Source organism: Leucopleurus acutus (genome assembly GCF_964270905.1).
Source record: "Leucopleurus acutus genome assembly, chromosome: 2".
NCBI classification, from domain to species: Eukaryota; Metazoa; Chordata; class Mammalia; order Artiodactyla; family Delphinidae; genus Leucopleurus; species Leucopleurus acutus.
In genome coordinates this window covers 78,363,859-78,508,037 of record NC_139143.1, presented here as the reverse complement: position 1 = coordinate 78,508,037, position 144,179 = coordinate 78,363,859, and the positions used below count along the sequence as shown (strand labels likewise).

The 144,179-nt window shown below is 38.1% G+C and overlaps 4 protein-coding genes and 1 pseudogene across 5 annotated transcripts; 3 read left to right on the top strand and 2 right to left on the bottom strand.

Annotated features, from left to right (window-relative positions):
- Nucleotides 1-3,299: 3,299 nt before the first annotated feature.
- OR10K1 (olfactory receptor family 10 subfamily K member 1) lies at nt 3,300-4,238 on the top strand (the record flags this gene model as incomplete). The annotated part of the gene is made up of 1 exon (XM_082833215.1): nt 3,300-4,238. The coding sequence occupies one exon, from the start codon at nt 3,300-3,302 to the stop codon at nt 4,236-4,238; it is 939 nt and encodes a 312-aa protein (XP_082689341.1).
- Nucleotides 4,239-13,717: 9,479 nt separating this feature from the next.
- LOC309958080 (olfactory receptor 10R2-like) lies at nt 13,718-18,772 on the top strand (annotated as a pseudogene). The gene is made up of 3 exons: nt 13,718-13,742; nt 14,753-14,805; nt 17,786-18,772. The product of its transcript is annotated as an olfactory receptor 10R2-like (transcript).
- Nucleotides 18,773-53,138: 34,366 nt separating this feature from the next.
- On the bottom strand, nt 53,139-54,438 carry OR10X1 (olfactory receptor family 10 subfamily X member 1; the record flags this gene model as incomplete). Its single annotated transcript, XM_082833717.1, has 2 exons — nt 53,139-53,773; nt 54,423-54,438. The coding sequence occupies 2 exons, from the start codon at nt 54,436-54,438 to the stop codon at nt 53,139-53,141; spliced, it is 651 nt and encodes a 216-aa protein (XP_082689843.1).
- A 6,260-nt stretch (nt 54,439-60,698) lies between these two features.
- On the top strand, nt 60,699-61,587 carry LOC309957779 (olfactory receptor 10Z1-like; the record flags this gene model as incomplete). Its single annotated transcript, XM_082833220.1, is given in 3 exon segments — nt 60,699-61,170; nt 61,173-61,265; nt 61,268-61,587. Coding segments are annotated over 3 exon segments (885 nt in total).
- A 5,632-nt stretch (nt 61,588-67,219) lies between these two features.
- On the bottom strand, nt 67,220-139,982 carry SPTA1 (spectrin alpha, erythrocytic 1; the record flags this gene model as incomplete). The annotated part of the gene is made up of 51 exons (XM_082833191.1): nt 67,220-67,345; nt 67,886-68,030; nt 68,811-68,957; nt 69,342-69,395; nt 70,290-70,477; nt 72,873-72,924; nt 73,394-73,438; nt 74,535-74,647; nt 75,473-75,769; nt 78,119-78,328; nt 80,902-80,978; nt 81,617-81,779; nt 82,759-82,857; nt 83,368-83,500; nt 83,996-84,117; nt 84,719-84,839; nt 86,016-86,224; nt 87,277-87,381; nt 87,567-87,704; nt 88,218-88,349; nt 88,612-88,774; nt 89,225-89,328; nt 89,864-90,007; nt 90,877-91,074; nt 91,189-91,288; nt 93,257-93,438; nt 94,952-95,096; nt 95,983-96,074; nt 107,382-107,483; nt 108,647-108,833; nt 109,470-109,621; nt 110,842-110,979; nt 112,692-112,784; nt 113,610-113,827; nt 115,417-115,539; nt 116,817-117,060; nt 121,989-122,170; nt 123,626-123,830; nt 125,169-125,324; nt 125,470-125,547; nt 126,868-126,978; nt 127,574-127,711; nt 129,195-129,296; nt 129,398-129,533; nt 130,477-130,631; nt 133,185-133,329; nt 133,888-134,021; nt 135,805-135,951; nt 136,746-136,886; nt 138,543-138,668; nt 139,746-139,982. The coding sequence occupies 51 exons, from the start codon at nt 139,980-139,982 to the stop codon at nt 67,220-67,222; spliced, it is 7,254 nt and encodes a 2,417-aa protein (XP_082689317.1).
- Nucleotides 139,983-144,179: the final 4,197 nt, after the last annotated feature.

Below are 144,179 nucleotides of genomic sequence, written 5' to 3'. Positions count from 1 at the left end.
TTGAAAGGAGGAGAGCAATGTAGGTACTTGCTGAGCAGTGGGAATGTTGCTCTAGTCTGGGGTTTTGTGGGGTCTAGACCTGAGTGAGGGCTAGTGCTTGTGAACATTGGCACCCCATTGCAATTCTGGCAAGTGGCAAGGTTAAGAAGGAGAACCATGGGCTGCTTTTAACTCCAGGTACTAAAAGTGATTTGGCATGGTCCACATAGTTCTCTGAATTTTTCTTCATGATCAGATTGGGTCATTTTTGCTGTCAGCTAGATTTTCTTTTCTTTATTTTTTTTTCTTTTTTTTGAACTGGTTGCCTCACGGACTAAGTGAAACACATACTTAACTAAATCCTCACTTCTCTATCTGCTGTGTACTCATGGATGCATATTTTTAGTTATAATCAATCTAATACTTAAGCTCCATTTTAATAAGGCAATTCAGGATTTTCATGTGTCTCTAAGAATACACAAATTCCACTTCTTTAATATCTGAGACTGGGTACATAATTTCTCTCAGTTATTTGACTGATTTTTTTCCCTGAAGATAAGTACTTGAAAACATCAAAATTCTGCATCAGAAAAATTTGTAGATTTCCCCCTTTTTGAGGTAGCCAGTACCCTCAATTATTGAGTCACTATTTAAGCTTAAATTATATAAAACTTTTTGGAGCATCGAAGGAGTTAGAAAAATAAGGTGCAGAAGTGTCATCTCCAAGGATCATAACATGAATTCCATTGTTTAATTCTAGAATATCATAAAGGGAATTTAGGGATCATCTAACTAGAGAATTTTGGAGTCTCTGAGTTGAAAAGTTATCTTAAGGGTTAGTATTCAACTTTTACCTTAAGTCAAAACTTCTTCTGCAACATGTTATTCAAGGAGCCTCGTTTAAGTACTTTCCAACAGTTTATTACAGTTATTGCCATATCGCCTTTAATTTTAAAAAGAAAAAGACTGAATATCCAAGTTAAATACCTTGCCTGAAGTCACACAAAACTAGACCTGAAATATAGATCTTCTTACTCTAAACTGAGGGATCTTTTACCTTAATTTTATAGCCTGTGGGTATTTGCTGGAAGATCTTTTTATTCTTCTGCCCTTATATCTTTCTATCCTTAGTACTGATATAACACTCTCTGGTGGTCTTTGATATCTTCTTGAGCAGATGGAGGCTGCCTTCTCAGGTATACTGTGCCAGTGAGTCTCCATACACCACGAAAAGGGAAAATATATCAATCATACAACTCATTTAGACTGTGGGGTTATAGTAAATGTATGTAAAAATCCCCTTAACTGAAATCAGCTGCTCTCATGAGTTTGCGTGACAAATAATCTAAACAGTTTTCTTTTTTGTTTTTGGTATTGGGGAAAAACAGGTGCTCCTTCAGCATCAGATAATTCTACCTTCTGTGGTCTACTCTATAATTCATACTCAGTGGAGTGAGAATATAGTGGGGATGAGGTGTGGATTAGTTGACAGTAGATCCAGAAAAATCTTGGGAAAGTAATAAGAAAAGGATAAGCAATGATCATAAATTTAGATTTCCCTCAGTGTTTCAAAAGAAACAGGGTCCCTTTGTCCAGGTGGAGGTATTATACATGGAAACTGCCTTGTTAGTTTGCCTCTCTTCATATAGAAAACATATGTACATTATACCAATTTATATAAGTATACACATACAAATGTATGTATATAACAGGGATATATATGGTATTTACATTCTTTATATTTATATATAATGGAGATACCCTTAGAGTTACAGAATGAAAAAAAATCCTATTATTTGAGTTGAAGAACTTTAAAACCAGCATGTGTGACTATTCTAATATTAACTTCAAATAATTGCACCTACTAAGTTTATGACCAATTTCTAGTAATTAAGAAAGAACAAAACTTATCTTCAAATTCTAAGGATAGGTACAGTGAGTTTCAGAAATTTCCGATCACTTAACTTAAGGTCTAGAAAGCCAAGGTTTCCTATTATCATGAAAAATGCAAAAACAAAATTCTGGTAGCAGATGCAAACAATTCATCAACACATAATGATGTAAACATTTAAATATACTGAAAAGTGTACAAATGAAGACTGGGTACAACCAATAAATGTTAAATGATTTTGCATACAAAGGACATTTTCTTTACTTCTTAGGCTTAGGCAGTTGGGAAATACATCCATGAAAAAATGATCTGATATAAGCTCTAAAAATGACTTTAGAAATATTTTTTTCTAACAGCTTGCAAACTGTGTTTAGTAGCAGAATATCCCAAAGGAATCTTACTGACATAACAATATGCAAAATATATAAAGCCTATGATTTGACCAGGAGTTGTAATCCTGGAAAACTGCCCAATTGTTACATTCTCTGTCACTCTGTGTGACAAGGAAGGTCTTGCCATTTTTGGAAAACTCTATTATTCTGAGGCACCTCAGAACAAGAAAAGTGAAGTGTGTTTAAAATGCCACAAAGTAAATGAAACTCTTTCTAACAGTATGATGATTCTTCTCTTTCTAAAAAAAGGAGAAAATTTTCTTTAAACTAATGTTATCTTCTGTTCTACCCTTGTCTCAGTGCTCTAGTTTGTGGAACCTCCCGTAATGTTTCTAACTGGTCTGAAAACTAAAGTTTTTTTCTTTTTTTCATATTGTTTTGCCTATTGACATAAAATTGTTATAATGAGTAGTTGACATAAGGTATATGATATTCTTACCACATATCTTATCATATAATAAGTTGTCAATAAACACAAATCCCCTCACAGTTTTTTTTTTTTTTTCTTTAGCGGTACGCGGGCCTCTCACTGTTGTGGCCTCTCCCGTTGCGGAGCACAGGCCCGGATGCGCAGGCTCAGCGGCCATGGCTCAGGGGTCCTGAAATTCACCTGCTGTGTCTGAACATTACTCATTCTTTCATTCCACTTTCTGATCAAGTTCAGATAGCTGAAGTTTACCATATTTTTCACTTTTGGAGAGCTGTTTTCCTTAGGCTTGTAGTGAGCAAGGAAAACACAATAATCCATAAGTAAGATACAAGGGGAAAAAACCAGATAATTCCTTAATCCTTAGCTAGAGAGATAATATGTTCTTGGTTTTGGAAAAAAAAAGTCTTCTAATTGGTCATCAGTTGTTCTGTTCCATATTTAGCCTTAATTCTTATTTTGACAGGTGTTTTTGGAGAAAATGAATGAGTTCCACCAAACATCTGGAAATGCCTGCCACCTGTAGGCTTTGTGCTGAGTTCCCTGTGCATTTCTCCCTCCTTTGATCCTGGCCTCTGGCTCTGACTCTGGCTCTCTTAATAACATGACCATGGAATGGGTCAATGAGACTTTGATGAGAGAGTTTGTCTTCCTTGGCTTCTCATCTCTGGCTGGGCTGCAGCGGCTGCTCTTCATTGTCTTCCTGCTCATCTACCTGTTCACCCTGGGCACAAATGCCATCATTCCCACCATTGTCCTGGACAGAGCCCTCCATACCCCTATGTACTTCTTCCTTGCTGTAATCTCCTGTTTTGAGACTTGTTACACCTTCATTCTTGTACCCAAGATGCTGGTTGACCTGCTGGCCCAGAAGAAGACCATCTCCTTCTTGGGCTGTTCTATCCAGATGTTTTCCTTCCTCTTCTTAGGTTGCTCTCACTCCTTCCTGCTGGCAGTCATGGGTTATGATCACTATGTGGTCATCTGTAACCCTCTGCACTACACAGTGCTCATGGGTTATGGGGTGTGTGTGGGACTTGTGGCTGCTGCCTGTGCTTATGGTTTCACTGTCTCACTGGTCACCACCTCCCTGGTATTTCACTTGCCATTCCACTCCTCTAACCAACTACATCACTTCTTCTGTGACATTTCTCCTGTCCTCAAGCTGGCATCTCATCACTCTCGCCTCAGTCAGTTGGTCATATTCATGCTTGGTGTGTTTGCTTTGATTATTCCACTGTTACTTATCCTGGTCTCCTATATCCATGTCATCTCTGCCATTCTAAAAATCCCATCCTCTGTTGGAAGATACAAAGCCTTCTCTACTTGTGCCTCCCATCTCATTGTGGTAACTGTTCATTATGGTTGTGCCTCTTTCATCTACTTAAGGCCCAAATCCAATTACTCTTCAAGTCAAGACACCCTAATATCTGTGTCTTATACCATCCTCACTCCATTGTTCAATCCAATGGTTTACAGTCTGAGGAATAAGGAATTCAAATCAGCCGTTCGAAGAACAATGGTCCAGACTTCATATCCTGTTAATTAAAGAGCGAGTTATTAACTGTTCAGTTAATTGTATGCCTTTTATGTGCCAAGTAAAATGTGTGCTTTCAAATATTTTCTCATTTAAATGTAGAACATGCTGTAATGTAAAGACATTTTTCATATGAAGAGAATGAGGCTCAAAGAAGATAAGACATTCTGGCTTTCTGCCATGAGTAATCCTCTGAGAAGGCTATGTAGATATGTGAAAAGATTACTCATTTCTAGAATAAATTTCATCACATTTTACTGCTGTAAAGATTTATTATTCAAAAACAAATAAATCCATTGATGAGAGCAAAGATGCACCAAAGCTGTCTAGTTCAAAGGAACAGAAGAATATATGACTATCTATTCCTACCCCTCTTGATATTAGTTCTTCCTTTCCAGAAGACAACAGGCAACCTTGGTCCCCTCCATTCAACAGCAAACTTTAGTGTCCTTTTTTGGTCCCTGATTCCCCCCTCTCCTCCCCCCACACACCAAATCTACATATTGAAATGGCTTTGTCTTTACTTGGGATTGTTTTGTCATTTCCTTGTTTGAGACTGGAACCTTATTATGGAGTTTCCTTCCTATATACATATGCCCTTCTAATATTATCCTGTCATAGGCCCCAAATTCATTCCCTGAATATCATACCTATTTATTCTCTTCAAGGCAGCTGCTAACATGGAATAATTGCTGAAGTATCTCAAGTAATCTAGCAAAGGGGTAGAGTTAGTATTAATAGGGTGAAGAGCAAGACTTCCCTAATGTCCAGAAAATCCATGGAAAAGTTCTTCAGTGACTCCTCTTTCCACAGAGGATGAAGCCAAGGATTTATCACCTAGTCCCCGCCACCTCTGTGGCATTATTATTTCTAACATTATTATTATCCATTTCTCATATGTGTCTTGTTGTGCCCTCTGAAGCTAATCCACTATTTGCTGGTCCTCAAAGTAACATGATTCTGTAGTCTGCCATGTTTTCTCACGTGTTGCTTCTTCTCTGGAAGAATAATTTTAAAAAAAGAGTGGTGAAGTCACGTTCAGGTGTGTGGCTGCCTACATGGATGAACTGACATTCACCAAGACAGGACATGAAGGTGGCTGAGTCAGCTTGGCAGCAGAAGATGGCAGAATAAGGAAGGCTATTCATAGCACAAACTTCTCTTTAGTTCCAGGCACAGTACCAGGAACAGGGTCGACAAGGTTGCTTTTAATATAATGAATCTGAATTTCCTGAAGGCACAGATTTTATATTAAACACAAGCTTGTCAACACAGTTTGGTTTTCTTCAATATTCTTTATTGAAACTATTCTGAGATATAAAGGAATTTTTCCTTCAGGAGAAGCGTGGGAAGTCAAACACAACAAGATCCCCAAATTCTATTTTATTTCTATGGGAGTAATTTTGCTTAGCCCTGTTCAACAGCTGTGCTCTCCTTGACCAAATCTGTTTAGTCATTATACCAAATTATGCCTTTGTTCACAAAGGGATGGAGTGAGGTAACATGAAGACATCTGCATTAATCCAATCTTAATACTAATAACATCACTCAAAGGATAAACCATACATTTGGATTCCTGTAAAGAAAGGCACTTCCACAAATTTCTATTTCATACAACATGGAATTAAAAGTCTAAAACTTACTTGGCATAAACTTAAATATTTCTGAGCTCTAACAGAAAGTCTTACAGTCTTATAGTGACATTCTTAAGATCTTTACCCTGAGGCAATAGTTTCCTGAAACATCTTGAGTTTAATCTTTCCCTTGAAGCCATTTCTTACTTTCAGAATCTTTGCTGGGAGAGATTGGGAATTGGATGGGAAAAGCTTTATTTGCAAACCTAGGAAGTTCTGGATTCTTTATAGTTCTTCTAAATTCTTCTCAGAAGCTTAATGACACCTTATTTTGTTCATTTCTTTCTTCTCATATGTTATCATTGATCGGCACTTTCTATAATCTTCCTAGAAATTTCTCATGAGTTTAATAAATGATTTTTCTGTGTTCCAGGCTATAGTAATGCAAACATTCCAAGAAAGCACGTAAATGCCCCCTTTTACCAAACTATAATAACAGCTTCCTCTCTGTCCTTCAAATGCTTACCAACAGTGGCCTCAAGGCTCTTACACCTTTCAGTGATAGATTCCTTAAGGCTTTACAGATTTTCCTACCATCAAGTCCAAACTCAGTGCCATATTTTTAAAGTTTTAATTATAATAGCACCCTGACTTTAGATACCAAATTCTGTTCTAGTTATTTATTTCCAATTAGCAAACTACCCTGTAGTTTAGCTAAGATAACAACAGTTATTTATTTTACACACAAATCCAAAATTTTGGCAGGGCTTTATGGGACAGCTTGTATCTACTTTTTGTAAGGTCACTTGGTTGGCCCAACTAGGGCTGAAGGGCCATTTACAAAATTTGTCACTTATGTAGCTCCTTAGTTCATGTTAAATGTTGGTTGTGTGCAAATCTGGGGCTATTGAGACTTGGTTTCTTACCACATGGATTTTATAAGTACTGCTTGAGTTTGCATGGTGGCTAGAGTAGGATATCAAGATGGCAGAGTAGGAGGACACCAAGCTCACCTTGCTCCACCCACACATCAAAAATACAGATACATGTGGAAAAATTCTCAGAGAAAACAAACTGGAGACTATCAGAAAGACTGTTATACAACCAAGACTGTAAAAAAGATCTACACAAGGTTGGGTAGGGAGGGAAGAGAAGTGATCAGGTTGGGACATGCACCCCTCGGAGGGGAGATTACACAGGCTCAGAATAAGTCTGAACCACATATTGGATGCCACAGCCCTGAGGTCTGACACCAGGAGGACGAGATCCCTTAGCTGGTTTGAAAACCATGAGGACTGACAGCAAGGCCTAGACGCTCCTCATGAAGAGCATGTACATGCTTGCTTACACCCAAAACAAGGTGGAAGAAGCAGAGTGAAGATGCCCAGAACTCTGGCCAGTTTTCCACAACCACCCCAGCCCTGCTCATCCCTCTTGCTCTGCAACACAGCTCCACACTAGGATGAAGGTGCTGCAGCAGAGGAGAGGGCACAGTTTCAGGGGACAGAGCCAGCTCAGACACAGCACAGCATTCAAACTGGGTGCTGGCAGACATTATGGCATTCATGGGAGCAGCAGATCAGAAGTAGTCAGAATTCTGACTGATGCTGGGACAGCCCCAGCCTATGCCCTTACTCATGCCAAATCAGTTAAATGTAATAGATATACAAAGGACATTCCATCCAAAAACATCAGAATATATATATATATATTTTTCCAAGTATACAGGGAACATGCTCTAGGATAGATCAAATACTAGGCCACAAAACAAGTTTCAACAAATTTAAGGGGACAGAAATTATATCAAGTATTTTCTCTGGTTCCAATAGTATGATACTAGAAATCAGTTATGGTAAGAAATATGGGAAAAACACAAACATGTAGAGACAAAACAACATGCTACTAAAGACCCAGTGGGTCAATGAAGAAATCAAAGAAGAAATCAGAAAATACTGCAAAACAAATGAAAATAAAAACACACCTTCTAAAATCTAAGGGATGCAACAAAAGCAATTTTAAGAGGAAAGTTTATAGTGATACAGTCCCACCTCAAGAAAGAATAAAAATCTCAAATAAACTACCTAATATACCATTTAAGGGAATTAGAAAAAGAAGAGCAAACAAAGCCACAGTCAGTCAGCAGAAGGAAAGATAATAAAGATAAGAGAGAAAATAAATTAAATAGAGACCAAAGAAATAGAAAAGATAAATGAAACCAAAAACTTGTTTTTTGAAAAGATTAAAAAAATTATAAGCCAAGCTCAACAAGAAAAAAGAGAGAGGACTCAAATAAACAAAATAAAATTTGAAAGAAGAGAAATAACAGCTGATGTCACAGAGATACGAACAAATCATTAGAATACTACAAACAGTTAAATGCCATCAAATGGGCTAACCTAGAAAACCTGGATAAATCTCTAGAAATATACATTGCCCAAGACTGAATCAGGAGGAAATATACAATCTAAACAGACATCATTATAAGTGAAATTGAATTTGTAAAAAAAAAAAAGAAAACTCCCAGCATACAGAAGTCCAGGACAAGGTGGCTCACAGGGCAAATTCTATCAAACACATAAAGAAGAGCTAATGCCTATTATCAAACTATTCCCCCAAATTGGAGAGGATGGAACATCCCCAATTTTATGATACAGGATGCTCATTACCCTGGTACCAAAACCAGAAATAAAGAAAATTCAGCCAGTATCTCTGATGAATGTAGATGCAGAAATTCCCAACAAAATTTAGCAAACCTAATTCAACAATATATAAACAGGATCATATATCATGATCAAGTGGGATTTATTCCAGGGATACAAGGATGGTTCTATATCTGCAAATCAATCAATGTAATACAGCACTTTAACAAAAAGGAAGGGTAAAAATCACATGATTATCTCAATAGATGAAGAGAAAGGATTTGAAAAAAATTAATATTTATTCATGATAAAACTATAAAACTCTTATTGAAGTTGGTATAGAGGGAGAATATCTTAACATAATAAAGGCCATTTATGACAAACCCACAGCTAACATAATACTCAATGGTAAAATGCTGAAAGCTTTTCCTCTAAAATTAGGAACAAGACAATGATGTCCAGCCTCACCACTTCAATTTAACATAGTGTCAGAAGTTCTAGCCATAGCAGTCAGACAACAAAAAGAAATAAAATTCATCCAAATTACAAGAGAAGAGGTAAATTGTCATTATTTTCAGTTGACATGATACTATATATAGGAAGTCTTAAAGTCTCCACAAAAAATGTTAGACCTAATAAATTAAGTCAGTAAAGTTGCAGGATACAAGATTAATACACTGAAATTTGTTGCTTTTCTATACACTAATAATAAGCCGTCAGAAAGGGAAAGCAAGAAAACAATTCTGTTTAAAACCACATCAAAAATAATAAAATAAATAGGAATAAACTAAACCAAAATGTGAAAGTTCTGTACTCTGAATACTGTAAAACAATGATGAAGGGAATTGAAGAAGATACAATGAAATGGAAAGATATCCTGTGTTCATGGATTGAAACAATTAATTTTATTAAAATGTCCATACTACTGAAGGCAATCTACAGATTCAATACAATTCCTATCAAAATTTTCATGACATTTTCACAAGTAGAATAAATATGAAGTAGAACAAATAATTCTAAATTTTAAATGGAACAACAAAAGACCCTAAATAGCCAAAGCAATCTTGAGATAAAAGAACAAAGCTGGAGGTATCACACTCCCTGACTTCAGACCATACTACAAAGTTATAGTCATCAAAACAGTATGGTACTGGCACAAAAACAGACACATTTATCAATGGAACAGAATAGAGATCACAGAAATATACCTATATACCTATGATCAATTAATCTACAACAAAGGAAGCAAGAATATACAATGAACAAAAGACAGTCTCTCCAATTAGTGGCACTGGGAAAACTGGACAGTTACATGTAAAAGAAAGAGATTAGAACATTTTCTCACACCATCAAATAAACTCAAAATTGATTAAAAACTAAATATAAGACTGGAAACCATAAAACTTCCAGAAAAAAATATAGGTAGAACATGCTTTGACAGAAATTGTAGCAATATTTTTTTTGGATCTGTCTCCTACAGCAAAAGAAACAAAAGCAAAAATAAATGAATGGGACCTAACTAAATGTAAAAGCTTTTGCACAGAAAAGGAAACCATTGACAAAATGTTTTCCCTACTGAATGGGAGAAAATATGTGCAAATGATGTGACCAATAAGGGGTTAATATCCAAAATATATAAACAGCTCACGCAACTCAATATAAAAAAAGATTAAAAAATGGGCAGACGACCTGAATAGACATTTTTCCAAAGAAGACATACAGATGACAAACAGGCACATGAAAAGTGCTCAACATCACTAATAATCAAAGAAATGCAAATCAAAACCATGAGATATCACCTCACACCTGTCAGAATGACTATCATCAAAAAGTCTACAAATAACAAGTTGGAAAGTATGTGGAAAAAAGGGTACCCCAGCACACTGTTTATTGGAATGTAATTGGTGCAGTCACTATGGAAAACACTATCGAGTTTCCTCAGAAAACTAAAAATAACACTACTACATGATCCAGTAATTCCACTCCTTGGCATATACCTGAAGAAAATGAAAACACTAATTCAAAAAGATACATGCACCCCAATGTTCATAGTACCTTTATTTATAATAAACCAACCTATGGAAGCAACTTATGTGTCCATCAACAGATGAATGGATAAAGAAGATGTGAGGTATATATATAAATATATATACATACAAGGGAATATTATTGTCACAAAAATAATGAAATTTTGCCATTTGCAATAACATGAATGGACTTGGAGGGTATTATGCTTAGTGAAATTAGTCAGACAAAGACAAATATTGTATGTTATATTTATATGTGGCATCTAAAAAAATAAAACAAACAAGTGATTATAACAAAACAGAGAGACTCACAGATATAGAGAACAAACTAGTGGTTACCAATGGGGAGAGAGAAGGAAGGATGGGCAAGATGGGGGTAGGAGATTAAGAGGTATAACTTACTATGTATAAAATAAATAAGCTATCAGTATATATTGTACAACAGAAGGAATATAGCCAATATTTTATAATTGTAAAGGGAGTGTAATCCACAATAAAACTGAATCACTATGTTGTATACCTGAAACTAATATAATATTGTAAATCAAATAAACTTCATTAAAAAAACATGTAGGGAATAAAAGTTGATGTTCCAATATGGCCAAGTGACACATGAAAAGATGCTCAACATCACTAATTATTAGACAGATGCAAATCAAAACTAAAATGAGGAATCACCTCACATAGATCAGAATGTCCATCATCAAAAAGTCTACAAATAATAAATGCTGGAGAGGGTGTGGAGAAAAAGGAACCCTCCTACACTGTTGGTGGGAATGTAAATTGGTACAGCCACTGTGGAGAACAGTATGGAGATTCCTTAAGAAATTAAAAATAGAGCTACCATATGATCCAGCAATCTCACTCCTGGGCATATATCCAGAGAAAAACATGGTTTGAAAGGATATATGCATCCCAATGTGCATTGCAGTTCTGTTTACAATAGCCAAGACATGGAAGCAACCCAAATGTCCATCGACAGATGAATGGATAAAGACGTACATATGGTACTTGTATATTGTGGTACATATATACAATGGAATATTACTCAGCCATTAAAAAGAATGAAATAATGCCATTTGTAGCAACATGGATGGACCTGGAGATTATCATACTAAATGAAGTAAGTCAGACACAGACAAATATCATATGATATCACTTATATGCAGAATCTAAAAAATATGATACAAATGAGCTTATTTACAAAACAGAAACAGCCTCACAGACTTAAAGGATGAACTTATGGTTACCAGGGCTAAGGGTTGGGGGGGAGGGATAGAGCTGGAATTTTGTATTGACATTTACATACTACTATATTTAAAATAGATAACCAACAAGGACTTACTGTATAGCACAGGGAACACTGCTCAATACACTGTAATGGCCTATATGGGAAAAGAAATTGAAAAAGAATAGATACATGTGTATGTATAACTGAATCATTTTGCTGTACACCTGAAATTAACACAACATTGTTAATCAACTCTACTCCAATATATAAAAAATAAGTTGAAGAATTAGGAAGTAGGAATTAGGAAGTAGAAGCTGACAGGCTCTAGAGACCAGAGTTTATAAACCAATATAGCATCAATTTTGCTATAATCTATTGGAACAAATAGTCATTCAGTCCACCCAGATTCAGGGGAAATATATAGCTTTCAGATGAATCGTCTCACTGAAAGATTTCCTGAAGATCTAGCCATGGTCCCAATCTGTGACATAACTGAAGGAGAGAGAAGCCACCAAGTCCTAGTCATCAAATTCTTACTTAATACCCTGGAATTTTCTTCTCCTCTTCATGCCTGCAGCATCTCTGATATAATTTACACAAGAGCAGATCACATGAGCCCCTGAGAGAGACATCTATGAGTGTGTAGTATTTCCCCATTTCTAGCCCGAAGTGTCTGGACTCACTGGCAGAGGGAATAAATATGCAATGTGAAAGTAGGAGGTAGACTCCTGAGAAGTCTCAGCTAATACCTAAACCAGGGCACTATGACATCTTACTCCAGAACCCAAATTTTTTTCTTTATTTATTGAACAAATATCAATCATGCTCATGTTATATTCTAGGAACAAATAAGTTTCTCATGTGTCTGAAAGACCTATCTTGCTTCTGCCCTTATAATTTTCTTCCTCTATTTTTTGTATCTTTCTTCCTCTCTTCTAACTTTCAGAAATGTGAATATGAAATGGATATTTTTCTCAAAACTAAGAATAAAAACTTAGTCATTAGGTAGGGATACTCAAAGGAGGTAATTAACAAATTACCTGTCTGTTTTAACAAATAGAACCAAGAAAACCTCCACCTCTCTAATAAGTCACCAGAGAATTTCTGGGAGGAAACCAACTAATTTCCACCGTATATTAGAAAGGGCCTTTTCTTTGACCAACTAATTCTCATAGTGTATTATCATTGTTCTACTTGCTAACTGGGGAAATTATGGACAAGCATTGGGCAAATGTGGTAATTAGATCCCTATGGAGATAAACATTTCAATTACTAACCAAGGCATTGAAGTCATTGCTAATGTATAAAGGAAGACCATTGTTGTACTCATTGAGGACATACCTAAACTATCCAAGGTACAGGTGAAATTTTTATGTGGAGCAATGTAGATAGTTTTCTTTTCTTTTCTTTTTCTTTTTCTCTTTTTTTTTTTTTTGTGCGGTACGCGTGCCTCTCACTGTTGTGGCCTCTCCCGTTGCGGAGCACAGGCTCCGGACGCGCAGGCTCAGCAGCCTTGGCTCACAGGCCCAGCCGCTCCGCGGCATGTGGGATCTTCCCAGACTGGGGCACGAACCCGTGTCCCCTGCATCAGCAGGCGAACTCTCAAACACTGCGCCACCAGGGAAGCCCTAGTTTTCTTATAATGGTCCAGAGTTTGTAGAAAATGGTAGAAGAGCCCTTGGACATTATGACAGTGAAGATCATTTTGGTAAATTTCACCTAGAAACCTTCATAGAAGATTCCAGGATGTGTCCGAGAATGAATACACCTGCATGTTACTGGGCACTAAACTCCAATTTGAAAAAAATGTACATTTTTATTTTTATTTAGGGACTCTTATTTCCTTGTTGAGAAGAGCAGTGACAATCCACTTACTTTTATGTCAAATTTTAAAATTGTTGGGTTTTCCCTGGAGCCAGTGATCTGTTATCTTCTAGTTGTTAGTAGTGGAAAATAGAAAATGTGATCAAATGATAGAAAGGGCAGTTCAATGGTGAAAAATGTAAGGATAAAGACCAAGATGAAGAGGAAGGCAGGACCACAGGGTAAGTTTTGATTTTTTCATAAGGGGATACAGTATAAGAAAGAAAGAAAACAAAAATTTATACAGAACATGGAACATAATGAGAACATAAAAAGTATTTTTACTTAGGAGGCACATGATGATGCAAAGGGGACCAAGCTGCTGTAAAGTGAACTGAAACCATTATTAATTCATTAATGGACTATTTATTTATTCATCAAGACTTTATATTTCATATATTCCATATATTTAAATATTGGGTTATGTTTTGAGAATTCGTAAGGCATATGTTGTGGTATTTATCCTTGAGGCTGTCTGGTCTATTGGAGAGACAATCAGGAGACAATAATTTGGATGTAACATGTTGAGTATTTTGATAGACACATGAAACAACCTTTAAATATATTAAGCTTTAAATATGCTAGGAACAACAAATTCTTCCTAGACAGATTAGAGAAAGTTCAATAACTGGTGACTTTAAAAAGTGTGAAGAATGAGTGGATCACAGATGAAAGTTAGAGGATATTTGAGGCTGACATTTCTCTCTCTCTCTCTCTCGCTCCAAGAAGTCTTGAAATACAAAGCCATATATAGAAAACTCTATGTATTTTAGTGCAAGTCCTGTGTGATTAAAATTTAGGTTGCAAATGTAGATAAGGGGTAAAATTAGTTGTCTTTTTAACCAACTTAAGAAATTGGCTTTACCTTACAAGTGATGAAGAGTTATTGAGCAAAATAATGAAAAATCAATTTGCTCTTTCCCCTTGTTGAAGAGGCAACTTCATTACCCTATATGTCCTTTTCTTTTTCCATCTTTTTATTTTCTCCAAGCTTTCTTTGAATGTGTAATATCCTCCTTTCCAAATTCAGAAAATAGCAATACCACTTGTTTGTCCGTACCCCCGAAGGACTGTGGCAGCAGCCTCCCTATGGCTCTTTTATAAAAGGTATAATGACTTGAAATGGTCTGTAGGGCCTTTATTTTCTTTCCTGCTTATGTCTGCATGTCCAAATCCAAAATATTCTCCCCAGCTTATTTCAACTGCCATCTTTCTGCCATGCAGCTGTCTCAGATCCCAGAATCTGTAAGTAACAAATCTTTCTCCGTATAGAATTCCCATATTCCTTTTATGACACTTCATGTTCTATTTTGTGTAAAGGTCTTATCTCCAGTAGACTATAAGCTACTTGTAACCAGGGTCTTTGCCATTTCATCTTTTATTTACCACAGTACTTAGCATAGTGCCTGGCATGTAACAGAAACTCCACAAATATTTGTCAATGAATAAATCAATAGCTATTTCCAAAAAACACTATCTGCTATTTACCAAATATTTTATGAAGCATTCCAGACTGGGTTAAGTACAGTCAACGTTTTCCATAGTTAATTTATTCTGCAACTTCAGTTCCCACATAAGTTCTGTGGATAAGTTTGAAAAAGTAGATGACGTATTACAGGGGTTTGCAGGACAGTGTCAGGGAATAGCCATTGAGTAATCTGGCCTTTCCTTTCAGAAACTCCATCTTTCTTTGGGTAACTAGTCACTGTCCTTTCCGAGGATGACCCTATAAAAGAGAAAATATTCAAAGAAAGGAGACCAGGAAGTTGGAAATGTAGAGAAGATATCCCAGGAGGAATAATAGGGGAGTCTTTGTTCTGGTCAAAAGCACAGGGTATACTTCTTATTTATAAAGTTTAGAGGTAAGGCAATTCAAAGATATCAAAAGTCCCATTTCAAAATTTTACTAAAACTTTGTCTAAGCAAAAGATCAAACAATAATAGAAATTGTATTATTTGTAAAGTACTTTAAGACCAACAGTAAAGTGCTATTAAAATTTTAAAAGTGTGAGATAATGGAGAAAACCATTTGATAATCAGAAAAGAAAATGAAAATGCAGCACTTTTTTTCTTCCAGTTTTACTGAGATATAATTAACATGCAGCACTATGTAAGTTTAAGGTATACAGCATACTGATCTGATTTACATACATCATGAAATGATTATCACAGTAAGTTTAGTGAACACCCATCATCTCATATAGGTACAAAATTAAAGAAATAATAAAATAATAAAAAAATTAAATAGAGGAAAGTATTAATAATTATATTTTTTCTTGTGATGAGAACTCTTAGGATTTACTCTCTTAATAACCTTCATATATAACATACAGCAGTTAATTATATTTTTTTGGGATGACAACAATTTTTAATGGATCATTTGTCTTTGCATTTAGAAAATAATGTTATAGAGATTTTTCATCACAAAATGTCAAAACAGAAAGTTAATATTATATGCTAGATTAATATCAAGGGAAAAAGTTTAGAAAATCCCTGAAATCAAATACCATCTTGAAATAATTCAGAAGAGAAACTGGGGTCATTGGTCACTTTGGTCCTTCAACAAGTTTTCAAGTACTTGGTATATACTAGACACTATGTTATGTGCAGGGATGCAGTTTCTGTCTCTGGTGAGTTACAATTTGTGTAGTCAAAGATAAACTTATAATACTAAGGCCAAAGCAAATAAGATTCTAATGATTGCTAAGGAAACCCAGATAAAGTGATAAAGCACAATTAAGAAGCTGTAGGAACAACAATGTGCACATGTTATTTTAACTGATAATTTAAAGATAGTCACACAATTAAAAGAAGAATAAAATGAAAACAAACATGAAGTATGGACTATTTCCAGATGTAGGGGGTAGTATGAAAAAGGACATGATTGTTCAAATTTTCTCAATGCTAAAGTGCATGTGAAGAGATATACAGTGGAAGCTATGAGTGGAAAGTTACTTTTCAGACAAGAATGAAAGTCAGAATATAGCTGTTTTAACTTTATAGATAATTGAAGGCCATTTAGTTTTGTTAATAGGATAGAATTTGCCCTATAGAAAGACAACTTTACTGCTGTAGTGAACTGTGGCTTAGAGTAGGAAGAGATAGAATCCTAGGAGTCCATTCATAATGCTCTTGTAATAATCCAGGTAAGAGCTAATTTCTGGAAGAACAGAAGAAATGGATTCTAGAACTATTACAGAAAAAAAAATGGATTGTATGTGGAGGATGAGAATTATCATGTGTTTAAACATGCCTCAGAAATTTACAGCTTGGATGACTAAGAAGTTTTGGAAACTTTTTATTGATATACAGAATCCAGGTAAAGGAAAAGATTTGGGTTGGAGCTTGGAGAGGATAAGAATGTTTTAAATAAAAATATGTAATCTAGTACCAACAATAAGAACTGTGTCAGAGGCCTCAGGGAAAGTATCTGAGCATCACTGATCAGGAATTCAGAGACAGATACCGGAGGGACAGTCTGTTGGGTCTCCAATTCAGGTATATCAAGGATAAGATACATAACCAAGTGGAAAAACAGTGAATGCTGAAGGAAAACTAATTAATTTTAGCCACAAATTTTCTGCAAAGGGAAATCAGGCCTGGTGTCCTAGAAGAGTTTGTAGGGTATTCATAACACTAGTTCTAAGACAGTAGCTGTAGTTCCAAGCCAAATTAATTTTAATGAATGACTGCATTAAAATTGTAGTCAATTTTAATGTGATATATAATTAGTAAAAAAAGAGAATTCTGTTCTTTAAGGACAAGCAGCACAAAGACAAATCAATGGTTATTGACCTAGACGAAGAAAGTATTAAAAGCAGGTGGAACGTAGATCTTCAGACATTGGTGGTATTGCTTGTGAAATATATGTATCAGTAATGTGGATGAAACTATGACCACTTAAAATCATAATTAATGTAGAGAAAGGCTTTTTTGAGGATTAGATTACCAAAAAATTAAGCAGAGACTATATAAGTCTGCAAGGAAGGGGCCTGAAGAACAGGCTTTCTTTGAGCAAATGTCTGTACATTTCATGTGAACACTTGTCCCCAAATTCAGTGCTAAAATCATTGGCAGAAAAATAGCACTGTGGGTGCATATTAATTTAGGATACATTTTGCTTAGTTTACAATCCTTTTTTTTTCTCCCATGCCTGTTGTTTCTCTTTCATACGAAACCGGCTACTTTATGAAGGGTAAATTCCCTCGACTTCTCACTTTTAAAGGTCTCTGGAATTGAACATATTGACTTTATTCCGTGGGATCAACTCTCCACGGCCAATTCCTCCTGTGTTACCGAATTCCTCCTGCTGGATTTTTCCAGCCTTGGGGAATTGCAGCTTGTCCTCTTTGTGGTCTTTCTCTGCTTCTATTTGATCATCTTGAGTGGAAACATTACAATCATCTCAATCATCTGCTTGGATCACAGTCTCCACACACCCATGTACTTCTTTCTATGTGTACTTTCTACCTCTGAGACCTTCTAAACAATTGTCATCCTGCCCAAGATGCTTATCAATCTGCTCTCCATACTCAGGACACTCTCCTTCGTGAGTTGTGCTTCAGAGATGTTCGTTTTCCTTGTTTTTTCTGTCACCAATTCCTTGCATCTGGGAGTGATGGGCTATGATTGTTATGCTGCTGTCTGTCAGCTTTTGTACTACCCCATTCTCATGAGCTGGAGGGTTTGTGGGCACTTGGCAGTAACTTGTATTGTTAGTGGTTTCCTAATATCTCTATTGGGAACAACTTTGGTCTTTAGCCTCCCTTTCTGTGGTTCCAACAAGGTCAAACATTATTTTTGTGATATTTCACCAGTCATCTATCTCGCCTATGCTGAAGCCTACATTAATGAACCTGTCATCTTCACTGGTGGGGTCTTGGGGCTTGTGCCCTTGATCTTCATCTGCATCTCCTATGAATTTATTGTCTCTACTATCCTGAAGATCTCATCAGCTGAAGGCAAGCAAAAAGCATTCTCCCTTTGTGCCTCTCATCTCATTGTAGTCATTGTCCACTACGGCTGTGCTTCCTTTGTCTACCTGTGACTCTCAGCCAAATATACATCAGGAAAAGATGGGCTGGTGACAGTGACCTATACCATCATCACCCCACTGTTGAACACTATTGTATACAGCCTCAGGAACAAAGATGTACAGCTGGCCATTCAGAAAATGATTGGAAAGACTGGGTTTTCTGTTAAGACTTTATAATTAAAACATTTTTTCAACAGTACACACAAATTTGAGTCAAATATGTATCTAATTGTTTAAGTCATAAAAGTTTCTAGTCTATTCACCTCTATGACTGTGTGGCTTTGGATAAGTTGTTTGACACTGTGGGGATGTAATGTTCTCTTAAGTAAAGCACACATAACAACATGTTTATCTCAAGGTTGTTGCAAAATTAAGGGAGATATCAGAGCATCTGTCACTAAAAGACAACCCTCCTACTTATCTTCTTCTTCAGAGATAGTTCTCAAAAGGATCCTAACAACCATTATCTATTACCCTATGTTTGGCTTGTTAGCCCCAAATCTCTGGTTGTCCTCTTTGTTTAAGATTTTGTCCAGCTGAAAATGAGGTGCTCAGGCCTGAATGTGGTGTGGATATAGGACTAAGACATGATGGGGAAAAAAACTTGCTGTACTAGCAATTAGAAGACTATTTAAGTCATGACTTTTAAAAAAAACTATTGTTGTTCTTTAAATCTAAGTTTTAAATATAGAATACAGAGATAGTATAGTTTTTCCTTTTTTTACCTCACATGGTTTTTGTTTGTATCTAATGGATAAGATGAAAGTAAGCATGACTAAACTGCAAAGCTGGACAGAACTCGAGACTCATTATATCAGTTAAGACTTTGTACATCTCTGCAAGGACCTTCTATTTCTTTCATATTCTCCCAAAATGATATTTCTGGGTGTCTTTTCTGACCACTCATTTGAACCACTCCTTACATAACATAGAAGATATGCTACAGAACTTCATGAAAAAAATAATAACTATCCAGTCCCAATGCAGGCTGAAGATGTCTACATGGCTTTCCACACTGAATTCATTAAGAAGAGCAGCTCCCAGTTTCAAATTTCTCATCTTACTACCTAGTATAAGAGAGAGAAGGACTCTGTCTTCATGAAAATTAATTTGCTTAGAATTACAGCTATGGTCTTAGAAGTAGTGTTTAATTCCTCTACAAACTCTTCTAGGACACCAGGCCTGATTTCCCTTTGCCGAAAACGCATGGCTGGAATTATTTAGCTTTCCTTCAACGTTCCTTCAGTGGTCATCTTGTCCTACCATTCATCCATACAGAAATTTCTTCATCAGTATTTCCAAGCCTGCACTGGCTACCAGTAACTTCACAAAATGTACATTCTTGCTGTTATCATTTCTCACTACTATTTCCCCTCATTTAAGCTGATATTTCCCTCTTTGTGATCTTAGTACTTTCTGTCTCTTGTGCAATACAGTAGGTATAATTTTGGTTCACAGATGTTTAAGACAGTTACAATGATAATCTGATCCTTTCCCATTACTCAAGTGACCGGATTTCAGACATCTCATCTTCTTGTGTGCAGTCCTTTATACATGCTGCTGATTACCAATATTCTTTTTGTTTTATTAAATTAATTAATTAATTTACTTTTGGTGGTGCCACAGGAATGCGGGAATCTGTTCCTTCATCAGGGATCAAACCTACCCCCCCTGCAGTGGAAGCACGGAGTTTTAACAAGTGGACTGCCAGGGGAGTCCCTTCAATGTTCTTTTTAATGCTTAATGAATAAAACTGACATTCATATTTCATGTGTGACCTCCATTTTCAAGGTAAGATGTAACTGTATTCTCCCTTGAAATTTTACTTAGATTTTCAAATCAAAGTGTATAAAATAATCAATAAAGCTCTCATATTTTAAAATTACTACTTATATTTCTATTTTTGGCTCCTGTTTTCAATTTTGGATTAGGTCTTTTTATATTATTTTTATTTACTAGTTAAATAATTAAGACATTTTAAACATCTTTATTGGAGTATAATTGTTTTACAATGTTGTGTTAGTTTCTGCTGTATAATAAAGTGAATTAGCTATATGTATACATATATCTCCATATTCCCTCCCTCTCACATCTCCCTCTCCTCTCCCTATCCCACCCCTTCAGGTGGTCACAAAGCACGCAGCTGATCTCCCTGTGCTATGTGGCTGCTTCCCACTAGCTATCTCTTTTACATTTGGTAGTGTATATATGTCAATGCCACTCACTCACTTCGTCGAAGCTTACCCATACCCTTCTCCAGGTCCTCAAGTCCATTCTCTATGTCTGCGTCTTTATTCCTGTCCTGCCCCTAAGTTCTTAAGAACCTTTTTTAATTTTTTTTAATTCATATATATGTGTTAGCATATGGTATTTGTTTTTCTCTTTCTGACTTACTTTACTCTGTATGACAAACTCTAGGTCCATCCACATCAATACAAATAACTCAATTTCGTTTCTTTTTATGACTGAGTAATATTCCATTATATATATGAGCCACATCTTTATCCATTCATCTGTCAATGGACACATAGGTTGCTTCCATGTCCTGGCTACTGTAAATAGTGTTGCAATGAACGTTGCAGTACATGACTCTTTTTGAATTATGGGTTTCTCAGGGTATATGACCAGTAGTGGGATTCCTGAGTCATATGATAGTACTAATTTAGTTTTTTAAGGAACCTCCATACTGTTCTCTATAGTGGCTGTATCAATTTACATTCCCACCAACAGTGCAAGAGGGTTCCCTTTTCACCACACCCTCTCCAGCTTTCATTGTTTGTAGATTTTTTGATGATGGCCATTCTGAATGGTGTGAGATGATACCTCATTGTAGTTTTCACATACATTTCTCAAATGATTAGTGATGTTGAGCATGCTTTCACGTGTTTGTTGGCAATTTGTATATCTTCTTTGGAGGAAGGTCTATTTAGGTCTTCTGCCCATTTTTGGATTGGGTTGTTTGTTTCTGGTTATTGAGCTGCATGTGCTGCTTGTATATTTTGGAGATTAATCCTTTGTCAGTTGCTTCTTTTGCACATATTTTCTCCCATTCTGAGGGTTGTATTTTCATCTTGTTTATGGTACACTTTGCTGTGCAAAAGTTTTTAAGTTTCATTAGGTCTCATTTGTTTATTTTTGTTTTTATTTCCATTTCTCTGGGTGATGGTTCAAAAAGGATCTTGCTGTGATTATGTCAGCGAGTGTTCTTCCTATGTTTTCCTCTAAGAGTTTTATAGTGTCCTGCCTTACATTTAGGTATTTAAAGAATTTTGAGATTATTTTTGTGTATGGTATTAGGAAGTGTTCTAATTTCATTTGTTTACTGTAGCTGTCCAGCTTTCCCAGCTACAGTTATTGAAAAGGCTGTCTTTTCTCCATTGTATATTTTTGCCTCCTTTATCAAAGATAAGGTGACTCTATGTCTGTGGGTTTATCTCTGGGCTTTCTATCTTGTTCCATTGATCTATATTTCTGATTTTGTGCCAGTACCATACTGTTTTGATTACTGTAGCTTTGTAGCATAGTCTGAAGTCCAGGAACCTGATTTATCCAGCTCTGCTTTTCTTTCTCAAGATTGCTTTTGCTATTTGGGGTCTTTTCTGTTTCCTTACAAATTGTGAAATTTTTTATTCCAGTTCTGTGAAAAATGCCATTGGTAGTTTGACAGGGATTGCACTGAATGTGTAGATTGCTTTGGGTAGTAGAATCATTTTCACAATGTTGATTCTTCCAATCCAAGAACATGGTATATCTCTCCATCTGTTTGTATCATCTTTGCTTTCTTTCATCAGGGTCTTATAGTTTTCTGCAAACAGGTCTTTTGTCTCCTTAGGTAGGTTTATTCCTAGGTATTTTATTCTTTTTGTTGCAATGGTAAATGGGAGTGATTCCTTAATTTCCCTATCAGATTTTCATAATTAGTGTATACGAATGCAAGAGATCTCTGTGCATTAATTTTTTATTCTGCTACTTTACCAAATTCATTGATTAGTCTAGTAGTTTTCTGGAAGCATCTTTAGGATTCTGTATGTATAGTATCATGTCATCTACAAACAGAGACAGCTTTATTTCTTCTTTTCCCATCTGGATTCCTTTTATTTCTTTTTCTTCTCTGATTGTTGTGGCTAAAATTTCCAAAACTATGTTGAATAAAGTAGTGAGAGTGGGCATCCTTGTCTTGTTCTTCATTTTTGAGGAAATGGTTTCAATTTTTCACCATTGAGAACGATGTTGGCTGTGGGGTTTGTCATATATGGCCTTTACTCTGTTGAGATAAGTTCCCTCTATGCCTACCTTCTGGAGGTTTTTTATGATAAATTGGTGTTGAATTTGATAGGAAGCTTTTTCTGAATCTATTGAGATGATCATATGGTTTTTATCGTCCAGTTGGTTAATATGGTGTATCACATTGATTGATTTGTGAATATTGAAGAATCCTTGCATTCCTGGGATAAACCCCACTTGATCATGGTGTATGATCCTTTGAATATGCTGTTGGATTCTGTTTGTTAGTACTTTGTTGAGAATATTTGTATCTATGTTCATCAGTGATATTGGTTTGTAGTTTTGTTTTTTTGTGACATCTTTGTCTTGTTGTGGTATCAGGGTAAGGGTGGCCTTGTAGAATGAGTTTGGGAGTGTTCCTCCCTCTGCTATATTTTGGAAGAGTTTGAGAAGGACAGGTGTTAGCTCTTCTCTAAATGTTTGATAGAATTCGACTGTGAATCCATCTGGTCCTGGGCTTTTGCTTGTTGGAAGATTTTTAATCACAGTCTCAATTTCAGTGCTTGTGATTTGTCTGTTTATATTCTCTATTTCTTCCTGGTTCAGTCTCAGAAGGTTGTGCTTTTCTAAGAATTTGTCCATTTCTTCCAGGTTGTCCATTTTATTGGCAGATAGTTGCTTGCAGTAATCCCTCATGATTCTTTGTATTTTTGCAGTGTCAGTTTTTACTTCTCCTTTTCATTTCCAATTCTGTTGATTTGAGTCTTCTCCATTTTTTTCTTTGTGAGTCTGGCTCACGGTTTATCAATTTTGTTTATCTTCTCAAAGAACCAGCTTTTAGGTTTATTGATCTTTGCTATTGTTTCTTTCACTTCTTTTTCATTTATTTCTGATCTGATCTTTATGATTTCTTTCCTTCTGCTACCTTTGGGTTTCTTTTGTTCTTCTTTCTCTAACTGCTATGTGTGTAATGTTAGGTTGTTTTTTGAGATTTCTCTTGTTTCTTTAGGTAGGATTGTATTGTTATAAGCTTCCCTCTTAGAACTGCCTTTGCTGCATCCTACAGATTTGGGGTCATTGTGTTTTCATTGTCATTTGTTTCTAGATATTTTTTGATTTCCTCAGTGTTCTCTTGGTTATTTAGTAGCGTTTTGTTTAGCTTCCAGGGGTTTGCTTTTTTTACAGTTTTTTCTTGTAATTTATATCTAGTCTCATAGTATTGTCATCACAAAAGATACTTGATATGATTTCAATTTTCTTAAATTTACCAATGCTTGATGTGTGACCCAAGCTATGATCTATCCTGGAGAATGTTCCATGAGCACTTGAGAAGACAATGTATTCTGTTGTTTTTGAATGGAATGTTCTATAAATATCAATTAAGTCCATCTTTTTAAAATAATGGTCATTTAAAGCTTGTGTTTCCTTATTTATTTTCATTTTGGATGATCTGTCCATTGGTGAAAGTGAGGTGTTAAACTCCCCTACTGCTTGTGTTGCTGTCGATTTCCCCTTTTATGGCTGTTAGCATTTGCCTTATGTATTGAGGTGCTCCTATGTTGGGTGCAAAAATATTTACAATTGTTAGATCTTCTTCTTGGATTGATCCCTTCATCCTTATGTAGTGTACTTCTTTGTCTCTTGTAGTAATCTTTAAAGTCTATTTTGCCTGATATGAGTATTGCTACTCCAGCTTTTTTTTTTTTTTTTTTTGCAGTACTCGGGTCTCTCACTATTGTGGCCTCTCCTGTTGCAGAGCACAGGCTCTGGATGCGCAGGATCAGCGGCCATGGCTCATGGGTCCAGCCTCTCCGTGGCATGTGGGATCTTCCTGGACCGGGGCACAAACCTGTATACCCTGCATCGGCAGGTGGACTCTCAATCACTGCGCCACGAGGGAAGCCCCTCCAGCTTTCTTTTGTTTTCAATTTGCATGGAATATCTTTTTCCATCCCCTCACTTTCAGTCTGTATGTGTCCCTAGGTCTGAAGCTGGTCTCTTGTAGACAGCATATATATGAGTCTTGTTTTTGTAACCATTCAGTCAGTCTATGTCTTTTGGTTGGAACATTTATTCCATTTATATTTAAGGTAATTATCAATATGTATGTTCTTATTACCATTTTCTTAATTGTTTTGGGTTTGTAATTGCAGGTCTTTTTCTTGTCTTGTGTTTCCTGCTTAGAGAAGTTCCTTTAGCATTTGTTGTAAAGCTCTTTTGGTGGTGCTGAATTCTCTTAGTGTCTGTAAAGGTTTTAATTTCTACATCAAATTGGAATGAGATCCTTGCTGGGTAGAGCAATATTTGTCATAGGTTCTTCCCTTTCATCACATATATATGTCCTACCACTCCCTTCTCGTTAGCAGAGTTTCTACTGAAAGATCAGTTGTTAATCTTATGGGGATTCCCTTGTATGTTATTTGTTGCTTTCCTTTGCTGCTTTTAATATTTTTCTTTGTATTTAATTTTCGATAGTTTGATTAATATGTGTCTTGGTGTGTTTCTCTTTGGATTTATCCTGTATGGGACTCTCTGCACTCCCTGGACTTGATTGACTATTTCCTTTCCCATGTTAGGGAAGTTTTCAACTATAATCTCTTCAAATATTTTCTCAGGCCCTTTCTTTTTCTCTTCTTCTGGGAACCCTACAATTCGAATATTGGTGCATTTAATGTTGTCTCAGAAGTCTCCGAGACTGTCCTCAATTCTTTCAATTATTTTTTCTTTATTCTGCTCTGTGGTAGTTATTTCCAGTATCTTATCTTCCAGGTCACTTATCCGTTCTTCTACCTCAGTTATTCTGCTATTGATTCCTTCTGGAGAAGTTTTACTTTCATTTATTGTGTTGTTCATCATTGTTTGCTGTGCCTTAATTCCTCTAGGTCCTTGTTAAATGTTTGTTTTATTTTCTCCATTCTATTTTCAAGATTTTGGATCATCTTTACTATCATTTCTCTGAATTCTTTTTCAGGTCGACTGCCTGTTTCCTCATCATTTGTTTGGTCTGATGGATTTTTACCTTGCTCCTTCATCATCTGCATATTTCTGTGTTTTCATTTTGCTTAACTTACTCTTTTTGGGGTCTCCTTTTCTCAGGCTGCAATTTCATAGTTCCTATTGTTTTTGGTGTCTGCCCACAGTGGGTAAGGTTGGTTCAGTGGGTTGTGTAGGCTTCCTGGTGAAGGGGACTAGTGCCTGTGTTCTGGTGGGTGGGACCAGATCATGTCTTTCTGGTGAGGCAAGGCTGTGTCTGGTGATGTGTTTTGGGATGTCTGTTAACTTAGTATGATTTTAGGTGTACTCTCTGCTAATGAGTGAGGTTGTGTTCCTGTCTTGATAGTTGTTTGCTATGGGGAGTCTAGCATTGGATCTTGCTGGACGTCGGGTGGAACTGGGTGTTAGCATTGAGACAGAGATCTCAGGGAGAGTACTCGCCGATTGATATTAGGTGGGGCCAGGAGGTCTCTGTTGGTCCAATGTCCTGAACTTTGCTCTCTCACCTCAGAAGCTTTGGCCTGACATCAGCCCAGAGCACCAAGACCATGTCAGCTACACAGCTCAGAAGAAAATTAGAATAAAAATAAATTATTAAAATAAAAAAGTAATAAAAAAGAGAAAAAAAGAAGAGAGCAACCAAGCCAATAAGCAAATCCACCAATGATAACAAGTGCTAAAGACTTCTGAGCTGTGTAGTTGACAGGGTCTTGGTGCTCTGGGCTGATGTCAGGCCAAAGCTTCTAAAGACTATAATAAGATAAATGTAAAAATCAGTAACAAGTCAGTCACAGACAGCAAACCCCAAGTCTACAGTTGCTTCCAAAGTCCACTACCTCAATTTTGGGTTGATTTGTTGTCTATTCAGGTGTTTCAGAGTTGCAGGGTACCTCAGGTTACTTGTGGGGATTTAATCCACTGCTCCTGAGGCTGCACAGAGAAATTTCCCTTTCTCTTCTTTGTTCACACAGCTCCTGGTGTTCAGCTTTTGTTTTGCCCCACCTCTGCTTGTAGGTTGCCCTCAGGCTACTTTCCCCGCTGAGACAGGGCATGGTTAAAGCAGCAGCTGATTAGGGGGCTCTGGCTCTCTCAGGCCACGGGGAGGGAGGGGTAAGGCAGTGATAATTGGAATGCGGGGTGAGCCTGTGGTGGCAGAGGCCAGCGAGATGTTGCAACAGCCTGAGGTGTGCGGTGTGTTCTCCCAGGGAAGTTGTCCCTGGATCACTGGAACCTGGCAGTGGTGCGCTGCACAGGCTCCCAGGGTGAGGGTGAGGGGCGCATGTAGATAGTGACTTGTGCTTGCATACAGGATTTGGGTGGCTGCATCCTTAGAGTTAATGTTTCATGCCTGTCTCTGGTGTCCGAGCTGATAGCCGTGGCTCGTGCCTGCCTCTGGAGCTCGTTTAGGTGGTGCTCTGCCTTCTGTTGGCAGACAGGGAAGGAATACCCTATCCTCACGTACCCCAAAACAATGGTCTCTTGCCCCTTAGACAGGTCCAAATTTTTTCCCAGACTCCCTCCAGGCTAGCTGTGGTGCACTAGCTCCCTGCAGATTGTGTTCACACAGCCAATCCCAGTCCTCTCCCTGGGATCTGACCTCCGAAGCCTGAGCTTCAGCTCCCAGCCCCCACCCACATTGGTGGGTGAGCAGACAAGCCTCTCAGGCTGGTGAGTGCTGGTCGGCAGTGATCCTCTGTGTGGGAATCTCTCTGATTTGCCCTCTGCACCCCTGTTGCTACGTTCTCCTCCATGGCTCCGAAGCTACCCCACTGCCCATCCCCTGTTTCCACCAGTGATGGGTCTTGCTAGTGTGTGGAAACTTTTCTTCCTTCACAGCTCCCTCTCCAAGGTGCAGGTCCTGTCCCTATTCTTTTGTCTCTGTTTTTTCTTTTTTCTTTTCCCTACCCAGGAACATGGGGAGTTTCTTGCCTTTTGGGAAATCTGAGGTTTTCTTCAGCCTTCAGTAGGTGTTCTGTAGGAGTTGTTCCACATTTAGATTTCTTTTCTTGTACTTGTGGGGAAGAAGGTGATCTCCCCATCTTACTCCTCTGCTGTCTTGAAGGTCTCTCCCCAATTAAGGCGTTTAAGTTACTACATTTCTCTCTAAGTACAGCATTGGTCATATCCATTATCTTGTTCTGTTGTTTTTTTCCTTCCTAACAGTTTTGTAATTGTTATTTATTGACCAAATATTTTTTGTTATTTATTGCCAAATATTTATTTTTTAAATTTTTTTGCAGTATGCGGGCCTCTCACTGTTGTGGCCTCTCCCGTTGCAGAGCACAGGCTCCAGACGCGCAGGCTCAGCAGCCATGGCTCACGGGCCCAGCCGCTCCGCAGCATGTGGGATCTTCCTGGACCGGGGCACGAACCCGCGTCCCTTGCATCAGCAGGTGGACTCTCAACCACTGCACCACCAGAGAAGTCCCAAATATTTATTATTTACTATAGATATTTCCTTGCTGATACCTAAATAATTTCTGTTATTTATAGTTTTTTTTTGGTGTGTGTTAATGAGAGAATGATTTATATAAGTTCTACTTTTAGAATTTATTGGATTTCAATTTTTTGTTTCTTTCAAATTATTCCTTGCAAAGTATTTTCATTAAATTAATTTTCAGAGTGCATATTATTTTTTATTTTCTGTATATGGGACCCATCATGGTTTAATGGTACTGAATCCATATACTTCACTGCATATGCAAATTTTCTTTTTATTATATTTCTAGCAATATTGACTTACTAATTTTGTTATAGAATTTGTTTTTAAATTCTAAATAAATCTTTTGGAATTTAACATATATATTCTACCCCTAAATGCATCAAAATTACAGCAGGAGTATTAAAAACATAAAATCACTCACTAAGAAGTCAGACAAGAAAGGACAACACACAGGAGATATTAAAAATTTATAGAAGCAAAAAATTTAGTTCCAAGTGGAAGAGTGAGTGCTGAAAATAGAACAGCACAAGGTGGGAAATAAATGAAAAGCAACGAATTCAGAGCACAGAACATCCTCCTCTCAAGTGAGTTTCTCAGATGACACAAAATGAGTAAGATTGGTTTAATGTCTTCCTAAGGAACACAGCTTCTCAGACAGTGCTTCTTAAATCATCTGCCATGAAGGACCAGTTAGTTTTCTTTTTCCATTTGATCACAAGCCAATACTTCAGCAAAGTGCAATAAAAATGAATTGTTAGAAAAAAGAAATGAAAAACATAACTGTTCTATTCTTTGTTCCAAAAGATGTGTCCACTGATTAGATGTTTCAATAATACCAAATTATATAAAAGTTGCTTAATACTTACAATTTTTTTGTTTGTTTTTTTCCTTTTATTGAGGTATCTTGGATACAGTACTGTATAAATTTAATGTGTACAGCAAAATGATTTGGCTAACATATATCATGAAATGATTATCATATTAAGTTTAATGAGCATCCATCACCTCATATACATACAAAATTAAAGACAGAAAAAGTTTTTTCCTTGTGGTGAGAAATCTTAAGATTTACTTTCTTAACTTTCTGATATATCATACAGCAGTGTTAATTATATTTATCATGTTGTACATTAAGTCTCTGTTACTTATTATCTTATGACTTGACATTTGTAGCTTTTGACCACATTCAACCAATTCCCCCTCCTCCCACCCACCAACTCTGGTAACCACAAATATGATCTCTTTTTGTATGTGTTTGTTTGTTTTTTTAATTTTTAAAAATTATTTTATTTTATTTTTTTTGCGGTACGCGGGCCTCTCACTGTTGTGGCCTCTTCCGTTGCAGAGCACAGGCTCCGGACGCACAGGCCCAGCGGCCATGGCTCACGGGCCTAGCCGCTCCGTGGCATGTGGGATCCTCCCAGACCGGGGCATGAACCCGTGTCCCCTGCATCGGCAGGCGGACGCTCAACCACTGCGCCACCAGGGAAGCCCCTGTTTATTTGTTTTTGAAGTATAAATGACCTGCCACACTATGTTAGTTACTGTTACACAACATAGTGATTCAATATTTCTAATAATTTCAAAATGATCATCACGATCATGTTGTGTGACACCAATGATATTACACCATACAAAGATACTACATAAAAATTGACTATATTCCCTACACTGTACATTTTCATACAAATTCTCAGAGGAAATGTAAAAAAAATGCATAAAATAGAAAATATTATAATTAATATACTCATATAAAATATATTGCATCCATGAAAGTACAGTATATTATGTTCACATTTTATGGAAGTAAAATACACTGATAGGAAAGCCAACAAATCGTGATTGACATATTGATAAATTATCACAAAGTGAACATGCATGGGTCAAAAAATAGACTATTACAAACAAATACCTCATTACTCATTCACTCTTCTTCAACAGAAACAACACTCGTGCCTTCTAATATCATGCATTAGTATTTGCCTAGTTTAAAAGTTTATAACAATAGAATTCTAGAGAATGTATCCTCTAGAACTATTTTAATAGTTTTCTCCAGCTTTTTTTTCCCCCCTCTTCCTATCTGCTTTTTTTGTCATGGCCTTGTTCATCATGTTTATTCAGTCTTATTTTTCTACAGGTTTACACTTCATTTATAAAATGGTTTCCCTTTTTCTTTTTGAAACTTCTTCCATTTGGTACATTATAGTGATTCACAATTTTTATAGGTTATATTCCTTTTATTATTATCAATATTAAAAAATATTGGTTATATTCCCCGTATTGTACAATATATTCTTGTAGCTTAATTTATGCATAATAGTTTGTACCTCTGAATCCCCTACCCCTATATTGACCCTTTCCCTTTCTTCTCCCCACTGGTAACCACTAGTTTGTTCTCTATATCTGTGAGTCTACTTCTTTTTTGTTTTATTCACTAGTTTTTTGTATATTTTAGATTCCACATATGAATGATATCATGCAGTATTTGTCTTTATCCGCCTGACATTTCCATTAGCAGAATGCCCTCCATGTCCATCCATGTTGTTTTAAATGGCAAAATTTTATATATATATATAATGTATATATTATATGTATATATATATATATTATACATATATATATATACACCACATCTTTTTTTCCCCCATTCATTCGTTGATGGACATTAGGTTGCTTCTATAACTTGTCAATTCTGAATAATGCTGCTATGAATATATGTATATATATATATGAATAATGCTGCTATGAATATATGTATATATATATATGAATATATATATATGAATATCTTTTTGAATTAATATTTTTGTTTTTTCCAGACATACACCCAGGAGTGGAATTCCTGGGTCATATGGCAGTTCTATTTTTAGTTTTTTGAGACACCTCCATACTGTTTTCTATAGTGGCTGCACCAACTTACATTCCCTGAAATGGTTTTACTTTCATTTCTAGCTGCTTCCTGATGTTCCTCTGTTTCCCAAACTTCTCTTTCTCTGACCACTCATAACTGAATTATTTTGAATTATGATCTTTGTTGTTATTTCACATATTCTATCACTTCTAAATTTCTTTTAGCTTATTTTGAAGTATTTGGTTAGTTTTCACTAATTTTATGAGTATATCTTCCCGGCTTTTGCAGGTTGTGTTCCCCAGGAAGCACACACTGAGAGCCCTTGGCATGTAGGATGTTTATTAATAAACGCCTGGGATTAACACCTGTGGAATGAGGGGGATGTATTGGGCAGGGAGAGAAGCTAAGCTGAAGGCACTCCTAGTGTCAGCCTCAGCTGGACCGACAGCAAGCTCTGTAGAGGTATCCTGAGTTGAGCCAAGATGGCCAAGAATTTAAAAACCTGCATCAGTCAGTGTTTGGGTGTGGGCTGCTACAGGTAAGGGCAGTAATTTGGGTGAGGTGTCTATGTTGCTTCCAAAAAGCCTGGAGAGGTAGACAACTGAAGCCAGCCTACCCACAGCACTGCCATCAGTTGGGGCAACAAGTCCTTTGTTTGCAGGAGAACCTGCACAGTGCATCTTAGTTTTCACTACAGAGGCAGTTATTTCCTATAGGGATATTCTGCTGTTTTTTTTTTTTCTATAATAACTTTGAGTGGGATCTGAGCATGCTCTTTTTCTGGGTTCATGTTTCTGTGCGACTGATTTTCTTATACTCTTAGAAGGGGAGACTGGTCTAGCACAGTATTCCTCGTTTTGTAACTGTAGGGCTCTCTCTCTCTCTCTCTCTCTCTTGTGTTGTCATTAGAATGTATGCAACTCTTAATTGGAGCATGTGCACTTTCCTTGTTTTGGCTGATGTTCTCAGATTGGCCAATTGATGTTTAAGCTATTGCCTTTGGACATTGTTTTTTGTCCTTGCTGTTCTCCTGCTATTAGGACTGCCGGAAAAATTGCTCTTTTCCTCTGCTTTCTCTTTCATGATTCTTAATACCATATTTTGAGTTCCTTGAGTATATTTTGTTGATTTGTTTTTGAGATGTTGCCTTGGGGGTCTTAATTTACCTTTTGCATTTACATTTTTCCTTATCTTACTTTTAAATTAAGGGATAATTTATGTAAATAAAATTCAGATATTTTAAGCGTAAGTTATTTGTGAGATTTTACAAATACATTCACCCATTTAACCACCACGTCAATCAACAAATACAAGATTTTTGTCACCCACAAATTATTTTATGCCATTTCCTAGTTGACCTACCTCAACTAGTTCCCTACCTCAGGAAAACACAATATTGATTTCTTTTATCCAGCTTTATTGAGATATATTGGCAAATAGCATTGTGGAAGGTTAAGGTATACAAAATGATGCAAAATGATTACCAGAATAAGGTTAGATAACCTTACCATTATATCACATAATTATCTCTCTTTTTGTTGGTGAGAACATTTAAGATCTGCTCTCTTAGCAGCTTTGAATTATATAATACAGTATTGTTAACATAGTCACCATACTGTATATTAGATACCCAGAACCTATTCATCTTATAAATGGAAGCTTGTACCCTTTGATCAATATCTCCCCATTTCTCTCAACCCCAACCCCTGGCAACCATCTTTCTAGTCTGTATGTCTATGAGTTCAACTATTTTGGATTCCACATATAAGTGAGATCCTATAGTATTTGCCTTTCTGACTGACATATTTCACTTAACATAATGCCTTCAAGATCTATTCATATTGTTACAAAAGGCAGGATATCCTTCTTTTTTTAATAGATGAATAAAAATAATTTTTACAATATATTTTATAGGGAACTAATATATATATATATACATATATTTACTTATAATTTTTTCTATCTTTAGCTCTTTTTTAATCTGTGGTATTTCTTGTGTCTTGTCTAAGAAACACTTTCCTAAACCAAGGTTAAAGAAACTTTCCCTCATATTTACTTCTAGAAGTTTAATAGCTTTAGCTTTTATGTATGCTGTGAGTTTAATTTGTTTATGTTTCATCTCTTAACCAAATACATTGAAGCATAATTAAATACAATAAGACACCCATTTAAAGTATACAGGTTGATGTGTTTTTAAGAGTCTGTACACCTGTGTAACCACCACCATGATCAGGATACAACACATATCCATCACCCTGAAATTTCCCTCATGCTCCCTCCCTATCAGTCCCCTATATCACCACCAGTCCCAGGAAACCAATGATTACTTTTTGTCACTAAAATTCTTTCACAGTACTAGAATTTCTTATGAATAGAATCACATAGTATCTACTTTTTGCTTTTTGGTTTCATTCACTGGATGTATTTTTGAAATTTATCCGTGTTGGGTATGATGTAGTAGTTCATTCTTTTTGTTTCATTTTATAAATGCACTACACTTTGTCCAGGCACATGATGATTGACATTTAGTTTTTTCTCAATTTACAGGTCTTAGGAATAGAGCTACACAAATATTTGTGTACATGCATTTACATAACTGTATGGAGATATTTTTCATTCTATTAAGCAAATATCTAAGTGTGGAATTATTGATTTATATAGTAAGCATATGTTAACTTTACAAGAGATTGCCAAACAATTAGGCAAAATAGTTTTGCTATCTTACACTCTCAGCAGCAATGTATGACGGTTACCAATTACTTGACATACTCAATATCTTACACTCTCAGCAGCAATGTATGACGGTTACCAATTACTTGACATACTCAATAAAAACTTGCCAATCTTAATTCCATCCCTCAAGTAGATGCACAGTGGTGCTTAATTGTGGTTGGAATTTGAATTTCCTTGATGACTAAAGATGCTGAATATCTTTTTGTGTGTCAATTGGCCATCTCTGTATTTTCTTTAGTTAAGTGCCTCTCAAATCTCTTATACATTTCCTAATTGGAATGTCTTTCCAGTTTTTAGATTGGATCATTTGTCTCTTTATTGATTTGTAAGGTCTTGTATTTTCTAGGTATAACTTTTTTGTTACATATATATTATGCAAATATCTTTACCATGCTGTGATTTGCTTTTACATTTTTATCAGTGTCTTTTGAAGAGTGAAAATTTTTTTTTTTTTAGTTTTGGTAAAGTACATTTTATTGACATTGACTTTTATAGTTCATGTGTTTTATCTCATATTTAAGAAATATTTGCAAAACCTAAGCTCACTAAAATTTATCCAATGCTATTTTCAAGAAGTTAGCTCTTGCAGGCAGGATATAATATACTTCCAGTTGATTTTTTTATAGGGTGTGAGAAAAGTGCAAGTTTTTTTTCCCCTATCCAAATGCACCATTGTTGGAAAGATTATCCTTTTGAAACTGCAGAACACATTTCGGGACTTAGTATATCATAGGTTCTGGTTCTTCTGTCTCCACACAGAAAGAATTCATTAAGAGGCAGAGTGACAGAGAAAAGAGGAAAGAGTTTATTAGTATAGGACACTTGTGAGAGATACAAGCAGGTGGGCAAGGGAGTGCTGCCCCGAAAGATTAGTGGGCTACATTTTTATAATCAAAGGAAAAGTGGATAGGGAAAGACCACCTTCTTCCTCATTCTTGAGTAGATGTCAATCTTCCATTATTAGCTCCTCCTCCACCTCAGGCAGGGGAGTTTTCTTGCCCCTATTTTGTCTCATTACTCTGTCCCTATCACTTTCACCATTGAATTGCCTTGGCAGCCTCATAGAAAATTAATTGACTACATCAATGTGGATCTATTTCTGGACACCATATTTTGATCTATTTGTCTACATTTATACAAAAAACAAGCTGTCTATTTAAATGGAACTTTATAAATAAGTCTTGTATTTCCCTCTGGGTTCTGCTCTCTTGGTTCCTGGGGAAAGCTATCTATGAGAGGGTGATATATTTCAAAACTTGCTGGGAAGCCACCCTCTGGGGTCCTGGAGGAAGCCATCCATTCAAAGGTCCTTCAGTATGGAAATCTCTGGGAAATGCCTGTGGGGATGCTACTGCTGAAATTGAGAGGGAGTGCCACTGGGTGTCTCACATGCTGCTAGTCTCCAGGCAGAAGCAAGCACAGCAGAACGAGGTAGAGAACTGTCTTCTAACTCTGGAGTCCTTTTATCACCTTCTACTGACAAAGCTTAGTATAGTGTCAGCTGGCAAGGGAGAAATATTCCAGGATCCCAGTTAGAGCAATCAAAAGAAATTTGGAACTGAAATGCAATTACATTCTTAATTTTCACAGTCTACTTAGAGTTAATATTGTATGACTATACCTGAAATGTAAAAGCTTTGGAATTACATAGATCCACTTACGCCTATTCCATTCTTTATTCTAAAGTGTATTACATCTCTATACATTAAAAACCCATAAGAAAATGTAATAATTTTTGCTTTATTCATATATATTCTAAAGAAATTAAGAAAAAATAATCTTTTATGTTTACTCAAATATTTATGATTTTTTAAACATCTTTATTGGGGTATAATTGCTTTACAATGGTGTGTTAGTTTCTGCCCCATAAAAAATTGAATCAGTTATACATATACATATGTTCCCATATCTCTTCCCTCTTGCGTCTCCCTCCCTCCCACCCTCCCTATCCCACCCCTCCAGGCGGTCACAAAGCACCGAGCCGATATCCCTGTGCCATGCGGCTGCTTCCCACTAGCTATCTACCTTACGTTTGTTAGTGTGTATATGTCCATGACTCTCTCTCGCCCTGTCACAGCTCACCCTTCCCCCTCTCCATATCCTCAAGTCCGTTCTCCAGTAGGTCCGTGTCTTTATTCCTGTCTTACCCCTAGGCTCTTCATGACATTTTTTTTCTTCTTAAATTCCATATATATGTGTTAGCATACAGTATTTGTCTCTCTCTTTCTGACTTACTTCACTCTGTATGACAGACTCTAGGTCTATCCACCTCATTACAAATAGCTCAATTTCATTTCTTTTTATGGCTGAGTAATATTCCATTGTATATATGTGCCACATCTTCTTTATCCATTCATCCGATGATGGGAACTTAGGTTGTTTCCATCTCTGGGCTATTGTAAATAGAGCTGCAATGAACATTTTGGTACATAACTCTTTTTGAATTATGGGTTTCTCAGGGTATATGACCAGTAGTGGGATTGCTGGGTCATATGGTAGTTCTATTTGTAGTTTTTAAGGAACCTCCATACTGTTCTCCATAGTGGCTGAAACAATTCACATTCCCACCAGCAGAGCAAGAGTGTTCCCTTTTCTCCACACCCTCTCCAGCATTTATTGTTTCTAGATTTTTTGATGATGGCCATTCTGACTGGTGTGAGATATCTCATTGTAGTTTTGATTTGCAATTCTCTAATGATTAATGATGTTGAGCATTCTTTCATGTGTTTGTTGGCAGTCTGTATATCTTCTTTGGAGAAATATCTATTTAGGTCTTCTGCCCATTTTTGGATTGGGTTGTTTGTTTTTTTGTTATTGAGCTGCATGAGCTGCTTGTAAATTTTGGAGATTAATCCTTTGTCAGTTGTTTCATTAGCAAATATTTTCTCCCATTCTGAGGTTTGTCTTTTGGTCTTGTTTATGGTTTCCTTTGCTGTGCAAAAGCTTTGAAGTTTCATTAGGTCCCATTGTTTATTTTTGTTTTTATTTCCATTTCTCTAGGAGGTGGGTCAAAAGGATCTTGCTGTGATTTATGTCATAGAGTGTTCTGCCTATGTTTTTTCTAAGAGTTTGATAGTTTCTGGCCTTACATTTAGGTCTTTAATCCATTTTGAGCTTATTTTTGTGTATGGTGTTAGGGAGTGATCTAATCTCATACTTTTACATGTATCTGTCCAGTTTTCCCAGCACCACTTATTGAAGAGGCTGTCCTTTCTCCACTGTACATTCCTGCCACCTTTATCAAAGATAAGGTGTCCATATGTGCGTGGGTTTATCTCTGGGCTTTCTATCCTGTTCCATTGATCTATCTTTCTGTTTTTGTGCCAGTACCATACTGTCTTGATTACTGTGGCTTTGCAGTATAGTCTGAAGTCAGGGAGCCTGATTCCTTCAGCTCCTTTTTTCATTCTCAAGATTGCTTTGGATATTCGGGGTCTTTTGTGTTTCCATACAAATTGCAAAATTTTTTGTTCTAGTTCTGTGAAAAATGCCAGTGGTAGTTTGACAGGGATTGCATTGAATCTATAGATTGCTTTGGGTAGTAGAATCATTTTCACAATGTTGAGTCTTCCAATCCAAGAACATGGTATATCTCTCCATCTGTTTGTATCATCTTTAATTTCTTTCATCAGTGTCTTATAATTTTCTGCATACAGGTCTTTTGTCTCCTTAGGTAGGTTTATTCCTAGATATTTTATTCTTTTTGTTGCAGTGGTAAATGGGAGTGTTTTCCTGATTTCAATTTCAGATTTTTCATCATTAGTATATAGGAATGCCAGAGATTTCTGTGCATTAATTTTGTATCCTGCTACTTTCCCAAATTCATTGATTAGCTCTAGTAGTTTTCTGGTAGCATCTTTAGGATTTTCTATGTATAGTATCATGTCATCTGCAAACAGTGACAGCTTTACTTCTTCTTTTCCGATTTGGATTCCTTTTATTTCCTTTTCTTCTCTGATTGCTGTGGCTAAAACTTCCAAAACTATGTTGAATAAGAGTGGTGAGAGTGGGCAACCTTGTCTTGTTCCTGATCTTAGTGGAAATGCTTTCAGTTTTTCACCATTGAGGATGATGTTGGCTGTGGGCTTGTCATATACGGCCTTTATTATGCTGAGGAATGTTCCCTCTATGCCTACTTTCTGCAGGGTTTTTATCATAAATGGGTGTTGAATTTTGTCTAAGGCTTTCTCTGCATCTATTGAGATGATCATATAGTTTTTCTCCTTCAATTTGTTAATATAGTTTATCACATTGATAGATTTGCGTATATTGAAGAATCCTTGCATTCCTGGAATAAACCCTGCTTGATCATGGTGTATGATCCTTTTAATGTGCTGTTGGATTCTGTTTGCTAGTATTTTGTTGAGGTTTTTTGCATCTATGTTCATCAGTGATATTGGCCTGTAGTTTTCTTTCTTTGTGACATCCTTGTCTGGTTTTGGTATCAAGGTGATGGTGGCCTCGTAGAAGGAATTTGGGAGTGTTCCTCCCTCTGCTATATTTTGGGAGAGTTTGAGAAGGAAAGGTGTTAGCTCTTCTCTAAATGTTTGATATAATTCACCTGTGAAGCCACCTTGTCCTGGGTTTTTGTTTGTTGGAAGATTTTTAATCACAGTTTCAATTTCAGTGCTTGTAATTGGTCTGTTCATATTTTCTATTTCTTCCTGATTCAGTCTTGGCAGGTTGTGCATTTCTAAGAATTTGTCCATTTCTTCCAGATTGTCCATTTTATTGCCATAGAGTTGCTTGTAGTAATCTCTCATGATCTTTTGTATTTCTGCAGTGTCAGTTGTTACTTCTCCTTTTTCATTTCTAATTCTATTGATTTGAGTCTTCTCCCTTTTTTCTTGATGAGTCTGGCTAGTGGTTTATCTATTTTGTTTATCTTCTCAAAGAACCAGCTTTTAGTTTTATTGATCCTTGCTATTGTTTCCTTCATTTCTTTTTCATTTATTTCTGATCTGATTTTTATGATTTCTTTCCTTCTGCTAGCTTTGGGGTTTTTTTGTTCTTCTTTCTCTAATTGCTTGAGGTGCAAGGTTAGGTTGTTTATTCGAGATGTTTCCTGCTTCTTAAGGTGGGCTTGTATCGCTCTAAACTTCCCCCTTAGAACTGCTTTTGCTGCATCCCATAGGTTTTGGGTCGTTGTGTCTCCTTTGTCATTTGTTTCTAGCTATTTTTTTATTTCCTCTTTGATTTCTTCAATGATCACTTCATTACTAAGTAGTGTATTGTTTAGCCTCCATGTGTTTGTATTTTTTACAGATCTTTTCCTGTAATTGATATCTAGTCTCATGGCATTGTGGTCGGAAAAGACACCTGATATAATTTCCTTTTTCTTAAATTTACCAAGGCTTGATTTGTGACCCAAAATATGATCTATCCTGGAGAATGTTCCATGAACACTTGAGAAAAATGTGTATTCTGTTGTTTTTGGATGGAGTGTCCTATAAATATCAATTAAGTCCATCTTGTTTAATATATCATTTAAAGCTTGCATTTCCTTATTTATTTTCATTTTGGATGATCTGTCCAGGGGTGAAAGTGGGGTGTTAAAGTACCCTACTATGAATGTTTTACTGTCGATTTCCCCTTTTATGGCTGTTAGTATTTGCCTTATGTATTGAGGTGCTCCTATGTTGGGTGCATAAATATTTACAATTGTTATATCTCCTTCTTGGATCGATCCCTTGATCATTATGTAGTGTCCTTCTTTGTCTCTTCTGATAGTCCTTATTTTAAAGTCTATTTTGTCTGATATGAGAATTGCTACTCCATCTTTCTTTTGGTTTCCATTTTCATGGAATATCTTTTTCCATCCCCTTACTTTCAGTCTGTATGTGTCTCTAGGTCTGAAGTGGGTCTCTTGTAGACAGCATATATAAGGGTCTTGTTTTTGTATCCATTCAGCCAATCTATGTCTTTTGGTGGGAGCATTTAGTACATTTACATTTAAGGTAATTATCGATATGTATGTTCCTATTCCCATTTTCTAAATTGTTTTGGGTTCGTTATTATAGGTCTTTTCCTTCTCTTGTGTTTCTTGTCTAGAGAAGTTCCTTTAACATTTGTTGTAAAGCCGGTTTGGTGGTGCTGAACTCTCTCAGCTTTTGCTTGTCTGTAAAGGTTTTAATTTCTCCATCAAATCTGAATGAGATCCTTGCTGGGTAGAGTAGTCTTGGTTGCAGGTTTTCCCCCTTCATCACTTTAAATATGTCCTGCCACTCCCTTCTGTCTTGTAGGGTTTCTGCTGAGAGATCAGCTGTTAACCTTATGGGGATTCCCTTGTGTGTTATTTGTTGTTTTTCCCTTGCTGCTTTTAATATGCTTTCTTTGTATTTAATTTTTGACAGTTTGATTAATATGTGTCTTGGCGTTTTCTCCTTAGATTTATCCTGTATGGGACTCTCTGTGCTTCCTGGACTTGATTAACTATTTCCTTTCCCATGTTAGGGAAGTTTTCAACTATAATCTCTTCAAATATTTTCTCAGTCCCTTTCTTTTTCTCTTCTTCTTCTGCAACCCCTATAATTCGAATGTTGGTGCATTTAATGTTGTCCCAGAGGTCTCTGAGACTGTCCTCAGTTCTTTTCATTCTTTTTTCTTTATTCTGCTCTGCAGTAGTTATTTCCACTCTTTTATCTTCCAGGTCACTTATCCGTTTTTCTGCCTCAGTTATTCTGCTATTGATCCCATCTAGAGTGCTTTTAATTTCATTTATTGTGTTGTTCATCATTGCTTGTTTTATCTTTATTTCTTCTAGGTCCTTGTTAACTTTTCTTGCATTTTGTCCATTCTATTTCCAAGATTTCGGATCATCCTTACTATCATTATTCTGAATTCTTTTTCAGGTAGACTGCCTATTTCCTCTTCATTTGTTAGGTCTGGTGCATTTTTATCTTGCTCTTTTATCTGCTGTGTGTTTTTCTGTCTTCTCATTTTGCTTATCTTACTGTGTTTGGGGTCTCCTTTTTGCAGGCTGCAGGTTCATAGTTCCCGCTGTTTTTGATGTGTGTCTCCAGTGGCTAAGGTTGGTTCAGTGGGTTGTGTAGGCTTCCTGGTGGAGGGGACTAGTGCCTGTGTTGTGGTGGATGAGGCTGGATCTTGTCTGTCTAGTGGGCAGGTTCACGTCTGGTGGTGTGTTTTGGGGTGTCTGTGGCCTTATTATGATTTTAGGCAGCCTCTCTGCTAATGGGTGGGGTTGTGTTCCTGTTTTGCTAGTTGTTTGGCATAGGTTTTCCAGCACTGTAGCTTGTTGGTCATTGAGTGAAGCTGGGTGCTGGTGTTAAGATGGAGGTCTCTGGGAGATTTTCACCGTTTGATATTATGTGGAGCTGGGAGGTCTCTTGTTGACCAGTATCCTGAAGTTGGCTCTCCTACCTCAGAGGCAGAGCCCTGACTCCTGGCTGGAGCACCAAGAGCCTTTCATCCACATGGCTCAGAATAAAAGGAAGAAAAAGTAGACAGAATTAGTAGAAGTATGAAGAAAGAAAGAAGGAAAGGAGGGAAGGAAGGAAGGAAGGAAGAAAGAAAGAAAGAAGCAAAGAAGGAAAGAAAGGAGAGAGGGAGGGAGGAAGGAAGGAAGGAGGGAAAGACGGAAAAAGACAGAAAGAAAGAAGATACAGTAAAATAAAATAAAGTATAATAAAGTTATTGAATTAAAAAATATTTAGAAAAAAAAGGGATGGATAGAACCTTAGGACAAATGTTGGAAGCAAAGCTATACAGACAAAATCTTACACAGAAGCATACACATACACCCTCACAAAAAGAGGTAAAGGGGAAAAAATCATAAATCTTGCTCTCAGAGACCACCTCCTCAATTTGGGATGATTCGTTGTCTAAAGGAGGGAAGGAAGGAAGGAAGGAAAGAAAGAAAGAAACAAAAAAAGAAAGAAAGAAAGAAAGAAGGTAAAGTATAATAAAGTTATTAAAATTAAAATTAATTTTAAGAAAAAAATATTTTTTTAAAAAAGATGGACGGATAGAACCCTAGGACAAATGGTGGAAGCAAGACTATACAGACAAGGTCTCACACAGAAGCATACACATACACATTCACAAAAAGAGGAAAAGGGAAAAAAATCATAGATCTTGCTCCTAAAGTCCACTTCCTCAATTTGGGATGACTCGTTGTCTATTCATGTATTCCACAGATGCAGGGTACATCAAGTTGATTGTGGAGCTTTAATCCGCTGCTTCTGAGGCTGCTGGGAGAGATTTCCCTTTCTCTTCTTTGTTCTCACAGCTCCCAGGGACTCAGCTTTGGATTTGGCCTTGCCTCTGCGTGTAGGTCACTGGAGGGCGTCTGTTTTTTGCTCAGACAGGACGGGGTTAAAGGAGCCGCTGATTGGGGGCTCTGGAGCAATCAGGCCGGGGGGGAGGGAGGGGCACTGCGTGCAGGGCGGGCCTGCGGCGGCACAGGCCGGTGTGACGTTGGACCAGCCTGAGGCGCACCGTGCGTTCTCCCGCGGAAGTTGTCCCTGGATCCCGGGAACCTGGCAGTGGCAGGCTGCACAGGCTCCATGGAAGAGGAGTGTGGATAGTGACCTGTGCCCGCACACAGGTCCCTTGGTGGCGGCAGTAGCAGCCTTAGCATCTCCCGCCCGTCCCTGGGGTCCGCGCTTTTAGCCGCGGCTCACGCCCGTCTCTGGAGTTCCTTTAAGCAGCGCTCTTAAACCCCTCTCCTCGCACACCAGGAAACAAAGAGGGAAGAAAAAGTCTCTTTCCTCTTCGGCAGGTGCAGACTTTTCCCTGGACTCCCTCCCGGCTAGCCGTGGTGCACTAACCCCTTCAGGCTATGTTCAAGCCGCCAACCCCAGTACTCTCCCTGCGCTCCTTCCGAAACCGAAACCCGAGCCTCAGCTCGCAGCCCCGCCCGCCCCGGCGGGTGAGCAGACAAGCCTCTCGGGCTGGTGAGTGCCGGTCGGTACCGATCCTCTGTGCGGGAATCTCCCCGCTTTGCCCTCCGCACCCGTTGCTGTGCACTCCTCCTCGGCTCCGAAGCTCCCCCCTCCGCCTCCCGCAGTCTCCGCCCGCGAAGGGGCTTCCTAGTGTGTGGAAACTTTCCTCCTTTACAGCTCCCTCCCACTGGTGCAGGTGCCGTCCCTATTCTTTTGCCTCTGTTTTTTCTTTTTTTCTTTTGCCTTACCCAGGTACGTGGGGAGTTTCTTGCCTTTTGGGAGGTGTTCTGTAGGAGTTGTTCCACGTGTAGATGTATTTCTGGTGTATCTGTGGGGAGGAAGGTGATCTCCGCGTCTTAATCTTCCGCCATCTTCAAGGTCCCCCCCAAATATCTATGATTTTAATGCTCATCATTTCTTCTTGATGATAGGTTTTTAATGTCTATACTTATTCATAGTATCCTGAATGTAAAAATGAGGTTTTGGAGCAAGGATAGATTATTATTATTTACAGCAATAACTGAATATGTTTCTACTGACCTAATCCTTCTGAGGTTATGTGATGAGAACCAGATGTCAGCCTACATATATGAGGGTCTGCACTATATAATAGAAATCCTGAAATTAGAAAGCTGGAGCCTATGTATGAATTGAATTGTTGTTAACCTCTCCCATTGAAATATAAACACATAATTATGGGAAGATAAATCTCTCACTAATTATTTAGCTATAGGTTAGGTTTCAAAACTTGTCCTTTAAGCTAGATCTCAGGTTTCTTTACTCAGAAAGCCTAACTAAGAGGAAAAATAAGAATGTTCACTTTATGACACCTAACAATTTGCATTTCTGTCTAGTATAATTTCCCTTTTCTTGAATAATTTCCTTTAGTATTTCAGATAACACAGATCTGTTGATGACAAATTCTCTTTGTTTTTTAACTATATAAAGCTGTCTTTATTTTGCTTTTAACCTCGAAGAATATTTTTAGTGGAAATATAATCCTGAATCGGTATTTTTATTAATTATTTTTCTTTCATCATGTTTAGGATTGTGTTCCACAGTTCTCTTGCCCCCGCGTTTTCTGGTGAGAGCCAGCATTAATTTGACTCCTATTTCACTCCTTGTATGATGCTTGTCCTTCATCTTTTTTTCTTTCTTTTGTACTTTCAAGATTTTCTTTTATCCTTTCTTTTAAGCAGTTTGACTATAATGTGCCTAGGCATGATTTTCTTCATATTTATCCTGCTTGAGATTTGTTGGGATTCTTGAATCTATAAATTCATGGCTTTAAGAAAATTTGTGAAATTTTTGACCATTATTGTTTTCAAACAATTTTTCTGCCTTATTATCTAGCTCATTCCTTTCTAGAACTCCAATTACATGTGTGTTATACCATTTAACATAGTTTTCCAGGTGCTTGAGGTTGTTTGCATTTTTTCCATTGTTTTCCCATCTTCTTCACATTGGATTCCTTCTTCTGATCTATCTTCACATTCACTGTTTCTTTACTCTGTTATCTCCATTCTTCTGCTAATCTCATCCAATAAAGTTTCTTTTTCCAGATTATGTATTTCAGTTCTATCATTTTCTTTTTTTGTTGTTGTTTTTTTGTGGTTTCTATTTCTCTTCTAAAATTTCTTATATGCTTATAAGAAAGCACATTTTCCTTTACATCATTGGACATAGATATCAGAGCAGTTTTAAAATCTTAGTCTACTAACTTCAAAATTGAATTATATATAATTAGGTCTACCCTGACTGCTTTATTTCTTGAGAATGGACATGTACTCCTGGCTCTTTTTTGTTTTTTTGTTTTTTTTTTTTTTGCGGTACGCGGGCCTCTCACTGTTGTGGCCTCTCCTGTTGTGGAGCACAGGCTCTGGACGCGCAGGCTCAGCAGCCATGGCTCACGGGCCCAGCCGCTCCATGGCATGTGGGATCCTCCCGGACCGGGGCACAAACCTGCATCCACTGCGTTGGCAGGCAGACTCTCAACCACTGCGCCACCAGGGAAGCCCTCTGTTTATTTCTTTTGTACTTCTGGACTGCTTTGAGTCTTTCCACACATGTGTGCTTCAGGAGTCAACCAGAAATTTGGGCAAAATATATACAGAGGTTTTGAAATTATCTCTCTGGCTCTGTCTTTCCAGGATTTGCTCCTCCCCTTCCAGCAGTTCTAGTTACCCCAGACTCTATTTTCTGGTTCTTCATGCCAGGAAGTCTGTTGGTTTTCATTTTAAATTTTAAGCTTTTCACAAACAGTGGTGGCTGTGGTCTTCATTCAAACAAAAACTCTTTCAAAGAGAAATCATCCTGTGTATTTACCTTCTTCCAAGTGTTGAATGCATTCTAGATCTGCCTGCTTTTATTTATTTTAAATTTTTTATTTTATTTTATTTATTCATTTTTGGGGCTGTGTTTTGTCTTCATTGCTGTGTTCAGGCTTTCTTTAGTTGAGGCGAGTGGGGGTTACTCTTCATTGCAATGCACGGGCTTCTCACTGCAGTGACTTCTCTTGTCATGGAGCATGGGCTCTAGGCGTTCGGGCTTCAGTAGTTGTGGGGTGCGGGCTTAGTAGTTGTGGCTCATGAGCTCTAGAGCACAGCCTCAGTAGTTGTGGCGCACGGGCTTAGTTGCTCCGTGGCATGTGGGATCTTCCTGGACCAGGGCTCAAACCCGTGTGCCCTGCACTGGCAGGTGGATTCTTAACCACTGCACCACCAGGGAAGCCCCTGCCTGCTTCTATTCTATCTCCAGTGTGTTCAAGTAGCTGCTGTTTTTGTTTTTTTCCAGAGTTTGTAGTTGTTATCTTTAAGATGTGTGACACACCTAGTACTTAACTCATTCAGACCAGAAGCAAAATTCCTACTTGCCTTTACTTTTATGAAAGTTACACCCCAAAATTTTAATAAAATATTTTATGCAATTTAAGTATTTTTCTTAATTCTTACTGAATCATTGATTCAGTTGAAAATTAATGCAGGAAATATAAAATTATATAGATGTCTTAAGAAGAAAATTTAATTTGAGAAATTGTGTGCCTACAAATTATTGGAAAGTTTGAAAGAATCAGAAGTCTGTCACTGGAATTATTGATTTAAGAGAACTTGACCAAGCTGAAATCTACAGGTCAAAGAAATGCTGCTGCTGCTGCTATACTATTTTTACTGTCTTCTCACAATACTCACAAAAGTAGGGAGCAGAAACTGAGTCTAACTCCTACAGTATACTCTCAGCACTCAGGTTCTTATTATTTTTGCTTCTCTATATAAGCAAGAGAAAAGAAAGTTGACCTCAGTTTTGCCTTCCATTTTACTACCATGAGGAAAACTGAGAAGAGAATGAAACTGAAATAGAGAAGAAAGAAGAGCTAAGAAAACAGATAAATTGAGGCTGTGGTGATGTCATAGCCTATTATTCATAATTTGCAACTCATCATTTGATGTTCTGATGTTTGTTCAGATATGGGAGTGATGAAATGGATTCCTTTTATCTACTGAGTCTAATATAACTTGAATTTTTTTCACTTTTTACAGTACAATAGACATAAATTATACAGGAACCATTTCAAGTGTATCAGTCAAGGGACAAACCCTACCTCCTCCATCCCTTGCCATATGTTGGGTGAAAAGTCCTGTGAAATCAATCATGCATTGCTCCAACTTCTATCTAGAAAGAATATTGATTAAATTCAAGATTTAGCTGTGTGAGACTGAAAATCTTTTGAATTGTATGGCTAAGAGTGGAGTTTTAAGAATTTCATCTTCATTTTTTCCCTGTTATTTGGATAAAGCCAGCTTATTGCAAAATAAATCTAGCACAAAGTATGAAGCTAAGTAAGTGAAAGACAGAAAAACTATTCATTTATTCAACAAATATTTATTGAATACTTATTATGTATCTGGCAATATCCTAGAGATGAGCCTATAAAATTTAGCAAAACAGGAAAAAATTTCCCATGGAGATGGAAAATAGAGATATAAATGAAAAAAATATAATTTAAATGCACATAAAATTGTGATATATGTTAAAGAGAAAAAGTAAATTATAGATGAGGATGTTTTTCAGAGGTTGACTTCTGAGTCAAGACTCAGCATAATGTTGTAATGCAAGTCTCTGAATTGAGCCATATCTGATGAGATTTGTCTTGAACTTCCCAGTGATTTAAGCTAATAGATTCTCTTTCCTTATGCTGGATTGTATTGTGCTTCATTCACAATAAAATCAAAGCTACTGATTAACACACGACAGTCTTCTTTTTATAATTTTTAAGATTTCTTCTTTACACTTTTCCATTTCCATTTCTATCTATCACTTATGTGCAGAGTATGCTTTGTGTATTGGTCTTGGTTCTCCAGAGAAACACAAAGAACAGAATGTATTCATATACATTCTATTCACAGGAATTGGCTCATACAGTTATGGAGGTTATCTTAAGTCCACAATTGTTTCAAGAAGTGATTCTGAAATGCGACTAACTGCAGGATTTTTCAGATTTATTTCTGCTCCAATACCTTAGAGGTCTTTGAACAGATTTCTTTAAAGGCTTATGCAGCCCCAAGGCTGAGGACTTGGCCAGCACCCCGTGGGGAAATGTTTATTTGGGAAGATGCACTGAGAAGAACAGCTGTCCAAGAAATCCAGGAATTCAGCAGCTATTAGGAGGGACTGTTGTGCACATTTGAAAATTTCTGGAAGCAGCAGTATCTACTGTCGTACCTCTGTTGGTAGCCTCTGAAAATGGTATAACTGGAAATAAAAAACTGAGTCAGTAATCTTCTCACTTGGGAGTTTCTGCTGTTCTGAGAACAAATGCTGTGGACTGCCAACAGGTACTTCTCTGCCCGTAGCCACTGATGAGATCTGCAACAGAGTCAAAGGCAAGAAGACCTTGATGCTAAGATCCTGCAAGCCTTTCTGACCTCTCCCTGTGAGTCGCTCTTGACTCATGAAGGAGAGTAGAGAGGGTGAATTTTTCTTCATTATCTCACAGAAGAGGAAGAATAAAGATTTCTAGAAAATTTAAAGGTCTAGAAATTGTGTTGGCTGAGTCCAGCAACAGAGAGCTTGACTTTAACTTCATTTCAAATACAGGATATGAAAACTGTGTCACACAAATGTGGAACAGACACTTAACTGTTTTTCCTTCAACCCCACAAACTCTCTCATCTGCTTTTGGTCAGTCCAACAGAGAACTGCAGGAAAGAATGAGGATAATTAGGAGACTAGCCAAGCCCTCTAGGATGCTACTTAAGATTTTTTCATCCTATTCCCTACCCTTGAGGCTGACATTTGATTGGAGGTCTTTTCATCTCCATCAAGCTAGGAAGAAGTAGAGTATCATCTCTGTGACCTGCACCTGAACAGTCCACAGCTTTCCTTCAGTCCTCAAACCTGTTCTTTGCCACTGTTCTTCAGGGTCTCAGTTTTGCTAGCTAAGATACTGCCCTTCCTCATCCCTCACACTATGCTCCTATGCCCCTATCCTTGGTGCAGAAACTGAATTTGTAGAGTTCAGATGAACCTATACTAAAAAGAAGAACTTTGCTTCTTCTTTTGCAATGATAAAGCAGGTTTTACTTGCCTTGATGAAGTCCAAGGAAGAAAAGGTCTTCTCCCTCACCTAGCAACCTTAGAAAATACAGCTGTGTGTTACCTCTTATAATATGCAACAGCCTTCAGTTTCTAATGAGCTACGAGGCAACCTGGGACTAATTGCCAATTAATTGCCAGTGTCAGTTTTCTCCTGTTCCCTTTTTAACTTATTGGACCTGTGAGATTTAGGATCCATGTTGTTTTCCGCATCCTCTTTACTCATTGAAAGGATTGGAACTGTGCCAAAAATAATGTTGCAATAATAGCTCCCTGGAGTTTTGATAAGTATAAATATAAACCAGCATGTTGGGGCTACAACTAATAAGAGACAAAAGAAAAGTCCTTCAATGATACTTTAGGGGATACTTAGATTTCTCAGCAGAGAAGGTAAGAATACAGAATTTGGGGGTATTGAGATGTCAGTAGTAGAAAGAAATAGAATTGAGTCATTTCAAAATAGAAATTATTGTAGTAATATTAATTTTTGACTCCTATTTGATTAGATTTCTAGGTTTCACTGACTTCTAATAGCTTTGTGCTAGGGAACTTAGAGAAATCAGCCCTGTTGGGTTATTTTATGTGAAAAATTGAGTAAAGTTAGTGTTTGGGTCTAGTGATATAGAAGTGCCGGTCACCAATGATAATTTTAGAAATGTTCTAATTATCCCATGAGCTTTAGTCTAGCTATTAATGATGGTTAGAAAAGAGCATGTAGGGAGAGCAAGGCACAAATATATATGATAGACTTAGAAGGTGGAGGATAGTACACGGCTTTGGGGTGATAAACAGGGCACCACCAATGAACTGTGGTAGGCACAGGGATGGCTACAAACAAGCGTTATGAAATATACTCCCCAACCCCATGGAACTGACTCCCTTTCTATCGACCATCTCTGAAAGACTGATTCCTTTTGAAAGGTTTTCCTGAGTGATTGAAAAAGAAAGGACAGAAACTGCTAATTTCCTATCAAGAGTGAATTTTCTACATTTACTTCATTTAATGTCCAATCTCGAATGTCACATGAAACTATTCTCCGGTGAAAATGGTGTATTAGAAAAGTCTAATAAGCAATGAGGAAGTAAAAGAAATGAATGCATAATTGAGTTATCTTTCCTTACATACCTTCTGCTGTTTTTAGACCTCACAATTGTAGCATTCTGTGGACAAATAATCTACTGCATAAGCCTCATAGACGGGAACTGAGGAGGTAAATAAATTACATTCCTCGGAATATCCTGGTGGTTTGATTTGTTAGCCATCTAGTGATACATTAAGGTATTTTGAAGAACCAGAGTAGTAGTCATAATAATAATAATAATAATAATAAAAGCAATGGTAGGGACATTCATGAGAACTTGGGTCTGGTTAATGTTCTACAACTTCTTGGTTGTGTGACACGTTATTATGTAGGTAACATAATTATAAGTTTGCAGTATGATCTGGTAGGTTGTGAGCTGAATCTCTGTTCCCAGATTCTCCATACAAGGCTTAAAATTCCACCATCATTTTCATGAGCTTAGATAATGCCTTTTACAGCTGCCATCTTAAAAAAAAAATAAAATATTTAGTCATCAATTAATTAAACAAATAGTTCTTAAGTAGCAATTTGTATTCACATGCTATGGGAAATACAAAGCTGCTCCCAAGGCATTTACACTCTGGTGTATGAAAAAGTAGAGGTTGGTACTTTCATGATACATTTCATACACAATAGAAAGTAGCTAAATAATTTAAGAGAAAGGAAAGTTGATATCACTCTTATCATTGGAGACCAGAGTAGTCAGAAGTTGCAGCTTCTATTTGGGTGATCAAGAATGAATAGAAGTGAATAAAGGTTTTCCAGGTGAAGGGGAAAAGATGAGCAAAAGCACAGAGGTGAGTTGCAAGATGAGAAGACATAGTCTTTCCATTTGTTGAAGAATGCAAGGTGATTTACTATTATTTAAGAATAGTACTTTACTTAATGGCACTTTACTTATACTAAAATAGATATGTATTGGGGTGGGATGAATTGGGAGATTGGGATTGACATATATACACTAATATGTATAAAATATATAACTAATAAGAACCTGCTGCATAGCACAGGGAACTCCACTTCACTGTACAGTAGAAACTAACACAACATTGTAAAACAACTATACCTCAATAAAAATAATTTTAAAAAATAAAAGTAGATATGGAGTAAATGGAAAAATAATTTAATTTATGAACAAATTAACACATTAATGAATAAATAATTTGATAGAAATAATGACTTGTCTACTCAGAGAACCTGTCAAATCTACCCATTAGCCTAATGGTCATTATGCTCCATTCAGATAGAAAAATAAAACTGATACTTCTGCTTCTCTTGAAAGTGAGGGACCCTGAAGTGAAAACACATCAAAGATGGTCTAGATTTAGAAATATACCTCAAAAATGTAGGATTAGCAGTCAGCTGGTTTCTTCAATTGAGCTATTATACATTAGGTAAAAATGTTTCTTTTTGTATTCCATTTCTGTGCCTTATGTTTTCCAACTATTTGGTTGCTTTGATGTTTTTTATTACTTTACAAATTCAAATTTGATTTTAGTTGAATTAAAGCAGAAAGGATTTGCTCATCTTTTAGTAAGGAGTAATTGGAGGAGCTGAAACTCCTTGTGCAAGTTTGACATAATTCACACTCTAAAAGTTTGAGAGAATCTACTAGTGACACTACAGGACCTAGACATTCTTTAATGTGAAATATATTAATTAAAATTAAGTTTCTCCTTATGTCAGTTTTAGTATGTATTTTATGGAAAAATTTCCACTTTTTCCAAATTTTATGTGAATTCTCAAATCTATGTTCATAACATCATTCACAGAATTCTTTCATTATTAATGTCTGTATGACCTGAGAAACATTTAGATTTGCCATCCGCACGATTGTTTATTTGTGTCTTCTGTCTTTATTTCTTCATCAAGATCATCAAGGCAAACATAATTTATTAATATTTTCAATATTCCAAACTTTGGCTTTTTGAACCACTCTATTGAATACTATTATTTAATTAATTTTGGCTCTTATATTTTTATTTCTTTTCCTCACAATCCTTTTGTGCTTAGTTATTTCTTTACTATATTTTTGAGATGAATTTTTATCTTGTGAATTTGCAACCTATGAATGTTTCAAATATGGATTTTAAAGGCGGTATATTTCCATCCAAACACTGAAAAGCTGTATCCACAAGCTTTGACTTGTAGTATTTTCATTTTCTCCAGTACAAATCATTTTTTCTAATATCCATGGGATTTCTTGATTGATTCATTGTTTATTTAGAAGTGTGTTTCTTGACTTATAACCATATAGGTATATCCAGCTTCCACTTACTCCCAGTTACTTATTTCTAGGTTAATAATGGATGTGAAGTAGGCACCTAGCAATCACTGCCACAGTCACCATGTCAGATATATGCAGGTTAATTGGTGCAAATCCAAGTTCAGGAACTTGAGTCTAGACTTAATGTCATACCTACTACACTCACCATGAGCAGATAAATTGTTAATATTTACATACAACATTGTATGGTTTCCTTAGATTGAATAACCAGTTCTGAGGGGTGGAATACAAGCAGAAGAAACATTCTTTTTCACTGAGGCATTGACCACAGATGTAGAGGGAAAATATTCTGCCTACACATGTGTCACAAAAGATCAAAGGGAAGAAAATAGAGTCATGGCAAGAGGTAATTTTAATCAGTGTAAGTACATAATAATTTCCATCCATTATCTTACTTATCTTTGTAACATCTCCATAATTAATATAGGTCAGAAATTATTCCAACAGTTTTCATATGTTTTATGTACTCCAATCCTCAGTATAGTAGTTGTATCCTTCATGAGAGGACATGTTAGCAGCAGAACTGAGAAAAGGATTCAGAAGAGCCCTTAGGCTTGTATGTTGGAATTTACAGAAAGACCACTTGCTATATATCTATGATATATAACCGCCAAAGTACTTCTTATTTTCTTCTGGGTAATATAAAAATTTGATGTTTTGTTTATCTGGTTTCCTTCATTACACATTGTATGTCTGCCAAAATTAATTCAAAACACCTTTTATTGTCATATCCATCAATAGCATGACATGATTTGTTTTTTAAACATTTGCTGTTTAATACATTCATCTTATAGAAAATGGAGATTATTTCTAGCCCTCATCATGGATTTCCCCAGTCATAAAACATACAGGCTCTACTGTCTTGTTTACTTATTTAAATCAGTGTTCCAAAATATCCTATATATTCAGAAGCTAGCATCTGAGAGTCATTGAAAGACACCATCACGAACAGTGTTATTAAAAGCTTTTAAGAGTTGTTATGGCATGGAAATAAAACAGTATCAACTCTGATATGCACAAATATACAGCTGATGATTACTCCATAGTGTATCTCCTATCAGAAATGGTTTATGTTATGAGAAGCACAAACCAGTACCTCACAACATTACCTAGAAAAATTATTCAACTTTTACATCTCTAGATATTTTAAACCATCTCTTAGTGTAGTGGTCATAGGTGTTGATTTTTCCTTCCACAATCTTGCTTTTCCCACTTTATCTAAGATGCAGAACACCTAGTTGTTGATTGAAAGAAGCCTAAAATCTGCAGGGACAGATGTAGAAGTTGTTGGACAACTTCCTTAACATGCTAAGTAAATGCTTGTCAAGGCTTAGGTCCAAGACTCAGTCACTTGATTCCCATATGCCAGCCTCTGGATAAAGGCAAATGGTACAGATGTCACAGGGTAAATGCTTCACTGACTTCAGTGTACAATCAATCATGCAGTGATAATCCAAGATTATTCAAGGAATTTGTCTTTCCAAGTACCTTTCTGAAAGCATTATTCATGTCTTTATTCCTGAGGCTGAAAATGAGAGGGCTGAGGAAAGGAGTAATGATAGTGTAAGGGACTGCTATGAGTGTGTCATCTCCTCCTGATGCTTCTGGCTTCAGATAAACAATAGATGCAAAACCAAAGTGGATGTTGACCACTGTGAGGTGGGAAGCACAGGTAGAAAATGCCTTCTGCTTGCCCTCAGCTGATGGGATCTTGAGGACAGTGGAAAGAATGAAAACATAAGTGAGGATGATGAGCAGGAAGGTGCCCATCAAACCTGACACTGAGATCACTGTTACAATGAATTCTGTGAGGTCACTGTCTAGACAGGACAACCTCACAACTGCCCGCATATGACAGAAGTGTTTGACAAGGTTGGAGTCACAGAAAGAGCCTCTGAATATCAGTGTAGTCTCTATCACAGAGATAAAGAAGCCAGCAACCCAAGCAGAGGCCAGAAGTTTTCCACATACCATGTTGGTCATAAACAACGTATATCTGAGAGGGTTGCAGATGTCCAGGAAGTGATCTAATCTCTCAGGGACAGTGGAGCCTGATAGCTGATCTTTGGCTAAGAGATATGCAACTTGCCCTGAGCTCTGATTTTTCCTTCAGTGCTCTGCATAGACTCACATGAAAAAGGGCTTGTGGAACGGTGTTATAGATACAAGGGATTATTGTTGAGCAAACTCTTTCTTATTCTGTATTCATGTTAGTGTCCTACAGTGTCTGAGAAGAGTTATCATTGTTTGGGGGAAATAATGTTAGATTAGAACTCAAGTCACTTCTCTGATCTTGGCTTTCTATGACTTCAAGGAAGTCACTTTCCCATCTTGGCTCTGTTGCTTAGTCTATAAAATAATATCCATCAAGCCACCCAACCTCAAGTTCTAACAGGCAACATGTCTGTGTCCACATGTGTATTATGTGGCAGTGTTGTGTACGAGGTTGGTATGAATGTATGTGTGTTGTACATATCTACATAGGTATGTGGTGTCTGAAAATACATGCATTTACAATGTATGTGCACTGTAATGGTAATGTAATACTACCATTGATGTAATATTAATAGTAAATATGCAGTGCAGAGTTTTGGTTTTTGTTTGTTTGGTTGTTTTTTTTTAATACTGCAGGTTCTTATTAGTCATCAATTTTATACACATCAGTGTATACATGTCAATCCCAATCGCCCAATCCACACACCACCATCCCCACCTCACCGCATTTTTCCCCCATGGTGTCCATAGGTTTGTTCTCTACATCTGTGTCTCAACTTCTGCCCTGCAAACCGGTTCATCGGTACCATTTCTCTAGGTTCCACATACATGCATTAATATATGATATTTGTTTTTCTCTTTCTGACTTACTTCACTCTGTGTGACAGTCTCTAGGTCCATCCATGCCTCAACAAATGACTTAATCTCATTCCTTTTTATGGTTGAGTAATATTCCATTGTATATATGTACCACACCTTCTTTATCCATTCATCTGTCAATGGGCATTTAGATTGCTTCCATGACCTGGCTGTTGTAAATAGTGCTGCAATGAACATTGGGGGGCATGTGTCTTTTTGAATTATGGTTTTCTATGGGTATATGCTCAGTAGTGGGATTGCTGGGTCATATGGTAATTCTATTTTTCGTTTTTTAAAGGAACCTCCATACTGTTCTCCATAGTGGCTGTATCAATTTACATTCCCACCAACAGGGCAAGAGGGTTCTCTTTTCTCCACACCCTTTCCAGCATTTGTTGTTTGTAGATTTTCTGATGATTCCCATTCTAAATGGTGTGAGGTGATACCTCATTGTAGTTTTGATTTGCATTTCTCTAATAATTAGTGATGTTGAGCAGCTTTTCATGTGCTTCTTAGCCATCTGTATGTCTTATTTGGAGAAATGTCTATTTGGGTCTTCTGCCCATTTTTGGATGGATTGGGTTGTTTGTTTCTTTAATATTGAACTGCATGAGCTATTTATATATTTTGGAGATTAATCCTTTGTCTGTTGATTCATTTGCAAATATTTTCTCCCATTCTGAGGGTTGTCTTTTCATCTTGTTTATGGTTTCCATTGCTGTGCAAAAGTTTTGAAGTTTCATTAGGTCCCATTTGTTTATTTTTGTTTTTATTTCCATTACTCTAGGACGTGGATCAAAAAAGATCTTGCTGTGATTTATGTCAAAGAGTCTTCTTCTTATGTTTTCCTCTAAGAGTTTTATAGTGTCTGGTCTTACACTTAGGTCTCGAATCCATTTTGCATTTATTTTTGTGTACGGTGTTAGGGAGTATTCTAATTTCATTCTTTTACATGTAGCTGTCCAGTTTTCCCAGCACCACTTATTGAAGAGACTGTATTTTCTCCATTGTATATCTTTGCCTCCTTTGTCATTGATTAGTTGACCATAGGTGAGTGGGTTTTCTCTGGGCTTTCTATCTTGTTCCATTGATCTATGTTTCTGTTTTTGTGCTAGTACCATATTGTCATGATTACTGTAGCTTTGTAGTACAGTCTGAAGTCAGGGAGTCTGATTCCTCCAGCTCCATTATCTTCCCTCAAGACTGCTTTGGCTATTCGGGGTCTTTTGTGTCTCCATATAAATTTTTAGATGATTTGTTCTAGTTCCGTAAAAAATGCCATTGGTAATTTTATAGGGATTGCATTGAATCTGTAGATTGCTTTGGGTAGTATAGTCATTTTCACAATATCGATTCTTCCCGTCCAAGAACATTTTATATCTCTCTATCTGTTGGTATCATCTTTAATTTCTTTCATCAGTGTCTTATAGTTTTCTGCATACAGGTCTTTTGTCTCCCTAGGTAGGTTTATTTCTAAGTATTTTATTCTTTTTGTTGCAATGGTAAATGGGAGTGTTTCCATGATTTCTCTTTCATATTTTTCATCATTAGTGTATAGGAATGCAAGAGACTTCTGTGTATTAATTTTGTACCCTGCAACTTTACCAAATTCATTGATTAGCTCTAGTAGTTTTCTGGTGGCATATTTAGGATTCTCTATGTATTGTATCATGTCATCTGCAAACAGCGACAGTTTTACTTCTTCTTTTCCAATTTTTATTCCTTTAATTTCTTTTTCTTCTCTGATTGCCAGGGCTAGGACTTCCAAAACTATGTTGCATAATAGAGGTGAGAGTGGACATCCTTGTCTCGTTCCTAATCTTAGAGGAAATGCTTTCAGTTTTTCACCATTGAGAATGATGTTTGCTGTGGGTTTGTCATATATGGCCTTTATTATGTTGAGGTAGGTTCCCTCTATGCCCACTTTCTGGTGAGATTTTATCATAAAGCGGTGTTGAATTTTGTCAAAAGTTTGTTCTGCATCTATTGAGATGATCATATGGTTTTTGTTCTTCAGTTTGTTAATATGGTGTATCACATTGATTGATTTGCATATATTGAAGAATCCTTGCATGCCTGGGATAAATCCCACTTGATCATGGTGTATGATCCTTTTAATGTGTTATTGGATTCTGTTTGCTAGTATTTTCTTAAGGATTTTTGCAACTATATTCATCAGTGATATTGGCCTGTAATTTTCCTTTTTTGTAGTATCTTTGTCTAGTTTAGGTGTCAGGGTGATGGTGGCCTCATAGAATGAATTTGGGAGTGTTCCTCCCTCTGCAATGTTTTGGAAGAGTTTGAGAAGGGTGAGTGTTAGCTCTTCTCTAAGTGTTTGATAGAATTCACCTGTGAAGCCATCTGGTCCTGGACTTTTGTTTGTTGGAAGATTTTTAATCACAGTTTCAATTTCAATACTTGTGATTGATCTGTTCATATTTTCTGTTTCTTCCTGGTTCAGTCTTGGAAAGTTATGCCTTTCTAAGAATTTGTCCATTTCTTCCAGGTTGTCCATTTTATTGGCATAGAGTTGCTTGTAGTAGTCTCTTAGGATGCTTTGTATTTCTGCGGTGTCTGTTGTAACTTCTCCTTTTTCATTTCTAATTTTATTGATTTGAGTCCTCTCCCTCTTTTTCTTGATGAGTCTGGCTAATGGTTTATTGATTTTGTTTATCTTCTCAAAGAACCAGCTTTTAGTTTTATTGATCTTTGCTATTGTTTTCTTTGTTTCTATTTCATTTATTTCTGCTCTGATCTTTATGATTTCTTTCCTTCTGCTAACATTGGGTTTTGTTTGCTCTTCTTTCTCTAGTTCCTTTAGGTGTATGGTTAGTTTGTTTACTTGAGATTTTTCTCATTTCTTGGGGTAGGCTTGTATAGCTATAAACTTCCTCCTTAGAACTGCTTTTGCTGCATCCCATATGTTTTGGATCGTCGTGTTTTCATTGTCATTTGTCTCTAGGCATTTTTTGATTTCCTCTTTGATTTCTTCAGTGATCTCTTGGTTGTTTGGTAACGTATTGTTTAGCCTCCATGTGTTTGTGTTTTTTAAGTTTTTTCCCCTGTAATTCATTTCTAATCCCATAGCATTGTGGTCAGAAAAAATGCTTGATATGATTTCAATTTTCTTAAATTTACTGAGGCTTTATTTGTGACCCAAGATGGGATCTGTCCTGGAGAATGTTCCATGCACACTTAAGAGGAAAGTGTAATCTGCTGTTTTTGGATAGAATGTCCTATAAATATCAATTAAATCTATCTGGTCTGTTGTGTCATTTAAAGCTTCTCTTTCCTTATTTATTTTCATTTTGGATGATCTGTCCATTGGTGCAAGGGAGGTGTTAAAGTCCCCCACTATTATTGTGTTACTGTTGATTTCCTCTTTTAGAGCTGTTAGCAGTTGCCTTATGTATTGAGGTGCCCCTATGTTGGGTGCACATATATTTAAAATTGTTATATCTTCTTCTTGGATTGATATCTTGATCATTAGGTAGTCTCCTTCCTTGTCTCTTGTAACAGTCTTTATTTTAAAGTCTATTTTATCTGATATGAGTATAGCTACTGAGCTTTCTTTTGATTTCCATTTGCATGGAATATATTTTTCCATCCCCTCACTTTCAGTCTGTATGTGTTCCTATGTCTGAAGTGGGTCTCTTGTAGACAGTGTATATATGGGTCTTGTTTTTGTATACATTCAGCAAGCCTGTGTCTTTTGGTTGGAGCATTTATTCCATTCATGTTTAAGGTAATTATCCATATGTATGTTCATATGACCATTTTCTTAATTGTTTTGGGTTTATTTTTGTAGATCCTTTCCTTCTCTTCTGTTTCCCACTTAGAGAAGTTCCTTTAGCATTTGTTGTAGAGCTGGTTTGGTGGTGCTGAATTCTCTTAGTTTTTGCTTGTCTGTAAAGCTTTTGATCTCTCCATGGAATCTGAATGAGATCCTTGTCAAGAAGAGGAATCTTGGTTGTAGGTTTTTCCCTTTCATCACTTTAAGTATATCATGCCACTCCCTTATGGCTTGTAGAGTTCCTGTTGAGAAATCAGCTGTTAACCTTATGGGAGTTCCCTTGTTTATTATTTGTCATTTTTCCCTTGCTGCTTTCAATAATTTTTATTTGTCTTTAATTTTTGCCAGTTTGATTACTGTGTGCCTCAGTGTGTTTCTCCTTGGGTTTATCCTGTATGGGACTCACTGTGCTTCCTGGACTTGGGTAGCTATTTCCTTTCCCATGTTAGGGAAGTTTTTGACCATAATCTCTTCAAATATTTTCTCTGGTCCTCTCTCTCTCTTCTCCTTCTGGGACCCTTATAATGCAAATGTTGTTGTGTTTAATGTTGTCTCAGAGGTCTCCTAGGCTGTCTGCACTTCTTTTCATTCTTTTTTCTTTATCCTGTTCCGCAGCAGTGAATTCCACCATTCTGTCTTCCAGGTCATTTATCCCTTCTTCTGCCTCAGTTATTCTGCTATTAATTCCTTCTCGTGTAGTTTTCATTTCAATTATTGTATTGTTCATCTCTGTTTGTTTGTTCTTTAATTCTTCCAGGTCTTTGTTAAATATTTCTTGGATCTTCTCAATCTTTGCCTCCATTCTTTTTCCGAGGTCCTGGATCATCTTCATTATCATTATTCTGAATTCTTTTTCTGTAAGGTTGCCTATCTCCACTTCATTTAGTTGTTTTTCTGGGGTTTTATCTTGTTCCTTCATCTGGTACATAGCCCTCTGCCTTTTCATCTTGTCTATCTTTCTGTGAATGTGCTTTTTGTTCCCCAGGGTGCAGGATTGTAGTTCTTCTTGCTTCTACTGTCTGCCCTCTGGTGGGTGAGGTTATCTAAGAGGCCTGTGCAAGTTTCCTGATGGCAGGGACTGGTGGTGGGTAGAGCTGGCTGTTGCTCTGGTGGGCAGAACTCAGTAAAACTTTAATCCACTTGTCTACTGATGGGTGGGGCTGGGTTCCCTCCCTTTTGGATGTTTGGCCTGATGCAACCCAACACTGGAGCCTACCTGGGCTCTTTGGTGGGGCTAATGGCAGACTGTGGGAGGGTTCATGCCAAGGAGTACTTCCCAGAACTTCTGCTGCCAGTGTCCTTATCCCCATGGTGAGCCACAGCCACACAGCCACCCCCCGCCTCTACAGGCGACCCTCCAACACTAGCAGGTAGGTCTGGCTCATTCTCCCCTGGGGTCACTGCTCCTTCCCCTGCGTCCTGATGCGCACAATACTTTGTGTGTGCCCTCAAAGAGTGGAGTCTCTGTTTCCCCCAGTCCTGTTGAAGTCCTGCAATCAATTCCCACTAGACTTCAAAGTCTGATTCTCTAGGAATTCCTCCTCCCATTGCCGGACCCCCAGGTTGGGAAGCCTGATGTGGGGCTCAGAACCTTCACTCCAGTGGGTGGACTTCTGTGGTATAAGTGTTCTCCAGTCTGTGAGTCACCCACCCAGCAGTTTTGGGATTTGATTTTACTGTGATTGTACCCCTCCTACTGTCTCATTGTGGCTTCTCCTTTGTCTTTGGATGTGGGGTATCTTTTTTGGTGAGTTCCAGTGTCTTCCTGTCGATGATTGTCCAGCAGCTAGTTGTGACTCTGGTGTTCTCGTAAGAGGGAGTGAACATGTCCTTCTACTCTGCCATATTGGTTTCTCCCCCTCTATTTAATTTTTAACAGGTCACTTTGGAATGGCTTTTCACTGTGTTTCCTGCTTTTCCACCATACTCCAGAACTCTACACTCCACAGGCCCTCCTTTCCATGTGCTGCCTCTCCCCTTCCCTGCAGACCCTAACCAGTGCAGAGTTTTGAATGTGTAAAATGTGCATAATTATGTGTGAGTGCTTTGTATGTGTATGCATGTATATATGTGCCTGTATATGTGTAGTCATGTATGTATGTGCACATATGTGCATATTGTGTATATTTGTAGTCATGTATGCACATATACACATGTGAGAATAGATCCATACACCCATGTGTCTAATAAGTGTATTTCTGAAGTTTATTGCTGTCTAAAAAAGAGTTTTCTTTTTGAGTTACAACAGGTACAAAGAAATGAGAATCCACCTCATTTTGCCTTCTAAAGAAACAAGGCATCTTCTGGCAAGGTGGAAAGAATCAAATCTATCAGGGATGTCACTCAGAATGGAGCAGACCAATGCAACCTTCTGCAGGGGTTTTGTATTCCTGGGCTCCTCTAGCTTTGGGGAACTGCAGCTCCTGCTCTTTGCATTGTTCCTCTCCCTGTATCTTTTCACCCTGATCAGCAATGTTTTTATTATCACAATCATCAGACTTGACAGCCATCTGCACACCCCCATGTACCTCTTCCTTTCCTTCTTACCTTTCTCTGAGACCTGCTATACCTTGGGCATTATCCCTAGGATGCTTTCCAGCCTGGTCAGGGGTGGGCAGGCCATCTCCTATGGGGGCTGTGCTGTCCAAATGTTCTTCTCTGCTTCGTGGGTCTGTACCACCTGCTTCCTCCTGGCTGTCATGGGCTTTGACAGATATGTAGCCATCTGTGCCTCACTACACTATGCCAGCCGGGTTGGCACCTCCTTCTTGAGTGGGTATCTCTTTGGGCTGGGAATGATACTGGTCATTTTCCACCTCCCACTTGCAGCTCCCATGAGATCCAGCACTTTTTCTGTGACACGCTGCCCGTGCTGAGCCTGGCCTGTGGAGATACAGGCCTGAGTGAGCTAGGGATCCTATCCTCAGCCTGTTGGTCCTCCTGGTCTCCTTCTCCTTCATCACTATCTCCTACACCTACATCCTGACAGCAATTCTGAGGATCCCCTCCAATGAGGGGAGGAAGAAGCCCTTCTCTACTTGTCCCTCACACCTCACAGTGGTCATTGTTCACTATGGCTGTGCCTCCTTCATGTACCTGAGACCAAAAGCCAGTTACTCTCTTGAGCGGGACCACCTTATTGCTGTCACCTATACTGTGGTGACTCCTCTCCTCAATCCCACTGTTTATAGTCTAAGAAATCGGGCTGTGCAGACAGCCCTGAGAAATGCTTTCTGAGGGAGATTGCTGGGTAAAAGATGAAGGCTACCATAATGGGATAGTCTCCTCTATGTAGGCTGGACATACACCAGAAACACAGGCCACTGGGCCAGATATTCAGGGCTTTAGACCAAAGCTACCCCACCTCCAATTCCCCAAGAGAGTCCCATCCTGTCTCTTGCATGCCCCGCAGGGCTTCCGGGGAATGCAGATGCAGGGCTTCCTGCTCTGGTTACTGTGCTTAACTCACACTGATCTCAGAATCTGAATTTTCACTTTCAGTCTTGCATACACCACACTTAGTTCCTGAAACCCAGTTCATTAAGAATTCTCTAACTGAGCTGAACAAGATGAGGAGAGTTTCAAGTGCCCAAGTTCAAAGCAAGGCTGGCCAGGGATACTGTAGAGATTTCTAAAATCATTACATAATTAGATCATCTGACCAATAATATTCTTCCAAGATCTGAAACTCAGTGACTATCAGGTTGGCAAATAAGTTTGAATGCTTTCCTAAATGAAGAGGTCAGTTATTATTATTTTTTCTCTCCCAAAACGTGTCTTTAATCTTTTTATGTAGTTGTCTTCTTTATCTCTGGCTCATTATTACTTTGCACTCTTCTTTTTAATTGGCTCTTCTAGTTGGGTAACTTCTATTTCAGAAAATAGATTTATTTCCTATTTTCCTCAATAATAGTTGTTGCTCTCTAATGGCCTCCTAATCTTGGGTGTGAGGACCTCTTCACTTGTGTCACTCCCTAGTATGGATACTACTCTTTAGAATCTATGGTGGAACTCTCTATCCTGCCTATTTTACTTTCCACTCACAATATGTCATGCATGGTACCAGACATTTCTAGGGATAAGAAAAGGTGGAATGAATTCACACAGTTGTCAGGAAGGAGTTTGAATACAGATTCTGCCACTTACAGTGTGACCCTGGGTAAGTTATTTAATCTTTCTCAGCTTCAAAGTTCTCACCTGTAAAATGGTTGTAACTTCATAGTTTTGTGATCCTGACTAAACAGGGTCATACGTGTAAATAATTTAGTGCAATAACTGGATCATAATAATCTTCCAATAAATGTCAGCTGCTACCATTAATAATGTGCTAAGCAAAGTGATACTGGCTTTTAGTTTAGGGAGAGGTTATTCTCGGTAGAGGATCAGAGCAGATTTCATGTCTAAGGTAGTACTTGAACTTGTTCCTAAAGAATGAGTAAATTTTGAATGCAGTAAGTGGAAATAAAGTACATATATTCTAAGAAGACAGAACAGAATAACTACAGTCTCAGTGGCAAGACAATATAGGCTTATTACAGTGTGGTGAGTTGTCCAGAGGGACAAAAATATCTCACAAATGATGGGTGAAGTTAACTTGGGTTAAGATTTCTTTGAGGAGAGCATTGTGAATACCTTGCTTCAGACTTGATGCTTTTGGTAGTGGAAGATAGGACACAGTATACCTTTGAGCAGAGAGTGGAGTTGAATCTGGGAAGTGATTTAGGAAGATTAATCCAGCAGCAGAGAGGATGATAAATCTCAGCAAGCAGAAAACAGAGCCAAGAAGATCAGTAAGAAATCCATTGCCATCATTTAAAGAAAGGCAAAAGACCTGAACAAGGATAGAGGTATTGGAAACTGAAAGAAATGGAAACATAAGAGATTCTGAAAATGTAGGATTCGTGTGATTCTTCCATGAGTTAGAAGTGGGACAAGACTTAAGAGAGAGGAAAGAACTTACATTGGGGGAATGTTTTTCAGATAGGAATCCATAATTTTCCATGCTCTCAGGGAAGAAACACATCCTCTAGGGAGAATTCAGTGGAAATCAAATTTGGCAGGAAGAAAGCTAGTCCAAGAGAAGAGAATAGGTTGTAGAGAAGTAGGAGATTTAGTTAAATGGCAGAAAGGACTTGGGTTAGGGGAGAAAATCCATGTACTCTAGGCTCCTTTTCACTGGGTCTGGAAGTAATCTCCTCATTGCATTGAGGTATTTGAGCAAATTCATTTCCAAAATGTATTCAGTTCATCTAGCATAACATTCCCTAAATGCACACTCAGCAATGATGGGTAAAGATGTTCTAAAAATTGCTATGTAATACTCAAAGGTCAATCTACCTTCCAAATGTGGTAGTCTTAAGTATGAAAGGGTATAAAAATCACGTGAGGGATCTTTCAGTATATGTTCCTGGGAGCCATCTCAATAGACCTTGACACAATTGATCTGAGGTGACAGGCAGGAATAGTTTACAAAATGTGCCTAGGTGATTCAAATTCCCTCCCTTGATTACAAATATGGCCATGTGCTTAAAAAGAACAAATCCTCCTCCCAGGTATATACACACATATACACATAGCAAAGCAGAGGTCCCTCTGATGTGAACATGACCACATATGCCCAACTCATGGTTCTTTTTTTTTTGCGGTACACGGGCCTCTCACCGCTGTGGCCTCTCCCGTTGCGGAGCACAGGCTCCGGACGTGCAGGCGGACCCTCAACAACTGCGCCACCAGGGAAGCGCCAACTCATGGTTCTTTAAAGAGACAATTAATTCCATAAAGCTCTGGAGTCAGATTTCCTGAGTTTAAAGCCTAGCTTTGCCACTTTTTAGATGTGTGATCTAGAGGAAGTTTATTAACATTTCTGTGCCTCCATTCTCAATGGCAAAATGAAATTTTAACAGTATCTATTTTGTAGGCCTTTTTGTGATGATTAAGATAGAATCTTTAGAACAGAGTCGGCCATACATGAAACACCCAATATGACCATATTTTATTACTTGGAGTTTCTAGGCAGTATCACTTTAGCCTGACATATTTGTTACCCAGTTCATGCTGGCAGAAGCCAGCGCCGGCAGTGTCCAGCATCTTATATTTCATGATATAACCAGCCAAAGAAGAGTAAAGTGCTGTTACCTGGCACAGTGTCTGACTGGAGAGTGTGGGAAGATAGACCTAGATCCAGAGACCCGAGAAGAGTAGGTACTGGGAAATGGATCAGGCTATAGGAAAAAAGAATCAGACGGCTTCCAGGCAAATGTTTAGCATCAGGGAAGCCCATAAAATGTAAAAGGGAGAGTTCTGTTAAGAGTGGAATAGTATTTGGGTCCCAACCAAGCAGTAGGAATCATAAAAGAAAAATCAAGAATGTAGCCACAGGGCTGGGTCCCAGAGGCAGGCTCCCCTCTATAAATTGTAAAGAAGAGAGTTACCAAGGAGCAGCAGGGATTCCAGTTCAAAGTAAGTAAACAGAAGGTCAAGAAAAGATCCATTTGAAATATGAGGAACTTAACCCTGAGATCAAGAGGAAAATTTGATACAAGTTCTAATTGTTATAATATTATAAATTGAATATTTATAGTCCACAATTATGTATGATAATTCCCATATTACCATTTTTTGCTTGAGTGCATAGGTGGTCAGAATCTGATTTCAGAAGATGCTGTATGTAATTCTAACAGTACCATCTTCTTGGGGAATTTCTGTTGATTCTTTAGATAAATACTATCTTCTTTAGCTTCTATATTATTAATCTCTTTTTATGAGATGGTACTACTGGTCCTTTGCCTTAGAGACTCACCACATGCCTAATAATCTGATTTAGGATTTACAGATACTTGGCAGGGTTCAGGAGAAGAATAAAACCATAGTCACCTCTGCCTTTGGTTATTACAAATATACATTTTTTAGATTTTCCGTATTCGGGCAGTGTGATATTAAATGATACTGATTTTTGATGGCCTACTGGGCTATGAATATTTTCAACTGTAATCATATTTGGTAACTCATAATTTGGTAACACAATTTAGACATTTATGAACATTTTTTGAAATACTTTTTTTATTGTCATACTTCATAGTACCCAATCGTTTAAGCAAAAATCACTAGAAACACTTATACCTTATTAGCAGCAAAGCCAGCTTTATAGTTTTAACCAAAATTTCTTTAAATGGCTCCTGTGACAGGATTTGTCCCTTAGCAAGGACTAATTTCTATACAAAGAATGGAATTGAGACTTGAAATGGTAACCAAGTGGCAGTATACATGGATTGGGAGGTGGAGACTGTTCCTGCAGGATACAAAAACAGCTAGGCAGTTTCATACTGAGCAAAGAAATGAACTAAGTCTTCTCACAAGCAAATGACAGCATAAATTTTTACAAGTCAGAACAGAATGTCAGCATTCAAACCTGTTCAGATCAAACCTGGTCTGGAAATTATTTGGAAATAGCACCACCTCTTGTTTTTTTTTTTTCTTTTCTCTTTTCTTTTTGAGCTTTTTATTATTATTATTATTATTAGAGTATAATTGCTTTCCAATGCTGTGTTAGTTTCTGCTGTACAATAAAGTGACTCAGCTATATGTATACCTATATCCCCTCCCTCTTGGACTTCCTTCCCCCACATCCCAATCTTCTAGCTCACCACAGAGCACCGAGCCGAGCTCCCTGTGCTATACAGCAGGTTCCCACTAGCTATCTATTTTACACATGGTAGTGTATTTATGTCAAACCTAATCTCCTAATTCATCCCACCCTCCCCTTCCCCCTCTGTGTCCACATGTCCGTTCTCTACGTCTGTGTCTCTATTCCTGCCCTGCAAATAGGTTCATCTGTACCATTTTTCTAGATTCCACATATATGCGTTAATATACGATCTTCATTTTTCTCTTTCTGACTTACTTCACTCCGTGGAAGCAACCTAAATATCCATCAAAAGATGGCTGGATAAAGAAGATGTGGTACATATATATATATAAAGGAGTATTACTCAGCCATAAACAGGAACAAAATTGGGTCATTTGTTTTTTTCCTTAATTCTATAAGAATTCTACTGACTCTTAACAATAATAGGAAATAAAAGTAAATCAAAACAAAGATTCTTTTTATCACATTAAAATTTTGGAGAAAATTCAGGGACATACAGGACAAAAAGAAGACCTGCCATGCCCATATTTTGCTGTTCTGAGAGTAATAACATTCACTCTAATGGGGAAGTATGAAAAATGGACAGATTGAGAAGAAAATGTGTGCTGTGCTGGTCTTCTCTGTGTGATTCCATTTTATAGACTAAAATATTGGGTTTTCCCAGAATATCAAATATCTCCATTTTCAAATGTAAGAATTTAAACACATTTCAAGCTCAAGAAACACTGTTTGTAGTTTATTTTGGATCTTATGTATCTACTGCACCCAAGCATTTATTTACAGTGTAATTAGCTGCCTATATTTAGATGACAGTATAATCCTCAGAAATATAGAAACCCAATTGAGTCAGGAACATTTTACTTCATATTGTTCTATCAAAAAGAACTTTAAAAAATGTTTTTTAAAGGAAATACTTTATTCTATAATCAGAAAAAACACAAAATAATAAGGATAGGTAGAACTCAACAAACGAAAAATAGAGACCTTTTTAAATACCCCTCAGCAGTGACTAGTTGCATATAAAATAAACCCATGGCCTCTTCTCCTCCAATTTTGTTAATGCCTTTATCTCCCAAGCCCAAGAATTTTTTCAGGTCCTGCAATAAATGTAAAACACACACACACACACACGACTATCTTTCCACCCTCTGTAATCGCCTGTCTCCGTCATCCCCCAATACTTCCCACAACATCAAGATTCTCTGACCCAGGAATAGCTGCTTATCACTTGCCAAAGTAGGAACTGATGAAGCCAACATAATCATAGCCAGCAGGCTGGCTTCGGCCCCGTGGGTCCATGTATTGCTGCATATGTGAGGCACAGAATGACACTTGTTCTGGGGTTAGGGCCTGAAACATAAAAAAAAAAAAAAGAAATACAGTAATAAGGATTAAAAATAGCTGGCTATTTGGGGCTTCTAATATGCCCTAAACTCAGGAAGTGGAGAGACTTTGGAAGATGAAGCCAGTCCTGGTCCTATCACGTGCTTTTCTTATAGAAAGAAATCTATAATTTCTAATGAATAAGACCAACTCATCTCTTCAACTTAGTTCTTATCCAAAGAGTCCCATTTCACTCTGACTGCACTATTTACACCATTCTCTAAATTTGGCTTATTAAATAAACAGGATAAATAAATAGCCTTAAAAACCAAGTAGCATGTTTGGGATTGACACTGATAGTCGTTAGACGTTGACTGTAGGTTTTTGAGTTGTGTCAAGACAACATGAGTGATCAAAGCAAATGATATCCAGTGCATAACACTATCTGAGAAAAAGTCGGGGAGGGGAATGTGGTTGCCTATGGTAAGTAGGCAGCCAAGCCTGAGATGAGCAAAATGTTGATTATGATGAGAGTGTAATGAGAGTGGATGCAAACTGGGATCTAACCTGCTTCATGTCCTCTTTGGTAATATAGGCCTTGCCCTCTGCCAGGGCTTGGAAAGCATCCTCTAGTTCATCGCTGGACTTGATGTTCTCTGACTCCTTGACGATCAGGAAGTTGGTATAGTCGGTTTGTGAGATATAGCCCTTTCTGTTGGGAGAAATAGATCAGGAATTGTCCCCTCTCAAGACAAAGAGGAAGGCAGATCCCTTTCTCATCCTACTCAGTGTCTCAGAGACAGAGAGAAGCTGGATTCTCCAAGTGTCTGTCCCATCTCAGCTCTCTGAGACTATGGGGCTATGATCTCTATTTGACCCACATCCTCATGCCTTTACAGCCAAATAAACAGTTTCCTAAGTTCTAGCCTCTGTTTCCACATGGGTCAGTCAGCCTGACTCTCTAAGTAGAATTTGGGGATTTTCCACTAGCACCAGTCTCTAAGTATCTCAAGCTCTTCAAGCTGAGTTGAAGACCTCTATTTCTGATTTTCTTTGGTCCTTGGTATAAGAAAGAATTGGTCTCTACTAGTAACGTAATCCCTCTATGACTCTGTCCCACCCTCACAAGCACACAACAACCCCATCCGCAGGAGCTGGCCTTTGAATAATCCATGTCTCGTTAAGATCTTACACAAGGGAAGGAATTATTCTCTCAAGTTCCTTTCTCAGAACCAGCTGAAATTCCTAGATCAAACATAAACCAGGAATTGAACAAATTGCAGAGCTGGTGCCTGAGTTGGAGTTAGTGCCATGAACTTCTGAGATAATCCTAAAAGGGCACCAAAAGCTGCTCAATTCATTTATAGTAGTCTGTATATTCCTACTCTCAAGATGAATTAATTTCATATTTTATGGATTTTACTTTCTGTGCTTGCCCCCCCCCCCCAAGCCTCATTCCCTGCTATGGTCTGGCCCTTGGTTTTCCTCTTACCTCCCTGGATCAACAGCATCCAGGAATTTCTCAAACTTGGGCTCAGGTTCACCTTCCTCCACCATGGGCAAGTAGTAATTGAGCCCTCTCAGGCAGGACCGGAAATCTTTGTGACTTAAGCGATCTGTCAAATTCTCATCAAAGTGCCTAAAGAATAAAAACATTTTATCAAGTTCAATAGGAATCAGACTAAAAAAGAAAAGAATAGTTATTTTTGTACTAGTTGGGGCTTTACTAACATTCCATAAGTTTATCAGTTGAGTGGAGAGCTTGCCTGTGTTTCCACACTTTTTTAAAAACCTAACGGATGGAGGGAAATGAATAAAATGTTGAACATAAAGTAAAAGTATTTCCTAAAATCAAGGAATCCCATAGACATACTAAAAGCCAAGACTTGAAGCTAAATAACATATCTATATCTTCATTTAAGATCCTACTAAATCACACTGAGGGAAAAAATAATAGTTACTTGGAAATTCATTCTGATTGTCTGGAAAACAAAGAACCAATCAACTATGAAGTTATACTCACCTGAAGGCTGTTTCAAACTCCTGTAGTGTCTCCTCACTCAGACCAGTGATGTCTCTGAAAGGAAAAACAAAAATTAACCCATGAAATAAACAGAGAAATATAAAAAGGCATGCCATAAGAATAAGAGAGGAATTTTAGTGACTTTTATGCTAGTCAAGTGATCTAGTTCAGGGGTTGGCAAACTATGATCCATGGGCCAAATCCAGTCAGTCACTCACTTTTGTATAGTCAATGAACTGAGAATGGTTTTTACATGATTAAAAATAATCAAAAGAAGAAGTCTGTTTCCTTAAACATTAAAAATTGTGAGAAATTCAAATTTCAGTGTCCATAAATAAAATTTTACTGGAACATGTCCATGCTCATTCATTTATGAATTATCAATAGATGTTTTCTCTTCACAGCAGCAGGGTTGAGTAGTTAAACCAGAGGCTATATGTCTCACAAATTGTATGATACTTATTATCAAGATCTTTACAGAAAAAGTTTGCCAGTCTCTGATCCAGATAACTAATGCTGCCAAAAAAGCTATGGAGAACTAAGGCTGCTCTGATATAATTAATTTATTTAGAAAAAAACTGAAAATTTTCTTTTCTGCTCTATACTTTGAATATTTATTTCATTCTAGACATTTCGGTGGGAATTTTACAAAAGGGAATGCTTTCTGAAGAGGTCATAGATGGTGAATAGACTCAGAGAAATGGATGGTGAGTAGACACAGGGGTTTGGGAGCACTGTGTCCCAGTTTATAATAGCCTCCTATAAAAAGAGAAATAGTCATTCTGTGGGTCAGTAAAGAGAGAGAATATCGGTTCTGGGGATAGTGAGTGTACTATTGCTGAAGCAACTCCTGTATACAGTACCCCAAACTTTAGTTCTTGGAGCTAAGTTTCTAATACCTAACACCACCCACACCCTTGCCCAGCCCTGGCCATGGGTTCTCAATACCTGGCTTGGATCTGTTCTTCCAGACTGTGTTGCCTTCTCATCCCAAGCTGGTAGAGCTGGTCCCACTGCTGAGCCAGCCCAATGGTGCTATATTTAATGTCCAGGACCAGAGCCTCTTCTAAGTTTTCCCCCAGGTCCTCAATCTTGGTCAGCTTACGCTTCATTGCCTGGATCTCCTTCTGCTTCCTCTGGAAAAAGACAAAGAAGAGAGGCAGTCACCCAGGGTACCAGATCCAAACCTAGGGATGATACAGAAGGTAAGAAGCTGATAAGTTTAGACTTCCCTTCATTTCTCCTTTTCAATTATCTTCAGGAAATTTCCTGTCCTCTGTAAAAAATGAACTACTCAGGAAAACCACCTCACTTATATTTGTATTCCTCATTTATAAAGTGGTGGAAAGGTTAAATGACATGACTTCTATCATTCTGGTAATCTGTAATAGATAAATCTAAGTGTCAACAGTTATATACTGCAGATAAAGAAGGGTAGGATTTCCAGGATCCATGCTCCCAGTGATTTGCATCATGAATTATGTGCACTATTGATTGTGGTTGAGCTCTGAGGTCCACTTAAACTTCCCAGTGTTCACACTTCAGTCTCCTTCATTGGCTTGGACAGACTTCCACAAGACTCTTCTGTCATTCAGGCATATTATATGCCAAACGTCTACATTTAGGTCATGTTTTCTGAACAGGGGAATGTCTTTTCCTAAAGAGGGGAGGAGTGAATTGGTTGTGATGAGGGGGGTAGTTGTGAAAACATATTAGATATTACAATGGTTTGTGGCCCTCCAAAAATCAATCCTGTCTGACAACATCTTTTTAGCATTAAGTTCTCTCATTAGGGATAAATTAGATTTAATTAGTTAAATTTTTATTCTGGTGGTGGGGGGAAAGAAAATAAGGTTAAGGTTAAAAACACTGTTCTAGCCAACTGCTTTTTTTTTTGACCATTTTATTTTTTTAAACATCTTTATTAGAGTATAATTGCTTTACAATGGTGTGTCAGTTTCTGCATTGTAACAAAGTGAATCAGTTATACATTTACATATGTCCCCATATCTTTTCCCTCTTGCATCTCCTTCCCTCCCACCCTCCCTATCCCACCCCTCTAGGTGGTCACAAAGCACTGAGCTGATGTCCCTGTGCTATGCAGCTGCTTCCCACTAGCTACCTATTTTACATTTGGTAGTGTATATATGTCCATGCCACTCTCTCACTTTGTACCAGCTTACCCTTCGCCCTCCCCATATCCTCAAGTCCATTCTCTAGTAGGTCTGCATCTTTATTCCCGTCTTGCCCCTAGGTTCTTCTGACCATTTTCTTTCTTTCCTTTTTTTTTTTAGATTCCATATATATGTGTTAGCATATGGTATTTGTTTTTCTCTTTCTGACTTACTTCACTCTGTATGACAAACTCTAGGTCCATCCACCTCACTACCTAAACTCAGTTTTGTTCCTCTTTATGGCTGAGTAATATTCCATTGTATATATGTGCCACATCTTGTATATCCATTCGTCTGTTGATGGACACTTAGGTTGCTTCCATGTCCTGGCTATTGTAAATAGAGCTGCAATGAACATTTTGGTACATGACTCTTTGAATTATGGTTTTCTCAGGGTATATGCCCAGTAGTGGGATTGCTGGGTCATATGGTAGTTCTATTTTTAGTTTTTTAAATAACCTCCATACTGTTTTCCATAGTGGCTGTATCAATTTACATTCCCACCAACAGTGCAAGAGGGTCCCCTTTTCTCCACACCCTCTCCAGCATTTATTGTTTCTAGATTTTTTGATAATGGCCATTCTGACTGGTGTGAGATGATATCTCATTGTAGTTTTGATTTGCATTTCTCTAATGATTAATGATGTTGAGCATTCTTTCATGTGTTTGTTGTCAATCTGTATATCTTCTTTGGAGAAATGTCTATTTAGGTCTTCTTCCCATTTTTGGATTGGGTTGTTTGTTTTTTTGATATTGAGCTGCATGAGTTGCTTGTATGTTTTGGAGATTAATCCTTTGTCAGTTGCTTCATTTGCAAACATTTTCTCCCATTCTGAGGGTTGTCTTTTCGTCTTGTTTATGGTTTCCTTTGCTGTGCAAAAGCTTTTAAGTTTCATTACGTCCCATTTGTTTATTTTTGTTTTTATTTCCATTTCTCTAGGAGGTGTAGCCCACTGCTTCACTCAATTATTAAGAGATAATCTAGATTCAATTTTATTTTCTTACCACATCAAATAATAACAGAAATTTGTCAATGTTACAAGTTGTAGGCCAGGAGCTTTTGCATTTGTTCCCTTACTTAATCATTAGAGTAAGTCTATAATGTAGCTATTATTGACTCCATTGTATAGATACAGAAATTGAAGTTGAGATTTAAGCAAACTGACATCCATGTCCATGAAGTGGTGGCCAAAGGTTGGAATGCAAATTGTTGGCAGGGTTGACACCAGAGACTTAGGCTTTTGACTTTTGGGCCAGGGGACTTACCTAAAAGAATCACCAGTTTCCTTTGAGTAGTTTTTCTTGCACTCTTTGTAATTCCAGCAATGTTTAGAGCTAATGAATGAACATTACTTACTTTATTTGCTTCCAGCTGGGATTCTAGAGTTCCTGTTTCTTTCAGCAAAGATCTAGTTAAGAACCAGAGGAATACATTACTTATAATATCAGAGGTCAGTATTTTACACAAACAGACCAACTCAAAACCCCTACACTTCTATAGTTCTTCCAAGTTATATAGCTTTTCTGAAATGAATTTTCACAATGCCAAATTTTCACAAGACCAAACCATCTCTGTTTATTGGCAGCAAATGAAAAGGAAAGTAAGGCTCTCCCAGTTCTTCTCTGCCTACGAGAAAGCTTCCATACTTCCCTCCTAGTTATTATTCTCAAATATACCCTTAACCTAATGTAGGCAAGACTTCACCTAGTGGGGTGTAGGGCCAGAATGATATACACTTTGCTTCTCTTTCTTACCCCACATTTTACTTAGGGACCATCAGATTGCAATGGGATGAAGATGCTTTAGTACTAAGGCCTCCTTAACTAATTCTTTCAGAATGATACAACAAAACAAACATGATAACATAAAATACTGACCCATCCAGAAAGTAATCCCTGGATATGGAGGTCCAGATCAGGAATCAGAAGAGAGAAAAGTGAAATCACATGTTAACATGGTTTACTTAAATGATCTTCTTTCTTCAGATTTATGATACATTCTAAATTCTTTGTACCTAGAAAGTATGAACCTGTTCCAGCCACTGTCCCCAAAATGTCCCCCACACTGAGAAGTTCAGAGCCTTCTGTGCATCTCTTTACTTTAGGATGAAGGGCTCAGGTGTCAGGTGATATGCTCAGTGTTGGGCACCTGCTGCCAGGGGAGGAGGGACCAAAACCAGAGGCAGAGGAGGGTGAGCTGTATATCCTCTGCCTTCCGTCAGATGTTTTATTTAGCCATGATACAGAATTTCTTTTTGTTCATTTTCTGATTTATCCTTGTCAATGGGTTTGTAGGAACAGTAGCATGGATTGCCTAAAACAACACTTTAACTACATAATGCTGACCCACCTGCTGAATATAGTCTACCACCTTTGACCATTTACTCAAGCCATTTGCCCCAGAAGATGTGACAAATGTTATTTTCATGTATAGAACATTTTGCATTTAATAAAAGCAATTAGCATATATTATCTCACTTGATTCTCTTCACTGTTTTAGTAGTCAAGCAACATAATAATTTCCTATGAAGTATTCACAGTGTACTCTGCTCTGGTTGTGCCAATAAATACATATGTGACCTTGATCAAGTCAACTTATGTACTGAACTTCTTTCCACATTTGGAAACAGTGGTAATAGGATCAGCTCTGTACACTTTTCAAGGTTGCTCTGAAAGTTGAGATAATGGATCATAGAAATACTTTGTAAAGTACAAAGGGGAAGGCAAACATAAGGGACTGTTACTATTTTTGGACTGTAATTATAGGCGAGAGGGAAAAAAAGTATCAAGGAGAGAATACAGAATGGGCAACGAGATGAAATTCTCATTTCTCAATTTTGCAATGATTGATTTAGAGTACAGTCGATTCCAAATACAAAGCACAGACAGGATATGGTGATTTTAGGACAGCATAAATACTGTAAGAGTTCCCCTTCCTTCCCTCAGTTATGTATTTCATCCCTATAGTAAATGGAAAGTATAGTATAGGGATCATGAGTTTGGGGGTATCACAGCACACCTGGTCTGCACGATCCAATCAAGGAAGGCACTGGCATTCTGTTCAAATTCTTGGCACATCTCAAAGTTCTTGACCTGTCTTGACTCTTCCTTTTCCAGCTCCTGCTCCCTTTCCTAAAACCCCAAATCACAGATAGTAATGTGCACATTGCAGGCCTTTCTTTGAATAAAATAACTGTTTCTGAGTCTCACCTGCACATCTTCCCTCTTCCAAATCTCACCTATCTTCCAATACTATTGCCTGTGTGCTCACTTTTCTTCCAGACCATCTCTTCTCATCTCAGAAATGTGAAAGAAGCTTATGCAACTTCCCATAAGTACTTACAGGTGTTACCAAGCCCAGTAACAAATAAACTAGTAACAAAGGCAAATCTTTCTTCAACTCAAATTTTTTCCAGTTGAAATTTCATTTAAATGAATATAAACGTAGCTTTAAAGGAAAAGATAATGAGTTGCCAAATGAAATTGGTGATTTTATAGTGAAATTTTTCTTCGTAAACTTTTAAAATACTTTCCATAGCTTCAGTAATGAGCATTACTATATAGAAAAAAATTAAACACAAACACATTAAAAAGGCACTTTTGGAGATGTGTATAAAATAGAGAATGCCTTGGAGTATATATACTGTAAAGATATATACAAGCCTCATGAACTTCTCATAACCTATTTTTAGAGCCATCTCCTGGAGCTTGTGCTTGCTTCCTTGAATCACCACTCAACACCCAGATGCTTGAGACTCTAACCTATAGGGCATAGGGCTATGCCTGTTGTGAACATATTTCCAAATTTTTTCTTAGATTGTCTCAGTGCATGACTGCTGTCCCAATATAATTATTAATAGTGTTCCTTTCTTTCTCAAAAGTCCCCAAACTTGGATAATATATCAAGTGATCATGCTCACTATAGCCAAAGGAACTCTCTGCTCTGCCCCAAGCTACCTTGACGATGTCAGATAGGTGATTCCAGATCCTTTCTAACACCTCCACTGTTAACCACGTATAGGGACTAGAGGACACATTTAAGGCCTTAATCTGCTGGTCTAGCTCTAGCAAATAGTTGAAGTCTCCTTGGGCCCTTGTCAAGGAGGCCAAGAAGTCCTCATGGTCCTTCTTCAGCTGCTGAATTGCATCCAGTGAGATACAGGGCACAGGCTCTGACAGGTCCTCCTCAGCATTCTCACACCAGTTGTTGAAAGCTGAAGCCTTGTGTGCAAATTCCATGAATAGATCCTCGGCCTAGAGAGGAAAAAAAAAGACACCTCCATCCTTTCTGATAAAGCTCGTCAGCAGAAAAGAAGACTGAGGATAAAAAAAATGACGGTCTTCAAATATTTTCAGGGCCAACACTCTAAGAGGGCAGAACTAAAACCAATGGAGACCATGTGATCAGATGGATGGACATGTAAATTCAAGGTACAAGCCCTGATCCTAGCATTTTCTCTTCTTCCAACACTTACAAATGAACTTGGATGACTTCTAGGATTATACTAGCTATAAGATTCCAAAAGTAGCAAGGGTAGATTGCAATGATAAGATTTCATGATTTCTTGTTCTGATGTCTGTGTTCCAAGTCTACTTGGCACATAGTAAACATGCACAAATAAGTGTTAAATGAATGAATGGATAATTGATTGAATAAAAAGTATCAATTTGTGGGATAGGCATTTCTTCTTTCTCTCCTCTGATCTTCTGCAGACCACACTTCTTTGATGTCTGTTTGCGTATACTGAGTACTCATCCTACCTTCCTTCTAAACCTTGTTCAAGGCTCATCTCATGCCTGAATCCCCTGCTTAAACCCATTTCCTACCCTCTAATCTGTATCCTTATCCATGCAATACTCTTTGGAGTTATTCATATGCTCTGAATGACTTTGAATTTCTAAATGAGAGAAATAGCATGAATTTTCCCAAACAGTAGGTAATAGAAAAGTTTTAGATACAAAATACATCACATAGGGACTTCCCTGTTGGCTTGGTGGTTAAGAACCTCCCTGTCAATGCAGGGGACACAGGTTTGAGCCCTGGTCCGGGAAGATCCCACATGCTGCAGAGCAACTAAGCCTGTGCGCCCCAGATACTGAGCCTGCACTCTAGAGCCTGCGCGCCACAACTACTGAAGCCCATGAACCTAGAGCCCGTGCTCCACAACAAGAGAAGCCACCGCAATGAGAAGCCCGTGCACCACAACAAATAGTAGCCCCCACTCGCCGCAACTAGAGAAAGCCCGTGCGCAGCAATGAAGACTCAACGCAGCCAAAAATAAACAAATAAATAAATTTATAACAAAAATTGAAATAAAATACATCATATATTTTGGGTCAGCAGATTGTACTTTCAAAGAGAGTTATGTTATACAGATATGAAAATAAGTTTTCATCTCCAAACATAGAGGTTAAAGAGGAGAAAATTGACCCAAATGGAAGGAGATTGCAAAGGTATTACACCATTACACCTTCTCTGTATTCATTTCAGCAATCTATACACTAAAATAGACCAAACACAGAGAAAACTAATATTGCCTCTACCCAAGAAGGACATGAAAACCTATAAATAATGTCATATTGTTTTCATAATATTATGTATCAACTGAATATTTTACAAAGATTTTAAAATCATAAAATAAAACTCTTTGCAGATTGAAAATTGAGTAAAATAGAATTAGAACGTGAAGTATCTTCTTATGTAGAATGTGTGTATGTACATATATGTGTGTGTGTGTGTGTGTGTATAGATATGGATATGCAGTTTTCCATTAATTGCTTTAACTTTTCACTTAAGATTAATTTCTGTAGGTTCCATGTCCTTCAATAGAGTAGAAATTAATTAAGGATCTGATTCTGCATTTGTGTGTTTTCTGATTCCTGTAACTCCCTACCTTAACTTGTTGCCAGGTACAATACTTCTTATGGTCTAGAAATACTCAGTAATTTCACTGACCATCTTGACTTCCTTTTACTATTAATATTTTTATCATCAACATCCAATACCTTAGCAGCCACTACCAGAAAAAAACATTTTAAAACTTATATCCATATAGAACATGGTGGTTTATATTGCATTTTCAGATCTATTATCTCTTTTAATAGTGATAACATAGAAATAGCTATGATGGTGATATTACCTTATTTTATAAATAGAGAAATCAAGGTTCAGAAATGTTAAGTGACACATGCAAGGTCCCCTAGCTAGGAAAGATGAGAACACAAGTTATACTTGTCTAATATTCCTTTTATTTGAGTTAGCAAAAAAGACAAGGACAACCTTGACTCCTACATGCCAGTATTAGGTCTTCCATACAATAAGATCTTCTATCCCTTGTCTCACCTACCTGTTTCCATTATATGTACCTGGCTTCCATCATAAGTCAGATGGATAACTGATAAATCAGTGAAAAAAATACTCCCTATCAATCTAAAAAAATGAATTACTTCTTGCTCATAAGAATGTCTTCCTGATTCTTTGCAATGTACTCACTTAAATGTCTATAGTATTCAAACACAGTTTCCAGTATCTATTTCTGGATTTCATGGCTAAGGTACAGATAATTGAGGCCTGATGGTGGTTCACCACTTTTTTTTTTTTACCTTCTGTAGGGGCAGCTGTTTTTTCAGCAATTCCTGTCTGTGGGCTTCAGAAGCTTCCAGCAGCTGTTCCCAGAGCCTCAGCAGGGCAGCATGGCGCTCCTTAATGGCTTCAGTCTGGCTGTGCTCAGCAGCCACCAGTTGGTCCTTCAGGTCAGTTATCTCAGACAGTCTCTCTTGCTGGAAGCTCTGCAGACTGGCATGCAGTGTGTCCTGAGAAAGACCCATAGAGAAGCTGTGAACAGAAAAATAATGCAGATTCCAAGGGGTCATTCATACCTGGGTTCCACCAGATTGGACCTATACAAGAGTTTAGAGTGATGCCCAAGGAAAATGAAATAGGACTTAGAGACGTTTGTAAACATTTGCGATTGGAATTATAGTTAAATTCCAGTGTTTTAAATTGGATTTTAGATTAGGTACAAAATTAATATTAAGGGAGTATTGGAGCATGATGTGATAGTCCAAATCAAAACTAAATTCTTCTTAAGGCTCATATTCTAAGACTCTTTTATATCACTTATTAGATTTTGCAGTCTAATTAGCACTAGACATTGTGGGAGTATGCAAACTAACAAAAGACCTTATACAGGTGCCAGTTATACAAATGATTGTGTGTGTGTGCATGTGTGTATGCAAATGATATCAGAATCACAAAATTCAGGATGTTCCACTTCCAGCTTTAACAGGGTGGTATGTATTTGACCAATTCTCCCTTTGAGAACAACTTTTAATGCTGGATAAAAGTACAAAAAATCAGCTGTTTGAAAGGGATCAGAATGTAACTCAGGTAGCTATAACTTGAGGGATCAAAATTCCAGGGAGAAGGAAATAGTAGCAAACTAAGAGTAATACTCTCTGTCACTTTCCCCTTTGAAGTGTAAGCTGTACAGGGTGAGGTAGTGGAGGAAGCAGATGTTCAGATCTTTTGATCATCTCATGGAACTAAAGGGACAAAAATTGGAGTTCTGGGAAACTGGGGCATCCACGGTTTAAGAAAATCATGAAAAGGGAGCTGCAGAAAAGGAGGCTCAATAATCTCCCTGTATGTCCCCATCAGGGTATTTATAGATTCCTAAACACAAGTCCTAGAAGTCAAGCAGAAAACAGTAGCTAAGAATGTAAAATCTAAAGAATCTAAAATCTAAAGAATCTAAAATCTAAGAATTTTCTGCAGTCACACAGTGCTGTGATCAGGACACATCAAGTAGGAGCAGACTTAGTAAAAGAGGTTTAGTTGAAACCTCTAAAGTCCCTAGGTTTAAGAGCAAACTGAAAAAGGCTAGTCCTCAGGAAAACTGAAATCACATCTTGAATCATTACTGAAAAAAGTGGGGTTGAATAGGTGATAGGGAGGTGTTAAATTATAGCTTTAAATAAAACTCATGAATTAATTACTTTAAATGTAAATGGATTTACTACTCCATTAAAATCATCAATAGATAATAAATCAAACTCATCTATATTATATTTATAAAAGACACATCTAAGACATACAGACACTCTGCACTTCTATGTTCATTGCAACATTATTCTCAGTAACCAAGATACAGAAGCAAACTAAGTGCCTGTCAACAGAACAATAGATAAAGAAGATATGTGATATACACATATGGAATATTATTCAGTCAGGAGGAAGAAGGAAATCTTGCTGTTTGCAACAACTTGGATGAGACTTGAGGGCATTATGCTAAGTGAAATAAGTGTCAGAGAGAAAGACAAATACTGTATAATGTTATTTACATGTGGAATCTAAAAAAGGCAAACTTAGAGAAACAGCCAAGCTTAGAGTACATTGGTGGTTGCCAGGGGCTGGGAGGTGAAGGAAATGGGGAGAAATTGGTCAAAGGGACAAACTTCCATTTATAAGATTAACAAGTGCTGGAGAGCTAATGCACAGCATGGTGATTATAGCTAATATTTCTGTATTATGTATTTTAAAGTTGTTAAGAGAGTAGATCTTAAATGTTCTCACCTTAAGAAAGAAATGGTAATTATGTCACAGGATGAAGGTGTTAGCTAATGCTACAGTGGTAACCATTTTACAATTTATAAATGTACCAAATCAACAACAAAAACAAAAAATATAAGGGCATAGAAATATTTTTTAAAGGGTTGGAAATAGATATACATTGCAAATAGTAAACAAAAGAAAATTGGTATCGTATACTAATATATGAAAAAAAATTGAAGAAGTGTTAAAAAAAGTGTTATTGGAGAGAAAGAGAAACTTTTCATAATTAAAAGAATCAATTCATCAAGATTATTTCATAATTCTAAATGTCAATACAACTTTTAACCTAGCTTTAAAATATATAAAAATAAAATATATAAAATAAAATATTTAAATAACATAAGTAACAAAATCTGATAGGTAATATAAATTATTGCAAAATACACATTCTTTTCAATTGTACAAAGACTATTCACCAAAAGAGTGAATAAAATTTTTTTTTAATTAAAAAAAATCAAGTAATATGAAATGAAGTTAAAAAATAATAAAGATATAAAAAGATATTAATGGAATATAGTACAAAGATACAACAGAGAAAAGTTATATAGCCAAAAATTGGTTCTCTAATAAAAATGAACACCTATTGGCAAGACTGATGAGGGAGAGAAAACTAGCAAATTATCTCTATCACGAAGGAAAGGGGAACAATATTACAGGTCCTACAGACAATAAAACCACAAATTTAGGAATGAAATAATCCTGTGTGAAGCTTCTGTGTGATATGGGTCTTGGACTTCACGGGCATCTATCAACAAGGCAACCCTGCTCTCACCTGCTTTGCCAGGAGAGTGAGGAAGGCAGCGAGGTCTGCACCATTGCCATTGGTCTTCAGGCTTGTTTCTTTCTCAGCTGAAGAGCAAAGATAATTAATAAGAAGGGAAATAGAGTCGGTCTTGTACCAGCTGTGGTAAGGAGAAAAGGAATATTTACTATAGGCCACAAGAGAGCCTCCTGACTCTCAAAACAGATGATTCATTAGAATATGGGGGGTGTAGGGTCCAGTGAATTGTTTTTCTAGACTTATGCAGGATAAAACTGACTGAAACAGAGCTGGAGCCAAGAGGACTTTTGAATGTTTCATAAGGAAAACTGCAGACTAGAGATAAATTATAAGTAAATCAAACACACAGTTTATTGCCTAGAATGTTTTGCCATGGCCCTATCTTGCTGAATATCACATGTGAAATCACCAGTTTCCAAAAAAAGATGTTCTCTGGAATTATAGTACTTAGTTATCCCCTCAGCATGTGTCTCTGTGTGTTTGTGTGTGTGGGGGGCATGTGTGTGTTTGCACGTGTGTGAATGTAATTGTAATTGTGTCCAGGTGGGATAGGAGTGAGTAATGAAGGGAGTGAGTAATGAAGGTGAGTGAGTGATGAAGGGAGCATCTTTCTTCCCATGGTAAGCAACAGAGCCCCAGGATCCATTCTATAAATGGAATTATCGGCGTTTCTCAAACCTAAGACCCTGGCCCTCACACGTCATACCTATCCAGGCCTCAACCACATCAGCCTTCCAGTTGAACTGCTGAAAGTCATAATCATCTTCCAGTTGTAACTTCCAAGCAGCCATTGCCTTGCCCAGAGAAGGGGTCTTTTCTTTTAGAGCCTCTATCTTGGTAGAAATCTTCTCTTTATGCTGACTTTCCTCCTGTAACACCAAGGTCGAAAGGAGGAGAGACAGATATACTGATGAGTGTCCAGGGCCAGAAATGTGAATTCTTTAATATTATTAAAAAGCTCTCATCTCTCCCATTCCAAATATATAGCTGCTCTCTTCTAGGTCTAGTGAAATTATTCTATTATTCACCTATAATAGAATAATATCTATTCCACCCAGATGATTATTTCTACCCCAGCATTTGGACAATCTTCTCATGTTTGTCCATATAAGTGTGATCTTCTTAGTTGGCATAAGCATCTCGAATGTACAGAGTCATCTCTGTTTAGGATTCTTTTGTATTCTTTAGGATTCAGCATTTAGATCACTGAGCCTCTGTTAAAACAGGCAGTTAAACAAAACAATGGTTCTCAAATTACAAAGAGGTTTCAGTGGGGTCCTCATCTCTAGAGGCATGCAAAGAAATTTCTTCACATTCTTAAAATACTCTATGACCAAAGCAAGTCACATATAACATATTTTTAAAGGCCGTATTCTGCAGAGGATAAGAGTAAGAGTGTCAACAAATGATTTTTTTAAAAAATCTAAAATGTGTACCTATAAGAACTTGAAAAACAAAACTTCCAGAAAACAGAAATTGAATAAAAAATTATTTACTGAAACAATAACAAAAAGCCAGCTTAGAAGAGATTATCAATGGTCTATGTTTGATTTTAGCACTGCTCATGATTCTACATTTGGGCCAATCCCTTTCTGAAAATCCTTTTTTTTTTTTTATGGTACGCGGGTCTCTCACTGCTGCGGCCCCTCCCACTGCGGAGCACAGGCTCCGGACGCGCAGGCTCAGCGGCCATGGCTCACGGGCCCAGCCGCTCCGCGGCATGTGGGATCCTCCCGGACCGGGGCGCGAGCCCGTGTCCCCTGCATCGGCAGGCGGACTCTCAACCACTGTGCCACCAGGGAAGTCCTGAAAATCCTTTTTTGACCCAGAACCCCTAGCGCAGCTCACCTTGCTCAGGATGTCTTCTCCTTGAGCACACACATTTTGCACTCGGATCTCATGGACTGCGAAGTCATTCTCCAAAGCTTCGAGTTTCTTTAGCAAGCTCTGTGTAAATGAGTCAGTGAGAACCAAAACTTCCAAGACTAGACAATCTATCCCACTTACATTGTGATTCCTTTTGATGCCATTCACCAGGGATGATTCAACTCAATTGGCAGACTAGGTGAGTGTCCCCTTACTCCTGCATAGCTCCACTAAATTCCTCTCCCCAAACTCTTCACTTGCCAGAAAGACAATCTTACCAGAAAAAGAGCCAAGGGAATACAAGTGACATTGTTTCTAACTTACCATGTGACCTTAGACTTTTCTGGATTTGGGAATGAGTGTTGATCAAGGTAGTACATAAGGATTTCCCCACATTGAAATTTACGTAATTCTAGGAAACATTCCATCTAGTGGAAAAATATTAAGTATCAAGAACATCGTATACTAACAACTGACCTGAAAGTTTTCTTCTTCCACCAGAAGAAAGATTCTAATTTTACAGATGAAATGTTGACTACTTAAGAAAAGATTCAAAGAGAAGAAAATTGATCCATTCAGCCTGTTACTCACCTGAGTAGCAGCCAAAGTGTCTCCAGAATCCCCTCGGGTAACCATAGCTTCCTTTTCACTGATCCAAGCTTCCTCCTCCTCAGCATTCTCCATGAATTCCAAGTATTCTAGGGACTCTCCCAACCGAATCCCTCTGTAAGAGGAAAGTAAACCCCAATAGATAAGAAAAAACTAGTAAGCAGTGGAAATGTAGCAGAGTGGAACTATCTTGTAAGATTTTAATTGGCTATAGGACTATATGGTTATAAGGGAGAAAAATATCCCTTCATTCTTTTATTACTAAGCACTGCATGTAATGTTAAAACTGGGGAGATGTATAAAGTAAAACGGGGATGTGGGGGATAACGTGGTATGAAGGATAACACATGTAGGGCAACAATGATAAAAGACAGCAGCTGCAAGTAAGCACAAGAGTAGAGGTATATTCAGAACACAGAGGCAGTGTCGGTTCTGCCTGGGGTACATGGGGAAAGCTTCATGGAAGACTTGGCATTTGAGCAGGCACTTAGAAATTAGACAGAGATTGGTAGCTGGGGAGAAATGCTGAGCAAGCACTTAAATGTCTTCTCCATACCAACCGAATACCTGCAATCCAAGAATAGAATTGGGCCTCATCGCCCCAACTCACCGAGCCTTGGTCAACTCTTTGAGCTGGTCCCAGTGTTGAACAAACTGATCCAGCCTCTCCCGGATCTCCTCTCGCCCCACGGCAGCCTTGTCTCCCAGCCTCTCTGCCATATCCAGCACATTCTGAAGAACACACCCCCTCCATGTCACATTACCCCGCAACCTCTCCCCATTTATCCACAGTTTCCTGGCAAAAAGTGTCTAGCCCTTCACACCCTCTGGCTCTTTTACAAACTGGAGGTACTCGAGGTGGTCCTGACAATCCTGGGAGAATGAAGGAAGCTGCAGTAAGATCTAGCAAGCTAAACGTCGCCAAGTATTCGAACAAATACCTTGACGTTTGCATGAGGCTACTTTCCAGGATCTGCTTTATGCATTATTCGTGGTCACAGGGTGACCCTGTTGCCAAGCCAAGACTCAGGGCTGCCCTCTTTCCATACGGCTCAGCTCAGGTACAGATTTTCCAGATGTCCCAAACTGTAACCTAATTGTCAGCAATTGTGCCCTGGACTAAAAGTGCTCCTTCCATGGAAGAGCATAAGTTTCCATGCAGATTCTTCTATTCATAGGAGACAAAATGTGGAGGAGAACACTTGTGAACTCTACGACTAACTCTCTATGTGACCTTGGCATGCCACCTTCACATTTTGCAGCCTCAACCCATTTATCCATAACATGGACTACTATTAGATTACCCCAGTCTTTTCAGGTTTCATATTCCTACCTGGATGATGGGTTCATGTGCCACCAACTCCCCTTCTAGGCGTTTGTGCTTCTTCAGTAAGTTCTGAACCCCCTGCAGATCCCTCCCATAATCCTGGGATCGCACTCGTACCAACTTCTCCCTAAGACCAAGGAAAAAACAAAAAATATAGACTTTAGACATCTGAGGTCATCCTAAAATGAAGGTTTTCTAAGAGTGTGTGTTTGGCTGGGGGTGGGGTGGGGGTAAATTCTGGAACACGGTGGTGTCATTAATCACAAAGTTAATTAGAGGCAGAGGCTTTCAGCAAAATATCTGACTGATGGCAATACAAGTTAAAATAACATGCTGATCTCTACCATATGCATAGCCGTAACAGCCTTCCCATTACTTCCTTTGCCTGTCTATGTGTGTATATTCTCCATAACTTACAGTAATGTTTCTCTTTCAAAAAATGTGAAAATTAGAGACACACATACCTACATATATACATATACAAACATATATGCATATATGACCTTTGTCATTTTTGTCTATTAATATCAGTAACTAATTTAGGTAAAATAGGTATAAAGAGGGACATTATAGGAATCATGGCCGTTGGATAGGTTCTGAGCGTAAAATGTTTGTATATCACCATGAAGCATGGTAAAAGACATCGTAGACAAGATTATATCATCTTACTATTTCTAAAAAGGTTCAAAAATATCCTACTAGTTGCCCTATGCACATTTTTTTCCTCTAATTCATTGATTACAAGTAAGAATCAGCAGGCTTGTAGAAGAGGAACATGATGAGGCAGGGTGGAAGTAGGGCAAATAATTTAATTTCTAAGATTTTCCAATCACATTTTTTATAACAAAAGTAGAATTAGCAATAATACCATAGCAGGTACTATGTAACATTTTATGCCAGTGTCAAGTTCAGTGGCATATTACAATAGATACACAAGATACAGAAAGAATCATGACAAAGATCTCATCAGTCTGATAAGTTGTAAATGCTCAGCTGTCTCATTCAGAATGAGCATTACACATTCTTTCCAAAAAAAATATATACAGTTTCTTAATTTTCCTCCCAGAATGTATATGAACTGCTCCCCACTCCCTCCATGCCTGTCTCCTTCTGCCTGCGTACAGTGAAAAAATTTGGGAAAAATAAAACCAATGTTCATTTCAGGCTAAGGCAGACATGATTAAGAAATAATGCGAACTGCAAGAAGCAACTATGTATTTCATTTCAGCATCAAATAAGAACATGTTTGGTGGATTATCTATTTTCTTGGACTAGCCATGCAATGTGAGCTGGCAGTACATACTCTATCCAGAATTCCTCATTGTCTAGGTCCTGGAAGAACTGGAATAAGGCATAGGCCTCTTTCAGTTTCTCATGGTGTTCAGCTGCCAATTTCTGGACATTCAGGAAGCGCTCGTTGACATTATCCCTTTTCTCCACAATCTGGTCAGTATTGAAAGTCCCGCTGGAGATCAGATCTTCAGCCAACGTATTCAGGTCCTTGAGTGCATCCTAGAAAGCCCAAGTGTCCTCAGTGAATAGTATAGTATAGGTATTAAGTAGACCCTGGACTTTAACCACTACTAGTTCAAGTTCAAAGACTGGGTCAAATAGATCATTTTTGAAGATAATGAATTTGACCTTATGCTCTTTTAACTCAGTTTGGATAAGGGCAAGACCAGAGGAAATAATGGATAGCATGGCTACATTATTCGAACTATACATTTGGCCTTCTGATGTTTTCCCCTGTATTTTCTTCCTCTCCCGATATGGAAAATAAGACCTTGGTGAACAATGCTGTGTCTCCGCAGAACTATCTTTTCACAGTGCAGAATATGACACAGATTGATGGATTGAAATATTCAAGAAGAAGCTACTCTATTGGTAATATTCTTAGGCTGATCCCACCCAGAACACAGCCTTCTTCTGTGTCTCTTTGCATTCTAAGTCTGCCGCCTAGTGATGTCACAGGGAATATCATCAAGTCCTGAAACTGAACTTAGAACCCTTTGACTTCTTGCCCTTTCTGTGGGTATCTGTGTTACCCAATAAAACCGATAATATACAATGCTCCAGTGTGAAATGAGCACCTGTCTGAATGTTTATTACAGCTCTCAGGACACATCTATGCTTGATATTAGGATACAACTGGAATGCTCCATAGAATTTTCAGAGTGTATTTATAGTTCAACTCCACAGCATGTGTCCCCTATTTTTTTTTCCAGTTGTTCTGTAAAATAAAATTCTATTTTCTCTCAAAGACCAGATCAGATATTCAGCTTTGGAAGAGAGTGAGTTTATATACATAGGTCATTAAAAAGTAAACAAGATCATTTTTAGGATCTACTTCTTGGAGTCTTAGAATCTATTCAATATAATTTAATGAAAATAGGTTAATGGTTCTGAAGCCCATGGACTTGACCTGATTATAATGACTGATGGATGAGAACACTAAGTTCAGTTTTGCAAGCCTATGTTCTCAAATGGACTCCTAAGACAGGAGACAGAAAAGTCACAAACATTTCCATTCTGGCCAGAGGAGTGGGATTCCAACACTACTTAACCTTTCGGGCCAACATCTCTGTTTCCAATAGCTGATGCTTCTTTAGCAAGTTTCCTGCCGAAGCCAAATCCCTGGCGTGATCTTTCATGGACAGCAGTGTCTCTGCCTGGGAATGGAAGGATAAACAAATAAAGCTGTCAGATGCAAGCTGTCTTTAAGGAGACCAAGATTAGCAAATACATCCCCCAACTTTTCCCAAGAAGAGTCAAGGAAATTGTTCATGCAAAAGTCTGTTTATCTGACAAGTATTTATTAAGATCCCATGCCCATACCATTTCCAGGTATAATTACCTCTGAGAGCCAGAACTCAAAGTCCCGGATGCCTGTGTTGAACCTCTGCTGGCGACTAGCTTCGTTGAGCTTCTGTCCTTTGTCAATTGTTCTCTCAAACAAGTAGTCCCAGTTTTTCTCCAACTCTTCTACTTGACCCTAGCCTCCCAAAATTGAGTGGTCATTATGGTGTCTAGGGTCCTGTGACAACTTGAAAGGATAACGTAGGGAGGCTCTGGAGTTAGGGTGTAGTCAAAATCTGCCAGTACTGGAATCTTATATATTGATATTTTAAATCAGTTATGCTGGTTTAAATCTGAGAAAGCAACGGGAGGTGTTAGAAGAAATTTTGAATAAAGGGTCATGGGCTGATTACGGAGGCTGATGCCTAAATATCAAAGCTCTTGGTAGTAGGGATAGAAAATATAAGGCAAGCATGATAACACATAGGAATTAAGTCTAAAGCTTTCTTGGAGGTCAAGGTACTGAGTATGATGGAAGTGATAAGGTCTGAGCATCACTATTTTCCTCCTCCTTTGTGCAAAAATCAAAGGGAAGACAATTAACTATGAAACATATTCCATATCCCTACACATGAAAACATTGAAAGAGTATAAAAGATTTCTCTTTGTGTGCCTTTGTAGCCCAAAACCCATTGTGAGCAGGACCTACCTTCATGGTCTCTTCATTGCCATCACATGCCCTCCTCTCAATCAGAGTGTTCCCCAAGGTGATGACTCCTTTCACCTGCTCAGCTCGGCCATAGACCTCATTTTCAAAGGTCTTGTGCTTCAGATATTTTCTCTGAAGGGAAAGCAGAAACTAAATTACCACCTAATTTAGGAAGCAAGATGAGATAAATTCTGTTTAAAAGGAAGAGTTAGCATTTCTATCATAACCAAGGTGATGATAACTTCTGAAGAACTCACTCCACATTAGACTCAGAAGTCCCTGAAGGCAGTGACAGTGCTCTGAACAGTAAGGAAGTGTTCAGTATCACAAGGCGACCATTCATCCAACAATCTGAGTATGTTGAAGTTTTCCAAGATTCTTATCTTGAACTTGCCTGAATGTTGGTGGGGTCTTTGTAAGATTCATCACAGGCTATGGGCAGCATCTCACTGATCCATTCTTCTTGGTCCTTGAGGTCATGGTAGAATTGTTTTAGGTCAGCATAGTCTCCAAGTTTCGTTCGCTCAGCAATCAGCTGTTCTTTGAGAGCCTTCCATCTGGAAGTCAGGGCTAGATTACTCTCTGTCCTCTACCCTTCCACCAAGCTTTGATGCCATATTCATGAATCTTCTTATTTGCTTACCTGCCCTTTCTTCTCTCATTATTTATATATTTCTATGTCATATATATAAACATAGTTATATATTATTTATTCATATATTTCCTTATGTATTACATATTATATTTATATTATTATATATTCATATGTTATATATAACACAGTCTCATTATTTTCAGATATAAAATAAAGTGATTGTCAGGTAATTTCTAAGGTAACTTCCAAGTCTTTCATTTTATGAGTCTAGATCAGAACATTTCCCAAATTTTCAAGATAGTTTTAGGCATTTAGAAATGAGAGCTCAGTGTTACCACCATCCTCAGTGTTAACAAAGAGGCCGCTTTGCTACATCTACCTATAACTCACAAAACAATTGCTCGGGCCTGACCTGTCTAGTACCCGTTGGCGCCGAGCAGCAATCTCTTCCTGGGCATAGTGGTCATCAGCTATGAGCTGCTCAGCAAAAAGTTCTAGTTCAGTGATCTTCTTTTCCTAGAAAAAAGAAAGAGAAAAAGCCCAGATGCATGGAAATTAGGCCCTTCATGCAATCCCAGACTCCCTCCTAGAAAAGGTCGGTGATATCTTTATGGCTTCACAAAGGGAAACAAAACCAAGGCCAAAAGGTAAATGCCTTATGGGGAGGTGGGTTTTAACTCAACAAGAGGAGAAACAATAATGATACTGAAATGAGCTACTTCCCATCTCAGTATGGTGCTGAGTTCCCTATAGAAGAGACACTTCCCATGGCCATTGTAGAAGATGATTCCCACATTGGATGGGATGTTAGGCAGTATATAAAATAGCTTCCAATTTTAAAAGTCAAGTTTTAAAAAGCTGGATTTAAAGTAAAAAGTCCAGTGTCCCATGCGACTTGGCTAAGACTAAGCCACCATGTGCCCTGCCTACTTCAGAGTTTTCTCTAAGAATCAAATGGGAATTAAAATAAGTATAAACCACAAACATGTGTAGAATTTCTGTTATTATTACTAATAGCTATTATTGGAGTTCTTATGTTAGTTGTTATTACCTGGGCAGTGATTGCTTTGTCCAAATCGTCACGTTTCTTCATCAAGGCCTCCAGACTGTCTAAGGAACCCTTATCATCTGACCTTAGGTAATTCTCACGTACCACCATCCAGCTCTCAGCCTGATCACAGTTCCCTCGGAAAAACTATGGGGAATAAAGTTGAACGTATATGATATATTCATTCCAGGTGGACAGAGGAAATTATCTCCCCAGTCTCCTGTGATATTGATATAAGGGACCCTGTAAGGTGTGCCAATATTCTTCCAAGAAACATTTATACCATAAATCTTAGATATACTAGACCTTTTACTCTTCCCTGAAAACATGTTTTATGTTCTCATATAAGCTATACTCTCATATAAGTATATATGAGCTATATATCTCTATATATCTCATATAAGCTATACTCCATCCTTGGAGTATAGGAAATACTCTCACTATTTCCCATATCCTATACATAAATACTGGCTGGTTATTTCTTTAGGACTCTGGTAAACACTATTTTTTAGGGTAACCTGTGACACTTTCACTCCCTTCCCTCAAAAGCGTTAATCACTCCATCTGCCATAATCTCAAAACACTCATACATTTTATCAGTAATTATCTTACTGTATGAGAATGATCTGCCTACATGTCTAATTTCATTACTTTTAGGAAAGGGACACTATCTTACTAATCTTTGTGTTCCCAGGGCCCTGCACACAGTAGGTTCTCAATAAAACACAATCAATCAAACCCTCAATCAATCAATAAAGTATAATCACCCAATTTTATGCCCCCATGCCCTGGGACTGACCCCTATTTTGTTTGGCTTTTTTAACAGGAATAAGGAGTAAAGAACACCACAATGAACAGTCTACAGAGCAGGAAATACAATGTCAAATAATCAAGAGATGCCCTTATGCTTTCACCATGGAAGTCCAGAGAAATAAGCACCTGTATTAACCACATAAAATTGCATAGATGAAACAGAGTGCAGCTAATCCTGCCTAATGATTGGGAATTTTCAGTACCTGCAATTCAAGACACTGATCTAGCATCTTCTTGCGTTGTTCCCAAGCTTTCTCCAACTCATCTCTCTCTAGTTTGACAGCTTGAAGTTCTTCTTCAATTTTAGGGCTGGCACGGTGCCCACTGCTTATAAGATCTGTACCGAAGTCTTCTAAGGCTTGGAAGGTGGGAGCCTCGGCCTCCATTTCAGCAAGATGCTCCTGTGGCAAAAAGGGGGCAGAGACTGTGGAGGCCAGTGACATCTCACCAAAGTTGTAAAATGAGGGAAGGTCGTGAGGTCATGTGATCAGGGACTACGGCTTTTGTAACCGTACCTGGTGTCGCTCTATCATGATCTCTGTGCCAGTTAAATCCTCAGCTAGCTCCTGGGATGATACCATGCCACCAATGCCACTGAGCCAATTCTGTTGGTCCCTAGAGAAAGAGACATATTGACAAGAGAACCTTGTAACTTGCTATAGAACTGTCCGTCCTTGGGCTTTTTCTCCTCTAGAAAACATTTCCATATCAGTATTTTCTATCAAGTTTATATACTTCACAAATTTTAGACTTGTTGTTTTCACTTTCTAACTTAATAATAGCATTCCCTTGCCTTTGAAATTTTCTTCACTTATTATCTCTTTTGATTCTTGCAATAATTTTGTGTAGAATTCTGGGAATTCTTTTCTTTCCATTTTGGAGATGCAGAAGTTGGCCTAGAGAATGTAAGCAATTTGCCCATGTGCTAAAACTAAAAGCAGACATCTGGAGTAGAACCCAGACACTGGAATCCTGGACTGGTACATATTCCATTACTCCTAACAAGTCCTGTTCCTTTAAAGTGGATAGATCTTGGGTTTAAAGATCTATTTTAGTATAGAATCTCAGGGAAGGCATGTCTTTCTTCTTACTTTTATTCCCGATAGAATCCAGTACATGATTCTGTCCAACACATACACACACATAGCACCCCCACCCCCTACTCCTGTGCTATTGACTAAATCAGGGCCATTTCCCACTCTTTTAGCAGTCAAGAAATTAGGCAAGGAGAGCTCAAGTCCATCTGCTCCAGATGGTAAATGTCAAATAATAATGCACTGACTTAAAAAATTATATATGATGGTCAGATTAAGCATCTCATGAAGAATGCCCTTGCTCTTGTTTGCTAAATAGGAATCAGTAGCTTTAGGACAAAATGGTCTCTTCTTTTGTAAACTTATTTATTCACTTATTTAAACAATTAAGTTTTATTGGGTGTTTACTACGCACCAAACATTGTGAAAGAGATACATTTGTGCCTTCCAGGAGCTCACACTTTATATTGAAAGAAGAAAAAAAAAGCAAACAAAACATAGACACTAATACATGTTTTTAAAAAGTACTAAAAAGCAAGACTGTCCTAAAGAGATAAAATAAGGTGTTAGAGTTGCTCTGAGGGTGGGGATATTACTTTTGAAACATTGAAGAGTAAGACTTCATAAAGAGAAAGAGGCAGCATTTAACTTGGAATCTTAATTACAGGCAGAACCTATATATACAGAGATAGATGAGCATATATATGATTTGGGGGAATGAGTATGGATGCTATTTATTTATACTGTATGAAAAACTATAGCTTTCCAGAGACCCTGAATTGGGGAGGGGTTTGCCAAGGGCAACTGCAATCATTTGCCAAAGTTGCCCCCTTTTTTCTTCAAAAGTGTTGCATTGCAAACTACTACTTCCTGAACACTCAATTCTAAATGATCCTCTCAGCAGACTGATATGATGGGGCAGAATGTGAGAACTGTTCCACAGATAAAGTGCATATTTGCTAAAACGTGATAATGTCTAAAGTCTTTAGCAAGGCAGTGAAACTTCTCCAGGACTTAATTTTAACATTTCTGAGTTTATCTCTTGCTAGTTCTCCTTACCCCTGTGACATACAAAACCCAGGCTCTAGCTGTCCCCACATCATGGATATTCTGTACCTTTCTTATTCTCACACTTTTGTTTGCATAGTTCCATCTATTTGTTAGGATGTGTGTTTTGGGATGTATTATGTTCTACCATGGTTATCTGTATTCTTCTTTGCTTCTCCAGTAGACTACTCCCCCCCCCCATATCCTGTAATTCCTGCTATAGCACCCTATATATAGTATACACTCTATAGAAACTTACTTAATTGGCATAGATAATCTCACATTCCTTCAAACTGAAATATTTCAGTTTGAAGGAATTGGCTTGAAATATTGAAAATGAGAATTTTGTGCCTTACCGGAGGTACAATCTGGACCTAGAGGTACACTCCAAACCCAGCAGTGAAGAGCACCTGTACATAGACTGCTCCTAGATGCTCCACTCATGGGCCAGACTTGGAAATTGCCCACCCCACCTGGTGGAAGTCTGCCTCTGGAGCTTTACCTGGCCTGGCTGAGGAACAGGAAGAATTTTAGGTCCTCCTGTAGGTTCTCCTTACGTTCCTCCGTAAGCCCCAGCAGGTCATCCCAGGCCTGATTCAGCTCCAGTCGCTGCCTTTGCAGGTCATCGGTGGCATCTGGGTGGGACTCACTGAGCCGATCTGCTGTCTCCCCCAATACAGCCACCTAGGAAGTCAAGAGCTCTGACAATCAGCCTGGAGTCGCACCTGAATCCTAACAAAGGAAGAGTTTCAAGCCCCGGTGGTGCTCCTTCCTCAAATAGACTTCAATGAGGTACAAGAACACCTTGCTACTTTATAAAATATTGTACATTTAAGAATAAGCCTTTGTAAAAATAAATAAACAAACAAACAAATAAATAAATATATAAGAAGGCTATCAGGTAGGGTGATTGACTTGGTTGGTGGCAAGTGTCTAATTTTTAATGTGAAAATCTTTTCAATGTAGACATTTTCTGTGCTTCTTTTTGCTTTACATGATAATGCAAGTTCTATGATGTCTCTGATTTTTCCAGAGTGTATTTGGCAAGCTCTAGAGTTCATTTTTTGGTCAGAGTAGGATTAATCTCCTTCAATCCCTTGCTAAGGAAACTCTGTACCATACTAAGGCATAGACCTGGCCATTTCCTATTTATCTGAGGCTGCTGACCTCCAACTAACGTTGGTAAGTTCTGGCCTACTGGAACTCACTAAAGAGGTACTTAGATAGTTGGAAGTTCATTTACAATATATTTTCCCTCAATGTAATTTGGTGCAACCACTGTGGAAAACAGTTTGGAGGTTCCTCAGAAAACTAAAAATAGAATTACCCTATGATCCAGCAATCCCACCCCTGGGCATATATCCAGACAAATCTATAATTCAAAAGATACTTGCACCCCTATGTTCACAGCAGCACCATTTACAATAGCCAAGGCACGGAAACAAACTAAATGTCCATTGACAGATGAATGGATAAAGAAGATGTGGTATGTATATAAAGGAATATTACTCAGCCATAAAAAGGAATGAAATAATGCCCTTTGCAGCAACATGGATGCAACTAGAGATTATCATACTAAGTGAAGTAAGTCAGAAAGAGAAAGACAAATACCATATGACATCATTTATATGTGGAATCTAAAATATGACACAAATGAACCTATCTATGAAACAGAAACAGAATGATGGACATAGAGAACAGACTGGTGGTTGCCAAGGGGGAGGGGGTTGGGGGAGGAATGGAATGGGAGGTTGGGGTTAGCAGATGCAAGCTTTTCTATATAGAAAGGATAAACAATAAAGTCCTACTGTATAGCACAGAGAACTATATTCAATATCCTATGATAAACCATAATAGAAAAGACTATAATAAAAGAATGTATATATATATATATATATATGTATAACTGAATTACTTTGCTGCACAGCAGTAATTAACACAACATTGTAAATCAACTATAATTTTCAACAATTTAAAAAGTTTTCCCTCCATGTGAATGGTTCTGGGGCATGCCCTCTTAGTGGACTTGCCTTAGGGACAAGGTAAAATTATGAGTATGGAATAGGATAAAAGTACAAGTATGGAGTAGGATAAAACTATAAGAATAAGAGACTCGACAATAAAACCAAAGAAAAGGACATTAATAGGTATAAATATGAAGATGAACGTGTTGGAAAAGCTTAAAAGCACGTCTCACCTTTTCCTCCAGGGGTATGAGGTCTCTCTCAAAGCCCTCATGCTGTCGCTGAAGGGCCTGAACACTGAACAAGTCTGAGCCAGGGTCAGCAGCACTGAGGGCCTGGCACTTCTTCTCAATCTGTTCCTTGGTGTCATCTGCTTCTCTGGTACACGAGAGTGAAGAGTTTAAGAACAATAGGCATACTAGAGGCAGACTAGCTGAGTTCACAAAGAAGTCATCACTACCATCATCATCATCCTTTGTAACGTGTTAGAACTTAGGTGTATTTAATCTTTACAACAACTACTTGAGGCCTAGTTACTATTACCAGTCCCATTTACATATGAGAAAACTAAAGCTTAAGAGGCTAAGCAGAAAAAAAAAATAAGAAGTTAACTATTGTTTCAAGGTTATACCACTGCCAAATGGTGGAGCCTAACTTTCAACCAGCTAGCCTGATGGCAAAGCTCCATGCTTAACTGTTACATTTCATGATTTTCCATCCTAAGCCATTCTAAACAAGACCTGTCTGAATTTCAGTTTTCCCTTCTCTGAATATTCAAAAATACATTTATACACAGTAAGGGTGTTTGGTTTTCATTAGTCTTGTTCATTCACTTGTTTGCTTAATTAGTTGTGTGTGTTTCTTAGTGTAGACACAGATTTGGAAATCAAACATAAAAAAATTGTTGAATCAACAGTTAGAGTCAATGTGATGTTTCTTGCCCTCTACTGTCTACTTCTAGTTCAGAAATGTAATTACTTAAACCTCTTGTTTCAACTTCAATTTTCATTCACTATTATGAAAACATATAAAGACTGCTAATTATGTATGTACCAGGGCCCAAGCCTAGGTACTAGAAAATTGAAGTTGGTTGTCTGGGAGTAGCCTATGTGCCAAATGAGGAATCTACTACTGAAGCGCCTGATTTCCGATTTTCTCCAGGAAGAAGGGTTAAATTTATAGCTATGGATGTACTATGCTAAGTAGAATTGGCAGTTCTTGAGTGGGTTCTAGAGTAGCATTGCTTTTCAGGTAAAATTCTTACCTGTGAAACATTTGGACAGCATGGGCACTGCCCAACAATTGGCGCTGTTCCTCTGCCAGCCTCTGCAAGGACCTCCAGCGGGCATTCAACTCCTGAAAGAGGCAAACACAGACTTTAGCTAGGGAGCTAACTCAGACAGCTCAGTTGCTTCTAACGACTAGATGGTTGTGGCTAAAACTTCCAAAAGTATGTTGAATAATAGTGGTGAGAGTAGGTAACCTTGTCTTGTTCCTGATCTTAGTGGAAATGGTTTCACTTTTTCACCATTGAGGACGATGTTGGCTGTGGGTTTGTCATATATGGCCTTTACTATGTTGAGGAAAGTTACCTCTATGCCTACTTTCTGGAGGGCTTTTATCATAAATGCGTGTTGAATTTTGTCAAAAGCTTTCTCTGCATCTATTGAGATGATCATAGGTTTTTCTCCTTCAGTTTGTTAATATGATGTATCACGTTGATGGATTTGCGTATATTAAAGAATCCTTGCATTCCTGGGGTAAATCCCACTTGATCATAGTGTATGATCCTTTTAATGTGCTGTTGGATTCTGTTTGCTAGTATTTTGTTGAGGATTTTTGCATCTATGTTTATCAGTGATATTGGCCTGTAGTTTTCTTTCTTTGTGACATCCTTGTCTGGTTTTGGTATCAGGGTGATGGTGGCCTCATAGAAGGAGTTTGGGAGTGTTCCTCCCCCTGCTATTTTTTGTAGGAGTTTGAGAAGGATAGGCGTTAGCTCTTCTCTAAATGTTTGATGGAATTCGCCTGTGAAACCTTCTGGTCCTGGGCTTTTGTTTGTTGGAAGATTTTTAATCACAGTTTCAATGTCAGTGCTTGTGACTGGTCTGTTCATATTTTCTGCTTCTTCCTGGTTCAGTCTCGGAAGGTTGTGCATTTCTAAGAATTTGTCCATTTCTTTCAGGTTGTCCATTTTATTGGCACACAGTTGCTTGTAGTAATCTCTCATGATCCTTTGTATTTCTGCAGTGTCAGTTGTGACTTCTCCTTTTTCATTTCTAATTCAGTTGATTTGAGTCTTCTCCTTTTTTTTCTTGATAAGTCTGGCTAATGGTTTATCAATTTTGTTTATCTTCTCAAAGAACCAGCTTTTAGTTTTATTGATCCTTGCTATCATTTACTTCATTTCTTTTTCATTTATTTCTGATCTGATCTTTATGATTTCTTTCCTTCTGCTAACTTTGGGTTTCTTTTTTGTTTTTCTTTCTCTAATTGCTTTAGGTGTAAGGTTACATTATTTATTTGAGATGTTTCTTGTTTCTTAAGGTAGGATTGTATTGCTATAAACTTCCCACTTAGAACTGCTTTTGCGGCATCCCATAGGTTTTGGGTCATTGTGTTTTCATTGTCATTTGTTTCTAGGTATTTTCTGATTTCCTCTTTAGCCACAGCAATCAGAGAAGAAAAGGAAATAAAAGGAGTCCAAATTGGAAGAAGAAGAAGTAAAGTTGTCACTGTTTGCAGATGACATGATACTATACATAGAGAATCCTAAAGATGCTACCAGAAAACTACTAGAGTGAATCAATGAATTTGGCAAAGTACCAGGATACAAAATTAATGCACAGAAATCTCTTGCATTCCTATACATTAATGATGAAAAATCTGAAAGTGAAATTAAAAAAACACTCCCATTTACCATTGCAACAAAAAGAATAAAATATCTAGGAATAAACCTATCTAAGGAGACAAAAAACCTGTATGGAGAAAATTATAAGACACTAATGAAAGAAATTAAAGATGATACAAACAGATGGAGAGATATACCATGTTCTTGGATTTGAAGAATCAACATTGTGAAAATGACTCTACTACCCAAAGCAATCTACAGATTCAATGCAATCCCTATCAAACTACCAGTGGCATTTTTCACAGAACTAGAACAAAAAATTTCACAATTTGTATGGAAACACAACAGACCCCGAATAGCCAAAACAATCTTGAGAAAGAAAAATGGAGCTGGAGGACTCAGGCTCCCTAACTTCAGACTATACTACAAAGCTACAGTAATCAAGACAGTATGGTACTGGCACAGACACAGAAATATAGATCAATGGAACAGGATAGAAAGTCCAGAGATAAACCCATGCACATATGGTCACCTCATCTTTGATAAAGGGGACAAGAATATACAGTGGAGAAAAGACAGCCTCTTCAATAAGTGGTGCTGGGAAAACTGGACAGGTACATGTAAAAGCATGGAATTGGAACACTCCCTAACACCATACACAAAAATAAACTGAAAATGGATTAAAGACCTAAATGTAAGGCCAGAAACTATCAAACTCTTAGAGGAAAACATAGGCAGAACACTCTATGACATAAATCACAGCATGATGCTTTTTGACCCACCTCCTAAAGAAATGGAAATAAAAACAAAAATCAACAAATGGGACCTAATGAAACTTCAAAGCTTTTGCACAGCAAAGGAAACCATAAACAAGACCAAAAGACAACCCTCAGAATGGGGGGAAATATTAGCAAATGAAACAACTGACAAAGGATTAATCTCCAAAACATACAAGCAACTCATGCAGCTCAATATCAAAAAAAAAAAAAAAAAAAACCCAATCCAAAAATGGGCAGAAGACCTAACTAGACATTTCTCCAAAGAAGCTATACAGATTGCCTACAGACACATGAAAGAATGCTCAACGTCATTAATCATTAAAGAAATGCAAATTAAAACTACAATGAGATATCATCTCACACCGGTCAGAATGACCATCATTAAAATATCTACAAAGAAGAAATGCTGGAGAGGGTGTGGAGAAAAGAGAACACTCTTGCACTGTTGGTGGGAATGTAAATTGATACAGCCACTATGGAGAACAGTATGGAGGTTCCTTAAAAAAACTAAAAATAAAACTACCATACGTCCCAGCAAGCCCACTACTGGGCATGTACCCTGAGAAAACGATAAATCAAAATGAGTCATGTACCAAAATGTTCATTGCAGCTCTATATTTACAGTAGCCAGTACACGGAAGCAACCTAAATACCCATCGACAGGTGAATGGATAAAGAAGATGTGGTACATATATACAATGGAATATTACTCAGCCATAAAGAGGAATGAAATGGAATTATTTGTAGTGAGGTGGATTGACCTAGAGACTGTCGTACAGAGTGAAGTAAATCAGAAAGAGAAAAACAAATACTGTATGCTAGCACATATATATGGAATCTAAAAAAGAAAAAAAAAAAAAGGTCATGAAGAGCCAGGGGCAAGACGGGAATAAAGATGCAGACCTACTAGAGAATGGAGTTGAGGATACAGGGAGGGGAAGGGTAAGCTGGGACAAAGTGATAGAGTGGCATTGACATATATACACTACCAAACATAAAATAGATAACTAGTTGGAAGCGGCCGCATAGCACAGGGAGATCAGCTTGATGGTTTGTGACCACCTAGAGGGGTGGGATAGGGAGGGTGGGAGGGAGGGAGACGCAAAAGGGAAGAGATATGGGGACATATGTATATGTATAACTGATTTGCTTTGTTATAAAGCAGAAACTAACACACCATTGTAAAGGAATTATACCCCAGTAAAGATGTTTAAAAAAAGACTAGATGGGGCTTAAACCCTGGTTGTTTTCATCTTATCTCCTTTAGAAAATGCACAGGTTTCTTTCTTTCTTGGATAGCTTGAACTTGGGTCTCATCTATGCCACTGTAGCTAAGAAAGGAATGAGTTTTCTTCCGAAACTGATGTTCTAGGGTGGAACAATCAACCTTAGAGCAGCAATTGCTATTGGCTGCCACAGAGATACATTACAACCTCTGAAAAGTGAGTGGAAAGTGTTGCCTTGGTAGTTAGAAGGTATTACCTTTCTCTATGAGAAATATAATACCATTCTGCGTCTTGAAATGACTAAACCAGGTAGCTTCTTAGAGCCCTATTTTACTGTAGAGAGTAAGCAAATTGTTCCTATGCACTTTCCTTCTCACTCGTACCCCAGGTCAATCACCACAAAAGGAGGCAGAGAATTCATCCTCACTGATTTATGACGACTCAGAGAACTGGACTAGACATTATATTAATTCATTACATCTCTTATGGAACCACAAGTCCAAATCTGAGTCAGGTCTAGAATGCCTTCTCCCCTATCTCTACTACCTATATTCTTCTTTCATCAGATTTTACCAGAGTATCTCCTCCAGTAAACTTTCTTGATTAACCACTTCCCACTGTCATAGCTCCTTTATCTGCCTTTTCTTTTTTTTTTTCTGTTTCTTAGGCTTTAACTGGATTTTTTTTAACATCTTTATTGGAGTATAATTGCTTTACAATGGTATGTTAGTTTCAGCTTCACAACAAAATGAATCAGTTATATATATACATATATTCCCATATCTCTTCCCGCTTGCATCTCCCTCCCTCCCACCCTCCCTATCCCACCCCTCCAGGCGGTCACCAAGCACCGAGCTGATCTCCCTGTGCTATGCGGCTGCTTCCCACTAGCTATCTACCTTACGTTTGGTAGTGTATATATGTCCATGCCTCTTTATCGCTTTGTCACCGTTTACCCTTCCCCCTCCCCATAGCCTCAAGTCCATTCTCTAGTAAGTCTGTGTCTTTATTCCTGTTTCACCCCTAGGTTTTTCATGACATTTTTTTTTCTTAAATTCCATATATATGTGTTAGCATATGGTATTTGTCTCTCTCTTTCTGACTTACTTCACTCTGTATGACAGACTCTAGGTCTATCCACCTCATTACAAATAGCTCAATTTCGTCTCTTTTTATGGCTGAGTAATATTCCATTGTATATATGTGCCACATCTTCTTTATCCATTCATCCGATGATGGACACTTAGGTTGTTTCCATCTAGGTTGTTTCCATCTCTGGGCTATTGTAAATAGAGCTGCAATGAACATTTTGGTACATGACTCTTTTTGAATTATGGTTTTCTCAGGGTATATGCCCAGTAGTGGAATTGCTGGGTCATATGGTAGTTCTATTTGTAGCTTTTTAAGGAACCTCCATACTGTTCTCCACAGTGGCTGTATCAATTTACATTCCCACCAACAGTGTAAGAGGGTTCCCTTTTCTCCACACCCTCTCCAGCATTTATTGATTCTAGATTTTTTGATGATGGCCATTCTGACTGGTGTGAGATGATATCTCATTGTATTTTTGATTTGCATTTCTCTAATGATTAGTGATGTTGAGCATTCTTTCATGTGTTTGTTGGCACTCTGTATATCTTCTTTGGAGAAATGTCTATTTAGGTCTTCTGCCCATTTTTGGATTGGGTTGTTCTTTTGTTATTAAGCTGCATGAGCTGCTTATAAATTTTGGAGATTAATCCTTTGTCAGTTGCTTCATTTGCAAATATTTTCTCCCATTCTGAGAGTTGTCTTTTGGTCTTGTTTATGGTTTCCTTTGCCGCGCAAAAGCTTTTAAGTTTCATGAGGTCCCATTTGTTTACTTTTGTTTTTATTTCCATTTCTCTAGGAGGTGGGTCAAAAAGGACCTTGCTGTGATTTATGTCATAGAGTGTTCTGCCTATGTTTTCCTCTAAGAGTTTGATAGTTTCTGGCCTTACATTTAGGTCTTTAATCCATTTTGAGCTTATTTTTGTGTATGGTGTTAGGGAGTGATCTAATCTCATACTTTTACATGTAGCTGTCCAGTTTTCCCAGCACCACTTATTGAATAGGCTGTCCTTTCTCCACTGTACATTTATGCCTCCTTTGTCAAAGATAAGGTGACCATATGTGCATGGGTTTATCTCTGGGCTTTCTATCCTGTTCCATTGATCTATATTTCTGTTTTTGTGCCAGTACCATACTTTCTTGATTACTGTAGCTTTGTAGTATAGTCTGAAGTCAGGAAGCCTGATTCCTCCAGCTCCATTTTTCGTTCTCAAGATTGCTTTGGCTATTCGATTTTGTGTTTCCATACAAATTGTGAAATTTTTTGTTCTAGTTCTGTGAAAAATGCCAGTGGTAGTTTGATAGGGATTGCATTGAATCTGTAGATTGCTTTGGGTAGTAGAGTCATTTTCACAATGTTGATTCTACCATCCAAGAACATGGTATATCTCTCCATCTATTTGTATCATCTTTAATTTCTTTCATCAGTGTCTTATAATTTTCTGCAAACAGGTCTTTTGTCTCCTTAGGTAGGTTTATTCCTAGATATTTTATTCTTTTTGTTGCAATGGTAAATGGGAGTGTTTTCTTGATTTCACTTTCAGATTTTTCATCCTTAGTGTATAGGAATGCCAGAGATTTCTGTGCATTAATTTTGTATCCTGCCACTTTACCAAATTCATTGATTAGCTCTAGTAGTCTTCTGGTAGCATCTTTAGGATTCTCTATGTATAGTATCATGTCATCTGCAAACAGTGACAACTTTACTTCTTCTTTTCCGATTTGGATTCCTTTTATTTCCTTTTCTTCTCTGATTGCTGTGGCTAAAACTTCCAAAACTATGTTGAATAAGAGTGGTGAGAGTGGGCAACCTTGTCTTGTTCCTGATCTTAGTGGAAATGCTTTCAGTTTTTCACCATTGAGGACGATGTTGGCTGTGGGTTTGTCATATATGGCCTTTATTATGTTGAGGAAAGTTCCCTCTATGCCTACTTTCTGCAGTGGTTTTATCATAAATGGGTGTTGAATTTTGTCAAAAGCTTTCTCTGCATCTATTGAGATGATCATATGGTTTTTCTCCTTCAATTTGTTAATATGGTGTATCATGTTGATTGATTTGCGTATATTGAAGAATCCTTGCATTACTGGAATAAACCCCACTTGATCATGGTGTATGATCCATTTAATGTGCTGTTGGATTCTGTTGGTTAGTATTTTGTTGAGGATCTTTGCATCTATGTTCATCAGTGATATTGGCCTGTAGTTTTCTTTCTTTGTGACATCCTTGTCTGTTTTTGGTATCAGGGTGATGGTGGCCTCGTAGAATGAGTTGGGGAGTGTTCCTCCCTCTGCTATATTTTGGAAGAGTCTGAGAAGGATAGGTGATAGTTCTTCTCTAAATGTTTGATAGAATTTGCCTGTGAAGCCATCTGGTCCTGGGCTTTTGCTTGTTGGAAGATTTTTAATTACAGTTTCAATTTCAGTGCTTGTGATTGGTCTGTTCATATTTTCTATTTCTTCCTGATACAGTCTTGACAGGTTGTGCCTTTCTAAGAATTTGTCCATTTCTTCCAGGTTGTCCATTTTATTGGCATAGAGTTGCTTGTAGTAATCTCTCATGATCTTTTGTATTTCTGCAGTGTCAGTTGTCACTTCTCCTTTTTCATTTCTAATTCTATTGATTTGAGTCTTCTCCCTTTTTTTTCTTGATGAGTCTGGCTAATGGTTTATCAATTTTGTTTATCCTTTCAAAGAACCAGCTTTTAGTTTTACTGATCTTTGCTATTGTGTCCTTCATTTCTTTTTCACTTATTTCTGATCTGATTTTTATGATTTCTTTCCTCCTGCTAACTTTGGGGTTTTTTTGTTCTTCTTTCTCTAATTGCTTTAGGTGCAAGGTTAGGTTGTTTATTCGAGATGTTTCCTGTTTCTTAAGGTAAGATTGTAGTGCTATAAACTTCCCTCTTAGAACTGCTTTTGCTGCATCCCATAGATTTTGAGTCGTCGTGTCTCCATTGTCATTTGTTTCTAGGTATTTTTTGATTTCCTCTTTGATTTCTTCAGTGATCACTTCGTTATTAAGTAGTGTATTGTTTAGCCTCCATGTGTTTGTATTTTTTGCAGATCTTCCCCTGTAATTGATATCGAGTCTCATCGCGTTGTGGTCGGAAAAGATACTTGATACCATTTCAATTTTCTTAAATTTACCAAGGCTTGATTTGTGACCCAAAATATGATTTATCCTGGAGAATGTTCCATGAGCACTTGAGAAAAATGTGTATTCTGTTGTTTTTGGATGGAATGTCCTATAAATATCAATTAACTCCATCTCGTTTAATGTATCATTTAAAGCTTGTGTTTCCTTATTTATTTTCATTTTGGATGATCTGTCCATTGGTGAAAGTGGGGTGTTAAAGTCCCCTACTATGAATGTGTTACTGTCGATTTCCCCTTTTATGGTTGTCAGTATTTGCCTTATGTATTGAGGTGCACCTATGTTGGGTGCATAAATATTTACAATTGTTATATCTTCCTCTTGGATCGATGCCTTGATCATTATGTAGTGTCCTTCTTTGTCTCTTCTAATAGTCTTTGTTTAAAGTCTATTTTGTCTGATATGAGAATTGCTACTCCAGCTTTCTTTTGGTTTCCATTTGCATGAAATACCTTTTTCCATCCCCTTACTTTCAGTCTGTATGTGTCTCTAGGTCTGAAGTGCGTCTCTTGTAGACAGCAAATATATGGGTCTTGTTTTTGTATCCATTCAGCCAATCTGTGTCTTTTGGTGGGAGCATTTAGTCCATTTACATTTAAGGTAATTATCGATATGTGCGTTCCAATTCCTATTTTCTTAATTGTTTTGGGTTCGTTATTGTAGGTCTTTTCCTTCTTTTGTATTTCTTGCCTAGAGAAGTTCCTTTAGCAGTTGTTGTAGAGCTGGTTTGGTGGTGCTGAACTCTCTCAGCTTTTGCTTGTCTGTAAAGGTTTTAATTTCTCCATCAAATCTGAATGAGATCCTTGCTGGGTAGAGTAATCTTGGTTGCAGGTTTTTCTCCTTCAACACTTTCAATATGTCCTGCCACTCCCTTCTGGCTTGCAGAGTTTCTGCTGAAAGATCAGCTGTTAACCTTATGGGGATTCCCTTGTGTGTTATTTGTTGTTTTTCCCTTGCTGCTTTTAATATGTTTTCTTTGTATTTAATTTTTGACAGTTTGATTAATATGTGTCTTGGCGTATTTCTCCTTGGATTTATCCTGTATGGGACTCTCTGTGCTTCCTGGACTTGATTAACTATTTCCTTTCCCATATTAGGGAAGTTTTCAACTATAATCTCTTCAAATATTTTCTCAGTCCCTTTCTTTTTCTCTTCTTCTTCTGCAACCCCTATAATTCGAATGTTGGTGCGTTTAATGTTGTCCCAGAGGTCTCTGAGACTGTCCTCAGTTCTTTTCATTCTTTTTTCTTTATTCTGCTCTGCAGTAGTTATTTCCACTATTTTATTTTCCAGGTCACTTATCCGTTCTTCTGCCTCAGTTATTCTGCTATTGATCCCATCTAGAGTACTTTTAATTTCATTTATTGTGTTGTTCATCGTTGCTTGTTTCATCTTTAGTTCTTCTAGGTCCTTGTTAACTGATTCTTGCATTTTGTCCATTCTATTGTCCATTCTATCTCCAAGATTTTGGATAAACCTTACTATCATTATTCTGAATTCTTTTTCAGGTAGACTGCCTATTTCCTCTTCATTTGTTAGGTCTGGTGGGTTTTTATCTTGCTCCTTCATCTGCTGTGTGTTTTTCTGTCTTTTCATTTTGCTTATCTTACTGTGTTTGGGGTCTCCTTTTTTGCAGGCTGAAGGTTCGTAGTTCCTGTTGTTTTTTGTGTCTGTCCCCAGTGGCTAAGGTTGGTTCAGTGGGTTGTGTAGGCTTCCTGGTGGAGGGTACTAGTGCCTGTGTTCTGGTGGATGAGGCTGGATCTTGTCTTTCTGGTGGGCAGGTCCACGTCTGGTGGTGTGTTTTGGGGTGTCTGTAGACTTATTATGATTTTGGGCAGCCTCTCAGCTAATGGGTGGGGCTGTGTTCCTGTCTTGCTAGTTGTTTGGCATAGGATGTCCAGCACTGTAGCTTGCTGGTCGTTGAGTGAAGCTGTGTGCTGGCGTTGAGATGGAGATCTCTCGGAGATTTTTGCTGTTTGATATTATGTGCAGCTGGGAGGCCTCTTGTGGACCAGTGTCCTGAAGTTGGCTCTCCCACCTCAGAGGCACAGCACTGACTCCTGGCTGCAGCACCAAGAGCCTTTCATGCACAGGGCTCCTTAATTTGGGATGATTCATTGTCTATTCATGTATTCCACAGATGCAGGGTACATCCAGTTGATTGTGGAGCTTTAATCCGCTGCTTCTGAGGCTGCTGGGAGAGACTTCCCTTTCTCTTCTTTGTTCTCACAGTTCCCAGGGGCTCAGCTTTGGATTTGGCCCCGCCTGTGCGTGTAGGTCGCCAGAGGGCGTCTGTTCTTTGCTCAGACAGGACGGGGTTAAAGGAGCCGCTGATTCGGAGGCTCTGGCTCACTCAGGCTGCGGGGAGGGAGGGGCATGCAGTGCGGGGCGGGCCTGCGGCGGCAGAGGCCGGCGTGAGGTTGCAGCCTGAGGCGCGCCGTGTGTTCTCCCGGGGGAGTTGTCCCTGGGTCCCGGGACCCTGGCAGTGGCGGGCTGCACAGGCTCCCCGGAAGGGCGTGTGGCTAGTGACCTATGTTCGCACACAGGCCTCCTGGCGGCGGCAGCAGCGGCCTTAGCGTCTCATGTCCGTCCCTGGGCTCCGCACTCCCAGCCGCGGCTCGCGTCCGTCCCTGGAGCTCTCTCAAGCAGCGTTCTTAATCCCCTCTCCTCTTGCACCAGGAAACAAAGAGGGACGTAAAAGTCTCATGCCTCTTCGGCAGGTCCAGACTTTTCCCCAGATTCTCTCCCGGCTAGCCGCGGTGCAGTAACGCCCTGCAGGCTGTGTTCACGCTGCCAACCTCAGTCCTCTCCCGGCGCTCCGACAAAAGCCGGAGCCTCAGCTCCCAGTCCCGCCCGCCCCGGCGGGCGAGCAGACAAGCCTCTCGGCTGGTGAGTGCCGGTCGGCCCGATCCTCTGCGCTGGAATCTGTCCGCTTTGCCCTCCGCACCCCTGTTGCTGTGCTCTCCTCCGCGGCTCCCAAGCTCCCCCACTCCGCCTCCCGAAGTCTCCACCCGCGAAGGGGCTTCCTAGTGTGTGGACACTTTTCCTCCTTCACAGCTCTCTCCCGCTGGTGCAGGACCCGTCCCTATCCTTTTGTCTCTGTTTAGTTTTTTCTTTTGCCCTAACCAGGTACGTGGGGGGTTCCTTGCCTTTTGGGAGGTCTGAGGTCTTCTGCCAGCGTTCAGTAGGTGCTCCGTAGGAGTTGTTCCACGCGTAGATGTATTTCTAGTGTATCTGTGGGGAGGAAGGTGATCTCCGCATCTTACTCTTCCGCCATCTTCCCGGAAGTCCCTCTGCCTTTTCTTTGTATTCATGCATTTGATCACTGAATTTCTTGGGGCGATGGCGGGTGTGTGTGGCAATTTATAGATTTCAGATCAGTTAAAATGGATACATGGCTGGACTATCTGAACTATTTCCTTTGACCTTTCCTGTAGTTAGCTCCATACTGCCATTACCTTCTGCATGTTCTAGTTGATCTTCAGGATATGAAATTAAGCATTTTAAAATGAAATGAAGATTCCCCAAACCTGGTAGTGAGAAGAAAGAAGGCGCCATAGTTACCTGCTGTATTTGAGCTCCTTCTGGTGTCAGAAGCTCTTCGTATTGAAGATCATCAGCCACCTTGTTGATATCCCTCAGTCGAGGCTCATTGGTCTTCAAATCCTAGGTGGGAAAATGTATCCAAAGCAGTATAAATCCCCTTCTCAAGAATCTTTCATACTTACCTGCTCATCTTTGCCCCGACTTGGCTACAGGTTAAAACGTATTGCTAACCACATTTGCAGTACACAGCAAACTGCCTTCCTCCAGTCTGCCACAAAGAAGAGTACCTTTAAACTCCCTGATACCCAGTGGCTATCAAAAACATGACAAGAGAGCTGTTATTTATATGGATTATGGAGCACATTAATTTTCCTAGATTTCTCCCTGGATTAAATTATACCATCGAAGAGGTCTATACCTGAGCCACGTAATGTTCTTTGCTACCAATACAAATTCCTTCACCTTTTGTAGAATTTCATTGTCTGAGTTGCAATTTGCTTATATTAAGATGTTGTAACAGCTCTAGGGAACTCATCACCACGTCTATGGTGATGACATTGCTTATTTCACTATGCAATGGCCTTTTGATGAGTTTTCTCATGGAAGTCTCATTCTTGGTATTGTTTTATAAATTGTACCCTTTTTTTCCCCTTCCCTTTCTTTCACTTCTCTCTGTCTCCATATGTATATATATGTACTTTATCTTTATCTATCAATTGATCGATAGCTTTGTATAGCTTTGTATTCCATGTGTAAGGAAAGTACCATATGGAAAAGAAAGAAGGAAGTAGTTTATACTAATTGCTAGTTAAAATAATAGAATGGATCTGAGAGAATAAAGGAGAATGGAAAGGTTTTAGGTAGGCAGAAAATTAGAAATTGTCTGGTTGTAAAGTCAGGTTGTTCTTCCCACCTTTCCATCCAAACTTCTGCCCCATAATTAGACCTTGCAAGAGTCTCACAACACCCCATCTCAACCTGGGAAGCAGGAACAAAAGACAGTATAGGACAAGTTGTAAAGATTCTGGGGGACCAGCACTTCCAGTAGGATGTGGGAGTGGCAGGAAATGCAGGCTGCAAAGTCAGGGTGACTAGTTTCCTCTGCATTTTCCTTCCACTTGTAATACCCAGAGAAATATTTGAAATGTGGAAGTCTCAGTAGTTTTGGGGAGGATATTTAGCAAATATGAAATTAAGGAGTTACTAAGGAGGAGATATGGGGTAAAAGGAAATGATGATAACCCTCGTAAAGCTGTCTAGAGGAGTTGGTTCTTCTTTCTCACCATTTGGAACTCATCAAACTTTTTCTGCAGTTCCCAAACATCATCTAATTCCACACCGCTGTTTTCTGCCTTTTTCTCTCGGATCCAGTCCAGCATGTCTCCTGCCTCATAGGCCAGCAAAAACTCATTGTAACGTTGCAATAGATGACGTCTGCGTTCTTCTGCCCGATCCAGGAGAGAAAGGTACCTGGGTGGAGAAACAAAGAGAATGGGAAATGTGGAATAAGAGATGGAGAAAACACAGAAGAGTAGAAGCAGGGTGAGAAAGGGGGAGAATGAAAGGGACAAAAATGAGAGGGAGGAAAAAATCAAAAGAAAACAGTAAAGAGAAGAGGAAATAAAGATGGAAGGAAAATAGCATTGAGAACAGAGAGAAAAAAGTGTTCCATTTAAAAACAATAAAAATGTCAATGTTCCAACAGTATGACTGTCAATACGCCTTCCTCATTCTATAGAAGTGAAAATCTCACATTCCTATTGACAACTGGATATGAAGTAGCCTGGCATAGTAAACAAAGTTCACACGGAAGTCAGAGGACCTTTTGATAACCTTGAAAGAGTGAAAGATTGCCAGGCAGGGAGTCAGAATACGTGACCCTAATATGTGTCTGACCTCTGGCACTTGACTTAATGGTTCTGGGGTTCCCTTTCCTCATTTAAAAAGTAAAGGGTTTGAATTACCCTAAGTTAACTTTCAGCTCTTAAAATCTGTGAATTTGCAAAGCATCCTTAATCTAACAGATATAGAATCGTAAGATGTGTTTTTGACCAATCTGGAATGTTTGGCCAAACACTGTTCTGTTCTCCAGCCTTCAGAACTTACTGGTTTTCAATCTGTTCCTGACGCCGGGTGATGTTGCCTGGTTCTTCTCGCCTCCGTTGCGGGAGCATAGGAAACTCATCACGGGCAAGTTTCCTGACGTAGACAGCTGGCACAAAGCCCTGGTGATCATCAGCTTCCACTTTCCACCAGTCCTAAAGGGAGAGAAAATCCCCACTTCTTCCTTAGTTCTTGGAAAAGCCACATATAGGAGAAGTTTTAACCCTCATAACTAAGTCTCTAGGCAAAGGGACAGGCTGATGGCCAGAAGAAGCAAACCATTGCTTATGGGTAGCATATAATGTTTATATATTACAAAGAACATACATCAGAAGTTGCAGGAAGTGCAGAGATAAGCCTCTTAAATGAAGGAATCTGATATTTGATGTTAGATCCTTAACTTTGATGAGGTTTTCAAAAACTGACAGCCATTCTCTTCATGATGGGGCATTTTGTCCACTAGGAATTCACAAAAAACCCATAGGGCCAGGACTGAACTGGGCTTTTTGTGGGTGAAGCACCTGTATATGACAATATTGTATAATAACTTCTTACCGTCCCTCTCCCAGAGCCCCTAAAAATTGTGTGTTTCCCTGAAATTCACCTATGCAAATGCTTTATGCTTAAGTATGACCTTGATCTCCACAGGAGGGTTGCTATACTAACTGCTCTGGAGTTAACATCCTCAGAGAATAATGTGGTGAAATGAAGAAGACTGAGCAAAGAGAAAAGAGGATTGGAACACAGCTTATTTGATAATAAAATTCTTGCTTCTCTAAAAAAATTGCTTGGCCTCAGAGTAACAAATCCCAAGCTCTCTTTTTTCTTCTCAATCATTTTTGGAGATTAATGAAGCATTAGAATATAAAAATATTTCTCATGCTCTTATGAGAAATATATTTAAAATCCTAGACAATACTTTGTCAGTATTCTCACAGTCATAAGGGCTAAAGAAAATCTAAGTTGGCAAAAGACTTCTCCTTGAACAGGCTCCTCTTAACACCAGCCATTTTTGTTCCATTACTAGGAACACTGGGTCAGAAGAGCAAGGAACGATGAGAAGAAAGAGGCAGTTTAATCCTGTAAACATATTACAGAATTGTCACTCATGGCTTACATGTCTTTGGGCTAGTTACTTAAGCTCGTTGAGTCCTCACTTTGTTAACTGTAAAATTGGTATTATAATCTCAAAAGATATGTACAGGATCCTACACAGCATCTGAAGGAAAGATACTGCTCAATAAATTATGGTTATTTAAGAGAGAGAGAAATAGAAAAATATTGGCTGGTTAAAATATGGGTATCTGGCAGGGTTGGGAGAGTTGACTGCAAGAGCCACCCTGTTGATGGGGAGAAAGGTAGAAGGGAAAGTCACCTTGTTGATGGAACTGAGCAGTGTTAAGATATCATCTTTCTTCATGGTGACTTCTCGGGGGCTGCGGGCCTGGAAGTCATATAAGGCCACAACCCTCTCTTCTCGAGCAGCTTCCTCCACGGGTGCAGCCTGTTGTTGCTGAACAAAAACAGTAAACAGAACAAGCCAGTCACCCATAGGAAAGATTTCCCTGTACAACCTACCCATGGTGGGCCATCCCTGCACCTTGCAGGAGAGAGGAGCCCCTGGCTGAAATCTCTTACATGGCTGCCAGTAACAGAGCTATTGCAATATGCCATCTTCAGAGATATCGTTCCATCCTAACACTTCTCAGGGGACAGGTGGGCTGGGAAATATGAACACAGAGTGAGCAAGTAAGAATGTAAGTTTTCAAAAACATATTAAATGCTCTAAACTACCAGTCCTTAAGCAGGCAATAAAGGATTGTATGCATCCATGTTCCAGAAAATTTTTTGAGAAAGTGAGAGACCCACTATCTCTCATCACCTTCTCCATTCTCTGGGTCTTTAAAGCATTTTGTCAAGCAACCGTGGACTTTCTTTTTTAGAGATGAGTGATCTACAGCACAGGAAAGGCCACAGAATTTTAAAAATTGAGAACATAAACTGAGATCGAATATCTTGTCTCTCTCTCCTTTTTAACCTGTCCTCTAAGGTATAGTCTGCTCTGATTTTCATTTTTCCCAAATATCATATCTCTGAGACAATGAACAAAATATAATCCCTCTTCATAAGCAATGGCCCACACCTTCTTCAGACTGGAGCTGAAGATGTACTTCCCCTTACATATCCTTCTGATTTTGTATCCTTTAAGTACTGCTTCCTCATAACTTACAATTCATAAATCCACTTGTTTTTGTGTAGGCACCCACTGTGCAGAGCTTGAGGAAGGCACAGCACCAAAGCTCTGTAAATATATATTGACTTGACAGAGTGAGTCTATGTCTTTTCTACTCCCAGTGTATGGATTCAGAGCCCCTCATAAGACAGAATTTCTTGAATGTGAGAAGTGTGTCTCTGTTGCTTCCACTATACTAGGAGATACCCATATCATTAGTTGATTGCAGCTCCCATCACTCTTCAGGACACTTATTTTCACCTTGCAGTCTAGCCATTCTCACATTCTCAATCCTTTGCATTTCCCATTTCCCAAATACACTTGATTATTTTGTGCTTCAGTGCATTTGCTCTCATAGCTTATTCACTAGAAGAGCCCTTCTTCTCATTATCTGCATAGTAAACTACCCTTAAAAAATAAACTGGTTTGCCTCAGCTATGAAGATTTTCCTATCATCCAGCACTCTTATTTCAAGAGAATGAAACACTCCTTTCTTTGAGATTCTCTTTCCTGTTCATATATTTATTATATGCAATTATTTGTTAAAATTTATGACCTAATAGACTGTAATATTCCTTCAAGTCAGGATTATTTTTTATTCATGCTTGCACATGGTAGACATTTAATAAGTGTCAGTATAAAAAAAACTAAGAAAGGGAGGAAATAAATCAGGAGGGAATATAAGAGGAGAGATGCAAATAAAAGAAATAGGAAAAGACAGAGAATGAAAGTATAAAATGAAAAAGGAAAGCAAAAAACTAATATACCAGTGAATAAATGATAATACTTACTGAGAAATTCTTATAAACTAAATCTCTGTAAGTGCTACAAAGATGCCACAGTGCCTGCATAAAGATCACAGGACTTATTATTTTCTATTGCTGTTGCTTCCTGGACCATGTAAAGTAAAAACTGGTAACAAAGAGAATCTCCTAATTCCTTTTCCTCTATGGTGGAGAATGTGATTCTTGTCATACCTAAATCCTTCTTACCTGGCAGGCTTCTGCCTGATCCCGAAGAGCTTGCATACTGTTTCCAAAAGCCTTCAGATCCACTAGAAAGGCCTCATGCTTCTTTAGAAGAGCCTGAATTTGTTGATGGGAAGATCATCAGAAGCAAATACAGGAAGAACACTAAGCATCCCTGGGGAGTGTTTCAACTATTGTTTTGTGTTATACTTATTGTCCTAATTCCTGGTAAGAGACACTCTCCACGTATAATAAATTTTTTAACTCTAAATTTGCAAGTATCAAGAAAATAAGAGTTAAATGAACAACAATATCAATATATTTGCTTTAATCAAAATAAAGTCAAATTGCACAAGTGTTTTCTCAATGCACATCACAGCTGAAAGAGGATACTGCTGAAAACATTGCTTTGTAGGATTAAATATTGGCATAACTTTAGATGCTCATGTCAAGTATTTCTAGTGCATAGGGTTTGTGAAATACTATACTGGCTGACCATAGGACAATAAGCAAAACAAAGAAATGGATATAAAGGGTAATTATGACCTTAGAAGTTCTTCTTGCCCTAACGTGTCTGTCTGCCTGGCTTTATTACAATAAAGTAATTAAGTATATGTTAAAACTATGGTTGGTTTGTGAAATCCCAAGCTCAGTCTGGGAAATTTAGGATGGGACCAAGACAAGCATAGATGTCTGGTCATGCCTTTTTGGGCTTAGATAATCTCTAAGAAATATGGCTCTCTGTGGGGTTAGGAAAATGTGGTGTATCTTTTGGGATTTCTGTTAACTCAGGTTATCCCAGCAGATGAAGGCCAAAGGTTATCACTCTGGAAACTCCGAAAAATCTGAGAAAACCTGTAGTTGTCACACAATCTAATCAGGTTCTAATTTGGTACTAATTTGGTGAGTACTAGACAATATCCTTCCCTGTGCCCACCTTACCCCAGCTGCTTCTTCATCAGCCCCATAGTTAGTGTTGTCTACTATAGGTTCCCTCTCTCTAATCCATGCTTCTGCTTCATGCAGGTCAGCTAGGTATTGCTGGAACTGGACATTGGCTTCAAGATCATTCTGACGTCTAGCAGCTCGAGCCTGGAGAGATTCCATATTCTCATTCAAACTCTTGACCCTAGAGGCCACATCTTCTGCAGCAAAGTGTCCTATAGAGTAGTTATAGAAAAGGAGAATTTTACCCTCATTAATATCCACTATACTTTAATCCTTTTGGTGAGCTGGGAGAGAGAAAGGGAGCCATGAGAATGATGCTGCATGTAGTCAACGTGACATTTCACCTAAGTTCCTGGGAACTGGGATGTCATAAGTGAGATTAAGCATCAATAGATGCTAATGGGGGATAGGGTATATGTGTGGTGGTGAATTAGGTGGTACAATCTCTGATATACAGACTGAAAACAAAATAGCTATGTGTGGGTACTGCTCAGAGTTCCAAAAATGTGTATCTCCAGCTTAAGCAAAAAATTCAGCGGATTTTCATTTCTTTTTTTTTTTAATATTAATGAATTAAAATTCATTCTTAGGATTGTGCTAAGTATGTTTTTTAGAATTTGGTGAACACCTCCACAGATAAACCAAGAAGATACAGTGAAGTGTCAGCCAAAATCAACAAGCAGATTTTCATTTTTACCCATAAAAGATTTATTACTGCAGGAATTGTTCTCCCATCCTAAACAACTAGAAAACAAGACACAGTGTAAGAAACAATGATTTTCAGAAGATAGGCAGAGGAGTGTGACTCCTGAGAGAAGGGAAAGAAATGAGCTATGCCTTATGACTGCCACAGTTTATGCCTGGGGCAGTCTGTAGACTGCAGTGCTGGGAGGACTAGCCCAAATAGAACTAGCAATCACACCATTCTGAGGAGACAGAGATCAGAGTTGGGGGAAGACAAGACAGCTAGAGCTTGTGGAGCAGAGTACTGAGAAGGGTGCTGTACTGGGGATGGAGTTTTGGGGATACGCATAGAGGTCCCATGAAGTATGTGACTGATTACTCCTTTGCACACATGTGTCAGGAAACTCTTCAAGGGTAAGGAAAAGAAGACTGGAAAGCAGTAGGCCAAAAAACTCCTAAGGTCACATAGGGCTGTGAATAATTAAAATTAGCTCCCACCAAAGTGGAAAGATATTATAATACAAGAGGTAGTATCCTCAGAAGGGTTATACCTTAGTAGTGAACTAGTCTCTAAATTAGTTCCAGAATAAAAACTTCCCTGGAAGAACCATAAGAAAGCAGATCCAAGAAGCTCAACAATTGCAAAGCTAAAGAAACAAAGACCACTACACCAAGTTATACTGTAATCAAATTGGCACAAATTGGTGAAAACCAGGGATAAAAGAGTCAGAGGGAAGAAAGAGCTTACATACAAAGGAGCAAAGATAGTAATGAGAGAAGACTTCTCACCAGAAACTCTGCAAGTCAGAAGACAGTGCAGCAGCATCTTTAAAATGCTCAGAGAAAGACAATATCAGCCAAGAATTTTATATTCAGTGAAAATATGTTTCAAAAATGAAAGCAAAAGGAAGTCTTTTAGACCAAAACAAAAGCCCAGAGAATTTATTATTAGCAGGATTTCACTACAGGAAATGTTAGAGGAACTTCATGCAGAAGGAAAATTATACAGGTAAAAGTATCAAAGTAGATAAGGGAATGAAGCCCTAAAATTGAAAAAAAAACTTCTCATAAATCTGGCACAGTGATGACAGGTCAATTCAATCTGAATCATACATACCTTCCTCTACCATTTTGTTTCCCCTCTCTGTTATCACTTGGATGCGTGGCTCATGGCTGGCAATATTAGCCTGGATGACTTGGTGTCTGTTCAGAAGATTCTTGGAGGAAATCAGGTCCTTGCCTAGAGATAAAAATAATTTCAAGGTCGTTGTTGTAGTACACAGAATAATAAGAAGCTACTGTACTTCTTTTTAACTCTTGGACCTACAAGTTCTTCCCAGTGAAGTTCATTAAGTGGGCTTCCTAAAATTTATGCTGTTTGTCTGAATTAACTCTGCTCAGCTTTGTTCTTCCCCTTGCCTCTTTGTACTAAGAAAATGCATTATTCTACAAAAGACAATGAATAAATCACTCTTCTCTTTGGATGATAAGTAGAAAGGCACGTAACTCTTCAGCTCAAACTTCCAATAATTTCATGCAACCAATTTTCTTTCAATATACTGTGGTATAAAAAGCAGGACCTTCTACTTGCTTATTTTTATGGATGCCAGAAAATTATTAAGTCCTCTAAACTAAAAATAACTGTTTTGTAGTTTTCTTTGTAAAGATTAGACATAACTTACAAAAAGTGTCTCACTCGTTGGTTAACACTAACAAGCACATAATAAATACTATGTACCGTTAATTTCCTGCTTCTAAAGTCCCCAGTTCCAGCTGTCTACTTCATCCTCCCTGTCTCCCGTCCACACCTCAACTCTCTTTCCTCCAAAATTTTCTTCCATATAGTTCACACTAAATGTCTCCAGAAACCCTCTATGCCTGTCTCTCCCTCAAAGAGATCTTTTCTGTTCTAGGATATTTTCCCAGACTAACCCCTCTGTTGTCATATGATCCAGCCTCTCACAGATGTACCCAATACATGTATATTAAGTTTGCATTATATTTATGTGCACTTTTTTCTGTATTTCAATGCAAGTGTCCTGGCACTAACAATGGTGGACTGACTGATTCCAAAGGAAAGGAAATTATGTACTTTATCTGCTGCTTCACCCCTTTTATCCTTGTAATAGCTCATACATATCCTTGTGATAGCTCCCCTTATAAAAGGGAGTCACTGACAATATAAACAAAAACACTTGTGACCTCAAACTGAGCATGACTGCTCAGCCAAGGACCTTGGCAATAACTTAGAGCAAGTAGCAAAATGATGGTTACTTTAGCTCTTCCCAGAGGCCTTAAATTCATGGCATTTTTCATGTCTGGTTTTAGGAGGAAAACTTCTCAGGATGAATTATTAAAAAATCTTTATTTTTTGGAAAGCAGGAAAAATGTTCAAGAGTCTAAGGAGAAAGACCTGAGGGCAAACTTTGCTACTGGATCCCAGATCCCTCAAACTATCTGCAGACCTTGGTCTTCTCCTTATGGCTCTGCCTGCTCGGGCTGTACGGCTGTACTAACCAAGGTAGGTGGAAGCTGCAGAAGGTTCAGTCTCTTGGATCCAGGCCTCCTCATCCTCTGTGTCTCTGCAGATCTGGTGCAGGAGGAGAAGGTCGATGAGCTTATTCTTCCGGTTGGCCAGTTGCTTTTTCAGGTCTTCAAACCGAGACACCAGGGACTCCTGCCTTGCCCGTATGTCCCCAGCACTGGGATGGCCTATTTCTTCAAAATATGCTGCCAGGTCTGTGAGGGTGTCCACCTGATCCTGAGGAAGAAATAGAATCGGTGTCAGAAAATCCCATCATTCAGTAGAAAAGGATGAGAGTTTGGTATCTGGCATGGAGGGCAGGATGGGGGGTGGGTGGTGATGAGGAGAATCAGCTCTATACGTACTCATGTTAAAACTTCTAATCAAATCAGTGAAATAGAGTGAGAAAGTTTGCTACACTAAGAACCAATTCTTCAAGCTAAAGGCTGTTTATAAGAAAGTAGTTCTGAAACCACGTGTTAGAAAGGACAAAATATGTGTAGAATGTGCCAAAGAAATCAGGGAAACCAGAACGACAAAGGCTTGCTTGTTTGGGAGTAGTGATAAATTGAGGCCCCAAAGAAAACAGCAGGAGGCTTCTTCTATCCCAGTTCCCTTTCCAGCCTCTTTCTCACCCTTTAAAATGAGCTGGAACTGTAAATAACAAGGAAATTTCTGAGGCTTACGTTTGTTGCATAACAGGAACCATGCCTATGAGATGAAATGTGACGTTACAGAAACAAATGTCCGAACCTCAGAAAGAAAAATTAAAAGGCCTTTCTTTGGCCACTAACTAGTTGTATGAATTTAAGTAAATAATGGTCCCCATTTGGGTCGTATCTGAGAAAGGAGGAAAATAGAAACAGAAGTTTGAAGGATCTTCCTAGAAATAAAATTTTAATCGTATTACTATATGGTAAAATACATACGAGAGATTCGTTTCATCTTTATTAATGAGGTCAACTGTAACTGGTCTAGCAAGAGCACAGAACACAAGATTTTTGTTTGTCTGCTTGTTTCATTTTGTTGTTGGAATGGGGGTGGTGGTGATAAGAGAAGTTCTTCAAAAAATGGATGAGCAGCAGGTATTGGTTTTACTTATTCTATTTTGCCATCCAGTGTTCAACCTACACAGGTTTTGATCTATCTCTTCTTAATTTGGAACAAACCATTGATCATCATAGCTTCTTAAAATGTATACTCACTTCTCCATAAAGAAATAAAGGCGTCACAAAGAGTTAAAATTAAAATCTCCTACTAGCCAACGGTTCTCAACTCTTAGGACATTTTAACTTTGAAAAACATCATTGTGTAATAGAGTGATTTTCAAACATCATAATTGTTATCATGATTATGGTTCCACTGTACTAGTTGAAAGCTAATGTAGTGCAAGAGGCTTCAGACTAAAGAGATAGACTTGGCTGCTCCTCAATTGCCATTTTGTCCAGCTCTTCACCTGTTTTCATAATAGTTTCCTCATCGATCTAATAAGGACTTTGGGCTAGAGAATATTCATGATCTTTTCCAGCTTTAATAGTCTGTAACTAAAATTTTTTTTTGCAAGCATGATATCTTAGCTGCTACTCCAACTAGGAGTGTAACCAAGGGGAATCCTATGGGGCCTTCCCGGGACAAATCCCTCCCATACCCTCTGTTTTAGCTCCTCTTTGAAGTTGCCAGGTAATAGTATCTGATGCATATTTCCTGACTTCTTCAGATGCTAATACCAGCACCAAATGGAAGAAATTAACTAGAATACTTGATGATAATGAGCACATAGCCCCCAGACCTTCTGGAACTGAAGGATTAATAATGTTAACTGCCATGTTAGCTCAGCATCAACCAATCAGAGAATTGTACACGAGCTGATCACATACCCCCACGATACCCCCTCCCTCTCCTGGCCTTTAAAAATGCTTTGCTACTCAAAATGGATTAAAGACCTAAATGTAAGGCCAGACACTATCAAACTCTTAGAGGAAAACATAGGCAGAACACTCTATGACATAAATCACAGCAACATCCTTTTTGACCCACCTCCTAGAGAAATGGAAATAAAAACAAAAATAAACAAATGGGACCTAATGAAACTTCAAAGCTTTTGCACAGCAAAGGAAACCATAAACAAGACCAAAAGACAACTCTCAGAATGGGGGGAAATATTAGCAAATGAAGCAACTGACAAAGGATTAATCTCCAAAATTTACAAGCAGCTCAATAACAAAAAAACAAACACAATCCAAAAATGGGCAGAAGACCTAAATAGACATTTCTCCAAAGAAGATATATAGATTGCCAACAAACACATGAAAGAATGCTCAACATCATTAATCATTAGAGAAATGCAAATCAAAACTACAATGAGATATCATTTCACACTGATCAGAATGGTCATCATCAAAAAATCTAGAAACCATAAATGCTGGAGAGGGTGTGGAGAAAAGGGAACACTCTTGCACTGTTGGTGGGAATGTAAATTGATACAGCCACTATGGAGAACAATATGGAGGTTCCTTAAAAAACTAAAAATAGAACTACCATACGACCCAGCAATCCCACTACTGGGCATGTACCCTGAGAAAACCATAATTCAAAAAGAGTCATGTACCAAAATGTACATTGCAGCTCTATTTACAATAGCCAGGGCATGGAAGCAACCTAAGTGTCCATCATCGGATGAATGGATAAAGAAGATGTGGCACGTATATACAATGGAATATTACTCAGCCATAAAAAGAAACAAAATTGAGATATTTGTAGTGAGGTGGATGGACCTAGAGTCTGTCATACAGAGTGAAGCCAGAAAGAGAAAAACAAATACTGTATGCTAACACATATATATGGAATCTAAGAAAAAAAAAGTCATGAAAAACCTAGGGGTAAGACAGGAATAAAGACACAGATGTACTAAAGAGTGGACTTGAGGATATGGGGAGGGGGAAGGGTAAGGTGTGACAAGATGAGAGAGTGGCATGGACATATATACACTACCGAACATAAAATAGATAGCTAGTGGGAAGCAGCCGCATAGCACAGGGAAATCAGCTCGGTGGTTTGTGACCACCTAGAGGGGTGGGATAGGGAGGGTGGGAGGGAGGGACACACAAGAGGGAAGAGATATGGGAACATATGTATATGTATAACTGATTCACTTTGTTATAAAGCAGAAACTAACACACCATTGTAAAGCAATTATACTCCAATAAAGATGTAAAAAAAAATGCTTTGCTGAAACCCTTTGGGGAGTTCTGGTTTTTTGGGGCTCAAGCTGAGGCAGAAGATAGATGGCCCCCAGGCTGGACAGTTTCTCCCCTGTGGACAGATACTCCAAAATAGCAGGAGAGAGGAGTTGAACCCTGCCTAGGTAAGAGCTAAAAAACCACGTATTCCTCATTCTTGAAGTCAAGGAGACCTTCCAAACTACACATGTGCAGAAAGGCTCCCTGAAAGTAGAAAGGAAGAGGGCGCCACCCCATAGTAGGTGATGTCAACCTACCCATAGGCCTCTTTGCTAAAATCCATCTTGGCTAAGAGATGTGCATGCACACAAGGGAGAACACTGAGATATACCAAATATAGACTCAGAACCAGAAAAAGCAAGATGATTAGCCAAAGGAAATCCAGAAGAAATGCCCCATATAAGTGATTCAAACTATCACGAGGGCGTGACTCTCTCTCTGAGCCCACCCGTGTGTCTATCCACACATACTCATTTTCCTCCTAATAAACACTTTACTTGTTTCACTACTTTCCGTCTCTCTGTGGAAATTCATTTCTACACAGCTGATGGGCCAGGGCCTTGTCACTGGCCACTGGTCCCTGGTTGTCTAGTGGCTAGGATTCAGTGCTCTCACTGCCTCAGTCCGACCTCAACATCTCTCCGGGAACTGAAACCTTGCTCCAATCTGCTACAGGCTCAGACCATCTGAAATCAAAGCCACCCATTCTTGCATGGCCCTGCAATCAACCTTTCTCTTCTCCAAACTCCGAGATTTCAGTTTGTTGGGCCTCACTGTGTGTTGGGCACAAGAGCTTGTGTTCCATAACAGGAGAACAAATTCCTGGTGGTTGAAATTCCAAACTAGGGTCAAATACTCCTACTTATTACATGTTTACACATGCTGTTCCTCTTCTTTGTATGTTTTTAGTTACTTTTCACCAAATCTTTTCTTTTCCCTTCTTTGAAAATCTGTTCCAAACTCTCTTCCTCCATGTAGATTTCAAAGCTATCTTTATATGGTTTTCCTAACTCCAGCCTTTTACTTCAAACTCCATTAAGCCATACCTAGAGCTATGTAAGTGACTGGGTTTGCTTTGTTTATTTCTATTTTCTGTAGATTATTCTGTCTTTTCCTTTTAACCAAGAGTTACCAAAGAGCAGACATCATAAAAGTGTATTGTAACAGGAAAAATCAGTGCGACTTTGTAGGGAAGAGCAGAATAATTTTTAAATACAAGCTAGGATTCCTGGGATGAGAGATTGAGTCAGCTGGAAGTGGATTTCTGCTGAGTTCTCCAGAAACTCACATACAGTATCAATACTCTAGAAACGTATTGGATAAATTTATTTAAACTAACAGTCTGGTGGGATTTCAGTGGGTAACTCTGAAACTAAGAGCCTAGACATCTGCTTCTTAGTCCTGGCCTTGCTATTAATTTTCTCTGTGACATTAGGGAAGTTACTTCACTTCTCTGGGTTTCAATTTTCTTAAGAAAAAAAATGGTACGATTAAAAATATTTTCAAACTTTGAGTTGCAGGATTGCCAGAATAGAAAGAGGAAATTTTATAAAAACTTTTATTTTACAGGTGAGGATACAGAGGTGTGAAAATATACACCAAATATCACAGAACTAGTAAGTGATAAGGCTATATATAAAACCCAGGTTTTTGGATTGAGAGTACAGTGTTATATTTAGAAGAGTCAATAAAGTCTTACATCAGCCATGGGGTTCTGAAAAAAGACACAAGGCACCCAGGAGAAAGGCTGGATTAAAGGAGATATTGGAAAGACGTAGTTGACCAACTAAAAGTTTTGAATTTTTACCTTTGGTTTCCTGCTCTCTCTCTGTTTTTTTTAAACAATAATTACGTATGATCAGTGTGCTCAGAACATATACAGGTGAGTTGGCCTATAATTGGCCAAAGAGCTAGCTAGCAACAAACCTGACGAGCAGCCATGGCAGACTCCAGGAGGCCATGTTTCCTGAGCAGATTCTGTATATCAGCCAGACCTTTCCCATAATCCTCAGACCTAGCCTGCCATTCCACCTCCTCCAGCCAGTGCTTCAGGTCTTCTGCATTATTTTCAAATTGCAGCTGCTTGTTAGCTTCATATAACTGAGTCCCTAGGAAAAGACAGCAAGTATAAGATAACTGATAACTGTCATAACTGATCCTCATTATATGCTAACACATGTTACATCAATTTAAGGAGCAATATAATATTTTGACCCTCCAGTGGGAAAAAGTATAACTGTCTCACATGTGATTATATAAGAAATTATCATAAATTTGTAGAATTCAGATTGTATTTGTTTTTGAAGATAGTAGTGTTCGCAAAACAAAGATAAACAATTTGTTCATTTCTTGTTGAGGTATAGTGCTGCTATGTTAGATTTTAACTATCTTGGGTATTTTCATGTCACTTGTTACTCTCTATTGAGACCTCCTTTTCAAAGGGATTCAAACACAAACACTGCGTTTTCTGAGAGAAGTATAAAACTTGGGGTTGGCTCAGTTTGAAATTTTGAAGTGTCTTTTCCTAAATATCTTTCTCAGAACTTTGCTAGGCCCCTCTCTTAGTGCCTCTTCTTCATCACCAACCACGCCTTACAATTTTTTCTTCCAGAGAATATCTTGATTATCCACATTGTTCTCAGCTAAATTCTTTATTCTATGATCTTATAGCAATTATTTGTGTTATTTCTGTGAAGCAATTACTATGATGTAGAGTAGCAGCAACTTATTGTTACAATCAAGTGAATTTTTTTTTCCTAAACCAAAAATCAGGATGACATCCGACAAAATCAGTATAATGTATCTTTTCTATAACCAGGGCAGAGTCATGTCTATAGATGATGTTTATAACAAGGGGGATATAGACAGAGAAACTTCATTATTGGTGTTAATCATGGCAATTGATTAATTTTCCAAAATAAAAGGTGAAGTTAAATTTAAGTAGAGGCTCTTCAAGCAGACATGGGAATTTTCTAAGAGCTTACAGCAAAGCCTGAACATGCTCAGATAGGTAAAATAAGTCATCAAGCCCTATTCATAAGAATAAAATATCATGGGAACATCATATGGGGCACCAACAATATTTTAATGTCTAATTTTATACCCTGGGTCGGAAAACCTTGTTTCATCTATAGAACCAAAATATGTATAATATAATTTAAGGACACTAGTTTTAGGTACATAGCCAATACTGAATTCATGGTATCTGAATATTTATTCAAGAGGAAGAAAAAAGTGAAGAAAACAAAAGTAATTTCAGTTGAAAAGACTTACATACATGAAGAAAACATAAAATTGTGTTAATATATAGTGTGATATATTAATCACACTAATATATAGTGTGATTATATTAATATATAGTGCGATATATTATCACACTAATATATAGTGTGATAAATTTAGGTTAGATTTTTAAATTTCTTGACCAATACAGGAATACACAGGGAAACAAATGAGTAGCATCCCTTCTTATAGAAGTCACTAGGTAAACTCAAGGTGGTAAAGATGAAGAAGGTGGGTTTCAGAATTTAGGAATTTGTTTTCAACAAGGCTCTGCTTCTAACCTTTCTGTGCTGTAGCCTCCAGCAATTCCATCCAGAGTTTGGCAACTTCACTCAAACGAGCATCCACACTTTCAGAGGCATAATGATTGCTCTCAATCATCTCCTGGCCAGTTTTCTGTATGTTATTGAGCTGGATCTCATTAGCTGCCAATTCTTCTTCAAAGACTTGCTGCTTTTGAACCTGGCTCTTCAAGTTCTGTGTATCCTGAGACAAAATGAAAACAATTAAGGAAAACCATTCCTTGAAGAATGAGGGGCAGACATTCTGAGGACAGGAATTTCTTTTCACTATAAATCTAACTGAACTAAGAAGAGGATATAAGGCAGAACTGTCCTAGTCCAAGTATAGAGGCAGAAGAGGCTTAGGAAACTGTGTGACCAATCCCTCCTCTATACAAATGACAGACGTGGCTAATCAACCCCTGAATTTATTTCTGTTGAGTCTGGATATAGTCTGAAGACCATTTTAAATACGACACCCCATGCAAGCACTAACAATCTATTAGAGCTGTCATGAAAGATGGAGATTATTTTCCATTCCTGTCCTAGTATATGAAACATCCATCCTTTTGTCCCATATACAGAAGATCTGTTTACCCTGCATACACTGGAACCATAACTCCTCAGGAGAACACAAGCACATAGTGCTGAGTTTTACAGAATGAAAGGTACAGATTAGATGCTCAAAGTTCTATAAAAAAAAGTGAGAACAAAAGCATCAGAGGTATACGTTTAAGACTAAATGATATTTAGAAGTAAATACTGTGAATAGATATTGGCCTAGAAATCAAGAGACTAATTCTAGCCCTGATTATAAATGCAAAAATTTGTGAGTATATATGTGTGTGCATAATAGTTTATATTGTGAGTGAAAAATATGTGTTTTACACAAGCAGAAGGTAAAGAAACCTATGTATGGCTCAGAGATAATTCAGAATATTTTCAAAGTCAAACAAACTAAGACAGGAGAGGGAGAGAATTCAAGCCCAGTTTTTACCTTCTCCCAAAAGAATTCATGCTTCTACCCCTTATGTTAAACTTCATTCTAAACATTGATTCTTGGCTAACCTTGGGCAACTCACTTCACAATTCAGATCCTTGGTTTCTTCATCTGTAAAATAAGGAGTTGTTCCTTTCCAGCTACAAAACCACATAAGTCTATATTATATCAAACCATTAGGTTACTTTTGAGTTCCGGGTAGCTTGAATGTACATTATGATTAGACACAACATTTTCCTACTATAAGCGTGCAGAGGGCAACAGAGGGCTAAATAAGGAGAGTTCCTCCGTTTCTCCATTCTGTTAAGGACCACTGGAAATTGTGCCAGAGAAAAGGGATGATGGGCAACAGGGTGTAGGAAAACCAGAAACTTGATGTACAGTCTTGGCGGAGTCATTGCCCTTCTCTGAGTATCTGTCTCTCCATCTATAAAATGAGGCTCACCAGCTGAACGCTATTGTCCTTTCAGTTCCAAGACTAATTCCATGAAATTCAGTCCCAATGAGTATGTCCAGGGTCTGCAGTTTGCAAATCCTGCCTACCTTGTAATCTTCATCATCTGTCAACTTTTTCTTCTTGTTGATCCAGTTCTTTAGGTCATCTGAGTCCTGATACAGTTGCTGCAGAAGCAATGAATCCTCCAGCAATCTGCGTCGAGTGGCAGCCCTTTCACGTAAAGCATTCTGTCGGGCCAACAGCTGCAAAAAACATAAACAAACTCACTGCCAGCAAAATCAAATATGGATACATGAGATTCACTGCCCACCAAGGTTATCATGCTCTAACACTTTCCCTGATCCCGTGCATAAGCAGGCAGAGACACATAGGGGACCTTGGACATACCCCATCCCGGATAGCAGCAATGTTCTCTGAATCATAATGGTCATTATCAATCAGTTTGGTTGCAGTCTTGTCTAAGGTCTGGAAAAAGAAAAAAAAAGGAGTGGTTTTCCCTCAGTGGCCACTGAGTAAGTGGCCACTGTTTGGCTAACTGTTTAAAAAGGAAGCATGACAATGTTGGAAGTAGACAAGTTTCAGGGTCAGAAGATCTAGGTCCTACTTCTGACTTCTGTTATAAATTGTATCTCAAAATGTATTGTATCTCAGGCAGGTTAATTACCTTCTCTATGTCACAATTTTTTTTTAATCTCGTTTACAGTAAATGAATCCTGAGGTGAATCGTACGAGGTGAATATCTTATCTAGTCTTAAATTTTTAAGAGGAAGCATTATTGATATAGTCACATCCAGTGCCACCAGTCTCTATCATCTATCTATCTATTCATCCTTCCATCCATCATATATCATATATCCTTTTATCTACATCTATATAGCTACATGGGGAATGGAGTCACAAATTACAGACATGAATTTTTACTCATATTCATTCATGATTCCCAAAATTGCTAGAGCTCAGGATGGATTAATTGATTGGGAATAAGAAAATGATCTAAAATAAACAATAGCATTTTATGAACTGTAATTTATTTTACACAGTTAGCTTTTACCAGTGAAAATCAACTTAACAAGCATATGGACTGGGAATGACCATATTAAGCTCTGTACTGACTGAAGATTAACAGAGAAGACTTGGAATTTTGTTTTTAGTGTGGTTGTTGCTGCTGGTGGTGGTATACATGCACACGTACAAGGTTAAAGTCAGCACTGTCCTACGGAACATACAGTAGATTGGACAAATAAAGTCTTCCTCACACTTCTCTGAGACTTGCTTATGTACTGACATAAGACATTTTCTGGGACATTGTACTTACAGTTCACAGGAAGACTACAGTAGCATTAAATGAGAAACACATAGATGAAGGTATACAGGAAAAGATAGATACTACTTAGATATCTAGATATTACTAAAGAAAACCAAATGGAGATATTATCAGAGGAGAAAAAATATAAAAAGTAAATAATACATTCAAACTTTTAAGTTATGATTCTATGTTGGATATGGATCCAATAGTTTCTACTTATACTGCAGAAAAAATAAGACAATCATGCACTTCATCAGAAAATATAAATGGCTCAAAATCTTTAAAACTTTCTAAATATGTTTTGTGGAATACAAATGTATTGATAAAATATGGGTATGATTATTTTTCTGGATGTTTTCTCTTTAAAGAACAACCTTCATGTTATGTCTGATAGTTATGAGTGATTCTAAGGATTGGTATTATATGAGATGATATGTACAAACATGAAGCCAATACCCAAACCAGGGCCCATTTCTTACTGTGATCTTCTCCTCCTGGGCAGTAAAGGCTTCCTCAAAGTCATCATGCTTCTGAAGAAGGGCTTCAACACTGCCCAAGGAGTTTCCCAAGTCCTCATTTTCCAGGAAGGCCTATAGAAGACAAAAAGATACATCCCAGCTGTACCTCACTGGTGAGAAACATTCCCTTTGGAATATCTCTGAGAAAGAAGTAAGGAAGGAGGTGAGGGGAATAGAGAGCAAGGTGGGAATTAACACAAAGTAGGAGAGGAGATAGAGGCTAACATTTAGCAGCAGGAGGTTCAGAGTCCCTTCCCAATCTTCTCATACAACTTTATCACTTTTGTCTCTGTGTCTGAACCAACCAATCTAGGCACTATTCTGAGATCTCAAATACTCAAGAGGACCACTCACCTCCTCCAGGAAATCTTTCGTTAATCCTGCCTGACTCATTACATTTTCTCTTGCTGAACTCTTAACAACTGGATATTCATTTCACCTCATGTTCAGTAGAGCTTAAAGACTCTCTGCTTTGTATTTAGGTATTTTTCTGTGCGTTTGTCCATGAGGGAATTTCAAGAGTCTCGCAGAGAGGGCCAATCTTTTCTCCTCCTTGTGGCTCACCCTCCAGTTCCTGGGTGAACTGAAGTGGTTGTAAGGGTGTTGATAGTAGTAAATAAGGAGAAGGAGAAATGGCTTCTGGACACTTTCTGAGCCCCTTTGTTACCTCTTGTCTACTCATCCAACTGTCCACTTGCTCACTGTCACGGTAGAAGAGGTGTAGTTCCAGGCACTGCTCATACTGCTGCCAACGCTTGTCCCACAGTTCCAGCAGAGCATCCCAATGGGAGGTAAGTACTGCCATCTTTGGAAAGGAAGAGATAATGTGCCAGGAAGATACTAATTAATTTATTTTATCCTACATTCACTGAGCATCTAATAAATGTAAGGCTTTTTGAAGGATACAAAAATGAATAGGAAATGGGATTTTCTCTTAAGGCTGCAACATCTAAGTGAATCACTGTAGTATAGGAAAAATGGGATAAATACCATAACAGAGGTACACCACACTTAATATGTATAAATAAAGAAGGAAAGATTAATTCAGATTTGAAGAAGCAGGGAGCAGAAGTATAGAAAGTATTGTATCAAACAAAGATTTGAAGGGCAGGGAGGTGTGGATCGGGATTGTAGGAGGACATAATACCGCAAGCAAGTAATTACTCCAAGTAATCATTAGATTATACGAAGTGCTCCAGAGAAAAGTGCAGTGTCTAAAAAAGATAAACATTTAATGAAATTCAAATTTATAGGGCACTTAAATGATCAGATTTAGAAGTTTGCATTCTATTCCAAAAGCAAATAAGAACCATCACGGTGAAAGTGACATTCTCAAACTCATAAAAGCCTTTGTTTCTGCCCAAGCATCTGCCCAAGTAATTCCAGCTTATTAAAACAGCTGCTGTGTTAACTCCATTAAAAAGACAGTAACAATTCTCAGAATCCCAGGATAATAGGTAAGTTTTCAAGGATTTAGGGTCCCACTATTCCTTTGGCAGGAAATAGTTAAAAATAAAAATCCGTAGTATAATTTTCCCATAGAGTTCTTGATGAACTGAAAATATGGTCATCTCAACCTTCATCATATAGCACTCGGGGCTGTGCTTGGAATCTAATGATATGAAAAGAGCCTGCAAATCTTATTTCAGTTATCATCCCAAAGAGTTCCTGTGACGCTGTGACTGGAGTAAAATGTCTCAGGGATGAGGAGGTTTACGTGAGCCCTTGGGATCTAGGAGGTTAGGATGATGGCAAACAATCTTCATTCAGTGGAATTCTGAGTGTTTAAAGCTTTCCTGTTGCTTAATGGAGATTTGAGAAACACAGATATAGGAAAATCAGTTTGATTTGAGGTTGTATAGAGGAGAGAAGAAAGGGATCCATGTGCCAGGAACCATGCTAGGTACCTTAGGGAACCCAAAGATGAATAAGGTGCAGTCCTCAAAGAATTCACAATCTAGAGATGAGCATGGGAAAGTGATAAAACAGAGCACATGTGACAAGGCAAGATGGTATGGAGGCTTCAAATTAGGTAGAAGGTAGGTGATGAAATTAGTTAGGTTGATGAAGTAATGTCTCAGATGTGAGGGAGCACACATCAAGTCCTGAGAACTTCAAATGCCTCAAATTAGCTAAAGCAACATATGAAGGAAGCAGGGTGATATTTGAGCCCACATTAAGATGTTTATACATCTTCTGTCCTCTTTCAGAGATTGTCATATTAATATGAGATTAAGTGAAGGCTTAATATGTATCAAAATTTCACAAATTCTGTTAAACTAGATTACCTTATCCATGACTTCATCAGATGCTTCATGATTGGCATCCAGCAGGGCTTGACCAGTCTCATTAGCAGATTGAAATCGGTCATCATAAGAGTCAATCTCATGCTGTGGTCATGAGACAAAATGTTTTAAAATGCAGCAAGAAACCTTCTGGCATTGTTGGAAACCGCCCTCTTCCTCCTACTGGGGAGGCCTTTCCTCTCTACCTTATGCTGCTGATGCCTGTCCAGTAGGGCTTCCCCACCAGTCACATCTGTGGGCAGCTCATCAGCATTGATCAAAGCAGTCTTCTCCTTCATCCAGCCTGAGAGCTCATCATAGTCAGATAAGAACCGCTGGTACCTGAGGGAAAGGTAAGGGAAAAGACAGGAAGGAGGAACCAGATACAAATGGACTTTGAACAAAGAGTCAGGGTTGGGTTGGGCTAAGATGTACAACATGTGCCTTGCCCTAATCCTACACCTCCCATTCCTCTGATGTACTTCCTATTCCTTTAGCAGTGCAGGTTGTAAATCCTTCACTCCAGGTTGTATATTCCTAGGGCAGATGCGTCATTGTGTGATGAAGCACTTGGACTTGACATCTCCAACATCACAAAGTCATATCCCAGATGCACTTGAAGTAGAATAAAGTACTCACAAGGAGGCCAATAAATAAGGACATAACATAACCAACAGGAAGCCTAAGGGACGACTAGAGTTAGGGTTAGGAGCCCTCATGTATTTTAGTTCACCCTTCACCATACCAGTAAAAACAAAAACTACAAAAAGATTATCTATTCAAAAAAATCAAAAGCTCACCAGTTCATTTTAAATCATATCAATAAGATAAACACTATTTTATGGTGATTTAATAACTAATCATAAAAATTAACTACTGAAATGTTGTCCAGATTTTTTGTAAGCTGACCTACATTCCAGAAATAATTCTAGATTTATTTTGTGTTCTTCAGCTTGGAAATTAATTCCAGTTCCTTAGCTAGGGCCAGGATTTTAACATGTTTCTTCAGCTAATTTTTCAGTTCCATGGACCACTTCATAGCTTCTTACAACTGTACAAACAGAGGAAGACAGGAAGGGTACAGGTGAAAGGAGGTGTCACGCTGAGGATTATATCAGCCTTCAAAGGACTTCTCCTGGCAAATTAAAATTTCTTTTGCCTCTACTGAGCAGGTAGGAGGGCTGGGTCACTCATTATTTTACTCCTTTCACTCTTTTATTTCTGCTTTTGATGTTATACTTTGACCTAGAGATAGGTAAAGCAGTAGAGAAGAAGGATTTCTCACCTATAAGAAGCCTGCAGCTTTTCATATCTGCTGGTAGCCAAGGTGCGAATGTGCCCCCAGTTGGAGACCAGATCCTCTTTCATCTGCTGGATCTGTGCTGCATCTGAAGGATGGGAAAGCTTCAACTTGTCTGCTTTGGCACATAACTCCTTCACCTTTGGGATAAAAAAGAAACCTAGTATGTGAAGGTAGTCAACCGTATGGTGATGGATGGCAACTTTGTAGTATATACGGATGTCTAATTATAATGCTGTACATCTGAAACTTATATAATTAAAAAAAAAAGATAAAGAAACACAGTGGGAAATCCAAGCATTCTGGTCCTCTTGGCAAAGTTTTATGGGAAGAATGTAACATAATAATCATAAGAATTAGAATAATTTATTAGTGCTTTTATATTGATATATTTATATTAATATACTCATGTAACTATATTAACAATAATAATTTACTGATTACATTTTGTCTCTCGTTGTGCTAAGCACTTCATATGCATTTTCTTGTTTTATAGTCTTCCTTTAATAATACTGTGAGGTAAAACTATTCTTGCTCTCCTTGTATGTGAAAACTGAGAGGTTGAGTATTTTATTTGCCCAAGGTCATTGAGCTAGTCAATGTCAGAAGCAATGTTTAGACATACATCTGTCCTTCATTACCCTCTATACTAACTCCGTAAACATTATTGTGGGAACCAGAAAGACATTTCTGCCAAGGAAAATTGCTGCCAAGAAAATTTCAGTAATGTCAGGCCGTTTTGAGCACAATTCTTGAGGAGCAGGCTTACTAGGGAAAATTCCACATGTTACCATTAGTTCTTCTACTATACCCAACTATAATTAGATGTTGTCTAGGATTTGAGATTTCATTATCATTATTCATTAAATCATGGTATTTTATCATCCATAATTAGAAAAATAAAAAGACCAAAGAGAAAAAATGAGGAAGAACAAAAGAAGTAGAATGGTGAAATCATTTTCAGAAACAACCCATGCACAGAGCTATGATTAAAGCATAGCAAGTAGGGATCTTCCTGTGGGCTGACTCCACTGTAGAAGCTCAGGCGTAATTAGTTTAAGTTATGGTTAAATTGTGACGGGAAGAAGTAAGAATGGGAATCATTCAAGAAAACAGGCTTGCTCCAATTTCTAGTGTGTCTATACCTACTGTAGGTATAGGAACCGGGGTTTTCCAATTTCCAGAAGAAAACCCAAAGGTGGGTTTAGTAATGTGTTGTTGTTTTAACATCTTTTTTGGAGTATAATTACTTTACAATGGTGTGTTAGTTTCTGCTTTATAACAAAGTGAATCGGCTATACATATACATATATTACCATATCTCCTCCCTCTTGCATCTCCCTATCCCACCCTTCTAGGTGGTCACATAGCACCGAGCTGATCTCCCTGTGCTATGCAGCTGCTTCCCACTAGCTGTCTATTTTACATTTGGTAGTATATATAAGTCCATGCCATTCTCTCACTTCTTCCCAGATTACCCTTCCCCCTCCCCGTGTCCTCAAGTCCATTCTTTACGTCTGCATCTTTATTCTTGTCTTGCCCCTAGGTTCTTCAGAACCATTTTTGTTGTTGTTATTGTTTTTTTTAGATTCCATATATATGTGTTAGCATACGGTATTTGTTTTTCTCTTCCTGACTTACTTCACTCTGTATGACAGACTCTAGGTTCATCCACCTCACTACAGATAACTCAATTTCATTTCTTTTTATGGCTGAGTAATATTCCATTGTATATATGTGCCACATCATCTTTATCCATTCATCTGTCAATGGACACTTAGGTTGCTTCCATGTTCAGGCTATTGTAAATAGTGCTGCAATGAACATTGTGGTACATGACTATTTTTGAATTATGGTTTCCTCAGGGTATATGCCTAGTAGTGGGATTGCTGGGTCATATGGTAGTTCTATTTTTAGTTTTTTAAGGAATCTCCATACTGTTCTCCGTAGTGGTTGTATCAATTTACATTCCCATCAACAGTGCAAGAGGGTTCCCTTTTCTCCACACCCTCTCCAGCATTTATTGTTTGTAGACTATTTGATGATGGCCATTCTGACTGGTGTGAGGTGATACCTCATTGCAATTTTGATTTGCATTTCTCTAATTATTAGTGATGTTGAGCATCCCTTCATGTGTTTGTTGGCCATCTGTATATTTTCTTTGGAGAAATGTCTCTTTAGGTCTTCTGCCCACTTTTGGATTGGGTTGTTTGCTTTTTTGATATTCAGCTGCATGAGCTAGTAATGTGTTTTAAGTGTCTGAGTTTATTATAAACAGGGAAGAAGAAACTTACTCCCTTTTCGACTGAGTGAAGGGCAAGAAGAAACAAGGTTCAGCTCCAACAGGAGAAAGTATAGTTAGATAAAAGAAAAGACTCTCTGGCCATGGGGTACTGAGTTAGATTAGGAAACCATTCTTGAAGCTATCTATTTTGGTTTAAATTATGAAATAAATTAGAAAAAGCTTGAGCGTATATAAAACATATATGTATATTTAAATAAAAATAATTAAATAAATTAAGAGATATCCAAGATTCATGTACAAGTTATAAACTAGAATAAGGAGGTATATTCAAGTGGCACAAAATTTCTCCTTCATTGAAATAGTGAATTTACTGTGTCCTATGGAGATGAGATGAACACCAAATGCCTTTTCTAGCTCAAGGGATTAGCCATTCCTCCAACAGGCTTACTTTGTCATTCATGACTGCAAGGTTCCTCTCAAGTGTCTTGTGACTGTGAAACAGTGCCTCAGAGCTCACAAGGTCTTTGCCATAGTCTTCAGAGGTGACTTGAGGCTCCTTCTCTTTAATCCACTGGATGGCTTCAGTCACGTCCCTGTCAGACATCTCCATGAGCTCCAGCAAAGGAAGAAGGCAGGCATTTCAGGGCAAACAGCACACAGCAAGGACCAGTCTAGCTCACTCAGTTAGAAATTACCCTATCTTCACCCACACTAGCAAAAAACATAAGGTAAAATGTTCTTTACTGCTTTTAATGGTTTCCATTGAGAGTTAGAGACTTAGGCATCCTGACAACTGAACCTCCAAATATACTTCCTATACCTGGGTCAGCTCTTCATGAATGTCCTTCTTCCCAACTTCACCCTCCATTCCCTTCCGGTTCTTAACCTGCTTTTCTTGCCTCTGCAGAGCTTCCATCACTAATTTACCAGTGCTATTTGTATTGCTTTAAGCTCCATTAGACACATACTTGGCTATAGAGTGGGTCACAATTTTCTTAACTACTCTCTCCCTTGTTGTCTTTAAAGGCAAGCACATGAGTTTCTGTTTTTAGAGGTACTGGCCACTAATTGCTAACAGTAGACAGAGGCTAACACAAATAACAAGCATGGTGCTATTGCAGTTTCCTACAGTTCAGTGGTGAGATTCCTACCTTTTGAATCGCTGGAGGTCTGCAGCACTGGACAGCATTTTCTGTCGTTGGAGAGCCAGACCATGGAGCCGCTCCCAGGCTGCATTCACTTCCTCCTGCTTTGACTGAATCAAGGGCAGCTCAGGATGCTTTTCCTGTGGGAGAAAGTAAATGATGGACTAATGCAAAAAATCATTTAAACACTTCTTATTTCACACTTCACTTTATCCCTGCTCTCTAACTCTTACTTGATCCACCTCACCAAAATCTAGAAAATCAAACCGCCAGATATTTTGCCCACAGCTCCAGACTAGCCTACCAACACAGGCTTGCCCAACCTCATTATTTTCAGAACTCCATCATGTTGATGCCTGCTAACTCCCTTCAAGATCCTGGAAACCAAGGAAAAGAAGAGAAAATTCCTTTTGTGAAATCTGACTTAATTTTTCAAAACTCTAATACTGTGGGTCTTGGTTCTTTTGGGGTCCTGATACCTTTGAGAAGCTAATGAGAGCTATTTCCCTCTTTGCAGAATTATACAGACATGCAGATAAACTTAATTTTGCAGAAAACTCCACGCATTTTTGCAAACTAACTGAAGCAATGAGATTTATGAATACTAGATTAAGCTAGCAGCATCAGCCCATTTTGATACTTGGCAATTTTGAGTAGTTCCCAAATACCCGTCTCCCTACTCCTCCTATCCCTGTTTATTCCCATTTCCATTTCTATTTTGAAGCCTCATCAGACTGAATTTTCTAATTCTCCTTCCATGCTTATAAATAGAAATGATATTCTATGAGCCCCAGCACTTAGGCATCAAGAGGCCTTTCAGCTTCTGTTCTTACCTTCTTGGAACACATAAAAAAAGCATGATCTACTGAAAGATGAGAGAGCATATGGAGAAAACCTTCATTTTTCTTGCTAAATCTCCATACATGGGAGCAAGGCCATTTTAGACACTCCACCCCAACTGACTCATTGTATAACTGCAGTGACTTAAGAATAACAGGTGATATCAGCAGAATAACCCAGCTGAGCAGCTGAGTCACTGAATCATGAACCAGTGAATCTGATTCACTGAAAAAAATAGGTTGTTTGTTGTTTTCAGTTTTGTGGTAGTTTGGTAGATAGTAATAGATAACTTAAAAATCTCCACAATAAGAAAAAGGTGATAGAGGGAGAAAATTTGGAACTGTTGGAAATGTGGCCTGGAAAAAAATTGAGAAATATGTTATTTTCCCCTACTCCAGTACCCGTTCATCCTGAAATCTTGGTTCTATTAACACAGAAGCATCATTCCCATTATAAAGCTGCCGTGATAATGAAACCTTAAATGGAAAAGCACGATAGCCAACTGTTAGAATTTCTAATTCCTTCATGTACATATAAAATCAGACTGACTTCCCAGTTCTCACATATGTTAGGATTATTTATTCACACACTGAGTTTTTACATGCCCAGAAATTAAAAACTTATTTAAGCACTTTCTTAAGAAAATGAAGATAAATCTGCCTCCTTTTCCCTTCCCCCCAAAACACAAAAAAATTAGTTTAATTATATCATGTATATTATGATAGCCCACCATTATTTTATATTCTTTGCTACTTTATTCTGGTTCTTCTTCATGAAGAAAGAGTGCTTCATAAACTTGAGAAATCAATGTACTGCATGGTGCAGGAGTAACCCCCTTGTGGATTGAATTCCTTTATGTAAACACACATACACTCACTCACTCTCATCTCCATTTCCGTGGACTGGCAAGGGATACATTCAGAAAGGAGAGGAAACTGCTCTGGGCATGTTGCTCCAGGGACAGGCATACCTCTGCTTTCTCACAATGTCCTATATCTTTCATGTCTCATCCACTAATGGCCAGAGAGTCTTCTTGAAGATCAGACCCTTTCTCTGGCTTAGCTCTCTTGTTCCCCACCTCACCTCAGCACACTCATTGGCATATTGGTTCACTCCATTCAACCTCTCCTTTCGAACTGCCAGATCTGCTTCGAAATCTTCAAACTTCTTATGCAGAACCTCTGTGCGCTCCCAGTCCTCACCCAGCTCCACTGATGTCACTATAGCCTCCTGTAGACAGAGAAAACTCTGGTAAGTCACCCATAAACATTTAGGAATTCCTGCAGTTCAAATGCCCAAAACCCTTGCTCACAGTCCCAGGATAACTCAGAAGGAGATACTGGTGGAACTTGGGAGAACCCTTCAGGAAAGAGCCAGAAGCAGCAGTGTATTTCCTGAGGTGGTGTTCTGGCCCAGGGAACAGTGGTCTTTGGGGTAATTCTTTGGAGAGACCAGGAACATTGTTGGCAAAAGCCCCTGGGAATACCCTTTTGTGTATTGGAACCTGAAAAATAAATTCATCCTGGTTCTACTCAATTCAACAAACTGAGCATTTACAAAAGTATTGTGCTAGGCATTTGCTTGTGTAAATGTTCAGTCCTAACCACAGGATTATTCTTTAAGTATGTAGAAAATAAAAACCTCCCTAGTTATAGGTACTGAGAGACAAAGAATTAGGGAAAGAACTGCAATGCTCTAAGCTGGACACAGAGTAAGAGCAAAAATCTAGGATTGAAGGCTCATGGAAGGTAGAATGGGGACAATCCTAGATCATCTTTCAATGCAGTTTTTGTGTAAGTCTTGCCTTCTTCATATTCAGATTCATACATTTAGACTTATCCCCCTACAGTGTTAACTACCTCCAGAATACCCCTAAATCTTTGCCAACATTCCTCTTTCTTCCAAGGAACTAAGCCCAGAAAGAGACATCCTAACTTCTTTATGAAAGGCCTGCATTAAATTGCTATGGGATGTCTGGGGCAGATGGATGGGAAGTCCTATATGCATACTGTTTGGTCCTATACCTTGTCTCCAATCCACTCCAAGATGTCAGCACACTCCTGTAAGTACTGCTGAAGCTTCAGGGCCCGCAGCAGCAGGGTGCCTTTCTCTTGAGTCAGCTCCAGAAGCAGGTCCCAGAGGTGGCTGAGTTCCTCCAGAAGGACCTATGGGGAAAGTAAAACAACTCAGGCACAGTACCTGCTGTGGAGCAGCAGGTATAGACTCAGAGACCTGTGCAGAGAGGGGCCTGGATAAAAATACCTCCTCCCATTCACTCGTGCATTAATTGATCAACAAATATTTAAAGGAGGAAATAGGACATGTATATGAATAGCAATTAAACCATATGATCTTCCATAATAGAAAAAAATGAATAATGTTTTGGTGTTTTAGAGGATGAAGTGATTACAGACAATAAGACAAGATAGAATAAGAATTCATGAAAGAGTGCTCATTTGAATTGGACCATGAGGGACAGGTAGAATTTTGATAGGTAGACAATGGGCAGAGGGTGTTCAAAGTACTGAAAAAGACATAGAAAAAACTTAGCATGGACTGTTTGTCAGAAAGGATAAGAGTTACAATGTTTTTCTGACTTATAAAGGAAATAGTGGCACCAAAGCAATGAGAATTTGAGAGTATGTAGTTGAGGGCTCTAATGCCAAGTTAGCTTAGAAGACCAGATTTTACATATACTGTAAAATTGAAGGTGTCATATATGTTATGCCTTCAAGATTCTTGTATTTTTCAACTACTTCATGGTCCTAAGGTAACATGTAGCATGTAGACCACATTTATCTCTGAATCCTGCCATGGTGCAGACTGATATAGCCCCAGTGATTCTGATAGACGTGAAGATGTTTCAAACATTTCTCAAATATTTTAATTAATGTAAGGGATTGGTTTTTGTGTAAATTATACAAAATGATTTCTATTTTATGACAATAAATAAAATTTGAGATTTTCTTGTTAGAGTCTGCTTTCTAATAAGGTTTATTCTGGTTAATGTCTGTATCGCCTGACCATGTTTTGTTGACAGTAAAGCAAACTAGAATTTGTATGCTAAATATGGAACTACAGTCCTAATTTTTAAGTACAACACAAATTTTTTTTGAAATTTTTAAAATATTTAAACAGTAAAAAAAGTTCACTTATACAAAAAAGAACCTGAATTGACTGTATCAACACAAACTTGTTGGAAGAGTATATGAATTAAGTCAGAAAAAAAGCTGATACATTAGTAGTGGGTTCCATAGTTGTGGTGATCTTCAGTCTTCAGGGTTTAGGGAAGACAAGGGATTTTAGGAGGTTTTTTTCCCCCAAAATGAACAGATGAGAGGGTTTGGAGAGTTACAATAGTAGTCATAGTATGTGGGCTGTGAAGAGAAAGAGGCATCATAGACAAAGGGAGAAAGATTTCGGAGAAGATTCAAAGAAAGAGCATCCCTTGTTTAGAGAGTTTAAGGGACAAGGACTCTGAGGCTAGAAGAATTAAGTAGAAAGGACATTTCAGAAAACCAATTCATCTGGGTTGAAGTGGGTTTGATCTTGAGCCACCTATACTGTGGTGGCATACGCAGGAATGTGATGTTATTTGATGACAGCTTTGTATCATAGCTTTTCTCCCCACTCCAAGGAACACTAGGACATCCCATCATTTTTCCTGCCCTAACCCAAGTAAAAGATATAAGGAAGTACCATGGTTCCAAGCCAGTTATATCAAGGTTTATACCTGTTGTAATCAATTAAAACTCTGATAACATAATCAACATGATAACGTAATTAGAAACATCTCTCACAGAGTCCTGCCATAAATTTACCTTGGTGTCCTCATGGGCAAAATGCCCCTCAGGAAATCGAATTTTCCTGGTTTCTTCCAGCTCAGGAATGACCCTCGATTTTGCTTGCACCTCTGCTTCAAAGGATTCATGCTTCTGATATTTCCCCTGAAGATTAGAAATCAGAGTTTATAGCTAATGCAGCCTGGTCTCTCTGGAAGGGAGGTTCTTTTATTTCTCTTATTTCTTGCAGTCAGAACTACTTGTTTCCCAACCTAGATTAAGTGATAACCTATGACCATACCTGGAGGAGTCCTATCCTAAAAGAAGCGGTGGTGGCACCACTGCACTTAGGGTTTCAAAGGGTCCTAGGCTCAATGTCCAGGACCATAGTGGAAGTTTTTTTCCAGCCCCCACTGCCTTCGGGGAATTTCCAGTAAATATTATTTTAAATTCTCAATTGCCTTCTGTGGAAATGAAATAATGTAACACACAGTTTTTCCTCTTCAGCAAAGAGGAACCAAATGTTACTGAAAGTAGTGAACAATGAGGAAGATGATCATGGCAACAATGGCTTTTTTTTTAATTGAGAGGTTTTTGCATGCCAGATTATGTTTTTGCTGTCATATATAAATTGATCCATTTAGTAGATAACACTTTGTTCTTGTTCCAGGTGCTTCCTCTCCAATATCCATTGCACATTTTAGGCATGCAAGCCTTTCTTCTGATCCTGACTGTGCCTCTTTCTATAACATTGTACAAGTAGGAGTGGGAGCTTCCACCAAAGCTCTCCACCTGACTCCTCTCATTCAAACTTAACAAGAGGCATGAATAGCCATTTGGTAAAAACCCTGGTTAAATCACATCTTTCTGAGGAGAGCGAAGAGCAATTGTTTCAGAAACATTGATGTCTCTTCACCTCAATTCCATCCTTAATGTCACAAAATATTGAAATCAAATAGTGTGTCATAAATTCTTTGAATTCTCAGTGTTTTGCCCATGGGTTAACTTCAGAATGAGTTTATAAAATATTATCTAGAATGAGTTTCCTTTGTAAATAAGACATTGAGGCTTAAGGAGTTGAAGACATGTGCTATTTAAAGACAGAATTACAGTCCCCAAAGTCTAATCTTTCTGTTATATCATCCCTCTACAGTTTACCAGATGTACACCTACATTATGAAAATGTTTCCCTCCCTAGAGATCTTAGAGTCTACTCTGGGGAAGTCAAGGAAACTAAATGACCTGTATGTTAGTTGGGTCTTCATAGCTTTTATCGCCTGCAATCTTGATTTTCTCCAAAATCCATTTCTCGAGGTCATCTGCATCTCGTATGAAAACCTGGTAGTAATAGGAATCTTCAAGCTTCTGACCCCTCTCAGCAACCAGTTCCTTGAACCTCCGGTACCGGGTCAACACCTCCTGACGCCTCTCCTGGATCTCTTCTGCTGTTTCCAGCACTTTTGGCCCACCACTCTCCATAGCCTGCAAGTTAAAAAGCTTCTACCTATTGCTGGTTCTCAGATCTCTACTATACTGTCCTTTTATATGTCTCAAGGCATTTACTCATATTGGACTTATGTTCAGATAGCTTTAAGCCTATAAAAGCCTGTTTTTAGAAAGACGGTAGTACATTTATATAATTTTAACCATATACAGCTACAACCTAGGCTAATAATTCTTGATCATTCAGAACACTTTTTCAACTTTTCACATAAGTGTGTGCTAACATTAATAAATTTAATAAACTTAATAAAGTTTGATAAATGCTTATTATTGGACTAATAATCGAAGACAACTTTAAATTAGCAAAATCACAGAGTTTCAGATTGATAAAAAAGAAATATAATTTTATTGCTTTCAAAGGCTGAAGAGGTGTTAACATGTACTGATAATGATGAACTTAGTTTAATGAATAAATAAAAATGGTTTGCAATTAACTTGATGAATGATATACCCCAAAGTTTGAAAAGGTTGAATTCTTCTTACATAAAAATATAGCTAATATCTTGTTTACTCTTTTTATTTGCTTTATTTATAAACATTACAAATCAAAAGTTTGGCACATTTGCAACCTAATTATCACAAATTTCAAATTATTAGCATCTTGGTAATTGGCTTTTGCTATATAAAACATTGTATTACTATCAAACAACATAAAATATTATTTTCCTATAGTGGAATCCAACCTATTTGTGACAACATCGAGCAAAATCTCCATAGGGTCAGTCTTCATTCTTCTGGATATAAGCACAGTTTTCCTAGCTTACCACAATGAAAACATTCAATATAAAGTTTAAATTTTAGTCTCCTTCTGCTATACATAATTGCTATTCTGTGGATGGCCTTTACAAGTTTGGCTATAGAATTAAATCCTTCTATGGAGACTCAAACCTTTACTGTGTGTTACTTTGCTCCAAGTTACTAGGTTGTTCTCCATGTGAACCCATAGAAACAGGTCATTGCTAGATTTTGGTGCTGTATACTGGAAAGCTCAAGGTCATTGTTTAAAGTGAGACATTCATAAAAAGAGTTAAAATTAAACTTCTTTACCTCTTAAGAATCAAGAAACAATTCTTGCTGATCCTGTCAAAGATAGTACAGAAAAGTCAAAGGAGACAGCTTTCCTAATTATATTGGTGACAAATTGTACTGTAAAGAATTCTGTACTCACGATTTCCTTTGGAAAGTGTTACGCTTTTCCTAAAGGTCAAGAACCTGTCAAAATAAAATGTATCCAAAAGACAGAGAGAGAGAGAGAGAGAGAGAGAGAGACAAAGGGAGAGAAAGGGAAACAATTCACATGTAGTTGTCTAGTCTAATTCAGATAGAGATGAGAGAAACGTTACATATGTGGCAAGACAAAGAAAAAAAATAGCCCTTCACTTGGGACAGAATCCCGCCAGCTACAATCTACATTATCTTCAGGAGACAGATTCAGCTGAGGCAGCTGCTAACTTTCACAGATGCTGGGTGACTCAGCGGCTTGTGGGACTATGGCTCTCAAAGTTTCTCAACAGGACTTTATAAAAAATGAAAGCAAAAATTTTAGATGAAAAATTAGAAAAAAACTCAGTTATAGATGTAAGATAGAGTCAGTGTTATGATGGTGGTTTGTTTCTTTGATTAGTTTTAAATTTTATATCTGAGAATCGTAAATCAGGAAGGAATTCTGGGATGCCCATTCTTCACACTCTGTGAAGAATTACAAGAACTCAGGGCATACATATGTTCTTGTTCTAACCTATCTCTAGGAAATGCAAATCAACGACTCCATCAAAACCCAACTACAGATTTTTAGCAGCCTTTAAGCAACAATACATCCTATTTTTTGCTGTAGAACCTTTGTTAAAATAGAAAATTTTACTCTTTGCCTCACAGATTGGGTTTTTAAAAGTCTGATTTAGCCTTACCCTTAATCATTTAAATAAAAAGAACAAAGGAAGTAAGATATAGGCTTTTTTATTTGTATTTTGTGAAACAAAAATTAGGATACTTCATTTGACAAACTAATGAAGTCATAAAATATTTGAAAATTGGACAGAGTTTTAAACTGTAGGATAAAAGTCATCCTAATCTATGTATTATTTTTAATGGAGAGAAAAGAAACAGAAATCCTTCTCCAAACATATAGTTTGTAAAGGCAACTTTACAAAAATGAAACAAACCAAAGAAAATAGTGGGATGGTTTCAGAGCCTCCTAAAAAACAGTGGGTCTATCCATGCCAAACTTCATTCCAATACAAATCCAATTTGAATAATCTAGCTTTCACGGTCTACTAGGGTAGATCAAGGTTCTACATTTCTAGTTTCTTTTCTTCCTGGATCATCTCACCCAATGAAATTGAGAGAGCTTTAAATTCTCTTCTTGAAAGTATAATATTTACTTTTTCACATACTTTCTTTATATTAAAATCAAATTTGGGTGCTAAAGGCATGAACACAAGTCTTAGAGAATGCATTATATCACATGAACCAGGGAAACTCTGACTGGAGTTGGTTAGGGAGGAAATATATTTTTAATCTTTATCCAAGAGATAAGAATCAATTCGAATCTACCGTGTCTTATTTATATATTGACATGATTAATTTACATTAATTTCTACTCTTTAGAAGATTCTGTGAAGCAGATATTATCAACCTCAATTTTATATGAGAAAACAAAAGTAGTCTCTGAGAGGTAGTCTCATCCCATGGTTGTTTGGTTTGTAATTATTTAAACAAAGGATAAAATCCATGTGAGTGTGACCATCATGCCCCTCATCTGTTTTAGTCAATCTTCTCTTAGTCCACCAATATTTCTGGTTGACTTATTCCAGGATCTTCTCACCAAGAGTGTCAACCATGTGATAGCATTGTAACCAAAGAAATATTAGGACCCAATTAGCAGGATTGGTCATCATGAAATAGAATAAAAGTGGACCAGAACAATAGTCATTAGAGCAGGTATCAATGTGAAAGTGCACAGGAGACAAGGAAGAGAATTTATACATCAAGACAGAAGTGTTCTTTGAGTTTTCAGTTTGCACCCAAGAGAGATTCATGCTAATAGTTTCTGTGCCAACACCCTGGCTGCCACTCTGGCTGCTGCTGACTTTAAATTCAGTCCCACCCTATCTTCTCATTCCCTTTAGATTGACAGAGTTTATTCAGTCTCTGAGCATGTTTACCATTATTAGTACAAGTATCAGGGTGTCTCCTTGGGATTGATGGAAGGGTATGATGAAAAACTCTTAAACCCTGGTAGCTTAACACTTGGACCTCTGACCTTCTTGCCACTAATATAGTTTTCCAAGAATGTTTATTGGCTCTGAGGACATGGAGGCCTTGAGTACAGGGGACACAGGTAAAGAATATATGAGAGACACTGTGGATATTTAGAATCATGTAGAATCTTTAAAATTGCATGTAGCCATGTACATAAATGAGTGCTAAGAGGTTACAGGGAAAGCGTGAGCTGATGACAGACAACTTCATTAAAGAGAAGTCTTATATTCAGTTTTACAGGGTGGGAGTAATTTGGAGAGCTGTTTTATTTGATCATGGTTATCAGCTCTGGGCAGAACTGTACTTCACACACTAGTTTTATCAGCACTGCCCAGCTTGCCTGAGTCTCTTCTCAGTTATCAGATCTTCTTTTCCTGGACTCAGAAACTCCAAGAGATGCTTTATATGCCCAAATTCTAAAGTCTCCCCAATTTGCAACACTAAAATTCATATGCTTACTGTGGATATTTTGGAGTTCAACTTTCTCGGCCCATTTACCAACAAGGAAAAATATGTTAACTTTAACGTAAAACTAAGTTTTCCCATGAAATAGAAGTCATCATTATTTTATTTTTAAAATTTTATTTTTGTTTCTCTAGAGTTAGTTCTCATTTTAAAAGGTCTCAAATGGGGCTTCCCTGGTGGCGCAGTGGTTGGGGGTCCGCCTGCCGATGCAGGGGACACGGGTTCGTGCCCTGGTCCGGGAGGTTCCCACATGCCGCGGAGTGGCTGGGCCCGTGAGCCATGGCCGCTGGGCCTGCGCGTCCAGGGCCTGTGCTCCGCGGCGGGAGAGGCCACATCGGTGAGGGGCCTGCGTACCACAAAAAAAAAAAAAAAAGGTCTCAAATGGTTGTCTCCTAAATGGGTTAAAATATTAAATATTGTCATTCAGAAAAATAGAAAAACCTTTTT